General features: G+C 45.0%; 1 protein-coding gene across 1 annotated transcript; it reads right to left on the bottom strand.

Moving 5' to 3' along the window:
* Positions 1–67,883: 67,883 nt before the first annotated feature.
* Positions 67,884–104,776, bottom strand: LOC142591559 (retinol dehydrogenase 13-like). The gene is made up of 6 exons (XM_075703872.1): positions 104,626–104,776; positions 101,544–101,780; positions 80,074–80,166; positions 79,711–79,890; positions 73,142–73,251; positions 67,884–68,051 (listed from the first exon to the last, which is right to left on the bottom strand). The coding sequence occupies exons 1-6, from the start codon at positions 104,774–104,776 to the stop codon at positions 67,884–67,886; spliced, it is 939 nt and encodes a 312-aa protein (XP_075559987.1).
* Between the last annotated feature and the right edge of the window lie 39,403 nt (positions 104,777–144,179).

The following is a 144,179-nucleotide window of genomic DNA, read 5'->3' as shown; positions in this document are numbered from 1 at the left end:
TTGAGAGCATGTTCAATTGTAGCCATATTATAGTTCCTTATGTCAGCTGTCTTACGCTTGTTGAATAACTTGGAAAGTTCTGCTAGTTCTATTCTAGCTGTAGGGTTAGAAGCTTTCATACATTGGCGTTTCTTGATCAAATCTATCTTCTCCTGCGATAGCTTACTGGCCTCCTGTCTAAGAGAGTTTCTACGGACTTCTGTTGCACGCTCCTTAATGATGGCCATAAGATTGTCGTTCATATCTTCAACACTAAGGTCCTCTTCCTCAGCTAAAGCCGAGCACCTGTTCTGTAGCTTGATCCGGAATTCCTCTATTTTTCCTCTTACCGCTAACTCATCGATCGGCTTCTTATGTGCCAGTTTCTTCCGTTTCTTCCTCCGGTCTAGGGTACTTAGTGTTCTTACTATCATATAGTCACTGTAGCGCACCTTGCCGAGCACGTCCACATCTTTTATGATGCCAGGGTTAGCGCAGAGTATAAAGTTCATTTCATTTCTAGTCGCGCCATTCGGGCTCCTGCAAGTCCAATTTCGTCTATCCCGCTTGCGGAAGAAGGTATTCATTATCCGCATATTATTCTCCTCTGCAAACTCTACTAATAACTCTCGTCTGCTTTATCTCACAAACAGAAGAAAAGGTTGTGTGAATAGCAGTACCTGTGCATTCTGGGACACCGGCACTCATTGCTTTATTTGTTAGGAAATATTAATAAGCCCTCTCATTTTCGACAGCTTATTCGTTTGCCATAAGGATTCTCAAACACTCGTAGTTTTATTTTAGTTACTTCTGTTTTATTGTTTGATCCTAGTGATATATGTGTTATTGTTTAAAGACTCTTGCTTTTTTCCCTTTCTTTTTTCATTATTTAGTCTTCCGTTTAATCTTGACATGGTTTATATGTATAATATGTGTATCTTGCACTGGTTATGTCGTTTTCTTTACTTTTTGTGTAACCTATACTTTGATTAGCTTGCATTGTAGAGCTGTTATTCTACTGCCCAACTGCCACGCTCTCGAAGGAGATCAGCAGTATTGAAAATAAATAAATAAAGAAACCAAGGGGCGCGATTTTTTACTGCTGGTGTAGTACACATTTGCCTGTGTTTAGGGTGATGCCGGCTTCTTGAAAGCGCTCTTTGTGCAGTCGTGCATCATGTTCTGCCTTCGTGCGGCCAAACACTATTATGTCATCGTGAAGACATGCTTGGGCGTCCAGGCCTTCTAGCGATCTTAGCATTTTCCTGCGGAAAAATTCAGTTGCTGAGAAAATTCTGAAGGGCAATCGGAGGAACTTAAAATGGCCAATTGATGACAGGAAATTGTTGTACCTCTGCGACTCTAGTAACCAGTAACGAATAACCGGCCCTTGCGTCAAGTTTGCTAAAGCAGGCAGCTCCGGTGAATTTGGCCAGGCAGTCATTGACGGTGGACACTAAGACTCGTTCTCACAGAATGTTCTACTTCATTCCTCCAAAGTCATTGCAGATTTGACGCTCGCCTCCTTTATTTTTCGCAACTACTATAGGTGTATGACACTCTGTGGTCTCTTCGACCTTTATGACTACACCTAGTCTCTCCATTCTCTCCAACTCACATTGGACACTCGGCAACATGGGTAGGGGTACTCGCCTCGAGTACATAATAGCACACCGCTTGGCATCAGGGAGTATCGATATTTTGTAATTGGTCTTGAGAAGCCCCAGGTCTATAGCCAGGTAGAGGTAGTGGCATAAAATGTTGGCTAGGTCGCTGAGCTTGCCTCCTGACACTGCTACCTGTGGCAGACTTGGTAGGGCATTGAAGGATTTGATTGCGGGACGCCAAAAAGGGCGTCATGCAGCTTGTCTATTACATAAATATCTTCTTGACATAACCAGACATTCCAGCACAGGATCGCAGGGAAGAGTCTGACCGTTGGCCCTGCCGGGTCCTAGCAGCTGTTCCTTTGCTTGCTTCAGGGTGCCCATGAGTTGTTCGTCGTAGAAGCTTGCTGGCATGGCAGTTACATCTGCGCCAGTGTCTACCTTGAACTTTATTGGCAAGCCATTGACCATCACATTGATTTTCCATGGCCCAGGATCCTCTTGCTCAGTTAATTGTCCAAGTAAACCTCTTCCAAAACAGCTTGGTATGTACTTTTTTGGAAGCGGAGAAGCATAGGGCAGCAGTGTTGCTTTTTACTGCAGGCACTGCATGTTTTGCCATTAGCTGGGCACATAGTGTGTGATGGTGAACCGTAGGTGTTTTGATGAACCATACCAATTGCATGTCAGCGCAGTTTGGTCACGCTGTTTTTTTTTTCAAGAAATATTTGACTTTCCTTTGCTTTTGGAGAAGCTGTGCATGGTGTCTAAAGCTTCAAGTGACTGCAGCTGTGGCTGTAGGTGCTTTTCCTGCGGTTTGATTGTCGCCATGTTGCGAGCAGCGTTGACAGCGGCTTTCAGAGTAAGCTCGGCGTTAAGTTGCAGATTCTCACTTACCTGCGTGTCTGCGGGACCGACCACGAGTCTATCACAAATCAGTTCCTCCTTCAGGGCGCTGTACTCGGAGGCTTCAGCTAGTGTGAAGAGTTCGGTGATGAACACATCGGCTGTCTCGTGCCCGTCTTGCTTCCGGCTGTTGAACTTTGCGCACTCGTATATCACGTTCATCCGTGGCAGAAAATTTTTTATGAACGCTTGGTGCTGTGTTGTATTCGAGTTTCTCAGCCTGAACAAGGCTAGGACGTCTTCGGCTTCATGACCCATGGCATTAATGACTGTGTTCACCTGCGTCTCGTCGTCTTGCTTGTTTAGTCTGGAGATAGCTCTATAGCGCTCCCATCTCGTGAACCACCGTTTCCACTCCTCGAATCGCCGAAAATGAAGTTTCTCCGGCAGTTCGAGGACGAACGAGTTGAGCTGAGCTGCGTGCTGGGTTGTGAACACTATAGGCGAAGCCATGAGTAGCAAAGTTTTGTATTCACCGCACTGCGCCGCATGTGTAGACTCCTACTTGCGTGGTGCATTTCTCAATGCGTTCTCGAGTATCCCACCGCTGCCTCCATGTCGTAGCCGGGTGACGAGCATACATGATTGACAAAACATAAGTATTAACTGGGAACTGTTTACTAGGCTGCGTTCGCAAAACACGCAAGGCTACATGCCGGCTTGGCTTACATGGTCTGGTCCGCTCTCCGAGAAGCGTTGTTCCGCATCTTACATGACTATGTACGCGGCGCCATCCCGTTGCGGTAGCTCACACGACACCGTGCACCAGTGCAAATTAATGGGCAGCAACTTCAAAAAGTATACTTCAAAAGTTCTGCTGTAGGTCGAAAACTATACTTCCGAAGGCTGCCCAAGTTTAAGCCACTCTCCGTTAACAATGTCAAGACGATTTGCCCTCTTACCAACATGCACATTTACGTCACTAGAACATAACATCATTGCTATAATAGAGCCCGGTTTTGGTCCGAATTAAGACACTGATATAACGCAGCAGAAATGTTACGAATAAGTCCCATAAATACGCAGAATATTAGAATTGCGTTCACTCTCATTCTTGCTAACTGATGATTTGTTGAAATTCCGGCAGTCTTCTGAATTATAATTTTTGAACGTGCTACTCATTGAGTTACGATAATATATTGCGGCGAAATTTGATAGATGGCCGCTCCGCCAATTCAACATTTCAGTTTCAACCACAGCTAGTTACCCCTGTGTGTTTCTTGGCTTCATTGCCTGCTGGTTTTATATGGTCGTGATTAAAAAAAATGAGGCCCGTATTCGTTCTGCTCATTCATTCATGCGAGGGTCTAAAATCTCATAGCCTTGATGCCTTTAGGTAGCATGCATGGGTTTATCTACCACATGCCTGCTCTCTTGAAGTCAGGTGTTACGCAACACCATCGTGCAAAAAAGAATATTCCACATCCTCCCAGGGCCACGTACACCACACATAAATACCGAAGTTAGCACAATTGGTAAGCTCATCGCGTGTGTACTGCAAAGGTTGTGGGTTCAGTCACCGCCAGTGACAAGGTCTTTTCGTCTGCTTTCATTTCTCTTTGTCAATATTTTCTGCACTTAAATTTCAACCACACCTAATTACACCAATGCTTTTCTTGGCTTAATTGCCTGCGACCTTGATGTCGTCAGCAATAATACGGTAACAAGAAAATTAAAAGAAATATGTGGAGGACAGGGTCATCGGTGCTCAAAAAAGCACCTTCCTTTTTCTACCTTTAACGAACATGTGCGCCCAATGGCTAACTCCTCTGCCTGCACATAAAATTACAATGCAAGAGATGCAGCTGGAACCCACAGTTGAATATATGTACAGCGTACCAATGTATCTCCTCCGAAGGTAGTGAAGAGCACAGGTGCCTGTAGAGTTGCGTGCCAGGGTTCCTCGTGCCAACCCATGGAGAGGAGCATAAGTGATGCTGTAGAGCTTGCCGCTTCAAGCAGCGTTCAGGTAGTCATTATTAATCCTGCGCGTAGCATCCAATGTATTGTAGATATCAAGGCAGCTTCAGTCCTGTAGCAAATAAAGTGATCAGTGATCAGTGACCAAAATGTTGAGATGTAGGCACTTTGGCACACGGTTGTTAACATGTTGAAGTTTCTGGGATGCCAGTGAAAATTTCGTTAAACATTATATGGGCCACTCATACAGGGATGGAAGCAGTCAAAGAAGTTTTGGAGCAGCTCTGGGAGCAGCAAATTTGACACACTGGAGCAGGAATTGCCCATTTTGGAGCAGTAAATACATGTTTACATGAGTAGCTTGGGAAAGGCCAATGAGTGAAATACAGGCTTATGAAGAAAAGGTGTTCTTTATTATACTTTACAAAGCACTATTTGATTATGGCAGATCCCTTCTGCAGAAGCCTGCAAAGCAAGTAAAATTCATGATAGGAAAAATTGAAGGTTTCCTATGAAGGAAACCTCTACAGGTTCCTCGGAAACCACCATTAATTTACATACTGGATGTGACAACTAACTCTGGCCAAGAAAAAAATAAATGAGTGCTTTCCATGAACATCGCCCCCTCTATGTTGATAGGCTTATGTTAGTGTTACTCAAGTGTTTTTCCATTGTGAAAAAGCAATTAATGTGTAATTGTAATCAATGCTTATTTCCTGACTTATCCAATACGGTGTCATTGCAAAAGTTGTGGAATACGCCGAGAAATGACCGATAACAGTGTTGCAGCGACCTAGGTGTGTTGTCTACTTTTCCGACAAAAAAAAAGAGTAGAAAACATGCAAATTTTTCTTTAAAAATTCACGTGACAATACGCCCCGCATCAGTAATATAAGTGGTCTCAGACAGAACCATTCTCGTCAGTGCATTGCATATATTACGAATGTGCAAACCTGGGACACAGCCTCGTAAAAGTTCGCAAAGCGAACTGTTACCAAGATCGTGCTAATTCGCGTTTGGTAGGGACAGTACTTGCACGCCAAAAACTGATGACATGAAGAGATAAAACTGCAGCTATTCTTTCCCAGTGTCCCTATTTGACAAAGTTTGCGTAAAGATTGATGCAATATTCGGTGCGCTGAAGCGTTGTCATGGTCAGGGCAGTTTATTTTCACCTTTTATTTCACGGGATTTCTTTCTCGTTAAAGGAAGCCTTCACAAATCCTAGGTTGTTTTAAATGCTGTTACCGGCCATTTGTAAGCATCATACAAAACTTTTTCACTGACATCTCATCGATTAGGCAAATTTAAAAATTTAGCTAATGAAACATATTCGTGCACAATGAAAGAGAAATATTTGCAGTGGGCTGCCATGAACAACATTCATCAAGGTACAGTGAACACCATTCGAATAGTACCCTCTGGTAAATGTTAATTCTTGGCAACCTGCAGTTGAGATAGCAGAATATCGCAGAATAAATGTGAAACGACGTACTGGTCATTGCATGTTTGCCAGTATTTTACCTCTGTTTTGACACACTGGTTGCAAAAAACACATGAACGCGCGTGTTGATAGCACTTGAGCTGTGGTTTACAAGTTTCCCTTGTTGTGCAAGGACATCTAGGTTAGACAGACGGGAAGAGGTATCAATGATTCCTTGGGCGAGCATAGTTACAACCTTCATAAAAGTTAATGACGTAGGTCACTTTCCATGCATTGCAAGGCTTTTGTATGCAAACTAGTATTTTTTTAAGAATGTATAATTATAGGATGCAGTTACACTCAACTGATGTGCCAGATTATTGAGGCTAACGCCATTGTCAAAATACGTTAGGTTGTGCGTGAGTTCACCCTCCTTATCTTTATCAGGTAAGGAACTTTCATTTGGAAGTTGGTCGGCACGTTTTCAGTGAAATGCAGCCGTGTGCTTCTTGTGAGGTTGTTTCAATTGCTTTTCTCATCTGTGCTATGAGCGGCGTATATTATGTGCAGTAGGGCCATGGAATAAATCGAGTTGGAAGTTAATGTTCATCCTGTCACCTGTAATTTTTCTTTCATACTCAAACTGAGTTATGCTAAAGCAAGACAAGTATCCATTCAGTCAGTTTGTGCCTTCGAACCAGTTCAGTGTTCTCAGTGCACAATGGTGCTATTATAAAGGGACATTGAAAATATTGTTTATTTTCTTTGAATAAATAAGGTGTAGTATTAGGTTTTACACTGCATTTTGCAAGTTTTAATTATCCTAGTATAAATCTGTATTCTTTAATGTGAAAGTATAAAACAAGCATCCAACCTTACACATTTCCAATGACATGTAATCACTACAGTTTAGCGGAAAGGCGCTACGATCTCAAACAGTCGCAGCTTCTATCCGCGGTTGCTGTATATCAATGCATTACGCACCGAGAGAATATGATCAAATCTTAAAGCTAAAACTAAGGTAAAGGCTTCTACCAATACGCTTAAACAAGGGAGAACATATCAAGACACATAGTGCAGATGTAAAAAAAATGAATCATGGAGTTTTACCTGCCAAAACCACTATCTGATTACGAGGCACGCAATAGTGGGGGGACTCCGAAATAATTTTGACCACCTGGGGTTTTTTAACGTGCACCTAAATCAAAGTACACGGGTGTTTCCGCATTCCGCCCCCATCAAAATGCGGCCGCCGTGGCCGGGATTAGATTTAACGAGCTCGTGCTTAGCAGCCCAACACCATAGCCACTAAGCAATTACGGCTTTCTTTTTCTTTTTTTTTCCCTTTATCGCCGGCTTTGAAATACACAAACAATACACAAAAGATAAAACATGTCAACAAGGATTTTGCTGCCACGACATATTAAATTTTTTTTTCAATGCTTCAAGTTTATCTAGCATGTCAATCCATGTTGGCTGTTCAGGGAGTGCGCGATAGACATCCGTGAACCGTAATGTAGATTCAATGAAGTGACCACGTGTAGGTTGCGAATTGACATCAGTATTGTTGAGCTGCGTTCTAGCTTCCCACAAACTGTGGAGGCCTAGGAGTATCATAGCGTCATACGCAAAAGCGTCCATTTCTACCGGGAAGAATCTTATTGCATCTGGATCTAAAGGTAACTCTTTCTTTAAAGTTCTTTGTAGCATATCCCAGAAAAAGATTCGATCCCAGCAATCTAGAAACACATGCTCTATCGTTTCAGGTGTCTTGCATAAGAAGCAGTTAATGGACCACGGGACAAAAATACCCTTCTAATGCATACATGTTTTAACTGATAGTGTCTTAGTGTGTAGTTTAAAAAAGAAAGTTTTTACCGAAGGGTGTACAGGCATTCTTTTAACCCTCTTGAGGACATCTCCTGGGCCTCCACGGTTTGAAATACGGTAAATCGGTAGAGGAAGCATAGTGTCCATTAGGTCCTTATACTGTTTTTTCCTAGTAATATTGGCGAGAGACTGCATTGAAAACCGTACATGTAACATTCTGTACGCAAACGCGACTTCTCGCAGGTAACCTTTAACGGTACCATGCATTGCTTCACACGAGCATACAACAAACCCTGGAAGGTGACGACATAAAAGAACTTGCATGACTGTGCGAAGGAACACATCATTCTGATCGCGAAGGTACATAAAGCGCGACACAACTTGTCGAACAAATAAATGTGCCTTCCCAAGGCCCTGTTTCTTTACTCGAAAGAACAAGTTTGTGGGGCTGCTTCTTTCCCAAGTTGATGCCCATATGAAAACGGGGAAGACACGGTAGATTTTTTGGATGTTGATCCGGAAGCACACAGCACATTCATGACTTACCATATCTTGGACGTAAGAAATAGGTTACAGAATGTGGCGCACGATAACATTGACAGCTGTCGCCCTTGCCACGCGTTAGCCTTTTCATTTGCTCTCGGCACTTGTTCATTCCAGTACGGCTCAGGGTCGCGATAGAAGTCTAGACGCACGCCTAGGTAGGTTGTTGCTGTGGTTAACCACCGAAGTCGAGCGAAGTAGTCTGGCGTTTCTTCCCATTCACAATGCCAAAACCCATAACTCTTCTCCCAGTTTATTTTTGCCCCGGTGCACTTGTAGAAAGTTTCAACTACTGCCACGGCCTAAGAAATACTATTTCTATTTGAACAGAATATGGCTATGTCATCGGCATACGCCAATATTTGAACCTTTGTTGACTGTAACCTGAAGCCGGTTGTCCGTTCATTGTTTTGGATGGCCTTGCACAAAGGCTCAAGGTAAGCCGCGAATGGCAGGGGCGACAGCGGACATCCGTGCCTCACAGAAGACAGCACTTGCGCGCTGTCTGTCAGGTCCCCGTTTACAACGAGCGGAGTTGAGCAGTTAGCATACGCCATCCTGACACCATCTGTTATTACGCTTCCTACGTTGGAATGTTCTAATATGGCGAAGAGAAAATCGTGGAAAACACGGCCGAAGACTTTAGCGAGATCTAGTTGCATGATAGCCACTCGCTCGCAAAATACATCACAATATTCTAGCACACTTCGAGCCACGTGTGTGTTTGTGGCGATGCTTCTACCCTTTATACCACAGGTCTGATGCGCGCCAGCCAGCCTTCTTATCACACCCTGCAATTGTTTGGCCAACACCTTCATAAATATATTGTAGTCGACATTGGTAAGGCTTATTGGGTGACAAGACCCCACCAACCACGGCGGGTACATTACTGAGCTGTGAAAATTTTTCCTATACCACAAGTGAGTTTTTGGCCAGGGGCTCCAGAACTGGGGGAATCGCGCCCTGTCTGGCGCTGTAAACAGTGCCACCTCAGCAAACCGAGACATTTGCACGCGAGAACGGGCAACAAGTCCGACCATGGCTGGTAAATCATATGACGATACATTAACAAAATCTGCAGTAACTAAAACAAAAGGACGAGTACAAGCGAGACATGTCCTTTTTATTTACCTGACATATTATCCTCGCATCTTTTCTCCACTGCACGATATAGAGGCTACACAGTTCTGCCTATTCCATATCAGTAGTATTGTCTTTTATCATGCCTGCGCACTGAGCACATCAATACGTTTCGGATACCGCAGCAGCCGTTCTTCACGGCGTGAGACTCACGATAGCGAAGTCAAATGCGATCCTTTTAGAAATAAAGAAAAAAAACTGTTTGTCTGCGACAAACTTTGCAAACAGGAAATAAAATGCAAGCATACGAAAATGCTTCGTCCTGGTTGGTTGTGGCACGCAGTTCGTGCTGTGTTGTTAATCGCGCCGCCCTTGCTTGTAGGCGTGAGAAGAGCATCAAAGTATTATTATTTTGTGTCAACTACTGCTGCCTAGTAAGCACAAATAGAAAATTTTGAGATGTCAAGCCTTCACTCTAAACAGAGTAACCTTTGCAAAGGTGCACATTTTAACATTTTTGTGCACCTTTAACATAAAAATTACAACAACGTAACCTTTACATCTTTAACCTTTGCAAAGGCTAAAAATGAAAAAGTTAATTTTTGTTTACATAGGTTACATGCATTTTTTTGGATTAACCTTTACGAAGGAATAAAACCTTCACAAAAGCATACGTTACTTGCTATAGCACCTGTACCCTTTCGACGGCGCAATGCTTCTGGTAAAATCCCTTATTAAAAAAATTACCGACGATTACGTTACTTCCTAATGCGAAATTTGAGCGCAGCAAATAAGCTGTTTCACCTTTTCGATAGATTGAGGCAAAGAAATCGAGCAACACATGTATGCGCTATCACAGAATTTGTTTTTTATATTTCCCGTACTCCTGGATCATCTCGACGGCGGCGACGGTAAGCTTCTGCTTCGGCGGCACGCACCTCTGGATTCTGACGGCGACGGCGCTGGGCCTCTGCTCTGGCAGCTCGTTTAGCAGCAGCAGCAGCAGCAGCAGACGGAGGACTTCCATCGGTCGTCTCGCTCATGGCTCAGAAAGAACTGGCAGATGATTTCGCAGTGGCGAACGGCAGCGGCAATTTCGGCTCGGGCGGTGCACATATACAGATCCGCCGCCACCGATCTGGCTCTCTGATTGCCACCGCACAGGGCGAACGGCAGCGGCAATTTCGGCTCGGGCGGTGCACATATACAGATCCGCCGCCACCGATCTGGCTCTCTGATTGCCACTGCACAGGGGTTGCATTGGAGGAGGAGCGAAGAAAGGAATTAAGTTCGAGCCGGCGCTTTGACAACCGGAGACTCGCAGGAAGAGGGGGGAGGGGGGCGGCGTGTACACCCAGCGGCAAACGATGGGGGCAGAAGCGCGCGCAGCAAGCGGACAACACGATAAAGGGAGGAGGGAAGAGATAGCAGCGACTGACTGATGCCGCTGACGCCGATACTGAGTCAACCCCAGCTGCGGAGTTGGTTTCAGGGACAACGCCGCCGATGCCGACACAAACAATATGATACCCTCGCTTCCGCAGCGCTAAGAACCAGGTCTAGCCGTGGGAAGGTGGTCACGTATTCGTCGACGTGCCGGGGCCTACGTGAAATAACCGGCGCGTCGGCAACTGAAGAGCACCCTATCCGCCACACAAGAACAGGGGGGGGGGACCCTTTCCTCCTCTTTCTGCATGGCGGCGACGGTGTTCTATGCAGTCACGTTATCTTGACTCTCTAGCGGCGTCAGCGGCATCCAGCGGTATCAGTCGGTCGCTGCTAGCGCTGGGGGGATGAAAGGGGGGCGGAGCTGGTTACGAGGCCGACGACAACGCCGACGACGACGCGAAACCCAGGAACGGACGCCAAAGAGCTGCGCTCTAAAATGTCCTTGGTGTTTGGTCGGGGTCCCGAAATACAGAACTCCCGTGGACTGCGATTAGACGTGCACGAATAATACCCATAGAAAGGAGAGGTAGACAAGACAGACAAAGATATTCAAAATGCTCACCGCGTTTAATATCACTGATGACAGACATAAATACATGATGTACCTTAACCGCAATACCAACGCACACCTCCCACAACGACACTTACTATTACACAATGCAGCCTGACTTCCTGAGTCTAGGCAATATTAAAGAAAACCTACGTTATACGGGTGATGCATATATGATCAAGGCACTATACTTGTAAAGTAGTTTTCTTATGTAGTGAACAGGTACTGGAGCAAATATCTATCACAATAGGTGCTGTATATAATGCACTATAAGTCTGAGCTCATATTATATAACTGTTTGCAGTGCGCCAAAAGGAACCAGGATGAAGGCGCCGTGTAATAAAGCAACGTTCTTACATGAAATCAAAATTTCCAAAAAGTTCACAACTGATTGCTCTCTCCGCAATATAAATAAAAGTAGACACTGCTATCATGATGCGCACAAAATAAAAATCCATGCTTTAAAACGAAGTATTAAGTCAGATTGACTTCTTTATAAATGCCGCAGTAACATACAACTGGTATAAAAACAGGCAACGTAATATTGTGACAATAGACTTTATCACATTTCTGAGGAGTCTTTAAAGCAGCCGCATGCTGAAAGCTCAAAAATGGTGCTATAAGCACAGAAAACACAAAGACCATCAAAGCTTGTAGCCAAATACAAAATAAATGGAAGAGGGCCGTGATTTTAAACAACTATGCTAACGTTTGTGTATGTCAGGTGCATGCGCCTGCAGTTTTTAGAGTATCAGTTTAGGAAATGCAGCAGGAATCGTCAACAGTATACCAACGTATACCGGTACCTTAAATACCATAGTAAAATCTAACATCTCGTATCACCTCGAGCAAACATGAGATCAACTTGTAACTCAAATAGCATTTGAAGTTTGACAACACTCAATGCAACAAATGAAACAAATACACTGAAGTTCAGAAAAAGACTGAAGCCATCCGTTGAGAACATACTTCAGCATCTTGGGACGTACCCTGTCTTAGAACATTTGTTTCTTGAACTTAACACAAATTCTTCTTTTTCAAGAGTATGAGAAGATTCTTCAGGTTGTTTTTGAGCAATCCACGAGGCACTGTTGTGTCCGGCAGGGTAATTTTTTTTGCAACAGCACAAGCGTCGGTGAGAATGCAGGCGGGTACTCAAGGTTTTTGATGTAGCAGATAAGCAGGCAGAACATGAGGGCCCGCTCTATGTTTCCGCTTGTGATTCATTTAATTTCATCAGCAGTTCCAGCATAAACACAAGTGTGTGCAAAGGAGACCTACACACGAAGGCCCATGATTTGCAGCTAATTAGGCAGAGCAGTCTGTGCTCACCAGAGTAAAAATGCTCACCAGAGTAAAATAAAGTCATAGAACATACTACCTTAATTTCAGAACACTCATATATTAACTGAAAACAAATTTTAAATCGTGGCAAAGCACATATTGACACAGCAACTGATAGATACATGCAAAATTGTCCCATAAACCTCGTTGATTATTGCGTGCTTTAAATGGCCTTGTAGATACTGGTCAATGTCGATGAAGGTGCACTCACGTTGCTCTTTGATTGAGAACGCTTCTGCTACTGCTTTTAGTTTTTTTCCAGGTCACCAATCTTGCATTGAAACTTGAGTTCGACTTCGATGCAGAGCTGGGAAAAGGAGATAAGATGAAGCGAAAATTCTCAATAATATTAAATGCAACATCAAACTTTTGATACCCCTCGTGCCATCAGAGTTGATAGCAATAGAAATTTTAATTTCGATCACTTGACTAACAGTTGACCTGATGGCAAGTATTCTTTCAACAGTTGATAATTTTATAAATGAGTGACCTTCTATTTTTTAGAGTAGAGAATTAGACAAGGCTGGTGTTTCTCTGCTCTTCTAAAACTGAGACTGAGACATAGACATGCACTCACAATGTTTTCAAACCAGAAATACTGAGGCAAATATTCACTTCTTATGCACCGAGCATTCTTGAATAGCACATGGTGACCAATGTGTACGAATGTCCTACACATTGTTACAGCAAACGAAACACTCTAGAAACAAAAATTATGTGTCTATGGTGCGTTTACTTTCAGAAATCACTAAAAAACCTGCACCACTAAACATGCAAAGTGATCGGCGAGTAAGGCGCAGAGCTTTAAGAAAAAAAACTTTTACAAAATTTGCTTTTGTGTTCAGACCACTAACCTTTCAGGCAACCTTGCCGTGGGCCCTGCTGGGGTGCTTTGGCCATTCCAGTATTTTGCTCTGTGTGACCAAGGCAGAATACAGTGTAAAAAACAGGGCAATTTCACAACAAAGCGCGATAGTATGCCATGCTATCCAGAGTCGCTGAGCAACCACGGCGGGTCCCACTCTCTTGTTCTGAACCACCTAGGTGGAATACAAAATAAAACACGCGATGGAATTTCTTCACAGCATAACGAGAAACTCTGTCAGGCAATCCATGTTCACCGCACGCCGTCCATCTTACACGAAAGCCTTATTCGAGCACGTTTGCTTACGTGCTGCATAATGCATGGACGATGGTTCTGTAGTGACACACATATTTTCAATCGTACCCGGCACACAAACCAATTCAGAAGCAGCGAAATTACGCGCAGAGTTCTAGAAATTAGGTTTAAAACACTAGTACTGCAGTCGTTCTGTGGAAGCGTGCGCGTTTATCACTGCACGAAATCTCGCACACCACCACGACGTGCGCACACAGGAAATGCATAAGTAACTGTGGATTGCCACCATATTGTTCAGAGAAAACAGGCGACGACACTAAGCACCTGAGGCAGTACTTGGCTAAAAGAAGTATATCACAGATAAGCAGATATATCGACTCAATGTGTCGCGAGCTAGGTCACTCATGCACTCGTATAAACAGAGTAAACCTCATTTATGTTCGAAATGCACTCACAAAAAGAGTTCTGCAAATAAGCCCGCTTTAGAACGCAATGCATACACTCGATTTGAAGCATTAAGCCAACGAAGATCTTGCACGCCGTAAATGCGGCTTTGAAACAAAGGGAACTTACCCAAGTCCTTAATTCTGCCATGGGCACCTGGACAGTTGTTGCAATAGTCGCAACGGCTGGAGTTCTCTGCTGAGTCGTCCGACGAACAGACAACGACGTACCGCCGACAGTCGCAAAAAGGTTCGTTCCAGCTGCCGCGCAGCACACCCCACAAGTGCCTGCTGCTTAGCGGCATTACAGATTTTGTGGCGCACACACACAAACCAAAAGACTTCAAAATGGCGAACAAAGCATAGAAGAAACACAGCCAAAAAGGGGTGCGGCTCAACCGAGGGGTTTGAACCGTTCAAACGACGCGTACGAAGCAGCGCGGGCGGCGCCTTCCCGCCGTGGTTCCGTGGTTTCTTTGCGCATTTTTTTTATTGCCATAAAGACTTGCGAATGCGCATCTAGCGCGCTTCGGAGCGACCGTCGTGCGATATTTTAAGCACCTGTTCTTAGAGTTACGTGTGCTTGTGGTCCTCATTTTGGCTTAATTCCGACTCGCTATGTCGACTGAAATACTGGAAGGGCCGGTGGAATGTAGCAAAACAGCCTGTCTAGTGGCTCACTCGGCCTCGCGAATCCGGTTACATTTTCTGCCGCCCTCTCTGGGGCGGCAGAAAATGTAACACAAAAAATGTAAGACACAAAAGCTGTATCGTATCATACCAGAATATTACGTGGTAATTGAATGAATTGCGATTTTATGCTAATTAAAGAGGAGAGCTGGGAGAGTTGGTGCATATTTGCAGGAATGTAAACCAGCGCACAGGATGGAGACACAGTATAGCAAAATAGAGAACGACGGTTTGTTTTTCTCGTCGTCTTATGTATCTACTGTGTCTCTGCCCTCTGCGCTAGTTTTTCTTCCTGCAAAAATGAAATTTATTTGCGAGGCAAATCATCTCGCCCCCTCGTGAGAGTGGGCTTAGAATAAATAGCACATGGACCTCGTTTTTCAACTCACTTATGGACCGAATAATCAAGCTGTGCTGTAGCATACTGAGCCGCAAAATACTACCATTGCGTTGCATGTCACAGCTTCTTTCGACACAGAACTCAGGCATTTATTCACGCGCAAGTCTGCTTGTAACTGCCATCCAAAACGACAGTACTCAGCTCATGCGGCAGACTGTCACAAAGAGTTTGTGATATAGTAACATTTATCCTGTGGCCAAAACCACACCCGAGCTGCTTCTGAAATAAGTATATTTGCGCACGTCAAGCAACAAACGTCATCTCTAGGTATGCGCAGCTCCTTGCATCTAGAAACATAAGTTACCAGCTGCTCATAGGTTACGGCGCAAAGGTTACATGGCGTCATTTGTGATGGTAAACTATAGACTGCTTGCATGTTGGATGTTGTAACCTTTAGGAGGTACAAAAGTATAAAAAACAAGAAAACAAATCACTTGTAACCTTTATTTCATAAGATAATCGCGCCCAAAAGTTACATAATAGGTTACTGTGTTTAGAGTGTACCCCGGCATACCGGCACACAGGAGATTCTCGCGCTCAAATCACGCCGTGGTTCGAATTCGCGCCGCGTGCATTTCAACGAGCTGTTGTGGCGCCACCTAAAGGAGTTTGAATATGGACAAAACGAAACAAAGTTCTAACATATGTCCGTCTAGATTTTTATATTTTTTATTTAAGATATAAGGCACATGTTGTTTAGAAAATACTCACGGCAAACAATATTTTAGTTTAGTTTTTTTGGCCCCTCGCCCCCTCCGATTTATGGCCATTGTCAGCTGGCCTGCGGCCTTTCAACGATATTCCTTACATATTGTGGCTGAATGTTGCGGACATTGAACCTGGTTGAATGGGGTTTAAATGGAGGGGCAAGATTTCTTTTTGTAGAGTATTAATGCTCAGGACGGAGCGAGTATTAGGCTGCTTCTCGTCGGCAAAAGGAGCCGGACGAGCAAGTCACGAAATGCAAGAAAATGAACGGCTCGCATGGTTACTAGTACCGTCTCGCTTGGTTGACCAGATAGAAACAGCGTAATTAACCTGATAAATACAATGGACAGCCGTCAAATCGTTGATCATTTAGACATGTTAATGATGAGTCAGACTGGTGATCCTTTCGTCCTTGTTCGTCTGTAAACGTGTTGTGCATAGCTTCGTTTATTCGATGTTGTGCCCCATTTTCATCAGAAAAAGAAAGAAAGAAAAGCGGCGTGTTTCTGTTGACGCGGCACACGCAAGTGAAACAGATTTACGGGCAAGCCGCGCGTTTCACGTTCACACATATTGCTCAATAAAGCACTCCGGCTATATCGACATACCGGCCGCACCACTGATGGTAACGGCTGGTTTTACCGGTGGTAATGGGAGCCGAAAGGACCTAGAACCTCAGGGCACTACAAGAATATAATTCATGGTTTCACGCCTGCTTACTGCATAAGTGTACAAAGTAGATGCATCTTCGATATAGCACTGTAATCATAATGGAAAAATAAACGAATTGAAATTGTTGGTCAACCAAGTAACCAAGGTGAACCTTCAATAATTCATGAACAGGTAAGTTTACACTCAACTGACTCATGAAACAATAAGCTAGCTGTGCCAAGAATCTCAATTAATCGAGCAATTAAGGGTGGTGACTGTCACATGCAATGCCTTGGGGAAATGCATGCAAAAGTAGGAAAATAGCTGTTGCCCTGTTTTTGCGCATGCCCTATCAACTGACTAATCACTTGTTTATTTATTTATTTTTATTTTAACATACTGCAGCCCAATTGGGCTATCGCTGGAGTGGACTTCTGCATTGCATATAATAAAATATTCTTCTGCACCAATCAACATCAACACCTTAAGAAACATGATGACTTCAAAATAAAAGATACAATCAGTGTAATAAACACAGCATGAATCAAGTTAATTTATACAAAAATTCATCTAAAGGCAGTGACCTAGTCTCACTTGGGAATAAGCTCAATTTTTCAATTGTATAAGGAATGAAGCTATACTTAATTAGGTTATTATGCAGTTGAAATAGTGCAAGGTTAGGTTTCTGGCTATTCCTATTAGGCTTTAGTTTATCAGGACACAGATAGTTGTTAGTTAATGAGTAACGTGGGGTGTTAATAAGGTTATGCAACAATTTAAGGCATTCACGATCACGCGTCTTGAACTGAGGATGTAAACCGAGTTGTTATTTATTAAAGTCATTATTCCTAAAATTCGAGGGTTGGAATTTCCCCTCACCAGGCACTGCTGGCAATAAAATTACCTACAGTGCTTGGCGAATGCGTGCCGCAGGGCTACAGATGACCTACAAAGATGGCGCTGAGCCCCTGCTTAGAAAATGGAAGAGAGGCCTGACTCTCGTGCCCCGGCTAACTTTGAGCACTGACTGTTTTGGTCGGTATAATATATATTGTACTACCACAAAGTACAATGATGTATATTAATGATTAAATGGAAGCTGAAGAGTGTCGAATTCAAGAAGACGCTCATATACGGATGCGGGAACCTTATAAACCATGTAGGTAAAATTTTGTTCTTGTTTTTTTTTCAATTAGGAGCGACGTAATCGTCGGTTAAAATTGCGCTGTAGCTCCGCCCCCCGTCGAATGCCGCGCGCTGCTGCTGACGCTGACGATGCGAGCGGAGACCGGAAACCGCGGTGTTGTGACGTCAACACTAGTGTTCCGTTCCTTCGCAGCCTCCATGACCGTGCCTGACCGTGCTTGTTTCTGCGTGCGTGCCATCGTAATCTGCTTCGACCGACCCTGGATTCCTTTGTTGGTGCGTCTGCGTGTATGTAGAGTGGTAGTATACGGCCAGCCCTGCAATTCGGCCTGCGCAGTTGCTGTATATGGCCACAGAATGAGCGAGGACTACTCGCCACTAGCAGGCTTTCTAAACGCAATGCGAACAGATCGGAGCAACGAAAACAAAGACGGCACGAGTGCGGACTGACTGATGATAACTGGTGTTGGAAGGCCTTATGAATACACGAACTCGCCCAAACCTGGATTTTGATATACTGCGAGCTCCTTCGTGTTAGCACGCTGAACGGAAGATGCATGTTTATCTACCGCCCTAGACGCAGGTTTCGTCGCAGAGCGCCGCGAATTTTATATTTGCACGTGTGTTGTAAAACAACCTGCATGCAGCTACCATAACGCAGTGCAAATGTAGAGTTTGCATGTAATGGAAAGCCGGCGCACGCCAGGACGCTACGCTCTCCCCTTCTTTTGCGCACAGCGAGTAACCGACCGTCCCACGTAGCCAAGGGAATTCGCCACCTTTACGACTTCGGTTACGAGTAGTGTGCGCATAGCGCACAGATGAAGGTCACTACACGTACTGCATGAACCGGGAAGCTTTTCACGCGTTTAAACCGTCTTTGTAGATTGCCGACAGCTTTGGACAGCGCACAAATGCCGACGATCGCATCCCCGCTTACGTTCCACGAGGAGGCATGCAGGAGCACCACACTACAGTTGTTTGACAGGAAACGAGCTCACTAGATCGGCGAAAGATCGGCGAGATCACTAGATCGCTTTGCGAAAAACATACTCACCAAAGAGCATTTCCAACACGAGGAGATCCCAAGACTTCGCTTTCGTTGGCGTCGAAAGCACTGCTCGCACCAGCATCGTTTGCTTCTTCGAGAGGCCGGCTCTTCGCAATGGGCTCGTACATGTAGGGAGTAACGCCGAACTCCTCAGAAAAACGCAGTCTCTAAATTTTCCATTACCGTCTCAGAAAAACAGCACCAAACTACCTGGCACCGCGCTTCATGTGTAGCGGTAGCGGTCGGTTCGGACGAACACTAGTGTTAACGTCACGAGGCGCCCGACCAATCACAGGCGGAAACGAGACACGCGAGCTGGGCGTGTCCGCTGCCGCACTTTTCGTCGAAATAAATTATATTCGCGCTTTCTTTCGCTCAATTTTGATACGATATTCGAATTCGGAGGGTTGAAAAACATCATTTTTTCTGGAAAACCTTTTAGCTTCCCTTTGATACAGTAATAATACGTATATATAATAATGATAATGATTCTGATCTGCTACCACATCTGCCTTCCTTCATGCCACAGAAAACGTGTATGGAATTCATTTCTCAAATGAATAAATATACTTGAGAGTATTGTCGCGCTGTCGTGACATTTTAGAATAAAACAATGGCAACATCACTTCCAAGCATTAACTCTTTATTGGTCAAAACTCTGCCCCCCAAAAAAATACATGTGACACTCAAAGCACAAAAACCTAGCGGCGAGCGTGGTTTGTCAAGCGCGTGACATGACTAGTCAAAGGTCGTAACGTAATCACTGGTGCTGTACACACGCACATACACACACACACACACACACACACACACACACACACATATATATATATATATATATATGCACACCTTCCGCAAAGTACAACACTATTTGCATCTCGCGTTGACTGATCTATTTCAGTTGTTAATACGTCAATTGCAATCTACAGAAAAAGGAAAACAATTCTATGCATATGTGTCAGTGGCTAGAAGCCGGCATTGCCATCCATACCTAGACTCCATCGGAGCTCATCTGTCTGGCGAAAACTACAATTTAAATCACTGTGGTTCAGTAAAACCATGTTTGTTCACAGTGAAATAAATGTAATTACTCTAATTGATGTAACCCACTTTTATTTCCTTTTCTTTTTTGAAAGTGTTTTTTGTCACCGGTCTGCCAATATGTAAAGGAGGTCAGGGAGCACTCAAGCTGCCGATAAGCAGCTTTTAACTTGACCCCCTCCATTTGCTTGTAAATGGGCCCGAATGAAATAAATGAAAGTATAATCACGCAGCATCAGGCTGGGCATCAACCTAACTGATTCTTAATATCTGTAACTGTGGCGCGGAAAGCATATGTCGCCTTGAAGAAGACAAGTTCACTTGATGAAACGTTGGCTCCTGCTTTCACGTTCTCGTTTTGCTCATCGCCGTGAATTTCCATCTTCCGCCTTATGGTATTTTAACTCGCAGCCGAAAAGATTGCAGATTCTTCTTGTATATGGATAGTTGGTATATAATTGTGAATCAGCAACACACTAAAAAAACGTTTTCTTCTAGCGCAATACCGAAGTATACAGAGCAGAAAATTTATTGTGCCTACCTCGGCGTCATTTCACATATTTAAGAGGTGAATCATTTTCCTTTGTGTACATGGATGACTGACTTTTGCACTATGCACTATGGATGACTGACTTTTGAAAGAACAATGATGTGATGCCTAAAAACCTGTGCACCAACTTTCTTCCGATATTAGTTACTAATGCTTTATAATGTGTTTTAAGATACTTCATATGATGCGCCTAAATTTGGTGCTAGAGTGGAGAGGAGTGCAGTAGTTTTACTTTACCTGGGGTGGCAAAAGGCCTCACAACATTGCTACATCAAAGTAGCAGTGCTGCAGCACTCAACAGTGCGCTTAAATGCATTCATTTGAGCGCATCACATAAGAGGGGAGGGGGGATTACAAATATAAATGAGATACATAGTAATAATTACAATAAATAATAGGACAAAGCACAGAACAAGAGTATGCTAACATTGTTTACCCATTAAGAAACAAAATGTAAGAAATCATAAAGATTGCAAAACAAAACTTCTGCACACAGCATAATGAAATGTTGAAAATAAGCATGTCCACATAAACTATGGTATTAATACAGGTATTTATTAGTAACTCACAAAAACAACTAAACAAGAATGTAATAAAAAAGGCAACTGATGAACAGTGCGTAGCACGCCGTAAAATTTTAGTGTCAGATTCTGTGGCAATATCAGAGGGAAAGCAGTTCGAGTCAGTGATAGTACAGGGTTTGAAATAGCATGCATATTCTAACGTGTAACATGGTATGCGCTTGAATTTGAGGTGGTGATCCCGGCATGAACAGACGACAGGCGGTGAGTGAAAGAAATCATTGTGAAGAGTAGTATGATTTTAAAGTTTGTCAAGCAGACAAAGACGCACTGATTTGTGGCGAAGAGATACTGCTTGTAAATAAATACGTGCTTGTAATGACGATACGCAAGTGCAAGATAAATAGTCGGAAAATGTGAAGGCGAGCAGCCCAGTTTTGAGCAAATACAATCTCGTCAACAATTTATACCTGCCAGAGTGTTATATTAACGATGCGCATTCGAGCTTTGTGTGGATTAGTGTAATGTAAGCAAGTTTATGTGTGTTGAAAAGACCTTGGTTTAGGTTTCATTTGATGATGCCAAGAGAGTGATGACCTGCTGCAAATATGGAGTAAATGTGGTTGTTTAATGTTAAGTCGTAATGTAAATGAAAACCTGTACTGGTAGTTGCATGTTACACTGGGATCTTCGAAATAGTCAATGACTTGTGAATTAATAATGTGTTCCATAAGTTTGCAAATTGTACTGGTTAATGATCTTCATTGGCAGTTAAGGGGTGAGAAACACTCGCCGAATTTATAGAATGAGATGACTTCATCCACTCACCAGTCTTAGAAATGGACCAAGGGGTTACGTTCAGACGCTGTGACACATTCTTGAGTGGCTTGTTATTAAATTTGCTGTGACCTGATGTAGATGAAGCTTTTAATCTGTTTAGTAAGGTAAAAATTCCCGACTCATTAAAAACAATTTCAGACGTGTCAGATTGCATGGGGAAGTCAGGGCATGCAGTGATGTCTTCGAAGGTGGACACTCAACAATACATGTCATTTAGCAACCGCACACTCTATAACTCGGGATCTACGCCACCACCAGAATTAGGATAATGTCAGGCTGTCAATAGGAGTTTATTACGTGCCATAGTCACTGTTATTCATGATAAATTATAGCTGTAAATCTGCTGACGTGTGGATTTTAGTAGCATCTGGCATTCTTCGTCACATAATAAATATCTTTGCCACGTTTTCAACTTTTGTTTCTTTAATTCGCCATTCTATAGAGCACTTCATTTTATTTATGAGGTGCTAGAGGCGTTTATTGAATGTTCTGTTGCATCTATTGCTGAGAGAAAGGACGAACATTTTGATAAGATTTGCAAACGTGGCTCTAAACATAACCTAGTTCTCTTCAATAGCTCGAGTGTGTCTGCCAAGGTGACTATATCAAGATTATGGCGAGTAAAGTTGGTCCTATTGTAGGACCTGATGTGTTTAGTATAGTTTTCTTTTTTGTTATATAGAAGTTAAGCAGGCCTACTATAAGTGCATGATCAGACAGCCGGTCCGGGTGAGTCATGCCAGAACAGATTAGAGGATCGCTCGTCGAGATGAGGAGGAGGAAGAATAAACATTTATTTTTAAAACAGTATGCCGCGTTAAGCCTCAGTTCTACTCTAGGTAGGAGGTCTCCTCATTCCAGGATTGCTCTGGCCTTCACTGCCTGCTTGGCCCTGGCGACCAAGTGGCATTGTTGTTCCAGGCCCTCGGAGATAAGCTTGGCCTACCACGTTTCAATGAGGCCTTCGCTTTTTTGTCTGGAGTGATATTCTTTCGGTGAAGGCGATGCGTCAGTATCTAGATGCTATGGACACCCAATAATCAGGTGTGCCAAGATGTCCGGTAAGGCGCACATTGTGCAGTGGTATCCTGGTAGCATTGGGTCTAGTCTGTGCATGAGTATTCCGTGGGTGTAAGTGTTACTCTGTAGTCTTCTGAGTGTGGTACTTTCTTCTTTGGTGAGGTTTGGGTGAGATGGTGGGTACACCCTGCGTTCCAGCCTGTGATGTTGAAGGATCACTGAGTAGGTGACGGGTACGGTCTCTGTCCCTGGTGACGCAGACCGAGCATCTTGAGAGTAGGAAGGGTTGGCCCGGCAGGTGTGACCTCGGGCCGCTATGTGTGCTGCTTCGTTCCCCTCCAGCCCATCATGCCCAGGAACCCAGGTCACGCAGGGGTAGGGGATCGGAGTACTGTCGTGCTTCAATATATTTAGTGCTTCTGTCGACACGTGACCCTTAGCGTAGTTCCTGACAACTGCTTCAGAATCAGAAAGAACAACAGCTGCGTCTATACAAGTGGTAGCTGCTAGGGCGATCGCCGTGTCTTCTGCAGTCTCAGGGTTTTGTGCACGAAGTGTGGCAGACGCTAGCTCTCTGTCCTGATAATCAACGATGTTCAGGGCGTAAGCATTTTTTACAGGTATTTGGCTGCGTCGGTGTATCTGGCGTCCGGATCTTGGGTGTGTTTTCGCCGTACGGCATCTACTCGTGCTTGTCTTTTTTTCTTGTGATAAATGAGGTACGTGTTGCGTGTAATTTGTGCTATGCACAGGGATTTGCGGATGTTTGGAGGAATTCTTTCTTTTCGGTCCGTGGTAGCCTATAAAGGTTTCACCGTAGGTCAGCCGTTGCAGAACTGGTCTCCCGGTGGGCATGAGCTGAAGTCATTCTAACTGACTGGCTTTATGAGCTTCACCTATTTCTCGCCAGATGTTGTGTATTCCCATCTTGAGAAGACTCGTAGTCAAAGCCGTAGATGGTAGGCCCAGGGCTGTTTTGATGGCTTTGCATATTTGAATGTTAATTTTTTTCTACCTCTGATGAGATCTAGAATATTGGCCAGTGTACATGATGAAAAGGTTGGGAGAGTAATGAGTTGAGATAACGTGAAGTGCATACAGGAATGAAGGAAAATATGCCATTGAGCGTGAGCAGCTCTGACAGATTCTGTTGTCCAGTTAATAACGGAGAAATTAAAATTGCCATAAATGATCATAGTAGAATGCCAAAATAGCATATGCACTTCATTTAGAATGGTTTGAAACTCGCTTGAAAATGCGTAATTTACAGCCGGAGGGCAATAGTATGCACTTATAACGTTCTGCTTGAGCATTGAAGTGAAATGAAAATGTGCTCTAGGAATGAACGAATGCCAGTCGGAACTGCAAGAAATTATTTTTAAACCTATGAGCATGCCACCTTCCATGCAGTTGCATTATTCACAACGAAAAGTGTTGTATGCAGATGTGGAAAGAAATATTTTATTGGAGATTGTATTGTTTACCCGCGTCTTGATTAGTGCAAGAAGAGATGTCACGCATGAATCAATGAGTGATGAAAGTGACATATATTTTGACATCACACTTCAACCGCTTGTGCATAAGAATGACAGGTTTGTAGAAGGGTTATGGTTGTGTGGTTGCATAAGCTGTCAGTTTCAACACTTTCAGAAGATGAAGGTTTTGCTTGTCATTCCAAAGCATGGTGAGATAGACGCACTGCACAGTTTAATTACTTCCGAGTCCCCAACCTTTGTGTCGTCGTTGACCAAGAGCTTGTTAAAAACCAAGCAAGCTAAGTGTGAGCTGTCTCATACTGAATACAAATTTTAAAAAATTAATAAGAAAATAAGTAAATCTGTCATCCTGATTGCTGATTTGCGGTTCCCAAGTGATGGAGTAGTGCGAAAGTGACATATATATCTCATTTGTACATATTGTACTCAACCCACAGCAACAGTAAAAACAGGAAAGAAAGGAAGGAAAATGTAATTATGTGAAATTATACAGATGGAGCATCCTTTTTTGCATGTGAAGTAAACAATCAATATACGCACATGTGAATACGATATGTGCATGCATTAGAATAACTTTTACCACTCATAACATGTCAGCAAGACCGCAAGGTGGGCGAATTGGTTAGGCTTTATCTTAGTTTTGGTAACAGCAAGCGCAAAGGTACGATCAGTAGAAAATGTTATTAAATACACGAGCAGGGCTGTCAATGGTTTGTGAACAGTTTTCGGTAATGCTATGTGTCATATCCGCGACCACAGCGACCAGGCTGGTATGGACAAGCGTAGGGCATGATCGAGCTCTTCCTCTTCATTTCACACGCTGATAACCACGACCTATTGCAATACGGCAGTTTCTTGCCGTTTGCTAATCGGGCTTGGGCAAAGCTCCCGTCGTTGTGTGCAGCCTGACGTGCGCCGTACGCGATGCGGGCCGGGCAATAATAGATTGACTTTTGTAAGGTATGCTCGCTGCGTGAGGGAACAACGCAGGTGAAGGGCATAGAAAAACATCCCATTCTCGTGACGTAAGGTTCGATATATGACCTGTAATTATCTCGACGGTTCTTAGATTAACCGCGTAGCTGTTGCGCGGCCCTATGCTTCACGCTGCCCAATTGTAGACGGTGGATATTGTAAATATGTCGTCGAAAGGTACATATATGAACTTCGTTTGCGTTTAGCTCCCGCAAGAACTTTCAACGACTCGCTGATTTCCTGGGAGTCGCCAATGAATGTTCCCCGGCGAGACGCTCCTAGGTCCGAGCCCGGCCCGGGCCCGAGTCAGCAATTGCTTGCCCGCCCCGAGCGTCCTCGCACCGAGTTTGGTATAGCCGGCCGACAACGCTTTCTGTCTGGCCAGCGCTAGTCGTAAAATCATGTTGTGTCAACAATTAAGTTAGCGTGTTGACGGTACGTGAAATGTCGGTCGCTTCCGTATCGCAGCTCTGTTGGCTTTCACTTTTTTTTATTGGTTTACACAGTAGGTGCGATTGCGATCACTTTATTCAGACGGTTATGCGTGAAGCCAATATATATATATATATATATATATATTCCGGCGACGTTGTCGGCAATAGAGCAGGCAGGCCGGATCGAGGTGCCGCACACGCTAGGGCCTTTCCCTGCCGTGCTGCGCGTGCGACATCACCGAGAGGTCGTTTATGTGGACGGTGGGTAATAACAATAACGGTAGCCCCGAGAAAAGAAGTCATGTGACATACTGGCCCTGAAGATAGGATCATGTTTGCCGAATCACACCGTATGTAAGTATGACTCGGTCGAATTGGCACAAACGGTTGAGAGGCTGTCATGAAATATGCTTGCCGACGACATGCCGATGAAATGCTGTTTAGTATTTTTCACGCACACAATTATAAACGCACTTCCTATTAGCGTGTAGACGAATGATGAGCGCGGCATATATGTACCGTAACGTACATATTCTCCTGAAGAGGAACATTACAAATGTGCACATGGTATTCACATTTTGTTAATTTAGTGATGATATATGTCGGCTGTGTGGACCTTTACCATGTAGTATAATATGCAATGTAGGAAAGAAGTATGAAAAACTCAACAAAATTTCTTGACAAATGACCAACTGAGTAAAATCTGCTTTTCAAATAACCAAACATACCCCACAGGATTGTCACTTGTAGCTTTTTGAACTGAGGTACCACATTTTTAATCACATGCATCTAGGGTACGCAATCCAATTTCAGAACATTGCTTAAATAACAAAAAGCTTCCATAGTCTTGAATACACTCATAATGCATATAGCACTCATAATGCAGTTACTGTACACATTGCATATTGCATGATCTGCACACTGCAGAGCATGTTGCATAATCTGTTTTGTACTTCCTGCATGTATTTGGCTGCAAGCCTTTGTTTTCAAGAGTGCACATAAGAAGGAAAGTGTTTGTATTCTGTTTGGATGATGCAGAAAAGAAACATGCAAATTATAATATTTTTGATAAGATAGCTGGATTGGACCAGCAGGACCTACCTATCATACCATGATTATGCCAAGGCAGATGGCACCTAACAAAATCCAGAAAATGTATCATCCACTCTAAGTAATTGGTGAGCAAGCTTGAATACCATGAGGGGCCAGTAAGCCTTGGCTTTGGTATGAAAGGAAGAGTCCTGGAAATGCCTAAACATATGTGCATAAGCGACAGGAGTTAGCTCTATCTGTAACCCACGGATGTCTCCATTATAAACGTAAACAGCAGTGCTTGTGTTATGCCCTGCTGCTTAATTTCAGAGAGACTAAGAGATGAATGAAAGGCATAGATATAAGCATTGAGACGAGCATTATTTATGTTCTTTTGCAATATGAAGCTGCACTTACCACAATTTATAAACGCTGCATTAAACATTGCAATTGTTGTCTCTAGCTTGCTCATTTTATTAACTGTTCCATTCACAGTCTGAACTGAACAGCGTTACTAAACATATTAACTTATTGTACTAAAGTCTGAAAGTGTCTTGGTTAGGCATGCGTTTACATACACTGGATGAGTGAAAGGCATATGAACACACTCAGTGTTGCTTTCCAACTGAGATTATTCAATCCATTGATCCACCTGACTTTAAACCTTCGCAGGTGACTGTTCGAGTCAAGGCACATACTTTTGCCCACATCTACTGTTCATTGTATATTGATTTCTCTTTTACGAGTATTCACGGTGGAATATATGGGATATTAGAATTAAACACTGAAGGCCGTAATAATGAAAATAATATGGCCTTTGAAAAGAAAAAGCATAGACAGGGCATTAAAATGACAGCGAAACGAAAAAATAAATTGTTTGTTTAAAAATGAGCCTAATAAACTCGTAACCCCGCATGGACGAGATAACACCTGTGGTGTCCAAAATTTAGCTAGTGGGGAGGCCTGAAGGGTCGGCTCAACAAAGAATATTACTGGTCAGGCATTTTGGAGGCTATACCACACAATAGTACAACCTTTTCACAGCTCTATTGATGATGAAATGCTTGTACACAGTTTTAATGTAACAATTCTACCTATCTGAGAAAATCCATGATTATTTCACCCATGACATGCCTCTTGGCTCTTGAAAGTTGAGCTTGAAGGCTGGTATGCTGCGTACAGTAAGCACCAGACTAGCAATACCAGAGTAACAGCTAGGGGAATCAACCATTGCAATCACCTCTGAAAATTTAATCAATGGAGTTATAGAGCTCTTCTGAATCACCTTTCTAACAGTAGAGTAACACTGTACCATTTTGGAACAATATATTTGTGCTTCTCTGACATGACCCAAATACCTTTAATCGATCCCGGCACATATGGGAGAAATAACCATTAATGGCCCTCCCAACCTCAACGAGAAGGCCCACCGAGCCGCGCGAGAACTAACCCACCGTGGCTCGGACAGTGACTGCCCAACAGCCCGCAAAACCCGGGGAAAGGGGATGGACTGCGGGGAGACGAAGACAACGAAGTTGTAATACAAGACAACAGAGACAGACTGATCATGTACCATGACATACTGACACACTACACGAAACAAATAGAAACATACCCACAACCCCGCAAACAACTCGACAGGTCCCAAGAAACAGATTGGAGAAGGTTGCAAACCAAAATGTTCCGAAACCCAGTACACTTAAGTAGAGTAAATTCAACACAGTACCCAGACGCGAGCTGAAAGCTCTGCAAGCACGAACACGCAGACATGGCACACATCTTATGGAATTGCACACAGATCAGATCAATATATGTAGAGGACGAGATAGAAGTGGACCTTCTCAAGGAGCGATGGCTAAGCGCTCTGACTAGCTCGGAACTACACGACCAACTCTGGGCCATCCAGTGGGCCCGGGCAGCGGTGGAAAGGCTATGCCTCGCCGCACATAATGCCTGGGTGGCCTGAGCCCAGGCTGGCAACCTTGCAGATCCTTTTCTCATTAAAGTTTTTCCTGTGCGTCCCTTCCTGGTTAAAAAAAAGTTTACCATCCTAAACGCCATGTGCATCTTTAGAGGTATGGCTTATAGAGATACATTGGCAATTCAATCTTGCCACCATGGATGCTAAAAAGTCTCAAAAAGCAAAATGCTACTCGCTGATAGATGCTTCATTTCAAAGAAAATTTTCCCTTTTTACACACAATGCTTTGTTTAAGGTCACATTCAGAGCAAGTGGAAAGCACAATTAGACCTATAATTCCCTGCCTGTAATGATCCTTTGTACAAACTTGCTGTGAAACAGCACTGCATGAAGCAACACTGACTGTCTACAACTGCAGAAGGTTACCCTCTTCATTCAGGCAGCAGTGACATTTCTTTCCATTCATAATAAGTGAGTCAAAATGCCTTTGCTCACCTTATTGAAACTACGTATTTCCTGATGATAAATTGCAGTTAAGAATACGGCGTCCTTGACAGTGCTGGCAAAATTGATGCAACAAAGGCTGTCAGATTTGAGCATAAAAGCATGTGTCGCATCAGAGCAAACTTTTCGGGGTAGAAAGACGGTAAGTGAGCCTGGCACAAGAGGTGCGGGTAGATACATGTTCTTGAGGTTGGTATGTGGGTTGTTATCTGCTATGGCATTGAAAAGGCCAGAAAGGTGTCCCTGTACCTAGTGTAAGCAAGCAATAAAAGTGAGTAGTTGTGAAGCTTGTGCATCTTCTGACGAAGCTATGTGGCTTTACTGTCTTGCTTCAGCTGGTTAATGACACTCAAGGAATTGGTGTGTGTCTGTATTTGGGCGATGTTTGATAAAAATGAGGCTGCCTCAATGGTGTCATGTGTGGCTTTACCGTGTACTAGCCCTGTTCTGCAGACTCTTTTCATGCATGGTACGAAGCTCAAGTAGAGTTGCAGACATCTATTGTATATTCCTTATTTTTTAAAGAGGGAAGTACTTAAGGGTGACTCGAACTATGCTTCCATCTTCCGTAACGGCAGCGTCTGTACAAAATACATTGCTCCAAAGGAACGTCAGTGTACAGCCTTGCCATTGCCTTATTTTTGTTCTTGCACCCAAGCAATCAGAAGTGGCTGCAACATGCAACGTCTTTATTTCACATGCTCATTCCCGTTGACTTAGCAATGCTGCCATGGTGTTCACCTGGGCATGTTCTTGAGTGAACAGTGGGAGAGCAGCTATTGCCCTCATCACGGTCTGAATAATGATCTCAATCTGGTCCCTCTGCTTTGGCGAGAGCCAGTAAAACTGAGCCTGATAAATAATACGGGCCTAGAGTACACAGGAAACAACATTACTGGCTACTGCAGTACATGCTCCTTCTCATTTAGAGGCAATCAGTCATATCACATGGAATGTTGACATTGGTGTCTTCTTTATTTTGCGTGGCCAATTTGATCTTGTACCGGATTGGCGAACATCGAGACCAAGGATCTGTACTTTTATTTCTTGTAACAAGGACCAGTGCCGTAGCCAGGAATATTTCGGTGAGTGTGTTGGAGGGGGGGGAGGCGCGAGGAGGGAAGGGGGCAGGTAAATATTGTCTGCACATTCTCCTGTGCCAGATAAACAGAAATTTTGGGTTCGGGGGCAAGGACTTACGTTCCCGGTGTGGAACATGCTGCTAGGCAATGCCGGTTTAGTCTGGTGTGGTTGGAAACGCCTCTCAAGCTAATTGCCAAGAATTCTTAGAAAGCTATACTATGGCTCTTTTTCCTTGCAGTAAGGTGTGTATTGTCCAAAATGAGTGATGCACGAATGATGGATGTCGCTGCACCAATTGCTGCTTGCAAATGTCAGCCACCATTCAGGAGCACAGCAGTGCTGGGCGGCAGTGCTAGTAAATTGACATAGTTAGCAAGGCTTCATTACGCGTACAATGGAGTTAAATGTCATTTTTCGTTAAAATGGATGTGACATATGAGTAGGCTTTGGTTTTATGGCTATTATCTGGTTTTTGTGCACCCCTTGTATGGGCTGTATTATTCTTGCATCCCTCTGAGAATAAATATTTGCTTGTGAGTACTTCTTGCTGCCTTTATTATTGATTTTTTTTTCTTGATACTCAGATCCCCGCCTTTGCAATGCGGCCTCTGGCTCTTTTAAGTTCTTAGGAGACTTGTATGATGTTAACATATCTGAAAAGAAGCAGTAAACACACTGAATACTAGAATTATAGAAATCCACTGCTGTAAAATTAATGGTCAATCTCGGAAAGGGTCAACTGAATTGGCCACAATGAATAATTTACTGAAGCTATAGAAGCTGCTTTTCTGAATAAATTTTTCCACAACAAATAAAGCAATATGTGTGTCATGTTTCACAACAATTCACAATAACCTGAAACATATTTGCTTTGAGAATTTGTTCCAGGTGCCATGAGCACACTTAATGCAGAAGCTTGAAGGCAACACAATTACAGCCACACAACTCTTCCACGTTGAATAAAAAATCACAGACGGTAGCACCCGGGTCACCGAGTTTAAAAAACAGACACATGTTGTCATTTATTGAAATTCCTCTTTATTTTTAAAAGTTCAGTTCAGGACAAGTTACTGCACAGTGTAATAATGTTTACATCGGTTTCCATATTACATGCCCCTCTGTGGCAATAAAATGTTGCACATAAGTAATCAATCATGCATGCGCTCCTACACACAGTGCATTTTCTGGATAGAAACTGAGTGAATTAAGTGACATGGGACTCATTTGTAGTTGCAGGTAGACTTGATGGCCGATAGCACTAAGGACCCCCCAAGTAGTACTAGTAGTATAAACTTTATTTCTTTTAGTGATTTGGGCGGTCAGTGCGTCCCTCAGTCCAGGGTTCCACTGGTCTCTGTGGTTTGCTGGGCTTGATCGAGAAGAGCTATCTGGCTCTCTCTATCTGCACTAGCAAACCAAACATACCATTGCCTGTCACTTGGCACTTGCGCCGTCACGGGCGAATTGTAATTTGGAGGCTGTAGTTTATAGGTTCATGTTACGTGGGCAAGAGTTGGCAGCTCCACGCACCAAGAACACGTACTTTCATAGAATGCAGCGTGTGTCTTACTGAGTATTTGCACGTGTAGACATGTGCTAGTATGTACACAGTGCCAATCCCTGGGCTGTTCTTCCATTAGGTTGGAGTACGGGCGGCTGTGCTTTTGTCTCTCTTTTTCCTGGTTTTCAAAGGTGTCGTTTGGGTCAATGGGGGTCCCTTGAAAGGGCTGACTAGTGCTCGGATGCTTATTGCTCGAGCAGTTCGGTCCGCCCTCTCATTTCCCTCGAGTGCAGAGTGCGCCGGGCACCAAATTAACACCTGGTGCAATTCTGTGAACATTGTGTGTGACGGTACCCATCATGAACGACCAGAATGCTGCATTAGAGTCCATCATGGCTAATGCAGATTGTTTCTTTTGCTTCTGCATCTCGAAAGGCCAGTGCTATGGCTGCTGCCTCCACGGTGCAGGTTGAAGGGTTCCGAGTGGAGGTTGTTATCACTGTAGAGCGATTGAAGGCCTCTACTGTGAATTTGTCTGTTGCCAAGCTACACGCATCTGTGTAGTATATGTCTGAATTTCTTTCACATTTCTTTTGTAAAGCCTTTCATTGCGCTTTTCTTCTGCTTTGGTGGTGTTCGGTGCTCATATTCTTTGGGACTGGTGAAACTAGAATTTTCTCTCTTGTTTGTCTGCGTGGCGAAACTGTTTTTTCCCAGCCATACTGCGCTCTCAGCGGATATGCCACCTTTTTCAACAGGGCCTTTCCTTGTTTTGTCGAATTCAGGTGTTCTCTCTGAGGCGTGACCATTGCCAGGGCATGTTCTTCATATGTCTCGTGAATACCCAGAGCCTCCAGCTTTTTGGCGCTTGTGTTTCGGGAGCCCTAGCTGCCCTGATGATGGAGCTCACTTTAGATATTTCAGCCTTATTTAGCTTTTGAAAGGGGAGGCTATAGGTCACCCTGCTAATAATGAATGCTTGCACAAGTCTGACTGCCTCCGCTTCTTTGAAGCCTCTTTTCTTGTTTGGTGACTCCGAATTTATTCCATTTATCCTTTTCAGCACTGGTCAAACGTGCAATACATGACTACGAAAACGCAGTTAGTGTCTGCTTACAGAAAAAAAAATCTTTTAATGTTTCTAGCATGTGTGATGCCCTGCCATTGTCGTGGTGTAAAAAGTCAGAATACACTCAGGTATGTGGACACCAGGAGCAAGAAACAAGAAAAGGAATTGAGATTGGCTAGGTGGTTTCTTTTAATGCAGTGAAACGTAACTGAAGTCAAAGTATGCATTCACACGACATATGCACGCGAACACCTTATTAAAATACATCAAAGCCTGACCAAGCAAACAAATTCGCAGGCCTCCGAATTTATTCCATTTATCCTTTTCACCACTGGTCAAACGTGCAATACATGACTATGAAAACGCAGTTAGTGTCTGCATACCGAAAAAAAAATTGTAGGCTGTAACTCCCTGAAACTCTGATTTCTAATGCACAAACTTTTGTGCCCAGACAATTTAGTGCAAGGAAGTGCTGGTACATATTTTCCAATGCAAATGCATGCAGTTTGAAGCTTATTTTACAAAACTGATAAAATGAACATAATTGTGTGCACAGAGTGCATGCCTCCATTTAACACAGAAACAGGCTGACTGTTCGCATTATTCATGCTGCATAACAGCAATTTGCCACCTTAAAAATAATGTTGCTTTGACACAAATCGCTCTCACACACTATATCGATATTTAGGGCGAAATGGTTATCAAACACACCTGATGACGAAAATCCAACACTCTTTGACCCGCCGTGGTTGTTATAAGTATCCGTGGTGTTGTGCTTAGTATTAAGCACGAAGTCGCAGGATCAAATTCTGGCCACGGCGGCAGCACTTCGATACAGGGGCGTGCAAGAACACCCGCGTTCCGTGCATTAAGGAACTGCGCACGGTAAAGAGCCCCAGGAGGTAAATATTAATCTGAAGTCACCAAATGCGTCCTGCCTCATAATCGGATCATGGTTCTCGCACGTAAAACACAAGAAATTGAAAAAAATTGAAATGTCTCATTTTTTTGTGTGGCACTAGCTCCTTGAGCTTTCTTCAGCGGACCGATGGGTCTCAACATCGCGACATAAAAGGTGTGAGCGTTATGCGCATAGCGCAATGGGTCCGCACCATACTCACCACCGCAGTTGAATATATAAGGCCGCGTGAAACATGAGGCAACTGGGCAAGCGGTAATCCGAAACGCGCCGTTTCCAAAGCAGTCGACACCGTACGCGCTCCGATTTTGTGAGGACTGTGGGTGAGGTTTCACTAGCCGCTTTTAATATCGTGGCGCAGTAGGGAATGCCCGAGCACGGCCGAGCGAACCACAATAGTGTATTGTAGTACACAGATCACAAGGCGATGGCTACGCGGTGGCCGGTCACCGCCATGCTGCGCAGTGGGACAGGTATTCTTGTGAGGTTCCACATTACACGCAACACTCTCCTACGGCCGCCAACATTACCTCGTAAGCACGCATATAGACACACACGCAGAACTACGATGAGCAAAACAGGTGCCGTCACAGGCGCCGACGATAGTTACGCTTTGCGGGTTTTGCCTTCAGTTACACTTTTAGTAGATGGGAAAACGAACAGAAGTGAGGAAATTCTGAGGCCGAAGCCGTCGAAGTTTTGCTTGGTCCCGCTTGCGGAGACAGGTCGTCAGGTGCCGACTGGGGGTTCTGGCAGCGCGACAGGACATCGTTGTCGACGAGACCAATAAATCGTCTATTAGGTCGCCCAAAATAATTTGGCTTGCACTCCGGAAATGTATAAATTTGCAGAAATAAAAAAAACGAAAAAAGAACCACTTGGACAATATATCTCTCCTTTCTCATTTCCTTCTCACAGATGTGTAAAATAAAAGGAAATACCGCTTAAAATAAAAAAAACAGAACACCGTTTACGCTAAAGGGAGGCCTCGATCTTCTAAACTCCCTTTTGAAAAGGATGTAGAAGTAAGGTTCTTTTTCCTTCCTTCATCCTCATTTTACGAGGGAGCGAAGTGGAGGACGCTGAACATTTCTACACCACTGTAAGCGAGCACGGTTTTCCGGCACGTAGTCTCATAGGAGGCCACATCCCTTAAGATGCCCTTTTCGGCTGATTTCCGTTTATAGTGTATCGTTGTAAACGTTCACTCGCTGCTAGGAAAGCCATGCTTCTTATTGTCTGAGCCTCGCCGTTCGCCCATCTTGTTGGGCAGGCTAAATAATGATGCTGCTCACATTGCTTGCCGCACACGTTTCGTTGTGTTTTAAACGCTTGCTAGGCTTAGACACGAAAGTTGCACTTCATATGTTCGCGTGACATGCCATTCAGTGACTTTTATTCCATACTGAAGTGACTCGCATTGGTAGACTTATTTTTTTAGTTGGACTGCGCATACGTACTAGAGACTAAAACGGCGGTTCTTATCTTTTGAGACCCCGCTGCTCGTGCTACTCGCGGTGCAGGTCTAACTTTTATGCAGCGCGCATTGGCGTCGTTACTGTGCCTAGGAGCAGTAATATACAGCAGCTGTATCTCATGTGCGCCATATCTGCGCGCATAATTAATATAAACGCAGATATCCGCTAAACACAGCTTAAATTATAATGGGTTCAAAAAGAGATAATTTCATTTCATTGAATGAAGGCAGAGAGGTCGGCCTGAGCTAACGCGCTCAAGCCTACTACTCCACACATGGGAAAGGGGAATGGGGACATAAAGGTCTGATGAGGGACCACGATGACATTGCATGAAGGCTGCGCAAAGGTGAAAGCAAGTTCAACATTCTGATAATAAGCATTCAGAAAGGTCATTCATGAAGCCACCATCTGCTTCCGTGTCTAGTCAGTAGTCACCAATTCAAGTGAACTTATAGGCGCTAGGACGAAGCTGGTATGTGGGCCTCCCCTGCGTGAGGAACACAAGCGCCAAGCAAAAGCTTTATGGCATGTTAAGAGCAGCCATAGGCGACTTCAGCACGGCGAGCACCTGCAAAGCACTTTTAGTGGCAGTATTCTCGAGATCACCGAAAATCACACGCATTGACTCTACCAGGTGCTTCAGCGTTTTCTGCACGCTCTCCTTCTCATTGTGTCCATCTCCTTGCTTGTCCGTAGCGTCACTGGTTTCATAGGCCTTATAATTCTTGGCTTCATGGCGCAGAGGACCATTAGGGCCTGCTGGCATGGCCGTCGGCCTAGAAGGAAGCAAATGCCATTCCGTGTCTATATCAGCCGGTGGAGGTGAATATTAGCCGCGCGCTCTCATCCAGCCTGAATTAGCACTAGGCGCCGTTACTGTCCTCGATGTAAGTACAGGCAGAGGTGGTCGTGGCGCCTGTGCCCCGCTATGTACTTCTTCTGAAATGGCTTTGTGACGCTTCATACGCCAGCGTTGGTCACTTTGGCGAACAGATTGAGGAGCCTGTTTATGTGAAGATTGGTGTCTTGCGTTTTTCGAAGAACACGAACTTCTTGTTTCATCTTCAGGCATTCCTTCGAAGTAGCTTCGTGATAGCCAGTACAGTTGGGACATTTAAATGAGGAAACCTCACAGTCGGTGGTATTCTGCTCACCACCGCAACGCGAGCAGGTGTCTTTGCTTCTACTGACAGCGCTCACGTTTCCTGCCTTGGAACATTTCAGGCACTGAATATGCCTCGAAACGAATGGTCGTACAAGGTGTATCACGTAGCCCACATTTACAGACGCTGGTAATGTCCAAGAAGCAAATTTTAACTTGATACATCGGGATTGCCCCAAGCGTTGGATCTGAGGAATGCGCACCGATTACCTCAAAAGACTCTTGAGGTCCACGCGCTTGTTTTCAAGCTCCACGTCGGAAATCACTCCAGTCGTTGTCTCCTTCCCCTAAGTAATAAAGGAGCGGACGGGGATTGCGCTTAACTGTGAAATGGTCTTTAACCTCTCCAGTATTGTAGAATTTTTCACATCTATTGTAACGATGTTTTTGCGAGCGTTGATCCTAATGTCGTTTATTTGCCCATGGTCCACATTCTCGAAATATTCGGTTAGAAACTGACTGCTGAGGGAGTTCATCCTGTGTGACGGCGAGAGCGGCACGTAAGAAACCACGAAATATCACTGCTCACTCTGATTTGATAATGTCGCCTCAGTCGACATACGGCGCATCTTCATTATAGGGCGGCCCATGACTGCGGTGTACTCGCTGTCAGAGTTTATGGCTTCTCGCGTTGAGCTCTCGCAGGGAGCGAGCTGGTCCGAGCTTAATTAAGCGATGAAGTAGACGACTGACCTTCAGGTGGTCGCGGGAACATATTCTTGCTCATCCTTGATAAAATGACTCACAAGAATGGCAAGAACGTAAAAAATTGAATAACAACGAGAGGCCCGGAGCACCAGTGAGCTCTGGGTACTTCTCTCTTTTCCTCCTCTATGTGGGTTCAAAAATGTCGGGCAAGTCTAAGGGGCTTGAAACATTTTTAACACGGACAAGTTGAGCAAAAGAAACCTCTAACGAAGGGGCGGGCAATGACCCAGACAATTTTGAACGTTCGACGTTGATAAAATTGTTATGACCACGCACACGGTGGGCTGACAAATCAACAGTTCTTATTTGCGCAATTATTTGTGAAACGTTACGGCGTACATTTTCTTCCCTGCCTTGTATGATGTCTCAAAAAGTTGTGCCATGCCAAATCTTAGCTTATTCATCTTAGGATTACTTCACCGCAGATCAATGTGAAAGCCAAATTCTTCGGAATTACGGCATCAAGAAATTAAGACCCGCTGTATTACCAAGTCTTATTGTAGTACGAGCAAACACGTCTTTGTCAGATAATGGGATTAGTGCACCATCATCGGTTCTTATAATACCTAGACCCCCCATGCCTGTGTTTAAGAAAATAAAAGGTTAAAATCCACACGAAAGAGCATGTTAGTAATAAAGGGAAAATCAGACATCCACCTTGAGCGATCGGAAAGCGCGTTTTCCCCTCTTGGCCGGCGGAGAAGGGAGGCTTTGTTCCGGCCGCAGAGTCCTCCCCGTCTCAGTAGGGTGCCTGGTGGTGGTCTCGCGCGGACGATGCCCCCTCGGTGAGCGCTTATCCCCCCTCATCTTTTAAGAGGTTCAATACTTACAAGCATTTGTCTCGCAAACCATATTTATTTCAAGGGAGTTTTACACGTCTCAATAATTTCTCTCGTCGTATTCGAGTGCTGATTGCCGTGTTATAGTTTGTTAACGAAGTTTTTCCTCAAGTCTAAATATTTTAAGGCAGTTTTCCTAGTCTCTAAAGCCGCTCTTCTCCTCGGGCGGCCATTTTTCCAAGAAAGTATGCCTTCCAAACACTCGGAATATGAGGCTCTGAGTAGGAGAAGTATGAGGCTCGGAGCAGGAGCAATGGCGCTTGAATGTCACCTGGGGCCTGACGAACCAACCGACTGAGCTATCTTTCCGGGCAACATCCAAGGGTCACGAGTTCAAATCACCTCTTATGTTCCTTTCTTTCCCCCAAATTCTTTTCTTTTTTTTTCTTTTTATGTCTTTTCCTTTATTTTACCACTGTACGGGAACCCTCCTTCAAAAAAAAAAGATATATATGGTCAATTATATATGGCCACACATGTGCAGGTCATAAATACCAGGTTCTCTAGCCGAGTGCCATCCGTGCGGTATAACCGAGCTCAGATTGGTCGACTTTGACTGATCAAATCGGGCACCACTGTAGGTGAAATGAGGCGCACAACTCCTGCAGGACCCGCCGTGGTTGCTCAGTGGCTATGGTGTTAGACTGCTGAGCACGAGGTCGCGGGATCCAATCCCGGCCAGGGCACCCGCATTTCGATGGGGGGCGAAATGCGAAAACACCCGTGTACTTAGAATTAGGTGCACGTTAAAGAACCCCAGGTGGTCGAAATTTCCGGAGTCCTCCACTACGGCGTGCCTCACAATCAGAAAGTGGTTTTGTCACGTAAAACCTCATAATTTAATTTTTAATTAAACTCCTGCGGGGACGGTAGAGTATCCGCCTCCTGTGCAAGAGGACCGTGGATGAAATGCCGGTGCCGCGCAATTCTCCACCGGAAAATACAAAAAAAACAGTGTGTTGAGAATATTGCAGAAACAGGCCTGGAGTGCGGCCTGATCCCGGTGAGCGGAACCGGTAACGCACTCTCTCACAAGAGCAGGATTGGCCACCCTGGTGCAGTACTTGGCGACAACCTCCTATATGAATACAACAATCAAACCCCGGCCCTCAGTCCCCAGCAGCCGCGAAGCAGCTGACCACGGCGGCGGTCAGATCTGTGACGCTGCAGAGGGTGCTAAGAATGCCTGGCTCCGGACAGGCCGCCATTGGAATCTGAACCTGGCAACGTTTAACGTTAGAACGTTATCTAGTGAGGCGAGTCTAGCAGTGTTATTGGAGGAATTTGAGGGTAGTAAATGGGATATAATAGGGCTCAGTGAGGTTAGGAGGAGAAAAGAAGCATATAGTGCGAAAAAGCGGGCACGTACTGTGCTACCGGGGCTTAGCGGAGAGACGAGAACTAGGAGTCGGATTCCTGATTAATAAGGAAATAGCTTATTAGGAATTCTATAGCATTAACGAGAGGGTGGCAGGTCTTGTTGTGAAACTTAATAAGAGGTACAAATTGAAGGTGGTACAAGGCTATGCCCCTACATGCAGTCATGATGACCAGGAAGTCGAAAGCTTTTATGAAGACGTGGAATCGGCGATGGGTAAAGTCAAAACAAAATACACTATACTGATGGGCGACTTCAATGCCAGGGTAGGCAAGAAGCAGGCTGGAGACAAGCCAGTGGGGGAATATGGCATAGGCTCCAGGAATAGCAGAGGAGAGTTATTAGTAGAGTTTGCAGAACAGAATAATATGCGGATAATGAATACCTTTTTACGCAAGCGGGTTAGCCGAAAGTGGACGTGGAGGAGCCCGAATGTTGACACTAGAAATGAAATCGACTTCATACTCTGCGCGAACCCTCGCATCATACAAGATGTAGACATGCTCGGCAAGGTACGCTGCAGTGACCATAGGATGGTAAGAATTTGAATTAGCCTAGACTTGAGGAGGGAACGGAGAAACTGGTACACAAGAAGCCAATCAATGAGTTAGCGGTAAGAGCGAAACTGGAGGAATCCCGGATCAACCTACAAAACAGGTATTCGGCTTTAACTCAGGAAGAGGACCTTAGTGTTGAAGCAATGAACGACAATCTCATGGGCATCATTAAGGAGTGCGCAATAGAAGTCGGTGGAAACGCCGTTAGACAGGAAACCAGTAAGCTATCGCAGGAGACGAAAGATATAAACAAGAAACGCCAATGTATGAAAGCCTCTAGCCCTACAGCTAGAATAGAACTGGCAGAATTTTCGAAGTTAATCAACATGCGTAAGACAGCTGACATAAGGAAGTATAATATGGATAGAATTAAACATGCTCTCAGGAACGGAGGAAACCTAAAAACAGTGAAGAAGAAACTAGGAATAGGCAAGAATCAGATGTGTGCGTTAAGAGACAAAGCCGGCAATATTGTTACTAATACGGATGAGATAGTTCAAGTGGCTGAGGAGTTCTATAGAGATTTATACAGTACCAGCGGCACCCACGACGATAGTGGAAGAGAGAATAGCCTAGAGGAATTCGAAATCCCACAGGTAACGCCAGAAGAAGTAAAGAAAGCCTTAGGAGCTATGCAAAGGGGGAAAGCAGCTGGGGAGGATCAGGTAACAGCAGATTTGTTGAAGAATGGTGGTCAGACTGTTCTAGAGAAACTGGCCACCCTGTATACGCAATGCCTCATAACCTCGAGCGTACCGGAATCTTGGACGAACGCTAACATAATCCTAATCCACAAAAAAGGAGACGCCAAAGACTTGAAAAATTATAGACCGATCAGCTTACTGTCCGTTGCCTACAAAATATTTACTAAGGTAATCGCAAATAGAATCAGGAACACCTTAGACTTCTGTCAACCAAAGGACAAGGCAGGATTCCGTAAAGGCTACTCAACAATAGACCATATTCACACTATTAATCAAGTGATAGAGAAATGTGCAGAATATAACCAACCCTTATATATAGCTTTCATTGATTACGAGAAAGCGTTTGATTCAGTCGAAACCTCAGCAGTCATCGAGGCATTACGGAATCAGGGTATAGATGAGCCATATGTAAAAATACTGGAAGATATCTATAGCGGCTCCACAGCCACCGTCGTCCTCCACAAGGAAAGCAACAAAATCCCAATAAAGAAAGGCGTCAGACAGGGAGATACGATCTCTCCAATGCTATTCACAGCATGTTTACAGGAGGTATTCAGAGACCTGGAGTGGGAAGAATTGGGGATAAAAGTTGATGGAGAATACCTTAGCAACTTGCGATTCGCTGATGATATTGCCTTGCTTAGTAACTCAGGAGACCAATTGCAATGCATACTCACTGACCTAGAGAGTCAAAGCAGAAAGGTGGGTCTGAAAATAATCTGCAGAAAACTAAAGTAATGTTTAACAGTCTCGGAAGAGAACAGCAGTTTACGATAGGTAGCGAAGTACTGGAAGTGGTAAGGGAATACATCTACTTAGGGCAGGTAGTGACCACGGATCCGGATCATGAGACTGAAATAACCAGAAGAATAAGAATGGGCTGGGGTGCGTTTGGCAGGCATTCTCAAATCATGAACAGCAGGTTGCTACTATCCCTCAAAAGAAAAGTGTATAACAGCTGTGTGTTACCAGTACTCACATATGGGGCAGAAACCTGGAGGCTTACGAAAAGGGTTCTGCTGAAATTGAGGACGACGCAACGAGCTATGGAAAGAAGAATGATGGGTGTAACGTTAGGGGATAAGGAAAGAGCAGATTGGGTGAGGCAATAAACGTGGGTAAATGACATCTTAGTTGAAATCAAGAAAAAGAAATGGGCATGGGCCGGACATGTAATGAGGAGGGAAGATAACCGATGGTCATTAAGGGTTACGACTGGATTCCAAGAGAAGGGAAGCGTAACAGGGTGCGGCAGAAAGTTAGATGGGTGGATGACATTAAGACGTTTGCAGGGAAAACATGGCCACAATTAGTACATGACCGGGGTAGTTGGAGAAGTATGGGAGAGGCCTTTGCCCTGCAGTGGGCGTAACTAGGCTGATGATGATGATAATGATGATTACCCATTCGTAGCAATTGCTACAAAGGAAACCCATACGGGTTCCTCGATAGAAAAGCCTCAGATTTGGAGAAAAATTTGTCCTGGTCCGGGACTCGAACCCGGGACCACCGCCTTTCCGGGGCAGCAGCTCTATCATCTGAGCTAACCAGGCGGCTAGCAGATGGCAGGGCGAAGTCGAATTTGTCGACAACACACGAAGCAAAGGCAAGTGTTTGACGTAACCAGGCCATCTGCTAGCCGCCTGGCTAGCTCAGATGGCAGAGTGGCAGCCCCGGAAAGGCGGTGGTCCCGCGTTCGAGTCCCGGACCAGGACGAATTTTTCTTCAACTCTGAGGCTTTTCTTTCGAGGAACCCGTATGGGTTTCCTTTGTAGCAATTGCTACGAACGGCTGGAGGTCAGATTTTCCCTTTATTACTTACTTCTCTCCACCTGGCGGGTTTCTGCAGATCTAGTACGTCAAAAGAGCATGTTGCAGTTTCTCTAAGCAACGTTAAAGTTCAAATGAAGCTGATCAAAAGGCGCCGTTCGAGAAAAGACATTGCGTTAGCTTGCTTGAGAACACACCGTTGACACCGAAATCGATGGTATCGAAGTGGAAGGAGCTTCGATAAAGCAGTGCGACGTGGATACCGGAAGGTATTGGAGTAGCTCATTTATGAACCTCTCCTGTCATAAACGCAACACCCAAATCCTTCAGGTGCACAGTACACTGCGCGCCAAAGAGGTGAGCGTTGGGAGCGTCTGCTAGCTGCACCCGGTCGAGGTGCCGCCACCGTCGGCGCCCGGGAAGAGCCGAAAGACGGAGCGCCGGCACAGGAGGCGGAGAGAGGAGATGTCTTTTCTTTTAGATCATATAGTGGTTCTAGGTTGACCTCCTCTGGCAGTTGCTACGACGAGACGTTCATTTGAGGGATCGCCAGCCGTTTGTGCGCAGGCAAGACTAAGAGCGAGCACGAGAGAGAAGGTCTCGGGCCCTTGCTCCTTGAATATATGACTTTGCCTAGGAACTACGGAGGAGGCTTCTTAGCTCGTGTTGTAGGTGTTTGTCTCTAGGCACGCCGGCATTGCCGAGTGGAGTCGAGTGCCACATTTGGCGGGCGCTGTGCCGGACAGACTGTCTCGTACCTGCGGCGCTCATGCTAAGTTAGTCGTACGTAATTATATGTATTCAATCGTGTTGTTTCAAATTGTAATAACGTCTCATTATATCGCAGTATTGGTGGTGCCTCCAGGGCACCAAAGCGGCAACGGGGACACCGGTGCGGTAAAGTTTGTTTACGCCTTAATGCTGGCTGTCGGCGCAGTAAAATAGTTTAAGCAGCGGGCACTGACGCCCGATTTGGCAACCGCTGTGACGGACAGACTCTCACACCTGCGGAACTCGTGCTAAGTCAGTCTTGATCCATCAATGTGCAATAAGGAGCAATCGTAAATCTCCCAGAGATTCTTAGAAGGGAACTTAGTCCGTCTTGCAAAACAGCCGCCCACATATATACCGACGTGCGTCCGCCTACGCCTCCGTCCATGATGTTCTGCAGACTGCAGACAGAAGCGTCTCTTCTCAAGCATAACAGCGAGTCAGCCTAGTTGGAACAGATTCATCTTAAAACTTTTTGTGCGCAAACAAATAGGGACGAAGAATAGGGGCAACACAAGCACGAGCGCTTCCTAACAACTGGTTATATTTTTGAAGAACTACCTGCTTAAATACCCACAGATCTGCGCGATCTAGTCAACAGAGCACGCCTATAGCGCATATGATACCCGCAGAATTGCGCGATCAAGTCAAGAGAGCACGTCAATATTACTTATAACACTTGCGATAAAAATACGTGGACAAAAGCCACCCGGTCAACCTAAAAACAGCAAGGTGCATAAAACAACCACTTACATTAATATGCGTTAAAAATGAGATGATAGAAGCGAATTTTCTTTATCTAACAATGAAAAAGAAGGATGGCTGATGCATTTATTTTTTTGTTCTTCAATCCAGTGTGCTTCCACTATTTCCCTAGCGGTTTGATTCCTATGCCTATACAAAATGTCTGTGCTACTAAGACAAGGTGGGCAACCATGTTCTTGGCAATGCATTGCCAAATGCGTGCTAGGGCGACCTTTCAGACTAGAAAAGTGCTCCCTTAACCTCGCGTTAATGCATCTCGCAGTCTGCCCTACGTACACATGACCACACGTCATAGGAATCTGATACACAACGTTCTTCGCGCAATCAACAAATTAGTTCTTGCGCGGATGTTTAACACTACATTCTTTCTTTACAGCATCCTTACTTTCGAACTTCTTTTTAAACTTAGAACACACATTACTTATTTTGTTTTTTGCCGAAAATACCACATTTACTGCTTAACTACCAGCCACCTTTTTAAGTCTGTGTGAAAGGCCGTGCACATACGGAATCGCTGAAACCTTGGAAGCTACATCCTTCTGCCTTTCATTCTTTGTGCATTGTCCTTTATCCTGTTTCACTTCTTTCAATAGCCTAGCGCACGACGCCAGCATCAAAGCGAGCGGGTATCCAGCCTTTCTCAACCTATCAACTTGCTCAAAAAATGCAATCTTTACAGTGTGGTGACATGACTTCAACAACGCTGACTGGAAACACGAAGTGACTATACCATTCTTCACAAGCCTGGAATGGTTTGAGGCATACTTCATTAGCGGTTTTCCAGCTCGGGGTGAGAATGACCAACACACATGTTCCTGTAGGAATTTTAACTTGACATCAAGAAACTGTAGCTTATTATCTACCGGTACTTCTGAAGTAAATGTTAAGCCCTTGCCCAGAGAATTGATCCATGGCTTCTACAACCCTATTCCTGAAAGCACCCTTGTCTACATGACAGCCTAAGATCAAGTAGTCATCGACATATCTGTATACTTTACTTACTACACCTTCTAAATCTTTGGCCAACTCTCTGTCTATGCTTCCCAAAAATGTTACTTAAGATGGGAGCTACCTTTGACCCGATGCAGACACCCCTTGCCTGTATATACGTTTCACCACAGAATCCTACATGTGTATTCGCTAAATAAAAATACAGAAGTTCAAGAAAGGATTCAACGGCCATGCCGCACGTATTGCGGAATGCACCTCGTCATTCTCATTCGTTATGCTATCTTTAACACTGCACATTAGGGGCCCATGCGGTAAGGAATAGTAAAGATCTTGAACATCTATGCTGAATCCCCAGCTGCAGCTTGTACTATGTGATGCTAGACAATTCACAAGCCCTTCAGACTTTTTCAATAAGTACGGATCCTGCACTTCTAGGGAATGCAACATTTTCTGCAGGAACTCCGTGACCAGAACTTGCCAACACCCTCGCTCGGACACAATTGGCCTAAACGGAATTTCTTGCTTGTGGGATTTTGCCGTAAAAAATATCTCTAATTTCATTTCTTTTGAGTTCTTTACACGTGACGCAAGCTTATCTTGATCACAATTTTTCAATAGCTCCACCGCTTTCTTTTTTACGTTTTCTGCATTCACATCACATTTCTTAAAGCACTTGTTCACCGCTAGGAAAGACTTTTCTAAGTAACAATCATTTGGTACGACAACCAGAGGGCCTTTCTTTTCTGCTTGAACAACACGCAGATTATTCTAACCAAATACTTACCACTCCTATCAACATTGGGGCTAGATCTATTGCTTACCGAAGCTTTGGCCACGACGTCCACACATTTCACCACACATCGTTCTTTTTCTTTCTCTGGTGCACTCCTGGCAATGTCCCTTGTAAGTGCTAACCTGTCTACGATGTCGATCCTTGGTTCCACGCAGAACTTTGGCCCCAACTTGAGAACCTCTTGATGCCGGTCTACCACCGTTGCACCTCCTAGTAATAGAAGGCGTCCCCCTGGCACTTCCCTTTTCTTCTTCTTGGGCAATTTTCGACGAACATCATTTTATATAGCCTCAGTCACAATATTTGCCTGTGTGCACCAGTCCCGAAAAACCTTCACGTTAAAAAGACCATCGGAAGCAGACGAACAGGCCACCTTTAGACATTCTTTGAAATTACTAACCCGTCTCCGGCTCTCCGATCGCAAGATCTTGATCATTCTTCTCCCGTGTCCTGCAGGCGGGGGCAACCATCCGGTCACCGACAACACCTCATCAGGGCATTCCCCAAGTTTCAGGAACCAGCTTAACACCCGTGCTCTGCTCTCACAGACCGCGATAATAGGCACCAGAACTGCTGGGTTGTTAAAGCTATAGTTCGGACAAGTAGAAAGAGGGAGGAAGAACTAGAAATTAACTGAAGCATAACTGCGAGTCGGCCTAGTTGGAACAGATTCATCATAAAACTTTTCGTGCGCAAACAAACAGGGACGAAGAATAGAGGCAACACTAGGACGAGCGCATTCTAACAACTGGTTATATTTTTCAAGAACTACCTGCTTAAATACCCACAGATCTGCGCGATCTAGCCAACAGAGCACGCCTATAGCGCATATGATACCCGCAGATATGCGCGATCAAGTCAAGAGAGCACGTCAATATTACATATAACACTTGTGATAAGAAGACGTGGGCAAAAGCCACCCGGTCAAGCTAAAAACAGCAAGGCGCATGAAACTACCACTTACAATAAAATGCGTTAAAGATGTGATGATAGAAGCGAATATCCTTTATCTAACAATGAAACAGAAGGATGGCTGATGCATTTTTCTTTTTGTTTTTCAATCCAGTGTGCTTCCACAGTTTCCCAGGGGTTTGATTCCTATGCCTATACAAACTGTCTGTGCTACTAAGACAAGGTGAGCAACAACTAGATACAGCTATATATCTTTGAATGGTTGCTTGTAGGTGCTTGAGTATCGGCGTGCAAGTGTGCATCTATTTTGTATTTTGCGTATTTCGGGAGATTTTGCTTTTTCTTGTAAAAAACAACCAGGACCGCTTCGGCACGAAATAAATGCTTGATTAGGAGATTATTTAGGTGCACTACAACAACATGTTTGAAATTTAAGCAGTAATTAGAATGTTCGCTAAGTAAAAGCAATGAACTCATTAATACTTCATGATGATAACATACAAGTACCGTTGTAAGTACATACAACTGCCGCTAATATGCAGTCGGTACGATTTTTCTAGAGCTCTCGTTTTTTAAGAAAAATCATGGTCCTTGTTAACTGTTATATTTAGTTTCGTTATTCATTTGAGTTCTTTATTCCCCAGAGTGTGCTTCTGTTCTTCACTATATATGGGTGTGTATGTTGAATAAACAGCTTTTTACATCGGGACGGCTGGAGTCTGGCTTCCACCTTCGGTCAACACCACATTGACGACAAGGATGTCGTGAACGTACACCCAGCCCCGCTGCGCCGTCCGTATCCGCCCACCATGAGTTTCACCGGGCTTGCTCCGCCACCGTTTTTCCTCCCGACGCCCGGCGATCCGTCATTGCCATGGGAGCAGTAGGACCAGATGTTCAACGTGTACTTCCTGGCATCCGGAAGTACACATTTAAGCCGGAGCAAGGCAAGGCTCTTCTTTTGCATTGTTTGGGGGCGAAGGGCCAGCGTACTTATCGGACTCTACATGCAGACACCAGCGCCGCAGCACCGGCAGCGCCAGGTGCCCACTCGCCGTTGACAAGTCTGTCGTGGCCCCTCCTGACGAATACGACTGTGCACTCGCCGCATTATGGCACCAGTTTTCGACGTCGTGCAACGTTATCATCGAGCGTCATCAATTTCACCGACGCAGCCAAAACACAGGTGAGTCGGTTCATGACTTTGTTGCCGCTCTACGGGAGCTAGCGTCATATTGTTCGTTTGCCTCGCAAGATGATGTTCTGCGGCATCAATTCGTTGCCGGCGTAGCTTGCAATCGCGTACGTGAGCGGTTACTGCTCGAGGGTTCCACACTTCCATTCGAGAATTCAGTTCGAATTGCATTTCTATTTGAGCAGGCGGCTGAAGAGCTAAAGGAGCTCTCTGCTTTGGTCGAAGCAGTTTCATTGCGGCAGCGTCGTAAACCATCTTCGCATTCTTCGCAAAAAAGAAATTCAGAGCCGGCAGCCACCTTTGAGCAGAAGTTAACGAGCAGCGCGGGCGGCTCACGTGCGCCGCCGCGGAACCGCCCCCCTGAGCGGAGGCGAGAACAGAGTGGCCGCTCCGGTTGGCCATTGTTTCCGATGCGGCTCGCGGGAGCACATCTCGTTGGCGCCGCAGTGCATAGCGCATGACAAGACTTGTTCGTTTTGCGGTCGCAAGGGCCACTTTCAAAAGGTTTGGAACCGCAAGCTAACTCAAATGCAAGGCCGAGTCCGTGGAGTTGAATTTCATGAAGAAGTTTCGTCATCTAGCAGTGCTGAGCAAGTTTTGACTGTGCAACGTTTCGCGGGTAGCGGAATTCATATTCCGGTGCAAGTCTCTGATGTCACCTTGACATTTTTCCTTGCAGATTCACGGCTGTCTGTTTCAATCCTGTCGGAGGAAGAATTCAGTCGATATTTGCAGAGCGTTCCGCTCCTGCCTGCTCGGTATGTTACTCTGTTTGACTACTCTCAACGGCCGATTCCCGTGCTAGGTTGTTTCCAGGCAGACGTTCGATTTAGAGGCTGCACAGCGTCACTACGTTTTTATATTGTTAACCGAGGAACCTGTCTGATCGGCCTTGATGGCATTAAAGCCCTGGATCATTGCATTTAGGGTTCTGCTCTCAAGTGCTTATACACGTCCGTTGTTCCGTTGCCGACTGTCGTTGACCCGCTATCCTGTTCCATTTCCACGCGCAGCCAAGCACGCAGCCCCGTAACAAAGGTCTTCCGCCAACCTTAGCACATGAGTTCAGTTCACTTTTCAGTCCCGAGTTGTGTCTTGCTAAGTGGTACACGCATCGCATCATTATACGCATGGGTATCATTAAGGAGTGTGCAATGGAAATCGGTGGTAACTCCGTTAGGCAGGATACCAGCAAACTATCGCAGGAGACGAAAGATCTGATCAAGAAACGCCAATGTATGAAAGCATCTAACCATACAGCTAGAATAGAACTGGCAGAACTTTCGAAGTAAATCAACAAGCGTAAGACAGCTAACATAAGGAAGTATAATATGGATAAAATTGAACATGCTCTCAGGAACGGAGGAAGCCTAAAAACAGTGAAGAAGAAACTAGGAATTGGCAAGAATCAGATGAATGCTTTAAGAGACAAGTCGACAATATCATTACTAATATGGGTGACATAGTTCAAGTGGCTTAGGATTTCTATAGAGATTTATACAGTACTAGTGGCACCCTCGACGATAATGGAAGAGAAATTAGTCCAGAGGAATTCGAAATCCAACAGGTAACGCCGGAAGAAGTAAAGAAGGCCTTGGGAGCTATGCAGAGGGGGAAGGCAGCTGGGGAGGATCAGGTAACAGCAGATTCGGTGAAAGATGGTGGGCAGATTGTTCTAGAGAAACTGGCCACCCTGTATACGCAATGCATCATGACCTCGAGCGTACCGGAATCTTGGAAGAACGCTAACATAATTCTAATCCATAAGAAAGGGGACGCCAAATACTTGAAAAATTATAGACCGATCAGCTTACTGTCAGTTGCCTACAAACTATTTACTAAGGTAATCGCAAATAGAGTCAGGAACACCTTAGACTTCTGTCAAGCAAAGCACCAGGCAGGACTCCGTAAAGGCTACTCAACAATAGATCATATTCACAATATCAATCAGGTGATAGAGAAATGTGCGGAATATAACCAACCCTTATATATACCTTTCATTGATTACGAGAAAGCGTTTGATTCAGTCGAAACCTCAGCATTCATGGAGGCATTACGGATACAGAGTGTAGACGAGCCGTATGTAAAAATGCTGGAAGATATCTATAACAGATCCACAGCAACCGTAGTCCTCCAAAAAGAGAGCAACAAAATCCCAATAAAGAAAGGCGTCAGGCAGGCAGATACGATCTCTCCAATGCTATTCACAGCGAGATTACAAGAGGTATTCAGAGACCTGGATTGGGAAGAACTGGGGATAAAAGGTAATGGAGATTTCCTTAGTAGTTTGCGATTCGCTGATGATATTGCCTTGCTTAGTAACTCAGGGGACCAATTGCAATGCATGCTCACTGACCTGGAGAGGTAAAGCAGAAGAGTGGGTCTAAAAATTATCTGCAGAGAACTAAAGTAATTCTTAACAGTCTCGGAAGAGAACAGCAATTTACAATAGGCAGCGAGGCACTGGAAGTGGTAACGGAATACAGCTACTTAGGGCAGGTAGTGACGGCGGATCCGGATCATGAGACGGAAATAATCAGAAGAATAAGAATGGGCTGGGAGTGCGTTTGGCAGGCATTCTCAGATCATGGACAGTAGGTTGCCATTATCCCTCAAGAGAAAAGTATGTAATAGCTGTGTCTTACCAGTACTCACCTACGGGGCAGAAACCGAGAGGCTTACAAAAAGGGTTCTACTCAAATTGAGGACGACGCAACGAGCTGTGGAAAGAAGAATGATAGGTGTAACGTTAAGGTATAAGAAAAGAGCGGATTGGGTGAGGGAACAAACGCGAGTTAATAACATCTTAGTTGAAATCAAGAAAAAGAAATGGGCATGGGCAGGACTTGTAATGAGGACGGAAGATAACCGATGGTCATTAAGGGTTACGGACTGGATCCCAAGGGAAGGGAAGCGTAGCAGGGGGCGGCAGAAAGTTAGGTGGGCGGATGAGATTAAGAAGTTTGCAGGCATGGTATGGCCACAGTTAGTACATGACCGGGGTTGTTGGAGAAGTATGGGAGAGGCCTTTGCCCTGCAGTGGGCATGACCAGGCTGATGATGATGATGATGATGATGATGACACGCATCGCATCAAGGAACGGCAAGGCGTGCAGTCTGTAACTTCGAGACTTCGCCGTCTGTCATATTCTCTCCGGTCACGCGTACCAAATGAGCTTCAGAGGTTGCTGAGCCTTGACAACGTCGAGCGCATCAATGCTTCTGAATGGGTGTCCCCCATTGTTGTTGCTAACAAGAAAGATGGTAGCATCAGGATATGTGTAGACCTCAGAGAGCCGAACAAAGCTATTGTCCAGACAGTTTCCCGTTGCCCCACACGGAGGAGCTGCTTCACGCTTTGGTACGCGCAACACACTTCTCAAAATTTGACTTGCCTTCCGCTCACCAAGAGGTTCTCTTGCATCCTGACAGCAGGGATCTGACAGTTTTCATCACTTATGACAGCCTTTTCCATTTTAAGAGCTTGCTTTGGGTTGGTTTCTGCCCCAGCGGAATTTCAGAAGATGGAGACAATCCTTGACCGCTACCCTGGCGTGTTGTTCTACATTGATGTAATCCCTTTTGGCAAAACTGCAGAAGAGCACCTTTCAAACTTGAAGACCGTGCTGCAAAAGGTCAAGAACGCTGGTCTGAAACTGAACAACAAATGCCTCTTCCACGTTGCAGAACTTGCGTTTCTAGGGCACAAAGTCACTGCACGTGGTATCTCACCACTTCCAGAGAAGGTAGACTCCATAATTAACACACCAGTGCCAACTGATGTTGCCACCCTTCGTTCGTTCCTGGGTCTCATAGAATACTACTCCAAGTTTGTTTCACACTTAGCACAAGTCGTTGAGCCTATGAGAGTCTTACTTTGCAAAAAGGAGCCTTTCATCTGGTCTGCCGAAGCAGGTTGCAGTTTCAGGAGGGTCAAGGAAATGCTTTCATCGAGTACAGTCCTCCAGACGTTCGGTCCGTCACTGCCAGCTATTTTGTCCACCGACGCGTCCAACTGAGGGCTGGGAGCAGTCCTGCAGCAACCACGCGGCCACGAGCTCCGCACAGTCGCTTTCGTATCTCATACACTGTCGCCTGCGGAGAGAAAGTATTCAGTCGGTGAGCCAGAAGCTCTTGTGTGCGTTTGGGCGTGTGAGCGATAGCGCACGTACCTTTGGGATCGCCATTTCACAATTCGAACAAGCCACCAGGCACTGGTGTCCTTGCTCTCGTCAAAAGGACATGGAAGAAGCCCACTCGGAATCGGACGCTGGAGTGCACGACTGCTTTGCTACAATATTCCTGTTGAATACCGCAAGGGGTCCACAAACACTGTAGCAGATGCGCTTTCTCGGCTACCAGCCCCTACCACGGAGGCAGAGATTGCTAAAGAGGGAGAAATTGTCTCGTTCATTGAGCCAATCTGTTTGGCAAGAAGTTCAGCAGGCCGCGCTCGACGACAGTTGCCTGGACACCATCAAGTCATTCGTGCTGAGTTCCTGGCCGCCAAATAAGTCCATACCAGAAGAGCCCAAACCATTCTACCCCCTTCGGGAAGAACTTTCTGTTGTCGAGAACCCGCTACTACGTCGAGAGCGCCTCGTTGTTTCGTCCTTCCTCACGGTTCAGATCGACACCGCGCGCGAGGCATATCCGGGTATCACGCGCACGAAGGCGCGACTGCGAGAGCGGTTCTGGTGGCCACGAATGGATGCAAGTGGAAGGTTGCAAGTCGAAATGGCCGAAAAAAACTGCCATATCTGCCTGTAGGCAGATACGTCTACCAAGACATCACCAGCCCCCTTGCAACCTGTAGAATGGCTTGAGCAATCATGGCAGAAGCTTAGCCTAGATATTGTTGGCACTTTAGAGCATGAAGCTCACAACAGCGGATTTGCTGTGACGCTTGTTGACTACCATTCTAAATGGCCAGAGTAATATTTTTGCAGCGAAGTGTCCACGAGCACCGTGAAAGATTTTTAACAAGTGTTTTTGCCCATGAAGGCTACCCCGAAGATATCGTTTGTAACAACGGACCTCAGTTCACTTCTCGTGAGTCCATTACTTTCCTGCAAACTAGAGGCATCAGTCTTTCATATTGTTCGCTATACTACCCCCAAACCAATGGGCAAATAGAATGTTTCAATCGCACACTGAAAAATTTCATTCAAGTCTCACTCCTCGAAAGACGATCACTCCGGCAAGCTGTCACAGAATGCCTTGTCATTTACCGCTGTACTCCCCACGTCACCCCGGGTGTCGCCCCAGCAATTCTGCTGCATGGTAGAATGCCCCGAACCAGGCGGGATGTCGTGGGTTTCTCAGGACCAGCATTTGCAGCAGACCCAGCCAAGGAGTTGGCGTGACTTCGTCAAAGGGTTCGGCGTCAAAGGCAGAGCAGCAAGCACTACACGGACAAAAGGTGAGCTGCCAAGAAGACGAAGAAAGGCGTAGGCGATTTTGTTCGCATCAAAAAACCATCCGTTCGTTTCAAGGGAGACTGCGCCTTTTCTTCACCATCTAAAGTGATCGAGCGCAGGGGACCAGCTTCTTTCCGACTTGGAGAAGGCCGTACGTGGAATGCCTCCATGCTTTCCAAGGTTCCGGAGAGGGGAACCTGGCAAACAGGCCAACCTGCCATGCCGCAGCCGCGGTCTGCTGATGCGCTGCACCCCGCCACGCCGCAGCTTCCTGATGGGCTGCAGTCCGCCACGCCGCATCCGCGGTCCCCTGATGTGCTGCAGTCTACCATGCTACAGCCGCATTCTCCCAGCACGCAGGCGCGGTCTCCTGGCATATTGCAGCAGCAGTCTGCGAGCCTGTCGCCATCGTCGCTAGTGCGACGTCCAAAGTGGCTGACCCGAGACCGCGGGCCACCGGCCTGGTTCCAAGGCTATCAGACCAACTAGTTGGCGGTCTGACGTTGTATACATACTCTGTAAATATGTGTAAATATGTAGAGTGTGCATACGTTCGGGTTTCCTCCTTACTGATACTAACAACTAATCACAAAATATAAAGGAGGATGTTGTATGTAGTTTCGTTATTCATTTGAGTGCTTTATTCTCAAGGGGGCGCTTTTGTTCTTCATTATACATATAGTTGTGTATATTGAATAAACGGCTTTTTACATCGGGACGGCTGGAGTCTGGCTTCCGCCTTCGGTCAATACCACACACACACAGGCACGTGCATATGTATATAAAGGTATATATGTATGTATAGGAAAGGCCATGATGCGCCAGTCACAAGACAAAATAAAACTTAATGTTAGAGCAGGGAAACCTGCATTACATTATAGTCTGTGTAAATAAACAGTTTCTTCTAAAAAGTCCAACAGGTTAGCAAATGGCACTAGGGGGTCATCTGCTAGTAATAGGGCAGGGTGTAATGGAGTGTGCAAATTATACAGGCTGTGTACAAACCTCCGTCTGAGTGTGCCGATGTATGGACATGTTATTAGGATGTGCATGACTCTAAGATCATTGCATTTTCGCAAGTTGGCGGGTTCTTGTTTCTGAGAAGGAAATTGTGCGTCAGATGTGTGTCCAATTTAAAGTCGGCATAACATCACCTCTTAGAACCGTTGCTGGTGACTGCATGATTTCCACTCGCCAATTACAGGCTTAATTAGAAGTAGCTAATTTCTTAAACAATTGTCCGAATTGCGTTTCTATTTTGACGTCAAGGCATTGCGAATCGTAGTGACACTGTCTTTATATGGAAGTGCTCTATTTTGAATGTTTTTGTACGCTGTCATTAATGCACATCTATCCGCTGCTTCGTTACCCAATATTGCCACGTGGTGGTGACGTTGAAGAACACAGTAGCAATACTGTGAAAGACAAAACTAACTTTTATTGGGCGAACCTGTACCCACAAAACAGGCTACGCTTATAGCACGACAGCGGCGAACATGGTCGGCGATCGTCGAAAATCTGATCAGCGGGTCAAGCGCGTCGGCTTTTATCAGTCATCGAATGTTCGAGACTAATCGTTGGGACGCGCATGCCTTCCACAAAGTTGTACACCATTCGAGTGACGCGATGAAATCAGATAACACAAGGTTCGGCGACAACAGACAGCGGATAGAAGCATCGATAACTTTCCAGAAACGTCGGATACATGCAGGCGCGCCAAGCGCTGTGCGATCACATTTGTTAGGCGGCGAAACGTGGTCGCCTGATAAATATAAGTACACGTGTCAATATCCCAACATGGCTTGTCACCCAGCAAAACCTAATTGATCTGCCATATTTGTCTGACGATAATGCATTCAAAATATCGCCCAACAAGGGTTCACTTTGGTATTTCATGTGTAGTGCCTTTAGTACGTGCCTTCAGTTAATGAATCTGTGTATATAATAGTGTTTTCAAGTTTGTCAGCAATGATGTTTTGAACTACCCTCCATATTGCGTACACTTTGACTGTGTAGACTGAGGCATGCTGAGGAAGTCGAATACTTGTTTCCCTATTTTCTGTTACGGCGTCCACACGCATGTGTTTTTTTCGTTTTAGAGCCATCATTATAAGATTCCATGTAATTTATATACTAGTCTTGAAGTGCCGGACTCCTTGTGTAATGTGTTCGTGTGGTGTGTCTCTTTTCTTTGAATGCGTTAGTGTCCAGTTACATAACGCTATGAAATCACACCACGTGGGTAAACGTTCTGGCTTTCTGGAAAAGTGGATGACTTCCCGAGGGATGTCATAATCCCGACAGCATTTCTCGTATCGCAGGATAAGCGGTCTAATCATGTTTGGTTTATTTGTATGATGTAAGCGTGAGCTGCATTGTGTAACGGTGTTGTAGCATATGTGTTGTGGTGAGGATTGGATTCTGAGTATGTAGGGAAAGGTTAGTAGCGCTCTGCGAGGCTGTAAAGGAGGCTGATTACATTCAACATGTAAGCTCTGGATAGGTGATGTTCTGTGAGCACCGCATGCCAGATGTAGTCCTAGGTTATGAACTGGATCAAGTCGTCGGACGTAAGATAGTCTGGCTGAAACATATGTGATGCTACCGTAGTCTAATATGCTACACAAAAAAGTGCGGTAGATGCGTAGCAGGCATTTACGGTAAGAGCCCCACCGTTTCCGGGAGAGGATTTTGAGGATGTTAAGAGCATTGTTCGCTTTCATTTTAATACTATTTATGTCCGCGAGAAAGTTCAACTTTTTATCAAGCAGAACACCGAGAAACTTGTGCTCTTCTTTTACGGGTAGGGTGGAATCCTGTAGTTTAAGGATGGGATCTGGTTGTAGGTCTCTTCTTCGTGTAAAGACAACACTAATAGTTTTTTCACTTGAGAAGCGAAAGCCGTTTTCAGATGCCCGCTGCGTTAGTTTGTTTAATGTAATTTGAATTTGTCGTTCCCAGGTTGCCATTTTTGATTCACGACATGCAATTTGTAGATCATCCACATATAGTGAGTGCATTACAGAGGATGGAAATACGTTATTGCGCGAGCTCATTTTCACCACCAACAATGTTGTGCTTAATACGCATCCCTGAGGTACTCCGTTTTCTTGAATAAATACGCGGGACAGAACCGTCCCTTAACGCACTTTGAATGTTCGATCGGACATGAAATCAGCAAGACATTTAAGCATTCTACCGCGGATCCCTAAATCCGCTAAGTTCCTTAAAATGCCAAACCTCCATGTTGCGTCGTAAGCCTTTTCAAGATCACAGAAAACTGAGACAATATTGCTTGTGTAGAAAGGCCGCACGTATCTCGTGTTCTAACCGAACTAGATGATCTGTTGTAGAGCAGCCTTTCTTGTACCCACACTGATTATCGAGCAGGTTCTCAGTATCGAGGACATATGCCAATGTCATGTTTATAATGGATGGATAGGACTTGGCAAGACAGCTTGTGAGTTCTATATGTCGCTAGCTGGTAGCTGTTGTAGGCTGCTTTCCAGCTTTCAAGAAAGGGATTATAATGGCTTTTTTTCACTTATTCGGCATTTCTTCTGTTTCCCAGATTATGTTGAAGAATCGGGGCAATGTCTTAACTGCTCTTGGAGATAGGTGTGGGAGCACTGTGTGATGTACTCTGTCCGGACCTGCCACTGTTTTTTTGCCAGTAGTGAGTACTCTGTTGATTTCAGGAAGTGTTAATGGGGCATTTTATCATCTCTCGGAACTTCCTGTTGTCGGAGGCTTTCGTTTTTCTGCTGATTGTTTATATTCTTGAAATTCAATGGAATAGTTTATTGAGCTTGATATGTTATGGAAATGCTGCCCTAATATGTCTGCTTGTTCTTTTAAATTCGTTTGCGTACCTGGAGGTGAGAGTAAGGGGATCGTATAACGAGCGTACTCGCTTCTAAACTTACGAAGCTGATCCTACATTCCTTTGGATGTTATTGAGCCATTGATGGAGGATACATACATTAGCCAAGACTTTCTTTCGGCTGGCCTACGCGTGTACCTGGCTTTCGCATTTGCTTTTTTTGAAATACAGGAGGTTATCTTGTGTTGGGTATCGCCGAAAGATACCCCACGCTTTGTTTTGGGCTTTTTTTTAGTTTGAGTACATTCATTCGTCGGCCAGGGTTTTTGTTTTTTTCCTTAAGAAGCCAGAGGAATGCGGGATCATCTCTTCTGCTGCAGCAAGTATGGCGGCAATAATCTTTTCATTCATTTCGTCTATAGTTTGATCATCTGATATGTCATCCAGACTTGCCTTCTCGCTGAAGAGCTAGATGAAGCTTCCAACGGGGTAAACTTAAAGGTACTGTAAGGAAAGGAGATGATTGTTTAATAATGCCGGGAATATGATCAATAGTATAAGGACTGTTAATAACACTCCATTTAAAATCGATCAAGAGAGATGGAGTGCACAGCGCAAGATCTAGACAGCACATAGCTCCTGCGCTTGGGGACCAGTAGGTTGCCGCACCAGTGTTTAAGAGGCATATTTCGTTTGTCAGGATAAAATCTTCAAGCATTTGTCCCCTGGTGTCACTTGTTTTGCTACCCCATAATATGTTGTGAGCGCTAAAATCCCCTGCCATTAAAAAAGGTTTAGGTAGCTGGTTTAAAATTAACTCCAGATCTCTTACAGTAAAATGTGAATGTGGTGGGATGTACATTGAACAAATGGTAATGGTTTTATGTGCTAAAACCATGACAGCAATGGCTCCTAAGTGAGTATTAATATCAGCTTCTCGAGCTGCAATGCCGCTCTGTAGAACAATAGCTACACTTTACTGCTTTACTAAATAGCTACACCACCCGAAAGCCGGTTCGCCTGAGTACGGTCGCGCCGTACAACAGTGAAGCCTTTTAAAATATTTTTGTGCTTTTCGCCTAAGTTTGTTTCTTGTAAGCACAAGGTCACAGGAACGAAGTTACTTAACATGTCTTTGATGTCATCTAAGCTGTGTAGAAGCCCTCTACAATTCCAATGGATAATAAAAGCCATCTTGAAATTGAAAAGTCAGAAATGGCACTACGGGAAAAGTAAGATGTGGGATGTTAGGTGACATGTATTCAAATAAATAATACAAATGAGCGCTGACCTTTAGGCTATCGCTTTCTTATTTTCAGTGGTAATTGGGATTTTGTCCTTTTTACCGCACTCGAGAGAACGCTTGTCATTTGGTGTCAGTGGATGGATGCAAAACTTTAATGAAGGTCCTGATGTACGCGACTCAGCGCGCTGCGGGCCGCTCCCACGTTGGGACAGTCAGGCCATGCCCGACCGCCGCATCGTGGGTCCTCTGGACAGCCCATAGTTGCTCCCCGGCATCGGCGCTCTTGATAGCGGAGAGCCACTTGTCCATATTGATTTGTTCTGTGCCTCGGAACGAGGGGCTGTCACGGAAAAGAATGGACTAGGCGACAGGTGTACCCACACAGATGCACATTTAATACAACCCACGCGACACGAACAACAGCACACAAACCTAACAAAACTAACACAAAAGATACAAAAACTATCAGTACACACGAACCGGTAACACTGCCACTAGCGTTCTATTGAGAGTGGTTGACGTTTGTGCTCACGTCTGGTTCGGTGCGGATGTGGCGTGGTGTGGGTCCCGTAGCCGGCGTCGGAGTGGCGTTCGACGTTCGAGGGCTGGCGTCGCTGGAGGCGTCGTTGGTTGCGTCGGACACGCTCCCGGTCCTAGCGCCCGTGAAGGTGTGGCCGATGATGTTGACGTTGGAGCACCACCAGGAAGATGTGACAACAGCGGTAGAGACACCCCTGGCCGTAGCAGGTGGTAGCGCCCTGCGTGGACTCCCCGGAACGGGCTCAGGAACGGCAGGAAGTCTGCGGTGCAAAGCCGTAGACCGCGAGCTCACCGGAGCGGTAGCCGGCGTCGCTCTCTTCCGGTCGAACCGTCCCTGACCCGCCAAGTCTCCGCTGCTTTCTTCTCCCCCTGTGTCTCGCCCTCCCTCGCCCTTTTATAGCCTTCTTGTTAGTCCACGCAATCCTTCTCTTCGTCTTCTTCTCTTCTTCACCAATCATCGCTTTCCATCTCACCGGATACTTCTCCACCAATCATCTCTTGTCACCTCACAAAGAACTTCTTTCCTTCTTTCGTCTTCGGTCAATCCACGTCATTCTTAACGCCATCTTCGTCGTCTTCTTGAAACCTTTCTTCGTCTACCATTTTATTTTGTCCTCCCTCTTATATGTGACAGGGGCCTTGGTGTAACTCTTGGTCTAACTCGGTGTCAATGACGCCGGGGTTCTTGTGTCGAACTCCATCGCTGTCGGAGGCGCTGGAGGACCGAGAGTTTATATATATATATATATATATATATATATATATATATATAATGAGCGTTCACAGCTGCTGCTATGATTAAGCGGTCCTCATCTTCTGATGTCGACCGCTGTCGACTTGCACGAGGAGCATCACTAATTCGTCCTTCATAATAAGCAGCCTGAAGGACCCTGTTTTAACTGTGCGCATAGGGCGCCGGGTAGCTGCGCATATCGCTCTTTGTGACATTGTGCGCCCCATAATAGCAATTGCGCGTCTCTCATCCGCTGTGAGTCGGGGAGCCATTGCAAATAAATTTTGCGAATAGGTTTGACTTCTATGTATCACATAGGCAGCACGCATGCGATGTTGTCATTTCATTGGCAGATAACATTATCTGGTATTGGTTAAGACGTACTTTTTCATATCAGGTGCCTTGACAGAATCGCACACGCTATCACTCACGTGCGCAATTCCATTTTCATCGCGCGTAGTAAGATGGCGCCCTCGGGTTATGCGCACAACCGGCAAAACACATGCGCTTACCAAAATAATTTCTGGTTTAAAGCAGCGTCCGCCGACCTGCACGTCTATTAGTCGGCGCATGCTCCTGGGCACAGTGCTTCAGATCTCGCAATTGCCGCACGGTGTCGCCCCGCATTGCATGGCCGTCTGCTCGCGCGCTCTACACAGACGGGGCCGCGGCTGTACATTACAAGTAAACCAGCTCAGTTCAGCGCATTCCTGCACAAATACATAGTACCAGTTAAATGTTTCTTTACGTTCTATTCATATTATTACATACATCTATTCCTATTGGAATACAATCGGATTTGAGATCTATAATGGCAGGTTACTTCAAAACTTTCTGAATTATGTTTATTTAGGAGAGACGGCGCTGTGTAAAGTATGGACTGATTGTCATAGTGTTTTAAGTGTGCGTATAAACAACTTTTATGGGTCTATTTCGACGGATGTAGATGTTTTATGAACCTTAGATAACGAGTGCTGCGCTGATACTTTGCTCGAAATAGGACCCATAACATGAGAGCAACCAATGATTATCTGACGTGCACCCTGACAGGGCATATTTGCCGAACAGTTGACTAGTGGAAGAAAAAAAAACGGCTGATTTGCAACGCGACGAACCGCTCCTTTGTGGAACAAGTGCACTTTTGTTTAAGTTAGGCATGCCTGTTGTGCACCACATAATCCTACAATATTACATTCTTTAGAAAACAGTTTAACAATAGCAGTTTAACATTAAAGGAAAGCATATGCCCCGTACTCGTGAGAGCGCCTGATGAAGTAAACGTTTTGGATTTATTATGTTTCAGTATGCTCATTTACGTTTATATATTAAGCGAAAATGTTTTTATGTCTTCAGAGTCCGAACTATTTAATAAGTGGGTGCCTGATATAACGTCTGCATTTTTTTCATTTTTTATTGTTTGTATCTGTGCGCGTGGACGACGGTTTTTGTTTAACAAGCGTTTATATTTACCTTAACAGTATCGGATCATTTTTAAAAAAGTTAGTAGTGTTTCAGTTCGTTCGCTACCTTTGTCTATTTCAGACTAACCAGTTGTAAAAATCATATTGTGTACACATGAAATTGCTTGGGTAATTCTGATGGTGTTTAGTATCCGTTATTGTATAGAAAAAATTATTATCACCCAATGATGCTGATTGCAGGGCACCTGTGTAGGTGGGAACCGAACCCACAAGCTTTGTGGCAAGTTGTTTTTTCATCCACTTTCATTTCCTTTAATTTACCGTTTCTTTATTTCATTTATTAGGCACAAGTAATTTCCCGTATTTCCCTTGGTGTCAGTGTTGGTTGGCTTTTTATCAAATGACTAAAAAAAATCGGGCCCCTCGGCTAACCCCTTTCTCGTTTTCTTAGTCTGGGGAAAAACGGTTCTTAATTCGTAGTGGCATCCACTTCAGCACTTCATCACCTGAACCTTGCATAGGAATCTGTGACCTCTAACAGACGGCGCCTTGATAGACTAACACTCAGATCACGTTTTATATCGCCAAATTTCATTGCAATATCTTGTCCATGTGATAGGGTGATGAGTGAGATTGTGGACGATACTCGCACATCACAGCACATGGCATCGGCGTTTGATCTACTTGACGAATTTTGTACTTCTCTAAACGAATGTGCAACAATTTAATTGGTATATGGGAAGCCTGTCCCAGTTTCATGCAGTCAGTAAGAAGTGGTAAACGGCATAGCGGCACCGCTGTCTTATGCCCTTCACTGAATGCTCTCAGTTGGCCTCGTGAGCGCACCGGGCTAGCGTATGACAAGGCAGACTTGATGTTTCGACTTTTTAAGTGCATAAGTGTTTGTACGCCTACCCAATCAAAAAAACCATCCGTCTGTCACGTAAGACGAATTGCCATAGAAAAAATGGTCTATAAAACAAAATAAATTGGAAGGAAAAATCTTCGCAGCGATTAGTTTGGAACCTACGACTCGACGCTCAGAAGCCGAGTATCTTACCCTTTATTTCCTTTATTCCTGCTGGGCTACAACTTCAAATAGGTATTTGGGATAGCAGATCACACTCGTTTTATAAGTGTGAAAGCATAGAACATTGTATGAATGTGGGTTGCTTCGTGGCGCAAGGGCCAAGTGTCGCAAAAGAAAGCCAAAGATTATTAATGCGTTCGCCATGTAGCGATGAATAACGAGAGGTACATGGTACAGGGCTCTGAAGTGCCTAAAAAACGGTCGATGTAACGCGCATAAAACCTATATGTAATAAAAGAATGGGAATGGCTCATGAAGTGGTGCTATGGACACAAATGATACGTTGTGAAATAGTGGTGATGTACAGAAAGGTGTCAGAGGCAAACGTTTTCAAGAAGCACTGTTGCGTAAACAGAGCCATTGAAGCGGAAGGGTCTCCAGGCATGTGCTGCGGAAAACAATCACAGCGGCATCCTCTAGAGAAAGGATGCAGTGCGAATTTATTGGGCTTAAGACATGCATACAGCATCAATCTCGATACGTAGTACGGCATCGGTGCCAAAAAACTGTTCTTCTACAAGAAACATTACAGAATGTAGAAGATTGGCCTTTAAGTTACCTAGAGAAAGGTCTTTCTTTCTCCCAGTTTCGGCTTCCCGACACTCAGAAGAACGTAGAGGGCACTCAGCCTCTCACCACATCTACCACAAGTTAGAGGTACATCAGCAGTCAGCAAGAAATTGCAGGTGTCATATGTGTGTCACATTCTGCGACGACGGAATTGGACATCCGTTCGTCTCGTTTTTGCTGTTGAGGGCCAGGAACCCAACTCTGGCTTAATTACATGGATCTTATTAGTTGTTTGAGTGTCCGATAAGCTTTCCCAGTGGCTTCCTAGTACCTTTCAGAGAAAAGGCTTGTGATCTAAGGTAGTGAACTCGCCGGTTGGATTGGTAGCTTGCGATGCAACTGATGTGTAAATTGGTCCCCCAGCATTTTACTCTCTGTGCAGCTGTGTCTATGCAGCGAATAGATAATGATTTCCTGCTGAGGCTCGTACGATGTGGAAATAACGGAATAAAGCTAGGTATGTATAGGGTTTCGGTGTTTACGCAGTGACATTGAGGCTTTTACGACACTTAGTGATTCTGTAAATGTAATTGTTTTTTCATGTTTTAATTTCGTTGAATGTGTTTGTTGTAGCGCGAATAAAAAACAGGAAAAAAGAAGAGACTCAGAGAAACACACGGTGCTGTTATTTATTTCCTTATATGTTTTACGGCCGAAAATAATGCATAGGCCTCCGCGTAAATGTAATTGTTTCGGGGTGCAAGACATCGGATTCCGAGAAGGATGGTCTGATTTGTGCATAAAACACGCCGGCATGGGACTTAGAAGCGTCTGTGTAAAACTCCGTGTAAGAGTATTTCGACTTAAGTTCTAGGAAATGCATTCCAATATGTACCTCTGGGCGTGTTTTGTCACCTCTACGAATTATGGATCACATTCTATGACGGGCACAGCCATGGCGCCAATAGCTTCGGTCAGACCATTATGGAATAAAAGAACGTAGCATATTCAGTTTTACAACAAAAAGGGTAACACTAAGTACTCCTCCTTTATGTACCACAGTTTCAGGGATAAATTGTCTGGACAACGCATTGCCTACTCTAACACGGCACATGCGATTTGCTAATTAACTTTCTATTACATTAAGCATTTTGTAACAAATATTCATTTCCGAGCTATCTCGAAAAATTACGTAGCGCCTGGTGGTTTCATGAGCCAGAAAGAACTGTTTGTGCAGAAAAACATCGCAAATGTATGCATTAACTCGCACGAGGTGGTCAGCTGTAGATCAGCTTTCTCTAAAGCCACATTGATAAGGGTCAACCAATTTGTTCAATTCGAGGAAGTGTTGTAGCAGGCTAAGAATCCTCTTTTGAAATAGCTTACAAGTACGCCTAGTCAGCGCTATAATACGGTAACCTGCCATAGAAGATAAAATACGGCCACAGGAGATTAAAATACGGCTGGCGCCACCGGGATTGGATCCAGCGACCTCGAAATCACACTTGAAGCCAAAATTTCAATGCAGCTTTCCGCGTGGAGGTTCTGAAGCGACAGAGATTGTTTGCCCCCATGTGCCACCAAGTTTTGTTCCACAGAAAATTGCTGCAATCTGCACAACGATCATGCTCCTGCGCTCCTTGTATTGATAGGTCCGGAGGTTTTGATACACAATTTCACCACTGCGCTGTAAGACTCTTGCTGTACTCGTCATATCTTCTACCTTGGAACTTTTTTTTGTTCCCCAAATGCAAGATGGCTTTTCCAGCGCGACTGTTAGGGGCTCTCAAGACAAATTCAATGGAGAATACATCGCTGCTCTAATATTAACAAAAGAAGATATCCGAGGGTGCTTCCCTAAATCAAACAAAACATTAAACTAGTTAACAGCGTAAGGGTATTTCAAGTTCATATTCATGTAACTCAAACTTTTTAAATTTACATTTCTTTGAGCGTACCGCAGATACTTCTCAGACAAATATCGTAAATTTAAAGAACCAAATTCCACAGCTGCGATGAAAAAGAAACGGCTTTCGGTATACCTAATAGGTGTTTGAGGTACTGTTAATATGTCCGCATTTTATCATTTTTGCACACCGCATTGGTGGTTGGCCATAGAGTTCCCGCCAGTTTGTAAAGGTATGTACAGTGTTCTAATGACTTCATGTCCTTATGTATATTGTTTGATTTTGTTACACAATGGGATTCACGTTGTACTTCACTTCATGGCAGCCATGCGCGGGGACCCATAAAATCGGTTCTGTGGTTTATCCAGTGGAATTAATTTTTTTTTTCGAGTTGCACTGAGTGTAAGGTACACATGCCCCCTCGGAAATTGTGCAACACGCGCATTCGTGCCTGCAATCCCATAAACTTACATACATGTTTTCATATTGCTCGATTCTTTCCAGCGAATCCCTGTTTAAATAATGCGCAGTTCAGCTCTTTTGGATACCAATACCACCTGCATTACTGCCAGCGCCGTAACCAGGTGGTATTTAAAACTATAAACTTTATTTCACCTCATCTCTGATGGGCAAGCAGACCGTTCAGTGTCTGCCTACTCAAAGGCGACTTGCAGTTGCACCTGCTACTTCTTCGAACGGGGAAAATGTGAGAAGGTTTTGAGTCGATTCCAGAGTTCCGTGTACCTCCAAGCAGCATCATTTACTAACTCAGCGTGGAGCTGCTTACGAGTAAAAACTACAAAATTGAGAGAGAAGGAGCGAAAGTAGGAGAAACATGGCACTTTGTTTTATTATACAAGCTTAGGAGAGGCATCCCTATTCCAAAATGCCTTGAACTCGGGCCGCCTCTTGGGCACTAGATCGCCAGCAGCTGAAGCTGATCCTCGAGGTTGGAGCTAGCAATATTTTGAGCGACTCTTATAGAAAAATGCTTCGTGTAAAGCGAGGCATGATCTAAAGTTAGCTCAGTACGTGGCTCAGTAAATACCATTATTGTAATGAGTAAATCGGAAAATAATTCCTTCGGCTCATTGTAACAATAAGTGGTGTACAAATCCACGTCTGAATGGCAGCTATCACTAAAATTTTTTACACAGATATTGAGGACAGCGTTTTGCTGGTTGTATGTTCCAGAATAAATTTCGGAGCCAGAAATACGCGATGAGATTTAAACACTATCCATAAGACACCTGGGGCGGAATGTTATAACCGTTCGGAAGGCGAACCCTTCACTTGGTCTCATGTGATTGATGAAAATTTTGCATGCGTCAGAGACCGTTAGAAACAGCGGTGTGGCACTGCAAATTCTGAATGTGTCACGCATATGAGTCATTTGCAAAGCGAACCCGTCGTTGGCTAAGAGGTAAACGGGCGAAGAGAAAGTCAGCTTTGGTTTCTCTTGTTGTGGATTGGCTGTTGGCTTGTGACCCTGTCCGCGCCCGCCGGTCGGCCGACCTCGGAGACATGCGGGCACATGGCACGCGCTCCATCGCACAAAATGTGAAGCCAGCAGTCGCTTGTGATGCGAACTTGCTGTTCGAGCCTTCAAAATGCTTATAGCGGTACACAGGCTATACAAAGCTTCCCGATTGATCTCCATTATTCCCCTTTCCTTGACTTCAACATCTCACGAGCATTTTATGACGGTGTAAATGCTGGGTACTATAGGGACAACAAACTTACGACCGTGGAACCATATGACGTGTCGTATGATTGCGCTTAGTCAAAGCATTTCTCCTATGGACTCATATTCCAACCAGTGGCCTCTATAAGAAGTTTCTACATCACCGCATGGGTCCATACATCATCATACAACAAGCTTCTGCAAATTACCGCATTGCCCCGGCGTATTGTGTGGACGACCGCCGTTGCCGACACACTGAGGTCGCCTCAACCAGTTTTCTCGTAGCTCACTTTGGTGCAATTGAGTCAGGCAACTCGTGGCGCTGATTCGCTGATAGGATGCTGTTTTTTATGAGTGTCGTTTCCCTAAAACGGCGTCTGATAAAGTTCCAACCAGAATATTGTTCGGGTAATGGACGATTTGTTGTAATGTTATCATGGTTAAACAGCGAAAAGCTTAGTCAAGATTAGGACTGACTAACATTCACAAGGAAAATACTGAGGACCCTAATCAGCAGCTCAGAAGTCAGATCAAAAATATGACTATGTCTCCCACTGTTTCCTCAAGGACAGACGCTGCAGATTAGTTGAGTAGAATACTGCACATACAAGCCACACCAAACTGCAGGGTCTAAACCTTTCGCTGCAGCTCAGAACTCCGTCCAGACTGCACCAACGTGAAACATTTCTTTTGTTTCGCCTGTGGCTCTGAGTGACTTTCACGAAAGCTCATTACACAAGTAGTGTTGCTGCCCGTCATGTAAGCTAGGCCTGCGGCTGCGAGGAGAACAGTAACCGCCTATATTGCCACTGTCCTTAATTTTAAACAATCAGTCGATATATGCCCACGCATTGAGAAGAATAGATGGAAGCGCACTGAGTGAACACACAATGCTGGAACAATGCCCTGACTCATGATCAGCTCAGAAGCCAGTGAAGCAATTTTTGTGGTCTCTGCGTATTACTGGTTTGTGCGACTTCTTTCAACTATTTAGTCGTGTGAGGGCACATGGTCACACTCACCGCATTCTTTTCTATTGATATCGCCCTTCTTTCTACTCCCCTCTTCTGATCCCCTAGCGTAGGGTAGCCAACCCTACGCTTAAGGAAGTGTTGGCCATCGTCTTCACTTTCTACATCCCTTCCTTTCTTACTTTATATATATATATATATATATATATATATTACTATTGGGTATTACTGCAACGTGGGAAAGCCCTGCGAGAAACCTGCGAAGTATCAAGTTTCCGATCAAAACTTTCTGAAAAAGAAACTGTCGACGTAGATGCATGCGGCAGCGCCGTGGCACCACTGGATTATAGGCTACACAAAAATCCCACGTTCACCGAAGCTGTGCGCTTGATAATATGGACAGCAGATGACAGACGCCTCTCAATTTATAACCTTCGTACTGGGTTCATGGGAAAGTCCCCGAATTTTTATTCTTGACTTCGTGCAGGCGATGGGAGAGGGCTTAGTGCCGTTAGCAACGCTTGCAAATATTTTGGCGTAATCGTATAGCCAAGCGAAATGTACTTCCGATCTCCTTTACTAAAATTACAGCTGTGTTGCTAACCATGATAATTGTGAGTGTGAATAGAAATGAGATACTTTCTGGGCCTATTCAATCAACTTTAAGGGCAACACCTGTGGCCCATGTCACGTCACCAATATCTGCCATAGTTGGTGTATGGCCCCGGAATATACCATGCATGCGTGTTTGTCTGCAATGGCTGCATAACTTCTTTGTTCAAGCACTTCACACCCGAATTAGTTGGCCTTCAGCTGAGGCCCACCATTCTCTGCGAGATATACCATAAGGCTTCGGCATCTTGCAGTTTTCCAGGCGCAAACGACGGCTTGCAGTCGGAGAACATTTTGCCGCTGACTCCTTCCACATCTTCCGATACGGCCAGATGCACAGATGTCTGCGCGCCGTCACTGACGCTCTGCGGTGAAAAAGTACACGTATCCTGTTAATTTCTGCTCTTTCTACAAAGATCAAGTAGGAGAGCACTCATGCAACCAAGCAAATGCGTAATTCACCGGTCTCATCTTTTGTTGTACCATGCAGAATTAACAAACAATTTATTGAAAGCTCGAGAGCTTTACCATCATTCGATCAAGGGCTAGCGTGTGGCGACTTAAAGAGCAAGTCGAAAGGGACCAGGCAAAAGACAGAGTACGGTGGGGCAATGGAAACAGAAAAAAAGGACAATGGCATTGACCTCGCAGCATCGTGCTTCCGTTACCTTATGAGCGCATAAGCTGCGACTGTGAGCAAATCTATTTAACTGAATTTAGGGCTTTTAGGCGCCATAACCAGGATTTGGTTATGAGGCACGTCGTAGTGTGCGACCCCGGATTGATTTCGCCCACCAGTGGACCTTTGCCGTGCACCTAATGCGCGGGACGTAGGCATTTGGCATGTGACTACAGTGGAAGTGCGGCCGCGATTTGCACCCCTGACATCGCAGCCGATGTTGCTAGGACACCATAGCCGCTAGGACACCACGGAGCTTAAGAAGAGCCGGCGTACCATACGTGAGAATATTGACAGTTGACTCGGTTGAAACACTTGTTAAATGTAACCGACCATGTATATGAAGATAAATAACACTATATTTCCCAAACATGGTTTGTTCTGCAGGACGCACTGTATGGTACACGTCACCCCAAAGTTATTTCAATTGAGATTTTAATCGTTTGTATAAAGTAGTAGTGCGCATAGGGAGTGTGCGTCGCTGGAAGCATCTTTTCAAGGAAACCACGACGACGTAGTACGTCCAACTTTTCAAATAACAGGAGCTAAGACAATTTTGTAATGGGCGCATTGTGCATTTTTAACTGATCAGAAATGTTATATATATCATTTCGTATTTGAAGCCCTAAGAATTTTGCAGAAGCAGAGCAGGCAGCAATTCACATATAATTTGTGGATGAACACTTTACGCAATGTGTCGCACTCATTCACCAAGAAACATTTCTATACAGTGGACATATATACGTAGCATAGTACAGAAACATTGTTTTACAGCTACCTTTAAATATCTTATCAAGACAGGTCTCTGGAGAACTGTGTTAAGGATTGCCGAAGTGCCTCGGCGAGGGTTATTGGGGCCTGGGAAAAACTTTGGTTATATTTGATGCCATATAGGTAATTTTTCTCTTCATCGGAAACAAAAAAGGACCAACAACTTTTTGAGCAACGCACAGAATCATATAGTATACAATGCGCAAGCCCTAAAAAAAAATTGGCAGTTACATTACCCTACGCCAAATATGGTGAAGGCGAAAGCCTGCGCACTCAAGACACATCCAGCGACCTTAATTACCTATGCATTATTCAGCTTCGCCGTAATTAACACCAAAGGAAATCGGTCGAGTGCCTTAATTACCTCGATATTAGTTAACTATGGCTTTTTGAAATCGTTAGGTGCATAGATGTGCTAGCGATGTGGAAGCAAACGACGACTAACGGGCATTTATACGGGCACTCTGCTTTTCTCTACCTCAGACCGCAACCTTGAACCATAGATATATGGCTTTCGCCTTAAAAAACGACATATACGATGCATTCACATTTTCTCGCATCCCAAACCGGGTTTGATTAGCTCGACAATTATCAAATGAGTAACCAATAGAAGTGGTATGTCGGTCTCATTTAATTTCTTCTTTGAATATCAATTTCATGTCCTATTATGACCGTAAACAGGATCAGTTTCCTATTTTTAGATGGTTCCCGCAGCACCTCAGAAATACAAGTGGCGTGATAAATATTACCTCATCTGTTTAACCACACCCTTTGGTGTCGCCTTCACTGAACGACATGACCATTTCATTGCAGTATTTTCAATGCCGCATCAGAAGTATTCTCAGGTACGTTGGAGGGACCGTTTAACTTTCACATTCTTGAATTTATTGGCGCTGAACAAAACCAGCGTGTGCAGTCTTATAAACCCCAAAGCCAAAAAAAAATCAACACGGAGCAAAAGCAATAAAAAGCATTTTTGCATAACGATTATATACATCTACTGCCACGATAACGGAGAGATCACGCGAGGGAGCGTATGGGTGACGCGTGAGCGCGATCCACAGCAGCCCTCACAGACAGACCTCCGCTCATTCAGAGCTTTGTTTCCATATGTGGTATCGGCGGACTTGGTCGCCACGTGCCTTATCGATTTTGTCACCGGTGAACAGATGATGGCGCGCTGCTCTGGCGCCAACCCGCAGCGGTCATTGCCGCAGAGCACGGCTTGCGCGGCAATACGATTTTCTTCTCCCACTTTCGCCATACCTACCTCCTCCCCTTTCCTCCTCGCGGTCTCTTCGTTATCGCCGTCTTGTATTTTTCGCTGCGCTCCGTGTTCGCTCTTTTATCGTTCCCTTGCTTGTTTGCACGGTTACGCCAAAGACCCCGAGGGACGCCGACGCTCAAAGGAGGAATGAGTGCCTAAGACTTGCTCTCTAAAACAAGGACACACTACCTACCAAACGATCCACCGTCGCCCCCCCCCCCTTTTTTTTGAAAATCATGAACGCAGAAAAAAAATCAAAGGCACTCAACTTTTTGAAGGGGCAGGACCAGCGCAGCTTATATATGGCAATAAATGCGTTGATAATAATTTTGTTTATTGAAAATAAAAGACATACACCACACTTTATTTAGTTTCTTTTAGAATTTTTTGTTTTATTGAATTGCACACTCAATGCTGTTTCTTTTATTTTAACTTCTGTTTATTTGGTCTTTCATATGCTTTTACTTGGTCACCAAGGTGACTATCGCTTTATGATCGCTATGATATATGACCAGTGCCTCTGTGGCAATACTGGAAAGGTTCATGGCCAATCTTAGGTCAGTACACGACCAATGACGCGTCGTTGGCACGCTGATGTTTGTGTAATCATGAATTCCGAACCATTCCAAGAGAAACGCCACGAACCACTCTCCGTCTGGCCGAGACGCGTCTCGGTAGAAGTCACCCACAATTACGATGGGAGCAGAGTCGGAGGGATGATGCAGCCATAGGTGAAAAAGCTTGGCGTCTGCGGCATGGTCTTCGTCCCTCTTACGTGCCCTTCGCCATCATCGCGTAAATCCCCGCTTCTGCTCACGGCGGTATTCTTCGTAGGCGCGCTGTTCTTGCGCAGTCCTCGCCGGACGATTGGCTACCCATTGCATGGGTGGAAGGGAAATGAGATAGGGCTACATAGTTTGCCTGTGGAGTCCGAGACGTCCAACCGCAATCCATCCTAAACAGTTGCCTATTCCGGTTTTCCTTTTTACTGCAATATTTTTTTATTGCAATGCGTGTTGACACTTCTCGCGATTAAACGCAGCTGTGGCATACCCGGCGATACGCTTTTGTTTGTTGCTTTAGCAATCCTAGCTCTCTGGAGTCCGCTATCTTTTTTGTTTATGTGCACAAACTACCAGAACATAGTGTAGAACAGCTCCACTGTAAAAATCTGTGAGAATCCGTATGATGATTACGCTGGCGGTAATGCGATTAGCATTCAAGCAATGTAGCGACAGAATATACTTCAAAAGAAACCTTTATTTGGAGTCCATAGTGGTCATTCTGATATATAGACTACGTCGGCTGTACGTGACATATTATGTTTTCGAGAACATCCTGCCCTGTTATGACACTCTCTTGCCAAGCCCGACCAAGTCTATGACTGCAAGAAAACGATGTCATGACGACGATGCCTTATTGCATTGAAATGAAGAAACTTTATACAACAATAGATAACATGCGCGAACCTTGAGATAAATGCAGGCGCGTCCTCTGCCGAGCGACATCGCTTACTATTTGTTAGCAGGTGAAAAGTGGCTCCCTGAGAAATGTAAACACGTACAATTGCCAGCGCCTCCTTCTTAAAGAACACCGTCTGGAGTATGGAAACAAGACAGAGAAAGAAAGAAATAAAGAAAGAAAGAAAGAAAGAATGAATGAAAGAAAGAAATAAAGAAACAATACATGAGGATGTAGGAAAGAATACACACAAAGAGCCAAAGTCCCGAAGTTCGTCACCGTGCCCATAAAAGTTTAAGATGCAACACCTGGGCGACTACAGGCCATGCGCGGCACTGCTGTGATTGCGTAATGCTGTCTGGCACTACCTCATACTGGATGATCTTGCGGGGTCCGAAATAGCATCGCAGAAGTTCCTCAATAAATCTTTGTTGTACTATGGGGGTAGATACAAAAACATGGTCGTCATACTGCTATTGCACGCAGCGCCGTCGAATATTGTAGTGTCTGCTGTCGGCTCTTTTGTGGCTCTTTATACATCTCGGGGAGATTACGCTGTGCTCAGTTAATCGCATGTCTAGTAGTTCGACTATGACAAGAAAATGAGGTTAGTCTTGAAGATAGGCACAGCTATGTCGCGGTTACACTCGCAGCCTCCCAATCCCAATGTTCTGGTTAGCAATCATGTGATGATTGACCGAGGTGATCAAACTTGAATTTCCTTTACTGGCATCGTTCTTGTGCTGCTGAATCCTTATTTGCAAATCCTCCGTTTCACCTGTCTAGGATGCGGTCATAAATGACAAAAAATGCAAAATCATGATTTTTCTTTCTACACATAGTAAATCAAGTACGCACAAGTGAGTTGTAGCATGATAGATTCCTAAGAATAATAGAGGCCGGGAGAGATGCGATGCGTTGAAGGTGGCGCAGAATACTAGTCCTCTCGTGTGGCTTAGCAAACCAGATCGTAGTATTGCCCAGTGAAACGCCAGAATTTATTTTAAAGCAGATCAGATTGCGCGAAAAACTTACAAATACCAAAAATGAATAAAATACGTGGTATTGAAAATGATAGGCTTTAGCGACGTAAAAACAACCAGGGAATTTTCATGAATTAAAGCAATAACCCTTCATCTTTCTTTGTCACTAAATTTTACGGGGTCGAAATTCTTTAGGAAAGAGTTTGTCACACTCCAGCACTCATGAAATGCTACTCATCAATTGGAAATTCCTAAATGTGAAAGAGCAAGCATACGTACAAAAAAAAATCTGACCTTTCCAAACAAACGAATGACGAAGCCAACTGTCCTCGCATAGAAGCCGGAAGCTTGGTCCGCAAAATCCGACTTAACAAATCCTGGGTGCAAGCAGTTCGCCATCACACCTGCACCAGAAACGGTAAACCTCTTCAGTGCGAACAGCTTTGATGGCACTCTAAGCACAGCTTTCGTCCAACCTATCCAGCTATCGAGCTTTCCGACCAAAAAAGTAGTCCGATCCCGAAACTAGTGGTATCTAACACAGTATGTGCCACTAGGTATTGTGCAGCTGTTCAGTGAACATTTTTGAAACCGAACTTGCTATGTGTTCTTGGGTATATGGCCGTCTTCAAATAGCCGCTTTAGCGCCAGCTGTGTATGAGCTAATGAGTATACGTGAACTTCACGGCGGCGCAGCGAACAGGTGCTGCGTGTCCAAAGTGAAGCGCGATAGAGCAGCATGGCTGTTGTCCGCACCCAATATGTGACGAGTGCCAACCATTACCATGTAGGGATAGTCATTACGGACACTTTTTGCGCGAATACACCTTATTTTATGTTAAATTATGACAATTTATTCGACAATAACACCACTTGATTGAAGAATGCTGCAGTGAGAGACTGTGGAATAATTTGGACAACCAGGGGTTCCATAGTTCACCCAAATCTAAGCTGACTGGTGTTTCGCATTTTGCCGTCATCTGAATGCGGCCGCCGTCGCAGGGATTTGATGCCGCGGCCTCGCTCTTGGCAGCCAAACACCGTAGCCACTAAGCAACCACGGTGGGTCCGAGTGCTTCGAAAATGAACTTTACTTCTACATAAGAATCGCAACAATGAAAACCACTGAACTGCCCAGTGCGTATGATATTTTGCGTACTATATGCGCCACTGGTGAACCTTAATAATTAGGTTACTATTTCCGTTATATATGGTCGGCATATTGAGGAATGAGTCTACTTTTTCAGAACGATGCTATGGCGCGTCAAGTGTCGGGGTCGCTTTTCATTCATTCATTCATTTTCAGTTTATTACTACTCTTGCCATAAAAATTATCAAAACACTGACAAAACTAATAGCCAGAGGTTAGTGTGGTGTTCAGAAACAAAATGCACGATGACAATGACACAGTGCTTGAGTAAAATGAAAAGCCCAAAATCACGGCGACAAACAGAAGTACAGCATATAATGAGAAAATAAAATAATATGCATTTTACAGCAGAATGAAGAAAGATCTGTCATCAACAACACAATACAACAAACAAACCGAAAACGACTGTCACTTAGATCAAATAAGGCTCATAAAGTAGGTTCTTAATGTTTTGTTTCGTGGGACTGTTTTATTTCTGGGGGTAAAGCATTCGAAACCTTGGTTTCTCAAAACTGCACCAATTTTCCACTGTAGATGTTATTATTCGGTGGCAGTTTAAAGTTACTATGTGAGAGGTTTCTTGTGAGTCGAGAAGGGGAACAAAACAGGCAGGCATTGAAGTTTGAAGTTTGAAGTTTATTTTTTTCCTTTCTTCATTACAGAAAGAGGAACCAAGAGCTAAAGGCCATTCGGCCTGACAGGGGCTCTTGCTCCTAAGTGCGTTCGGCTTACATGATGAACAGTTGATTATATAATTATATATTATGTAATACGTTGTAATATATAATGTTGATTATATATTACAATGTCGTTTACACACACCGCTATCTTGGGAGCGGACTCGGTAGGGGTGATGCATTCATAGGTGCAAAAGCTTGGTACCTGCGGCACGGTCTTCGTCCCTCTTACGTTCCGCTCGCCATCTTCGCGTAAATTCCCGCTTCTGCTCACGACGATATTCTTCGTAGGCTTCGTATTCTTCGTACGAGTTTTACTGGTAGTCCGTTTTCGTCCCTTTTACTAGGTGTATGTTCGTAGTCTCTGTCGACCGCATCTACTTGCAAACGTTAGCAGGTGAGGTCATTGTCTCATACAGGAGAAAATGATTGTGTGAATAAAGTTGATGCATTTGGGTGTGACCTTAGGCGGGTTCAAATGCATCGATGTCTTTGACATATATTTTCCCCCTCGGGAAGGCCTTCGTTTGATACACTGCTCTTTTATACGATGAAGTCATTAGGCAACGGGCTTTCATGCACAGTACCTGTTCTGCGCCTTTGGGACAGTTGCGGCAATTTCGTGCTTTTTGATGCAGTTCCGAAAATTCATTAGCTGTCAAACAAGGTTGCGCGCACGTCACAAAATCTGGCAGAAACTTTCAGCACACGCGATAGGCTGTGCGTATGCGGAATGAATTATTTTCTCTTGTTTCGTAGATTTTGAGTATTCTACGCAGTTTCTGTTGGTTTTTTTAAGTTTATCGGGACCGATTTATCACATGCCCTGGCGAAAAAATTGACTGAGTTGTGTAATCTTTTACTTCACCGATCTAGAGGATCTGTAAGCACGACTTGGGACCCTATATCGTAAAACTATTTCAATATGTTTTGATTCCAATCTCATCACGTCAAATTTGCGTAACCGCCGACGCAAGCATCGGGCGGTCACCCGCAGGGTTGTCTCAACAGACCAACCAAACGCTCTCCTCGTTCATAGGAGGTCACTTTTGTTTGCTTGAAAAACGAATAACATTACCTACAATGAGCGGCTTGTCTTATCTAATTGGCTCACAAGAGGCGAGGAGCACACTCAAGTGGAGAGGGATTCGTTGGGGCCGAGCCACTGCACTGAAAATCGATAATCAGATAAAGAAGGTGGTGCCGGCGTTTGCGATTGCTCCGCTTTCTCTTACTTAGCTTGCGGTGGCTCGTAGACAATCGCGGTGGCATGCAACGGAAGCCTAAGAATCACGCTAAAACAGATCCTCAGCAAAAAAGGGTGGGCAGAACGAGGTTGTAAGCATGCCGAAAGTGCTGGGGCGCTATAACGTAAAGTTAATCCAAACCTTTCTATTCCAATTCTGCAATCAGCCCTGAGCGATTGGTGAACAACTTTTTGCACCACCCCCACTTCGCCTGTCTGTCACGCGACGTCACAAAAACAGCGATAGCGCCCCATCTTATTATACGCGTACGCACTGATTACGCACGATTTGACTGAACAAAAGAGAAATAGTTATTTCTGAATCGACGGCTTTTCGCCATTACCCCTCGACTATTGTTCAAAAGTTTTCGGGTTCCGCCCACTTCACATGCCTGTCACGCAACGTCACAAAACCGCGAAAACTGACCGCGTCAAATTGACGTGTACGTGTTAAAGATGCATTATTATGCCGAAAAAAAAACTGAATTTTTTTCTGAATAGCCACAGGCTGCCCCGTTCTGAAAGGATTAAAAGATGGCGGCCGCCGATCGCTCAGGCACTGGCCACTCGCACCTGCCGGAGAACGTGGGTTTATTTGCGTACAATAAAACATTCTGCGTGGCCGTGTAACGTTTTCGATCACTTTCGGTACGTTGACGACCTCGTCCTGCCAACACTTCTTTACTGAGGATACGTCTTAACTTCATTCTTAACCTTCCGTTGCATGCCGCCGCGATTGTCGACGAGCCACTGCAATCCAAGTAAGGGAAAGCGGACCAGTCACAACCCGCTTCATCCGGTTATCGATTTTCAGTGCACTGGCTTGGCCCCATCGAATTCCTCTCCACTTCAGTGTGCTCCTCGCCTCTTGTCAGCCAAATAGACAATCCGCTCAGTGTAGGCAATATTACTCGTTTTTCAAGCAAACAAAGTGACCTCCAATGAACGAGGAGAGCGTTTGATTGGTCTGTTCAGACAACCGTGCTGGTGACCGCCCGATCCTTGCGTCAGTGGTTACGCAAATATGACGCCAGGAGATTGGAATAAAAAAAATATTGGAATAGTTTTACGTTATAGCGCCCCTGGAAATCTTTACACAACCACGCAAAAAGTTTTATTACACGCAAATAAACTCATGCTATCCGGCAGGTGGGAGTAGCCAGTGCCTGAGCGATCGGCGGCTGCCTTCTTTTATTCCTTTCGGAACGAGGTGCGGCTGTTCAGAAGAAAATTCAGTTTTGTTCGGCATATTAGAGCATCTTTAACACGCACACGGCACATTGACGCGGTGAGTTTTTGCGGTTTTGTGACGTCGCGTGAGAGGCACTTGAAGTGCGTGCAGCCCGAAAACTCTTCACCAATAGCCGAGGGCTAAAGGCGAAAAGGCATCGAATCAGATATAACAATTTTCCTTTTGTTCGAACAATACATGCATAATCAGTGTGTGCACGTCATATCAGATGGGGAGCTATCGAGGTTTTTGTAACGTCGCCTGACAGACAGGTGAAGTGGTCGTGGTCCAAAAAAGTTTTTGACCAGTCGCGGAGGGCTGATTGCATATCTGAAATAGAAAATTTTGGAATAGTTTTACGTTATAGCGTCCTTGGCCAACACAACAATGAGAGCCGAAACTGCAAACGCTTGTTCTAATAGCATGATGTAACTTACAGAAAAATTAAGAAAAGCATCTTTTTTGGATTGATATGATCTCAGCAACAGGCATGGGATGGCCTAAAGAAAGAGAAACTCAAAGCTGATGTGCTTGTTATTTCGAGCGTTGTAGAAGAATATTTATCCCCAGGTTATGAACCGCGCAAAGAGCGATGGGACAAGAAATATTAGGCGTACCATTAGGAGACATGAAAAAAGGGGTGCGGATAAGAAAGAACGGATACATTTTAGTAGACATTTGGAGAGAAAATTTAGCTGGGCAGCGATTTAATGCGCAGCGTAGTTAACCGGTGGACGATTAGTGTTACAGAATGGGTGCCAGGCGAAGGTACGCGCAGTCGAGGACGGCTGAAAACTTGGTGGACTTATGAAATGAGAAAATTTGCAGGCGCAAGTTGGAATCAGCTAGCGCAAGCCTAGGGTAATAAGAGGTCTGATTATAAGACACGCCGTAGGGGGGGACTCCGGAAATTCGGACAACCTGGGGTTCTTTAACGTGCACCTAAGTCTAAGTACACTGGTGTTGTCACGTTTGGCCTCCATCGAAATGCGCCCGCCGCGGCCGGGATTCGATCCCACGACCTCGAGCTTAGCAGTGAATAGCCACTGATGATGTTAGCCAATGGTGTTATCGCAAGCCTGCTGCGAGTGAAAGCACGTCGCAACCTATCGCGTAGCTTAAAATAAAACTAATACACCCGACAGCAAGCTAGCATGGCATGAAATCTCTTTTGCTTAAAAGAGACACTAAAGGGAAATACTAAGTCAAGCTAAAGTGATAGAGTAGTCTCCGAGAATCTCTAACGATATTAGAATGCTTAATGTAACTGCAAAAACGAATACGGACAAAGAAGAAAGCACACTGGACAAGCGCGCCCATTGTGGTTTTCGCTGTTGCATTATGCATTCTAGTATCGACCATCAACTATCCCGCCTTTGTCTGTTACAATCTCTAAGCAGGCAATATAATCGCCAACAGAGCCTTAATATTCGGGAAATTGAGCTAAATGCGGGACTTGATTAGGAAATCTCCCAGGACATTCAACCACATGTCCGATTACGAAAACACTCCTCAGTTGAATTATGTCACTAGTACTCAACTATCGGTTGCAGAAAACATCTATGTATTGTATTTTAAGATGAAATAAAAAGTTTCTTGTCCACTTACATTTCATGTTCACAAAAAAGAACAACTCATTGATGGGCGCGGCCGAAAGATTTCGTTCTCGCTCTACTCTGCACGGCCTAAGCTTTAGCATTTCAGTTGTTACGTTATCGCGCAGTGCTGCGCTGGTTTTGCTGGCTCACGAAACTCGCACAAGCTGCAAGAAGCAGAGAATTCAACCTCTATGTGATGTCGCGGGATGCCCGAACGGTCTACGCCACTTGTTAAAAAAAAAAAAACCTACAGCGGCGAATCCACCGCCCTCTCTTGGCTCGGTACCGGTACCGGCGTCTGTCTGGCGCTGGTTTACTCACCGTCGGCAGCAAATGGCGGTGATGGTATATGCAACGTCACCACTCCCCCGATGGGGCAGCGGGAGATTTGAATTTCGAGAAAAAGTTATTCGTACCTTTCAGATCCAATTTTCTCGTAAACTAAGTACTTTCTTGGCAAAAAACAAGCATTTAGAGGTTTCTAGAATGCTATTTAAACAGTCTGCGTCGACTTAGTATTTGTCTTTAGTGTCCCTTTAAAGCCATTATCATATAGTGTCGTTTTCCAGGTGCCGCAAGAACCTTGTGCTGCGATTATACCCCACCGAGAAAAAAAAAACTTCGTTTGTCTGCTACACGTTGCTCGCGGGACTTTTGGATGAGCAGCTTCCCTCTTCGCTGCACGTTGGTGGAGTCAACGACGGCACAGCACCCACAAATAACCTATGTGCATGGCGCTGACCACATGCGACAAGAGTACCTCTAAAGACACAGCAATATGCGAACACGCACCGCAACTGCAGCTGTTTTCCGCTCTCTCCAGCAGTCCTGATAAAAAGGCAGCACCTGCTGTCAATATAGCGGCGCAGCAGACACTTGTGCTACGACGCTATGAACAATCTGGTGTATACAGTCAAGCATGCAAAATAAGTGCCTTTGTTGAGTGCTTTTGTATTCTTACCAGTTCCAGCGAGTCTTCGTGCCAGTTCCATTGTGAACAGCGTCATGTACAGCTTGGTGCTGGTGTATACGTGGTTTTGACTATACTTTTTGAAGTCGACGTCAGCATCAAACGTTCCCATCCAATGACCAATGGAGCCCACGTTGATGATACGGCAGGGCGAGCTTTTCTTCAGGAGATCTTGGAGGGCATGAATATGATATGAGTTTCTATTTGACAATATTTGTATGAATGCACAATTTTCTTCAGCGTAAACAAAGGAATGCAACTAACTGAAATGGCCCTGGACTTTATTCATGAGCGTTACTTAGGCTAACATTTCACTAATTGAAGAAACAAAAAGTTCGTTGCTTGAGTACTTACCGAGAAGGAGATTGGTCAGCAAGAAATGACCCAAGTAATTAGACTGGAATGTAACTTCAAATCCATCTTCCGTCTCCCTTCTTCCCAATGGGGCTGCACAATATGCCATAGATGACCTCAGTACATGCACCATATTAAGTACTGAATTTCCTATTAAGCAAGTTAAACCCTGCTTAGGCTTTGAATGGCTGTGGTTGTCCAACCATTTGTGGTAAGAATGGCCTATGATTACGTCAGCTCATCGACTATACTTTTCATTCTCGCGTAATATTCTTTTTCTCCGCTGTGGTGTATTTAAGTGCTTCCTTTATTTTTAATTTATTTGTATGGCGCTGTTAGAGCTAACCTGTAATAAAAAATTATAAAAGCTTAAATAATGTGTACGATGTTTTTGGTAACGGGTATTCCAGTAAACAGTTTTGTTATATTGTTATCGTATTTCAGAATGATCGCGTGGCATGGAAGTGGTCAAAAATTTACAACACAACATTTTGCATTTCAGTATTTTAACTATATGTTAACTGAACCATATGCACTGCAGTTTTAACTGCGTGATCATAGAGCTTGCGGATTTCAGAGTGGTTCCCTCGCTGCGAAACAACCGGTGCTGGTCTCTACATGTTGCTTACTACGTGGCACACTTATTTGTACAGTTCGTATTACAGCATAAGTTTTGAACGAAGTCGCGTATAGAGAAAAAAGTACGTGACAACAAGGTTGTGTAATTTGCCGTGGATAATTACAAGCATTCCAGCCTGAAAATAAACAAACACCTGCCGAGGTTGCTTAGCAGAATTAGTGCTGCGCAACTAAAGACAGGTCGCTGTATGAAATCGCGGCTACGGCGGCTGCATTTATAGGGGGGCAATATGCAGAAGCGTTCTCCGGGGCTTTGGGGGCAAGTTAGGGATCACCAGATTGACAAAATAATCCAGAGTCCCACCCTACGGCGTGCCTCATAATCAATTCGCGGTTTAGGCACGTAATTTAGTTATGGGGTTTGATCTGCCGAAACCACTTTCTGATTATCAGGCACGCCGTATTGGACGATTCCGGAAATTTAGACCACCTGCAGTTCTTTAACGTGCACCTAAACCTAAGTACACGGGTTTTTTCGCATTTCGCCCCCATCGAAATGCGACCGCCGTGGCCGGGATTCGATCCCGCGTCCTCGTGCTCAGTAGCCCAGCACCATAGCCATTGAGCAACCACGGCGGGTGGTTTAGGCATGGTAAACTTCAGGATGAAAAGGAAGTAGACAAAGTATTACGCATTGCCGTTAGTTGTGGATAATCTATTTAGCCCTTCGATTCCCATAGATTGCACCGTGTGCATTGAATCTGCATAACCTTTCATTGCATTGTTTGACCGCGAAGGCTTCCCATTTTTGCGGCTGTCCCAATAGAGACTCTCAACCACTCAGTGAGAATAATAAACAGAGTTCGCTATGTGATGGACCTGGCAAGTGCGAAGTCTCACTTAGCACGAGTAATCAGTGCAGAAAGTTGAGCTATTTGGCGTTTATATATATTCGCTGTGACATAGTTTCTGGCGCTACCAAGAATAACGGAATATACAGTTGGGACAGGAGAGACTGCTCGGTCCTGTCCCAAGTTTTTTTCCTTTAGTGTAGTAACTATGCCACAGCAAATGCATTTACTTAACACATTAGATAGATCGTGTGCTGTTGAGGTCGCGCGGTAAAAACGACAGGAATAAAAATTGCGTAATTATTTTTTTATTACAAAACCCCAGCTTAAAACTTGCCTTGCGTTGTAAGCAACTTCCTACCAAAATGCTTGGACTGCACTATGTTTTTCCCGCTCTAAGTCTTTTACTAACTTTTCTAAAAAAGCATAAGCTTACATGTTGCTTACATGTTGCATCAACATGTAAGCATAAGCTTACATGTTGATACATTTTATTATCTCCAAATTCGAACGCATTATTTGTAGTATTTATTGCGATAGATATTGTATGGACTCTCCAAGCGCATTTTTGACGTCGGCGTAACCGTCGGCGTCTCCGTGATGTTCCCTGTGAACTCCGATCGCCGCGCGTCACATGCTGCATGTTCGGAGAGGAAAGCACGCAAGGGAAGCCGTCAATCGCGGCTCAATCTGGCACGTGCAAATGAAGAAAGCGCGAAATGGGAGGGATTTGTGGGGGGGGGGTGGATAAGGGGGGGGTGGGGGGGAGGGCGTTTTGTACCAGCAGCAACTGCGCATTTCGCAACCAGGCGCAAGGAGAATTGACGATGGGCGTTCAATCTGGCGCGCCGTATGTAGAGGTTTTAATGGGGAGGCAAAGCGCGGCTTCGGCTCCGCCAGCAAGTGCGTGCTTTGTACGACGGGCGGTGTTGCATTATATTGAAAGGAATCGGCGACAGCTCATACGTTCGTGCGCGCTGTGTACTCGCCGCTCTTTCGTTGAATCGACAGATAACTCGAAGGTCACATCGCTCGAAGCTGCGGCTGTGATTCCTCACACCAACGGTTTGACAGCGAGTGACCCCGCTCATCGAGTGTGACCTGTTCTTCTTGACATATGCACGCTGGCACCATGCTTGGTAATTGAGTTAGTGAGCGAATGCTACCAACTTTATGTGGCCGATAAAACTACTATCCTTAGCAATTCTTCACTATGCGGGGCAAAACTGCGACTTTTTGTTTATGCGAAAGCGTCAAATGGTTCGTTGAGATAAAGAAAACCTGGCTTCTGTCATATGTCGCGGCGAAATGGCACCTAAACTCGAATTGCCATTTGCTGCGATGCCACCTTTAGGAACTGCGCTTCGGCGGAGCAGAGTGGGTGAAAAGGGGCACCTGCTGCCCCGATATTGCGCCAGGTCTTGCGTGAGGGGAGAGAGCATCGCCACGTTGCCACGTTGCCACGTCGTCGCCGTCGTCATCATCATCATCATCATCAACATCATCATCATCAGCAGCAGCAGCAGCAGCAGCAGCAGCAGCAGCAGCAGCAGCAGCAGCAGCAGCAGCAGCAGCAGCCTGGTTACGCCCACTGCAGAGCAAAGGCCTTTCCCATACTTCTCCAACTACCCCGGTCATGCACTAATTGCGGCCATTTGGTCCCTGCAAACTTCATAATCTCATCATCATCATCATCATCATCAGCCTGGTTACGCCCACTGCAGGGCAAAGGCCTCTCCCATACTTCTCCAACAACCCCGGTCATGTACTAATTGTGGCCACGCCGTCCCTGCAAACTTCTTAATCTCATCCGCCGACCTAACTTTCTGCCGCCCCCTGCTACGCTTCCCTTCCCTTGGGATCCAGTCCGTCACCCTTAATGACCATCGGTTATCTTCCCTCCTCATTACATGTCCTGCCCATGCCCATTTATTTTTCTTGATGTAAACTAAGATATCATTACCTCCCATTTGTTCCCTCACCCAATCTGCTCTTTTCTTATCCCTTAACGTTACACCTATCATTCTTCTTCCCATTGCTCGTTGCGTCGTCCTCAATTTAAGTATAACCTTTTTCGTAAGCCTCCAGGTTTCTGCCCCGTACGTGAGTACTGGTAAGACACAGCTGTTATAAACTTTTCTCTTAAGGGATAATGACAACTTGCTGTTCATGATCTGAGAATGCCTGCCAAACGCGCCCCAGCCCATTCTAATTCTTCTGATTATTTCAGTCTCTTGATCCGCATCCGCATTCACTACCTGTCCTAAGTAGATGTATTCCCTTACCACTTCCAGTGCCTCACTACCTATCGTAAACTATTGTTCTCTTCCGAGACTGTTAAACATTATTTTAGTTTTCCGCAAATTAATTTTTAGACCCACCCTTCGGCTTTGCCTCTCCAGGTCAGTGAGCATGCATTGCAGCTGGTCCCCTGAGTTACTAAGCAAGGCAATATCATCAGCGAATCGCAAGTTACTAGGGTATTCTCCATTAACTCTTATCCCCAATACTTCCCAATCCAGGTCTCTGAATACCTCCTGTAAACACGCTGTGAATAGCATTGGAGAGATCGTATCTCCCTGCCTGACGCCTTTCTTTATTGGAATTTTGTTGCTTTCTTTATGGAGGACTACGGTGGCTGTGGAGCCGCTATAGATATCTTTCAGTATTTTTACATACTGCTCGTCTACACCCGGATTCTGTAATGCCTCCATGACTGCTGAGGTTTCGACAGAATCAAACGCTTTGTCGTAATCAATGAAAGCTATATATAAGGGTTGGTTATATTCCGCACTATTCTCTATCACCTGATTGATAGTGTGAATATGGTATATTGTTGAGTAGCCTTTACGGAATCCTGCCTGGCCCTTTGATTGGCAGAAATCTAAGGTGTTCCTGATTCTATTTGCGATTGCCTTAGTAAATATTTTGTAGGCAACGGACAGTAAGATTATCGGTCTATAATTTTTCAAGTCCTTGGCGTCCCCTTTCTTATGGATTAGAATTATGTTAGCGTTTTTCCAAGATTCCGGTACGCTCGAAGTCATGAGGCATTGCGTATATAGGGTGGCTAGTTTCTCTAGAGCAATCTGCCCCCCATCCTTCAACAAATGTGCTGTTACCTGATCCTCCCCAGCTGCCTTTCCCCTTTGCATAGCTCCTAAGGCTTTCTTTACTTCTTCCGGCGTTGCCTGTGGGATTTCGAATTTATCTAGACTATTCTCTCTTCCATTATAGTCGCGGGTGCCACTGGTACTGTATAAATCTTTATAGAACTCCTCAGCCACTTCAACTATCTGATCCATATTAGTAATGATATTTCCTGCTCAGTCTCTTAACGCATACATCTGATTCTTGCCAATTCCCAATTTCTTCTTTACTGCTTTTAGGCTTCCTGCGTTCCTGAGAGCATGTTCAATTCTATCCATATTATACTTCCTTATGTCAGCTGTCTTACGCATGTTGATTAACTTCGAAAATTCTGCCAGTTCTATACTAGCTGTAGGGCTAGAGGCTTTCATACATTGGCGATTCTTCATCAGGTCTTTCGTCTCCTGCGATAGCTTACTGTTATCCTGTCTAACGGAGTTACCACCCACTTCTATTGCACACTCCTTAGTGATGCCCACAACATTGTCGTTCATTGCTTCAACACTAAGGTCCTCTTCCTGAGTTAAAGCCGAATACCTGTTCTGTAGCTTGATCGGGAATTCCTCTATTTTCCCTCTTACCGCTAACTCATTGATCGGCTTCATATGTACCAGTTTCTTCCTTTCCCTCCTTAGGTCTACGCTAATTCGAGTTCTTACCATCCTATGGTCACTGCAGCGCACCTTGCCGAGGACGTCCACATCTTGTATGATACCAGAGTTAGCGCAGAGTATGAAGTCTATTTCATTTCTAGTCTCGCCGTTTGGGCTCTTCCATGTTCACTTTCGGCTATCCCGCTAGCGGAAGAAGGTATTCATTATCCGCATATTATTCTGTTCCGCAAACTCTACTAATAACTCTCCCCTGATATTCCTAGTGCATATGCCATATTCCCCCACTGCCTTGTCTCCAGCCTGCTTCTTGCCTACCTTGGCATTGAAGTCGCCCATTAGTATAGTGTATTTTGTTTTGACTTTACCCATCGCCGATTCCACGTCTTCATAGAAGCTTTCGACTTCCTGGTCATCATGACTGGATGTAGGGGCGTAGACTTGTACAACCTTCCTTTTGTACATCTTTTTGAAGTTTCACAACAAGACCTGCCACCCTCTCGTTAATGCTATAGTATTCCTGTATGTTACCAGCTATATTCTTATTAATCATGAATCCGACTCCTGCCACTTCACCCTCGCCTTATTTGTGGGCACGAGCGCACCTACGGAGGGGAGTCAACGCTTTCTATACATATATAGATAAGGCGTTGACTCGCCTGTGCACTCTGCTTTATGGTGTCACTCTACTTCGATCGAAATGGTCAACGTCAAGGCCGGCGGGACCTAAGCAGTGACGTCAAAATTACCGCGGCATACTCAGGGGCACTCCCATTAGTTTATATGACAGTCGGGCAAGGCAGCATGACACCACGGATCGAAGTGCAGAGATCTGGGGCGCTATAACATAAAACTATTCCAAACTTTTCTGCTGCAATTCTGTCATCAGCCCTCCGCGATTGGTCAAAAGCTTTTTTCGACCACCCCCCCACTTCACCTGTGTGTCACGCGACGTCACGAAAACCGCAATACGTCCCCATCTGATATGATGTGTACACACTGATTATGCATGATTTGACAGAAAAAAGAAAAACAGTAATTTCTGATTTGACCCATTTTCACCATTAGCCCTTGGCTATTGGTAAAAATTTCCGGGCTGCACCCACTTCACTTGCCTATCACGCGACGTCACCTTACCGCACAAACTCACCGCGTCAAAGTGACGTGAACGCGATGAAGATGCATGAATATGCCGAATAAAACTTAATATTTTTTCGGAATAGCTGCAGGCTGCCCCGTTCCGAAAGGAGTAAAAGATGGCTGCCGCCGATCGCTGCGACGCTGGCTACTCGCACCTGCCGGATAGCATGGGTGTATTTGCGTATAATAAAACTTCTTGCGTGGCCGTGTAACGTTTTCAAGCACTTTCGGCACGTTTACTACCTCATTCTGCCAGCTCTTGTTTTCTGAGGGTCAGTTTTAGCGTCATTCTTAAGCTTCCGTTGCATGCCGCCGCGATTTTCGACCAGCCACCACAAGCTAAGTAAGGGAAAGCCGACGAATCGCAGACGCCGGCACCACCCTCTTCATCGGGTTATGGATTTTCAGTGCACTAGCTCTGCCCAGTGAATCCCTCTCCACTTCAGCGTTCTCCTCGCCTCTTGTCAGCCAATTAGATATCACAAGCCACTCAGTGTATGCAATGTTACTCGTTTTTCAAGCAAACAAAAGTGACCTCCTATGAACGAGGAGAGCGTTTGTTTGGTCTGTTCAGACAACCATGCGGGTGACTGCCCGCTGCTTGTGTCAGTGGTAACGGAAATTTGACGTCAGGAAATTGGAATAGAAACATATTGGAATAGTTTTACGTTATAGGGCCCCTGGTATCTAGGACGCATCGCAGAGCGCGCGAAAGGGGCACCTAGCGCTAGCTCGCCAGGTGTTGCATGAGGGGAGAGGGCATCACCGTGACGCGCCGCCCGATAAGCGTCACTGCTTAGGTGGCACGCGTCGCTGCCACTGCAGGCTGCCGCTGCTTTGCTGGATCGAGCAGCTCGTACCACAATGGTACATTAGTCTCAGCGCGAAATTCTGAGGACCGCTCAGCGCCGTTCAATTGGACATGTATGCCTTCGCGTTCACGGCTAATAAGAAGTGCTTAGGTGACCTCGGCTAAGGCGTCCACGGATTGGTGAACTCTGAAGCCAAAATTCTTAAACTCTACACAAAATGAAGCACTTATTCACACACGTGAATTAGCACATGTCAAATTCAATTTTTTTGTCATTGAAAATTACATTACTTGTAGTTCTCCGCTTGCTCTCACACGGCGTACTGCCGTGACTAAACAAACATGTATGACACCGGCGTCCAGCCGCTGACATGAACGCACCTATTTTGCCAAGAAAATGTTGCGCACTTTTTCGTCAGTGAATTGACGCTCACCTTTAAAGTAATTAAATGGCTATTAATTTATTACAAAGATGAGAAAATATTATTAGTTAGAACTTCATTTAATGTCTCTGGTGCCGAGGCTGCGCAGTAGCTCGGAAATCGTATGCGAGTGAGTTTTTTGAACTCATTAGATTAAAAACATCATTCAGAAATGATGAGATTACTTTATCGCACGAGACAGAAAAGAAATGACATCAAAAACAAATGCCATTCGTGCTGCATGACATGATACTTTGTGAGAGGCTTATTAAGCAAAAGCCGGCCTCCCTAATCCACTTCTGCCCACTTATGTGTGGAGCCGTGATGCTCTCGGAAAAAGTAACTGGCTGAAATTTTCTTCAAATGCTCGAACCACTTTCCAGACAAGGAACTTCTTTTCGTCTAGAACATTTAACGTGCTTTCTTTGTAACTCTTTATTTGTGCTTTTGCAGGACGTTGCTTTCCTTCTGATCTTTGACTGTAAAAGCACTTGGAACTATTTGACTGCTGTGCTGAAATAAATGCTTATTTTTTTATGGCCAACTTTGTCATTAGCCTTTTTTGGAAAATTTTGAAAAATCTCAGTTTCTGTATGTAACCGCTTTCACATACCCAGTTACTCAAGTCGTCTTCTAGTTTGGGCCACCAATTACGTCCTGGCTGCAGTCTTCCCGAGCAGACAAAATGGAACAATGTGCAGCCTCTAAAATTGACAGCTTGCTGGTGTATAGTGTCTAGCTTAGTAGATAACTCGGGTCACTGTGTATGGGCCACTGAGTAGGTGACCAAATAGACAACTTAAGCGCTGTGCACGTGGTATACGTAAGTGCCAATTCGAAGCTACTGTCCCAGAATAGATAGACTAAGGAGAAGCAAGGAGTAAGCAGGCCTAAATATATAACAAAACCATAGATGTCCATCGGCAACAGACACCTCCACTTCGAGCGAAGCCGCTGGATACATAGCCATTCACAGATAGCTCGCTGTGGTTGGAAACGAGATTGCCAATTCATCTGTATGTTTATATGCCCTTACGTATTCGTCATTCAGGAATGACATAAAAATACGGCATGTAAGTACAGACAACTCGAACATAACCATTATCACCTCGCACTTTGTCATACAGGACATTACTAAAAACCTTTGCGACGTTTATCATCTTTAAAAGATGGATGGGCGCAAATTGTAATACGATTTCCATTGTTTAAGAATTTCACCCCGTTTGCACTGTGGGTCCATGCATGCATGTCCATGCATGTCCACAGCTAGCATCTTTCCCGACAATTGAGTCGCTAGCTAGTCCACGGTCAAGTGGTTAGAACATCGTTGTGCAGCGCTGAGAGAATGCGGCACAAAAGCAACTATCGGATCAACTTGAATGAATGGGTATGTAACATTGGGTATGTGCCCCACCTCATAATCCTTCCTTCGGCCTACTTCAGTTACTAAAGATGCTCTACTAGGGTTCCCAGCTCTTAATGAATCTGTTTGACGTTAACTTGGGTCACGGGGTATGTGCTACTGGCTTTGTGCCACTCTTCACTAAACCTAGTTTACGCCAACTTGTGTCAATAGGTACGCGCCGCTTTTCATAATGTTTATCACATGAACTCTACCACCACTTGCACATCAATTATAATATACGTTCCTAATCACACTAAGTTCATTAATACTCTCTGAAGGAGGGATGCTGTGACAACTTTTCTTCCCTTTCTGTAGACGGTTTGTAGCGTATATTAACGAGTGGCTTTTTGATTGCGTATAATACGCAAAGAGGCAACGAATTGTAGGATAATGTATTATTGTGTCTTTTGCAGCGATAGCTGCATCGGCTCGCGCCCTAGTCATTTTGATGTCCGCCGCTCAAGCACTTCTCCGTCTCAGGCATACCTCTGCGCATTGCGAGTATATAGATTACTGATAAAAACCCCGCACAGAAAACAGTATTGGAATTGTTTATCTACCGTGTGGCAATCTGAGGCACTAACTCTCAGCAGCTTTTATGAGGCTATGAAGTCGTGCATATTGAGCGCGCATGGTAGAATTCACTTGAAGCCAATTTTTTGCCGTACGATGTATAATAAATGGCATGAAATGAATGTAGATGAGCAAACGCATGCAAATGCAGCATACAATCTTATGCGATGTCTATATTCATTCTATACGAAAGTAACAATTTTAATGTGATGCAATTTTGAATTTTGTGAATGACAACGCTCACAAGGCATGCCGAAATGAAAACAAATCTGGTAGAATGTGCAACGTGCAGGCATAAAAACTCCACAGGGACAAAGGCGATAGGCGGCGTTTGTGGAGGAATGAATGATGATGGAATATACACGCGCAAATAAATGGGACACATATAATACTACAGTTTAAGATACTGAACCCCAAGCGCCTTAATCGCATGTCACCATTCAACAGAATCGGCAGAAAATGGGCGCATACAAAGTGACACAATCGCCACGAGTGAATCAAGAAAAATCGCGTAAATAAAAATTCGTGGAGCATAATGCGATAACCTATTGGAAGGTTGGTGTGTTTAGTAACATCATCGAGTCGACCATATGGCTTCAGTATTTATGTAGAGACTTCCTTTTCTGTTGCAGGAGCAAAGGTGCCCCTATTCGCACTACTTTTGGAAAGGGCACTCGCAATATATATATATATATATATATATATATATATATATATATATATATATATATATATATATATATAATATTATGGGATTATCGTTTAGAAGGTCCAAAATTTCATGAATTGCCTGTAGAAGACAGCAAAATTCTAGCCCTTGATCTAAATTACTCGATGAGGCATTGAGACAATTGCCAAGTTGGGCTGCTCATCTTTAGTAGCGGATGTCCCAGCAAAATTTAGCGAGACTTTAGGTATCTTGTGAAGAGGGACATTAGTGTGGTCATTTATAAGGTATTCTTTGTCATCTGTACATGATCATCATCATGTGGCGTTCATATGGGGTTCTTCTTCATCATCGCTTGTGGGGCTGGCTCTCGAGTGTGATCCGTGCTGTAGGCGTGATCGGTTCGCCGCATCTTCGACTCGGAATAAACGTGACGTAGCAGTTGTCACTACAAGTGGTGGAGTGTGCTTTTCGGTCCTCCGTCCTCTGACTCCCCTCTCAACCTCCTGGAGCTTTGATGGGGTCGCCGATTGTGCCAGCTGTCCGCCAGCATGTCGCAGGACGAGCCAACAGGCACTTCTATTTCCACCATCTCGGCCTCGGCTACCCCAGCCTCCCCGTATCGGGTTGTCAGTGGACACCAGCGTGATCCCCATCTGTTTGCTGGACTTCGCGGGGAAGACGTCGAGGATTGGCTGGACGACTACGACCGAGTGAGTTCGGCAAACCTTTGGGACGATGCGTCCAAGCTACGTCACGTCGCCTTTTATCTGACCGGAGTAGCGAAGACTTGGTTTTTCAATCGTGAGGTTGATTTCACGAACTCGGGCGCTTTCAAACAGCAGCTCCACCAAATCTTCGGCACACCGGCTGTTCGTTCCGCCCTCGCAAAAAAAAACGCTCGATACTCGCAAGCAACAAACCGTTGAATCTTATACCTCGTACATCGAGAATGTGCTTGCCCTTTGTCGACGGGTGAACACGGCTATGACCGAATCAGACAGGGTTCGCCACATCCTCAAAGGCATCGGAGCTATTGCTTTCAATGCTTTAGCCATTAAGAAACCCGCTACCGTCGCTGATATCGTCGCTACTTGCCAGTAGCTTGACGAACTCGAATCAGTACGGTTGCAGCAAGACACCACTGCGAACACTACTACCGACAACCCTACTTTACGAGCAATAATATGCGCAATAATTTGAGAAGAGCTCCAGTATCTTGGCTAAGCCGCAGGGCCTATGCCTTCTCATGCCTCCGATACCAATCTGCGAGACGTTATCAAGGAGGAATTGGCGTCCATGGCTGGTGCAGCGTACACGGACCCTCTAACCCCTAGCGCCCCATCCACGTACGCACAAGTAGCCGCAGCTACTCCAGTCATGGTTCCACCGATGCCTTCAAAACCAACACCGGCCCCCATCGCGTCCAAGAATACCAGCGCATCTACCCAAACCAGCTATACGCAGTGGCATCCTTCTTGTCCCATCTGCTACTGCTGCGGCTATCGTGGCCACATAGCACGCTTTTGCCGCAAGCACCAGCAAGACGAGCGTCGCGGATATGGCGTATACGAACGGGAAGACTTTTCGCCCGGAGCTAATTTCCAGCGTCTAGGGAGCTTCCATGACCAACGCCGTCCTTATGGTCCACCGCGCGGACGCTCTCCATCGTCTACTGTAGCATCCGGGATGGCTCAGACGCACCGTCGTGCGAGACGCCGCTCGCCGTCACCCCTTCGCCGCTCTACGTCCCCACTGAGACCTGCTTCTCAATTCGCCGAGCGTCGTCCGGAAAACTAAATTATGCAGCTTTTCGAGGAAAAGCTGCATCGAACGACACGACAGAAATTCCTCCATCGCCTCCGTGCAATGTGATATTGGTTGTAATAGGTGTACAAGTAGAAGCTTTAATAGACACTGGTGCTAGTGTTTCAGTCATTCACTGTGAATTGTGTTCGCGACTTCGGAAAGTTACGACCCCATATGATGGACCTACGCTACTCGCTGCTCAAGGGGCTGCCATGCGACCTATTGCCATGTGCACAGCTCGTATTTCCATCGATGGACTTCTGCATCACGTACAATTTGCAGCGCTATGTTCGCGTGCCCAGCAGCTCATATTGGGATGGGATTTTCTATCAACGGCATCCGCCTCCATCTGCTGTGGGCAACGCGTTCTGCACATGACCGACACGACCTATTCACTTCATGCAGATGACGCACCACTTCACTTTCTTGCTGCAGAAGATACCGCGCTACCTCCTCGCCATCAAAGCATTGTGACTATCACGTCTGAAGTGATTGACTGCGGCGACGTGCTCATATTACCATCTGCACGCTGTCTCGCATGAGGGATTGCCTTTGAATCAGGGCTGGTTAGGTTTGATCATGGCTCTGCACTTTTTTACGCTACAAACCCGACATCCGAAAAAATTATCATCCCTAAAGGCACTACATTGGCTTCCGCCACCGAATCTGAGTCTATATTTGTTGTTTCCTTTAAACCAGCTTCCTCTGAAGTTCCTTGTGCCGGACGGGCCGCATCTCCTTCAGCTCTTGCAGCTGCCATCAGTTCCGACCTGACACCTTCGCAGTTACAACAATTGCTTGCTTTGCTCCAAAAACATGAAGTTTCTTTTGACGCGCATTCAGCTTCGTTGGGAAAGACTTCGATTACGACGCATCGGATAGAGACAGACGGTACATCCATCGTGCGCCGTAGATGATATTGCGTATCGCTAGCCGAGAGGAAAGTCATTGACGAGAACGTCCCCGACATGCTCCATCGGAATGTAATACGCCCTTCTGATAGCCCTTGGTCTTCCCCTGCTGTTTTTGGTTTGGTAAAAAGACGGCTCTGTTCGATTTTCTGTCGACTACCGAGCACTTCACAAGATCACACGCAAGGATGTATACCCGATGCCGCGAATAGACGATGCCTTGGATTCCCTGCAGGGTGCCGAGTACTTCTCCAGCATCGATCTGCGTTCCGACTACTGGCAGATACCAATGCATGAGGACGATAAAGAGAAAGCATTTTCAACACCAGATGGGCTCTACGAGTTTAATGTCATGCCATTCGGCCTCTGCAGTGCACCTGCAACGTTCGAGCACATGACTGACACCGTTTTTCGTGGCCTGAAGTGGAAGACTTGCATGTGCTATCTGGACGATATTGTTGTTTTCTCGTCAACCTTCTCTCAGCACCTGCAACGTCTGGATGAAGTTCTCACATGCCTTGCCAACGCTGGACTTCAGTTAAACACCAAGAAATGCCATTTTGCGAGCAAGACGATCAAGGTACTAGGTCACATTGTGAGCAAAGATTGCATTCGTCCTGATCCTGACAAGGTTTCGGCAGTTCGGCACTTCCCTCGTCACGAAAAGACCAAAGATTTGCGCAGTTTCCTTGTCCTCGCCTCCTATTTTCGCCGATTCATACGAGGCTTCGGCTCAATAGCGTCACCTCTCCACAAATTACTGGGTTCTAATGTACCCTTGGTGTGGTCTCCCGAACGTGAATCTGCGTTCGCCCATCTGAAGCGCGCTCTCACATCTGAACCAGTACTACGCCATTTTGATGAAGCTGCTCCTACGCTACTGCATACGGATGCTAGTGGTCACGGCATTGGTGGCATTCTCCTACAGCGAGACGACACTTTAGGGGAGAGGGTCGTCGGATACGCAAGTCGCGTTCTGACAAACGCCGAAAAGAATTGCACTATCACAGAGCAGGAATGCTTAGCTATCGTTTGGTCTGTACAGAAGTTTCGAACTTATCTTCACGGCCGCCATTTCACCATCGTTCTACACCATAATGCATTATGCTGGCTTTTGACGCTGAAGAACTTGTCTGGACGGCTTGGTCGGTGGATCCTTCCTCTACAAGAATACGACTTTACTATTACCTATAAGTGCGAAAAAAAAACACCAGGACGCCGACGCGCTTTCTCGGTGTCCGCTTCCTACGACACCATGCAATGGACCTCCAACTACCATCCGTGACAAGCTTTCGCACGACCCCTCTTCACATGCTTTCTTGTTGGCCACTGTAGACGAGATGCCTAAACACGATAACAGATTCCTCCAATCTCATTAATTTGCGGACCCTTACTGTCGGCGCATCATAGACCACCTTCAAGGAGCTTCGTGCCCGCCTAAAGCCCGCCTTCGTCGACAGCTGACGCAATTTAAGATTGACAACCGCGTCCTGTACCGTCATGTCTATCACCCTGACCGTCAACGCTGGGTTCCTGTCCTGTCCTGCCACGCTCTCTACGTGCTCATGTCCTGCAGGCTTCTCACGACGACATGACTGTTGGCCACCTTGGTTTCCAGAAAACATATGACCGCATCAGAGGTCGCTTCTACTGGCCTGCATTGTCCGCCAGTGTAGCGAGGTATGTCGCTTCCTGCGCCCTATGTCAGCGTCGAAAGCTCACTACATCAGCACCAAGCGGACAACTGCAACCGGTTCCTTGTCCGTCGCAACCATTTGAAATCGTTGGCATTGACCTATGTGGTCCTCTTCCTGTGACTCTCACCGGTAAACGATGGATTGTGACAGCCGTTGATCACTTGACACGATACGCCGAAACAACTTGTGTGAGTTCTGCCTCAGCCTCTGAAGTTGCTGCATTCATACTTCAATCCTTAATACTGCGCCACGCTGCTCCTCTCATCCTCCTGAGCGACCGTGGAAAATCATTCCTCTCGCAACTAGTAGACGAAGTACTCAGAGCGTCTGGAACGACCCACAAGACTACCTCCAGTTACCATCCGCAAACTAACGGCCTCACAGAGCGACTTCATCGCACGCTGTCAGACGTGCTAGCCGTATACATCGAACCGGATCCCAGCAACCGGGACGCAATTTTGCCATTCGTGACTTTTGCGTATAATACCGCCGTTGAATGCACGACCGATTAGTCGCCATTCTACCTTGTCTATGGTCGTTCACCCAGTTCCTGTCTTGACGTCTCTTTCTTCGCGCCAACTGTCAATCAATGTTCATCCTCCTGTGAAGAATATGTGTCCCGCATTCTGCATTGTCTCCAGCTCGTCCGCATGAACACCGAAACACGGAAACAGGACCGCAAGCAGCATTACGACGCCTCTCATCGCGTCGTGTGCTTCCGCCCTTGCGAGGAAGTGCTACTCCGGACACCAGTTCGTACTCCTGGCTTGTGTGACAAGTTTCAGCTTCGGTTCATCGGCGCCTACAGAGTCTTGGAGCAGACTGCTCCGGTTAACTATCGCGTGGAACCAGTTATTGTTCCAAATGACCGCCTCTGCCGCGCCACTGAGATTGTCCAGGTTTCCCGTATGAAGTCTTTCACGAGACGTTCACCGCCCCTTTGAATTGCGGCCAGGATGGCCGCTCTCGCGCGAGGGGACATTAGTGTGGGAACTTATAAGCTATTCTTTGTAATCTGTACATGATCATCATCATGTGGGCTTCATATGGGGTTCTTCTTCATCATCGCTTGTGGGGCTGGCTCTCGAGTGTGATCCGTGCTGTGGGCGTGATCGGTTCGCCGCATCTTCGACTCCGAATAAACGTAGTGACAACTGCTACGTCCCAATATGCCAATACACTCTAAAACGACGCGACCAAATGCATGTTGCTGACTGTTGTATGAAGTAAGTCAATTTTTTTATTCTGTCTAATTGCCTAATTAGTCAGGATTAATTAACCAGCATTGGAAGCAATGAACTTTAACAAAAAATCAAATTGGAAAGTCGTAGGGCGTTCTGCAAAAAAACCGATTAGACAGTTTCTAACTTCCTATCTACTATGCATTAGTATTTTTCCGCTTACTGCAGGTACCCGCAGTATCAAAAAATTACCACGTGACACGTGGCACGTGGCACGCCCTGCTTTCACCGGTACCAAGTACTCCGCGTACAAACGAACGTATCATTTAGCCGGGTGGCTGCCGCTGCGCCTGTTTGTCGCTATCATAGCCGCCCCGAGTGAAACAGATCGGTGGCATAAATCGCACAGCCAACGCCTGCGTCACTGCCCTGTCGCCTTTTAAGTGGCAGCACACCCCGCTAACGCTATGTTCGTTTTTACGAGAAATTTTTGAGAGCGCTGCAATAACGATGCTCAAGCGGGCATGTCGCGTGGTAATTTTTTTTTTATTTTGTGGGCATCTGCAGAAAGCAGAAAAACACCACTACGTAATAGATAGTTAGAAACTGTTTATTCAGATCCTTTTGAAAGCGCTCTGCAACTCCATAATCGTAATCTTTTGCGGAACTTCGTTGCTTCAGAAGTTGGCTAATAATTCTTGACGAATTGCGGAATTAAGCAGAATAAAGAGATTGTGTGGCGTACTCCATACAATAGACAGCAACATGGATTTAGTTTCGTCGCCTTAGATTGCATCGGCATATCTTTAAACTCTGGCTAAATCTATCTGGGACACACTGTTTACAACTACAAACAAAATTTATCCACAGAGGTACCGGTTTACCCAGCAACAGACAGCTGCCGCGCATAACCCGTAAGGGTAGCAAAAAACAGAAACAAAAGAACTTCACTTGCATACTGCACCTTGACACTACGATAACGCGCTCAAGCTCTTATGATAGGATGAGGCCGCGCTGTCAAGCTCATCTAACGTAAAGCAACGAGTTGAATGAACTCAAATGAGGTCAGCGGTAAAATGAGAAAAGGAAAGAGTGGAAATAAAATTAGCAGACTGAACTCCACTTTCCCTCTACGTAACACGAAGCGCGCTCGGTTTGGTAGAGAAATGTGTGACAATGTTTTTTTTTTTGCCAATACAGAAGTACATGACTGTCAAGGTGCCAAGGCGAATGGTGACGACACAACTCACATGAATAGGCCCCTACCAAAAGTACAGGGCAAATACGAGAACTTGTACAATAACAGCACTGCCTAAAACCGATTACAGCATAGTGTAGGTTTTCTAATACGAGATGTGCATTCACAGGAAGATCATACAAGGAATCTGTTCGTCTTAATGAGTTTCCCACCGTGATCAAAGAAACTTGGGGTAATTCATTGCGTGAAACAATTGCAATATTTCAGTTTATGATAAAAAGGACATGATACGAAATAGGTACAACAAGGGATATCCTTAACGATAAGCGCAATCATTGTGAGGGTTGTGTAGTATATTTGTTCATACATATACAAGAACAATGTTAACTTATATTACGCACTCGTATACCCGCTGTGGGGTCTCAGTGGCAATAATGTTGCGCTGCTAAGTACGAGTTCATGGATCAAATCTTGCCACAGCGAGCGCATTTCGATGAGGGCGAAATGCGCAGACACCCACACACTTAGATTTGGGTGAACGTTACAAAATACCAGGTGGTCCAACTTATTCCGAAGTCCCTCAATGCGGCATGCCTAGTAATCAGATCGTGTTTTTGGCACGTAAAACGCCATAATTAAATTTTTTTTTACGCCCAACTGTAACGACACAGAATGTTCCGAGAAAAACAAAACCAAAACAAAGCAAGGATCACATGAGAGACGGTCATGAAAGAATGACCTGGAGGGCTTCCTAAAAGAACATGAGAATTTATTTTTTTCATTACAATTAGTAATAGGGGGTGAAAGATTGGTAAGTGTTCTTTTTGCGAACTCAACAGCTGTATTTCATAGTTAGTTTCGCTTCTAATTGTTCTGAAATAATGTGCCTTTGGTTGTAAGTCCTATGAGTGTTACTTTCTAATTGTAGAAATAATTCATAGCGGTAAAGAAAGGACCCCGACGGCATCACGTAATTTATACCACCTATGTCATGACATGCTTGCCATAACAAGCATGGGATGTCACGCATATCTCATGACATGAGATATGCGTAGGTGTCTTTAAATTTATGCCATGTAGCACACGCTATGCAATGAAATCAATGTCATTCACGTGATGACATTTATGTCATAGTATGCTATCCTTGTCAGGATGGCATAATATGAAGAGGGCGACACCACACTAGAGCGGACTTTCTCAATATTAACAAGTGAGAGCTCAAATCTAAAAAAAAATGTTTCCGGTATTTGATACAAAACATGTTGTGAAAAGGCAGTTGTACACTCACTTAAGCGCAGTAATAGAATTCTGTTATACACCCCTTCTCTGAGGACACAAAAGATGAGGCTCACTCAAATACGAATATATTTTCCTGTTAGAAATAGCAACCTGCGCGCATGACGATAGTCGTAACCTATGGAACGTAGCTACTGAAGGGGATAGCAAAGAATCGGCAGAAGGAGGTTGCATCAGGTCAAATAGTACGCACGTGAGCTGTCAGAGGAACTGAACAAAATGTCTAAAGGCTACCTTTACAAAATTAGGTTTTCATCTTGACAGAAGGTTGCTCTGTACGTATCCTCAAATCCATACTAAGATCCCTTTTTGTAATCGCATTTTTATTTATATCATAAAAGGTTAATGTTTCGCCGTGAGGTCAAATGAACGAATGCGATAGCAACGTTTTAGAATATACATGAACTGTAAGACTCGTAGTTGTAGCGGCAATATGGAGTGAAATAAACGTTAGCTGATTAAACAAATACATGGTGTTGTGCTAGGGGTCCTCTGTGTGAATCATGGCATCGGACACTTTCATTTATCTTTACTAAGTAACGCCTATCTCGTGGACTTTACCACAACTTTTCCATATCGTGTATCCTTCAAACCTCTTTTCGAGGCCGATTGCGGTGGTTTTGCACAGCTGGGCCATTAAAATACACCATTCTCAAGCTGGAGCTCTGTTATTGTTTTGCAAATTTAATAATAAAGGATGATATATATATATATATATATATATATATATATATATATATATATATATATATATATATATATATATATATATATATATATATAGGGATAAATGTTAAAGTTGTGGGTGATTTAATGCATCGCATCTCTTTGTGGGTTGAGATTCACAAAATCTTGAAGCAAATTTTCTTAAGTATGTAAGATATGTTACTGGCAACATTGGTGATATAATAGTACGGCATATAACGCGCTTATATGTCCTAAAGAATGGTGCCGCATATAGCATACATATACTAAAATATACACTGAACCTGACGGCCAGGCCGACGACGACGGCAAAAGTTCGAATTAAGTGTCCATATATATGCTATCGCAATAAAATTAAAAAATGGCAGGAATTGATAAAGTTCTGGTCGCCACTCTATACTTTTGGCCACGGTCTATCAGTGCCACTCTTTTTGAAAATAGGTACAACACTTAAAACATCCATGTCATTTGGTATTTCAGCAAGCATTTAGCCACTATGGCAGTGTTTGGCTGCTGTCTTGCCTGTATATAACTTGGGCCACTGCCTTTATGCTGGAATAGGGTAGCTCGCTATGTGCAACGTGCTATGTACCACTAGGCATGTGAACATTGTTGGCCAATTCCCGGGAAAAGGTATGTGCCATGAGGTACGTGCCCAAATAAATGCACCGCACAAGAGGCAACAACGAAGAAGTCGGCAACTGCGAATTCAGCTTCAGCCAGATCAAGAAGTAGGCTACTAAATCAGCCGAGCAAGAAAAAAAAAGCGGTCTCCAATCCACTGTGCGAAGGTGGTTGGACAGCGAAGCTGTAAACGACAAATAGAACGATCACCCATTGCGACGTAGGTAGAAATTATAAACGCGATGACATTCACATGTGCTTTACCTTATTATTTTTCTAAGCAGTTTCAACGGCCTGCGACTTGGCTTACGACCATGCTCCATGCACCTACAGAGAGTAGACCAGAGAGAAGAAAACTTCGCCGTACCTCGCATGCATGGTGCACATCAGGAGCCCTCACTATACAAGGCCTTCCCATTGCAGTTACAGAACATGTGTCAGTTGCTAGGTGGGTTCTTCTTTTACTTACAAAAGTTTTCTTACATCACTGCCTATTTTGTATGCTACAGTCAAGCTGCCATCCCAGCGGTAGCTTGCGCAACCGTAATCTTTACCGGGAAACGTATGTGGGGAGTGCTATGTGCTTCGCATTGCATGTAAGAACAGGAGCGCCTTATCATCAGTTATGTGGCTCGGATGCTTGTCTTGAGCTTGTTCTTTATTGAAAGACATCTTGTTTTGTATTTTATATGCATGATTCCAAAGGCTATGTGTAGTGTTTGCTTCACTTTGCTTAGTGCCTGTAGGCTCTGCCTTTTGGGGTATAAACCATTGCATATTGGGATATAAGCCACAGATCACGTTAGTACTCTGTCGACGCTACGCCCCGAAGAAAAACCGAGATACTAGACGTTGACAGGTTCCCGATATAATGAACTGCAGATAACCGACTAAGATTAGAGTATTGGTTCGAGAAGGAGCGTAAAACTAAATAGAGGTGATGATGGAGAACGGAATATATTCTCATCAGTAGTACAATACAAAAGCAGGTGAAGTGTAATTGCATAGTCGGAGGTCCCGAAGTAAACACTGTCGGGGGACCTCCTAAACAGGAAACAAATCGAGGTTATTGCACTTGTTGCAACAGTAGGAGGCTACATCATACAAAGGTTGTGTTTGTCAGCAGAGTTTAATACAGTATTTTAATACAAAACTAGGTGATGGGAGCATAGGGGGGAAATTATGTGGTTTTACGTGCCAAAACCACTTTCTGATTATTAGGCACGCCGTAGTGGAGCACTCCGGAAATTTCGAAAGCAGGGGTTCTTTAACGTGCACCTAAATCTAGGTACATGGGTGTTTTGGCATTTCGCCCCCACCCAAATGCGGCCGCCGTGGCGGGGATTCGATACCGCGACCTCGTGCTCAGCAGCCTAACACCATAGCCACTGAGCGACCACGGCGGGTGGTAGCATAGGGAACAAGCACAAATGTAAAGTATTGATAGAGACAGAAAAATAAAATCAAAGAAAAAATAAAATGGAACAGTACAATACAAATATATTTAATGTATACATCGCACAATTTCAGTAGGCAGGAAAGAAACTTTCGCTCATCATCGAGTCGCACGTAGGCATTGGATTAACCACTTTGTTTCCTTCGGTGGTCTACAGGCATTCTACGCATTTCTACATTTTTCTTTCTGTAAGTTATTTGGGCACGTACATACTTCCAAAGGCAAAATACGACTTCAAAGTCAGGCCCCTACTGATCGTTTCCTCAATCTAATTTTGTTCCTGAATTACTGAGTTCTCTAGATAAATTCATGACACTACGGAATCGTGAAAGCGAAACGCGAAACACGGAAACATCGCTTTCTTGGAGCACTTTGTATACGCACCCAAAATGCCGGCGTTGTTAATCAGGACATCCAGGCGCTCTTCCTGCTTGACCACTTGTTGCGCGAACTGCCTGATGGCGTGGAAGGAGCACAGGTCCAGATTCATGCACTCAGGTCGCACACCGGTGTCGCGCGCGATCTCGTCGGCCGCCGCGCGTGCCTTGGCCACGTTCCGGCAGGCCAGGATGACCCGCGCGCTGCGCCGGCAAAGCTCACGGGCTGTCTCCTTGCCGATTCCTGCGTTTTAACGCGGGGGCCGGGCATTCACATCGATGTGCACAATTCTGCATACAGCGCCTGAACTTAGCTACGCGGTGCGGGTGGGTTCCAGCTAATAAAGCGAAACATTATAGAGGGTGTTTCACGTAACATTAACCAAGCATTTAAAAAAAAGGCACTAACGGCAGCGGAATGCAACCAATGCCATATGGTTAACGATGATGTGGCGGTCTTTACAGTATCTCTTTTATATTCTGCCGAGGTATGTAATTAAGATAAATATGCAGATTAGTTACTATTCACAAAAGGGCAAGTACATTTCGTTACTTTGAAGAGGAGACTCACATACGATCAATGAATTATTTTGTTATTTTTGGAAACGCGCATGCTGCGTGGTGATTTTTTTCTGGTATTAAAAGAAAGCCCGCGAAACATTAAACAAAACCACGTGACTGCGCTCATACGCTATCGCATTGCGACGCTCTCTACCGTACTTCGAGCAAAAGAACCATGCACCTCCAACTATAGCGCTCATCTTAGAGCTCGATTTCATGAATAGCGCTTAACGTAAGAGGAAGCTGCAATCAATCCGCATGCTGCACACATTATTGGAGACGGCAGCTGGTGAATCGTGATGAACACTTGCGAACGAGAAGCGTTATGAATTCGACCGTAGTGGCGCCTGTTATGCCAAACATATATCCTTTAGAGGCTTCCCAAATTCATTTTCTTTCCTTACACCTAGAGTGCGACACCAATCTTCTGTAAATGAGCTTTAACACCAGTGTTGCAGGCTGTTCCAACGGACCGAGGAACTTTCCAGGATAGGATTGACCTTGCTTCGCTTTTACTTCCTGCGCCTCAGATGCTCCGACCAGGAGCACTGTCCTTCTGTGGTTACCAAAGAGTTACAGCGTGCCTAATTGTCCGTCCTGCCCAACATAGTGGTTTATGCGCGACCTCGAAGACGCGGCAGAGTGCCGATAACTTGCCCCGCAACAGCTTAGCATCGCCACCTGTCTGGACTAGTGCATGCACCGATGTTAGTGAAAATTGCCCGAAACTACGCCACACAATGCCAGTGATAGTATTAGCCGAGCAAGAATATTTGCCTCTGAAGAGAACAGGTATTTCCAGGCAACCGACAATTTAATAGGCCCGTAGTTAGCCGAATTTTTGTGTACTTGTGCTTTCATGTCGGTGGCCATTAATATAGCTCGCTACTGAACGCGTATAACACTCACTTCATGCCTACTTTGCCAACGTTGACGCTCGCAAAATCACAATTTAAAGATACTGAGCATAACATTGACTGTGTATTCCTGAAATAACAATAAAAACCACGTCTTGGACCCACAGGGGTCACACGAGTCGAGAACTAGCAATACTGAAAATGGGTGTTTCGGGTGTCGTTAGAAAAGTGTTATTCTCGTAATACTGAGACATTTTTTTTGATTGAAATACGTGTTAGGATGGCATGGTGAAAAATGATCAAATTATGCTGTTTCGTCAGTTTACTTTAAAAAAAATGGTCCCGAATGAAACTTATAGTTACTGTGATAAAACTGCCACTAGAGCCTACTATATGATAAAATTATTGTGCATGAGACTGTTCCAGACCAGATTAGAAAAAAGCTAAATGTGCTCTTTTATCCATTGTTTAGGTGCTACTTTGTAACTGAGGAAATAAATAAACCAATCAAGCGATAAGTCGGTATCCCAGAGAGTAATTTATGCGTACGAAAGCTTTATTAGAGCCTACGTTTAACGTCATAACAAATATGTTTATATTTTAGGTCTTGACGCCAATCCCTGCAATGCTTCGATGCGCACGTGCGCTTAGCCTCATAACACGTAGCTGCAAATACACTAGTGAGTGCTACACATCACTTTAAATGCCCACTGCAACAAAGTTTCAATATTTCTAAACTGATTACATTTTAGTGGATTACACTAATCAAATAATTATGGAAAGCGGCGCCGCGTATTGTCTCTTTTAGCGCTATTTATTCAGCGTCATAGCACAGAGCACGCATACGCTGTATATTTGCTGTTATATATTCGGAAAGACATAATCGCAGTTACAAACAATGACAAACACTTTTGCTTTGGGGGGACATTTGTTTTGTAATTTTTCCATTAAACATAAGCCATCCCCCTTTCCCGATGGGACATATACCTCTGATGTCAAATCCCTTATGTAATGCCTTTCAATAAAGCGCCTTTAAGGGATGTATCAATACATAAAAAGCTCAATACTTATCTCACGCTGGACAAGAGCGGTAAAGAAAGTGAAAAGAACCGCTTTCCTGAAATTGTGAGAAAATGACATGGAATGCTCTTGGCGAACCACAAAGGATAAAAAAATTACGGATATTTTGCAAGAAGGTGACCTGACTTCTCCTGGGGTTTTTATGGGATGTTGTCGCGTCCAGTGATTGATAATCATTGACAGATTCATTTCGGGTTGTTGTGTCGGGCGCTGACTGGCCTGGCGTGGCTTCAGGTGCGGAAGATATTGGGCACGACGCGCTCGCGTTCTGTGCCGCCTCGCTGTGCGCATCGTCTTGGTCACCCGTCTCGCGTTATATGAACAGTGAAAAACTTTTGTTGAAGCAGACGCTCGGGCGGAGCAGTTGCCGGCATATCTTGCAAGTCCGGATCAGCCTAAAGCCTACAAGATCCTCCCTCTTCTTAAAGTAGAGGCTGCCGTTAGAGCGTCTTTCACAAAACAAGTACTTCTTCAAGGCGCTATATACCCTCAGTTATTCAGTTTAGGTTGCAGATCAACCATTCTACTCGAGTTAAAAATTCTGGTCCAAGAAACACCAATACTCAATCACGAATGAAGTAGTAGTCTTACCCCTGTTAGCTCCAGTGATGATCACAGTCTTTCCCGACATGTCCCGCATTGATCTGCACTTGCCCACTGTGACCAGGCTGTATATCTTCACAAGCGTCGCGAGAGCCAAGACTGTCAGCACGACCCAGGCCACGCACCACAGCAATACCATCGCGACGGCTTCAGCACAGGCCACTCCAAGATTATATTTCAGGAGGGGATGCACTGTTTTTCAGCTTACGTCGTAAACTGAGAAAACGAGCACCTACGCGGACATTAGAAAACACGCTAAAATGCCAAGTTACGTGTGTACATCGAAAGATATTCTACAGACAAGCGTGTAAAAATGCCCAGAGGACACGTTTGTTTACTTTGTGCCATACGGTCTTTTGTTTGTTCACTCAGTGCCGTTCCAAGACTGCCCCCCCAACAGTCTGTCTATTACTCTTCGACTACACCCCATGAAATCGAAGCTTTTTAAGAAAGCTTAAGGACGGCTGCGCGAATGGCATTGATTATATAGGAATACGTCCTATCAAAACACCGTCGCTCTTCTGCGTGTGCTGCTTGCCCACATTTGCAACTGCATTCTGCGTGATGGCCTGTTTTATGATAACATGAAAATTGCATGTCTTTGCGTTGCACGCAAAGGCGGCAGCAAGAATGTTCTTTGAAAGTATCGGCTTATCTACATTTTACCCGTGGTTTGTAAGATATATATCTTATGCATTAAACTAACGCAGGTTCCCCTTAAGAAGCAAGTCATAGTTAACCAAATTATTGGCTTCAAAATAATGAACCGGTATAGATGGCTTTCTTGTTTATTAAAGAAGAAATAATTCAGAACAATAAAGATAGGGTGTATACTGTTGGAATAGCTTTAATATTTCACTAAAGCATTTCACTCCATCAACGATGATGTTCGGCAAACTGGAAATATACGGCTTGCGAAAAGTGCACTAGAAATAATTAGGAGTTATTCATACAAAAGGGTCCAGTATGTTGGTATCGGAAATGCCCATACAAGACGCGAAATAATAATTTATGGCATGCCGCGTGGATGGATCTGAGGACCCTGTCTTTTACTTGTTTACAGAAGGATCTCGTTCTCATACCCGAGACACCTCATATATTCTTGATGCCGACAACGCCAACAATTTTTTTAATAACCTTGACCTCAACAACCTGACGTCCAAGTGCTATCCTGGCTGATATCTTCAAAGCATTTAAAACTGAAAGCCAACAAAACAAAGTACGAGGGACGTTCCTAAAGTAGGTTTCGTCATTTATTTTCACACGGAAAGGATATTGCAAAAATACGCCATGGCACAATGAGCTCTGCACCTTGACCTATTTTTCCACATAGATGCCACTGACATTGAGCTATTTATGGCAGCGTGCAGACAATTTGAAGAATCCACCCTGGTAAAAACTCAGTTCCCTGCGATGCAAGGCATCAGACATGACCTATCCACCATAACCGATCTGTACGCGTTCATGGATGACCGGCACACTACTCTCACGTGCCCATTCATTCCAGATACCAGCATGCACTTCCATTAGCGACTAAGTTGTCAGCACAGGTCTGTCTGCTATCGTAATCTGTACTCGAATAGCCTCGGCCACCACCAGTCTGCTGCTGCTCTCTCTTGGACGCTCTGCGCATGCGTCCTTCCTCCTCCGGTGAGGGTTTTTCAGTCATTGAATCAGCAACGGTCGTGAATTTTTGTTGCGATTATTTGTTTCACCTGGTGTACAATATTCTGTTTCAAAAAATGACAAAGGTTATTTTTGGAACATGCCGTGTACATTGTATTTATATTAAGTGGTAAAGATAATAAGACTGATGTTCGATTACCCTTTAACTCATTTCATGATTACGATCGATGGTAATGCGATAAGAGTCGGAACAATGTAGCTAGACACATTATTTCTGAAGTCAAGTTTAACATCCGTATTCGTCATTCTGAGGCTTCGGTTCCTTTCGACACATTGTGGCACAATCCGGCGCCTTCCTATGTTGCTATTGCACTCGCTTGTCATAATAGTATATGAGCATGGGGCCATGACGACGACTCCGCGACACCGACGCACTAACGACTATGCATGGAGAAGGAATGAATGACGCCGATGTAAAGACAAACGCAACATGGCGAAAACGGCACGAAAGATGAAGAGAAGGCCATTCTTTACCTGGTGAATGAGTGAGTTAAATAACTTTATTTGGTTCAGAGTAGACACAGGGGAGACCCCACGCCACCCGGCTAGTCCCATGTAGGAACAGCCAAGTCGAGCTTGACGACCCGATCGCGGGCAGTCTGGCTGTCGAGGGTTTCGTTGAGTTCGGGGCTGCCCAAAAGTGCAGCCCACCCATCATTGCTGAAGGAGCCGATGGCTTCACACTCCCACAACAGATGATCCAATGTTGTTGTTACTCCACAGGCAGGGCAGTACGCACTTCGATACCTTTTAGGGTATATTGTAGGAAGAACCGCAAGGTTAGGATACCCACGGTCTTGTAAAACTCGAAGGGTCACCGCCCGTGCGCATCATAAGGCAGAGTGCGGGATGGAGAATACCCGTCTTCTCAGATGGCAGTATATGGTGATCACATTGAACGCGAGCGATGGTTCCCCGCGGGGAAGAGGGACTGCGGAGGTGGCGCGGACAGTGAGTCCTCGGGCCGCCTCGTGCGCGCCCTCGTTAGGGTTAGAGGGAGAGCCCTCAGTCGACCCCACGTGAGCAGGAAACCAAGTGAGAGTGAGGAGACATATTTTTAGCGCTTTGGAGAATTCGGGAGGCGTGAGGGGAGAGAATTCCGCTTTGATAGGCCTTAATGGCTACTTTTGAATCGCTACCTATCGCCTCTCCGCGACAATCCAGCACAGCCAGCGTGATTGCATCCTGTTCGGCTAGCATCGGCTTCGAAGTGCGTAGCTTAGCGCAGTAAGTGAGCCTGTAATTAGAGTGGACGACGGAGAGGGCGAAAGCCACTTACCTCAATTTGGTTGCTACGGACACGCTCGAGTAGAGCCCTACCCCTTGCCCAACGTCTGCTGTCGTTGTCTGCGGGGAGCCTATTGCGGGGAATGGGCGCGGTGTGCAGTTGATACATGATGTCGCTGGGAATCTGCACGGCGTCGGGCACTGGTCGACAGGGCTGAGGCCCATCTCGTAAAATATGTTGTAGCCCGCGGAGGTGCCGGATAGCCTGAGCAGCTGTGAGCACTCTCGCGCCTCACAGCGTGTTGTGCTCTCCGTGCTTAGAGGTACGCCGAGGGAGTGCTTAAAGACCTTTCTGATGAGGGAATTGAGCTTGCTTCTTTCTGCAACACAACAATTGTGTTTGAAATAGGACGGAACAGCGCCAACTAGGACCACGACTCTTAATTGGCTGTTCCTTCCTATTTAAAGTATGCACCATCTAGCCCAAATGAATGTTGTTCTGTACCAATCCCAATTATGCATGGCCGCCGAGTACGAAAAGTGGCAGAGCAGAAAAGCATGCATAATGCGGATGACATTGAATTCTGTCATTCGCCGGTGCTTGTTGGCGATCCTCCGAGTGAGGCCGAGAGAACTCTCTGCCTTGGCGGTGATCTTTCTGAGTGCGGTTCTATTGACGCCGTTAGATTCGATACACATCCCCAATATTCAGAGTGAGTCCGCTCAGGGCACTAGGGACCCGTAACTAGTGAAAATCCGTTTTCACTTTCGGACACCGGTTTACAATCACGATGGCTGCCACCTCTGGGTCTTTTCTTTTAGAGAAGTAATTCATGTTTGGGTGGAGAACATCCGAGTCCAATAGGGCGAATGAAGCGCTCAGTCGCATCGATGGCACTCTGCACGGCGACCTCAACTTGGCCATTGATCCCGCCGACGCACCAGATGGCGATGCTATCTGCGGAGATGGTCTGTTTGATTCCTTGTATCTTCGCAAGCTGCTTGGAAAGCCCGGTCATTGTGATGTTGAATAATGTTGGCGAGATGACTGAGCCCTGAGGGTGATCGCTTGCGAGAGGTATACTTCGACCTTGAACTTGGGAGTTACCTGGCTAAGGATAGATCGGATGAAGGGAGAGGCCCTCTTTCCGAGCCTCAGCCCGGCAATAGACTGTAGAATAAATCCGTGTGAGATATTGTCGAAGTTTTTCTGCAGGTCTAATCCAAGGATGGGGGGCTCCGGTATCTATCGTACCGCGGTCGGTGATTTGATGCTTTATCAGCTTCATGGCGTCTTGAACTCTGAACTCTGAAGCCAATCATATTGTGGCTGTACATGTCAGTGGTGTCTATGTGCCCGTTGAGCCGGTTACGCAGGGCATTCTCTGAGATCTTATCGACACAGGACGTCAGGTAAATTGGTTTTGTTTTTTCATTGCTGGTGCTTTGCCAGGATTGGGGACGAGGGCCGTGGAGGCCGTCTTCCCTCGTGTGGGGAGCAGTCCACTGCAGCAGAGTTCATTAATCCTTTCGGTAGGGAAGTCAATTGACTCATCATCGAGATTCTTGAGCATCCTATTAGTGACGCCATCCAGGCAAGGGGCGGATTTGCCGTTGAAGGAGAAAATGACATGTCGGATCTGGACTGCCGTAAAATCGTGGTCCAACTCCGACACCTTACACCACGTGTAGTATGGGAACTGGGGCGGGGGCAGAGCTATCTGCGACGGGCGGGCAGTTGTCTTTGAGCCTGTCAACAGTCAACTCATCCGGAGTAGAGGCGGTAACGAGGTCGATGGCTCGTGCGAGGGATCGTCTCTGGCTGGGCCTGGTGCTGTCCTCATCACGAACGTATTTGAGCAGACCGCAGCTCTTGCCGCGTATGGGCTGACTCGTGACGGCTTCGCAGAGCTTATGCCATTGTTGTTTGCACAAATTCTTGCAGTTCCTTAAATGGTCATACCTCAGCACAATGAGATAACAATGGGATAACAATCGATAATGGGATAAGGCAAATCGCAATATAGCATGTAGGACAACAGAAGAGAACGAAGACACAGCACATTGTCTCGTTCCCTTCTGTTGTCCTACGTGCTATTTTTCACTTTGCCTCTAGTTCTGTAGCAAGAACTAGCGCAGCAGTCCGTTCTCTAGGACAATGGGATGCCGACGAAGGTATAATGACAACAAGATGACTAAGTTGTAATGACGATGATGAAAGGAAAAGGATCGCATGCCGTCGCCAGTATGACAATGCATGCATGATGGAGACTATTGTAAGACGACGCCTCGATGATGATGGCGGGAAAAATGCGGGATAATAGCCATTGAATATTGACATCATATCTTCGAAAGAATGATGATGAAGGATTGACGTCGATGGAATTACGAAGGCCGTATATTGACGATGGCATGATGACAATGGGTTGATGTTACTGAAGTGTTACAATGATAAAAGGGCAGCGTGACGACGACGACATGAAGACAACGTCGTGCAACCATGATGACATGAAAAAGTTAGAATGTCGACGGCATCAGGGCCACGGCAGGACGTCGAATGCGAGACGACGACTGTATGTGGACGACAATGAGGACAATGGCATGACAATGGTATGAAGACAATCATATGACGACGTGAATTCATCATACAGGCTTCGTGTGCGCGAAGCCTGCATGACGACGATGGGGTGACGATGACTGCATGATGAAAGGCGATTGGCCATGCTGGATTGACGACGTTGCAGCAAAACGAGGATACTATCGCAACCACGAGCATGTGCATGCTGGTTCAAACTCTTAGACTACTTGGCCCACTGGGCCAGCGTAGAAAGCTTGAGGACGGCATACTGACGACAGGCGACTGGCGAAGCCTAAATGACGATTTCGCACCGACTGCGGCGACCTCACCGCCACGAGCACATACCTAGTGGGCGGAGATATTGGACAACTTCGCCCTCTGGGCCAGAGTACAAGACATGGTGACGATGGCATGAGCACAATGAGGTGACAATGCTAGAATGACGACTATGAAACGACCAGGACGGCATCACGATCATAAGTACATAGCTACTGGCCCAAGCTTGTCGACTGATTGTGTCACTGTGTAGGTTGGATAGGCTGGATAGATAACACTAGAAAGGATCAAAACACCTGAAGTAAGCAAAAAATGCTAATCGCCCTAATAAAGCTATTAACACTGAAGCCCGATCACATTTTTACGAGGTAGACATAGATCTTGTTTAGAATAACACCTTTGGGGTTGGTAGGACTTATTGCGCTAGGAAGTAATAAAGACACTGGGTATGCTAAACAAATTAAGGTATGTTCTAAAAATTTTCTTCAGGCATGAGATATGCAATGATTAGGCCACACTATTGCATTCTAGTTTTTGGTATTACCAACAAAGGAGGTATTTAAACAGGCTAGTGTGCTACAGAAAAACGCAATACGGTTTACTGGAAATCTATTTAGCTTTGAGCGCACATTACCTTTCTTCAAAAAGTTTGGTACCGTCTTCATTACGAGAAAATATCTCCGAAATCTTGCAAATACCATGTAAAATGGTATTAGCTTAAATGGAACAGCCTTTCTTGCGTCTTCTCGCCGTGCAGGCTCTTTGTATATCTTAAGAGATTTAGGGTACCTTAGAAAAATGGATAAGACATCTTATGGGTGCCAACTGATAAATTACCAGGTACCTAAGCTTTGGAATGCTGGCCCACAATAATTCGACATCGCATTAACATCTAAGGTATTGTTCTTGTTCAAACTGCAGGTACGATGTTTTTTCCGGAGAGTGAAGTGCGATCGCAATGGTCAAAACTTGAACGTGCGTTCGAAATGTTTTATTATTATGACGTGTTTTCTCCATCAACTGATTTTGTAATTTCCAGTTTCATTATTCTTTGGACGTATTTCTAGTAGAGTACTTACAACTTTTTGCATCCTGTTCTTGGTGCAAGTTACGCAAGCCTTATAGTATATGACGCTGTATGATTCCGCATACGCTGTAAATTGTCTGTAGTGCCGCATGTTTTGTTTGGTTGCGAGGCCCAGTCAGGCGTCATACAGACGCGAATCGAACGGTAAACAATTTCTATCGTGTATTGTATAGTGCTGCTTGTCATTGCTTTAATTTGGAGCACCAAGAAATGTATACCTAGCCTAAATAAATGAAAATGGAAAAAATTCAAGTCAACGCTCCAACAGCAGGCTGAAAATGAAAACACCGCATGGATCACCGCAGAAGCGGAAGAATACGCCAACACATTCAATAAGCAAAAGTGCACAACCTGTGCGACCACCTAACGGAACGCCGTGTGCCGTCGAGACGTGCTCCCTTCTGCGAGCACAACTCAACCTCACGCACACGAAAGCGCAAACAACGAACACCATTCGCACTATTCTTCACAAGGAAATCACGATTACTTTCTCCGAACACTGCAAGATATATACATAGCCAGAGGCCCCTGGAAGAAGAGTACGCACATGAGAAAGACACGCCCTTGAACGGCGACATTACAGCGACATAACTGAGGGCAGCTCTACACGTCGTAAGACTGAAAACGGGGCCCGAAGTAGACGGCATCGATTGCACACTAATACGCAACCTCGATGGCAGGCCATGAGAACTTCATGTATACGGCAACGAACCTTCGAAGAACGGAGCCCTTCCTGACCAATGCGGAGATGCGGACATCACGTTAATTCCAAAACCAGGCAAACAACTTTGCCTCGAAAATTTCAGCCTTCAAACAAGCAGTTCCTAGGCGCCTGAACCCTCAGGTCCAGGCTACCGGATTGTTCCCCAGTGCCATATTAGGTTGCAAGTCAAGTCTGTCTACACAAAGAATACAGCTACAACTAAAGGAGGATGTTGTGGATGACATCAGAACTGCTGAAACTGGAGCACATTAGACGCCCAACCTGAGAGGGGGTCTCGGCAATGTCTTATATAACTCAATTTTAAGCGTCCAGGCTTGCTTCCATTGCAGATAGAAAGACAACTTTATTCATCAGAGTGGCGAGGTAATACTTTGCTCTAACCTAATCAACAAATACATGAGAATATTATGATCCGACCATAAGGTAATCACAGACCTAGGCGAAACTCGGTATGGTATAATAACTTTACTAAGGAGGCGCATTCGAGAGGCAACAGTGGCGATGTGGGATTGGTGGTACCATCATCATCATCATCATCATCATCATCATCAGCCTGGTTACGCCCACTGCAGGGCAAAGGCCTCTCCCATGCTTCTCCAACAACCCCGGTCATGTACTAATTGTGCCCATGCCGTCCCTGCAAACTTCTTAATCTCTTCCGCCCACCTAACTTTCTGCCGCCCCCTGCTACGCTTCCCTTCCCTTGGGATCCAGTCCGTAACCCTTAATGACCATCGGTTATCTTCCCTCCTCATTACATGTCCTGCCCATGCCCATTTCTTTTTCTTGATTTCAACTAAGATGTCATTAACTCGCGTTTGTTCCCTCACCCAATCTGCTCTTTTCTTATCCCTTAACGTTACACCTATCATTCTTCTTTCCATAGCTCGTTGTGTCGTCCTCAATTTGAGTAGAACCCTTTTAGTAAGCTTCCAGGTTTCTGCCCCGTAGGTGAGTACTGGTAAGACACAGCTATTATATACTTTTCTCTTGAGGGATAATGGCAACCTGCTGTTCATGATTTGGGAATGCCTGCCAAACGCACCCCAGCCCATTCTTATTCTTCTGATTATTTCCGTCTCATGATCCGGATCCGCCGTCACTACCTGCCCTAAGTAGATGTATTGCCTTACGACTTCCAGTGCCTCGCTGCCTATTGTAAATTGCTGTTCTCTCCCGAGACCTCCCGAGATTGGTGGTACACCTTGACAAAATGAAGTTGACGAGAACGAGAACAAAACGAAAGAAGGCGCGTAAAATGCATAGGCGCTTGTGCGTCCTATGTGCCTTCTATTCTGCTAGTGTTTCCCAGCGGTCATCCATGTTTAGCCGAGCATTCCACAAGGTTATTTTCCCTTACGGACCATGTTCAAAGTGACCGCCTCAAATATACCACCACTCCTAGGCAAACTTCCAAACGTACAAAGCTTCATGTATACTAATTATGTTAGAATCTGGGCGGCTACAGGGTCGGACAGCGCACCTCAAGAGACACTACAGGAAGCTTGAAACAAAGTGTAAGAGTACACCCCCACCGAAAGACTCCCTAGCAGAGCTGAGAAGTCGGGATTCCTTGTGTTAAAAAAAAGACGTAAGAAAGGCCAGACATCAGACAACAGCTTGCTTCAGAGTGGCAATCACATTGCAAGAGTATACAGCCTTCGTGTATAAGGCCTACAAATACTATACAATAGCACAACCACACATGTACTGAGCCTGCTGCGCAAATAGAGCGCCCAAGTAGCACTTGATAAAGTTGATGTGAAACCGATGACATGGACTCGAGAAAAAATATGTACACCTACTCGTACTAAACTCTCTATCAACAGACGGACTAGATGGACACCCTCTTTAGCACGGCAGTAAAGGTAGTGCAACGCCTACCCAATAATGCACCCATGCTGTTTCTTCTACAACTCCGGATGCACAACACCATCAGCGAAATAATGCAAGGCCACCTTAACCAAATTCTGTTCCTCCAAAGCCCAAAGAAGGCATGCGTCGTTCTATCTCGACTGAGATACTCAACGGCACTGAAACCCTATGGAGTACAGCCCAAGTTTATTCCTCTTAACGTACAACAAAAAGTTCCGCTAGCCCCAGTTTTCCTGAATGTGCACCACCGCCATGGTAAAGATTGAAGAAGGACGAAAGAACAAGCCTTGGCTTGATTCTTTGTCGGCGGCACGTCACTAAAACCGCTCCTGTACATCAACGTGTCCCGGTACCCGATGACAGGTGCTATGTGTCTAGCCGTACTAGGTAACAGAGGCACTTCGATGATTCAAGCCTTGCCCAGTGGAACAGTAGAGGAGAGGGAATCACTCTGCGCATCATGCAAGGATCAACCATATCAGCATTGCATGAACAGAGCACAGTGGCCACAAATTCACCGACCACCTACAGGGTATTGGCAAAACGAATGCCGACACCGTCGTGATCATCATCATCAGCCAAACTGAAGTCCGTTGCAGGGCGGAGGCCTCTCCTTGAGATCTCCAATTACCGCTGTGCTGCACCAACCTATTCCAACTTGCGCCGGGGAATTTCCAAATTTCAAAACCTCACCTTGCCTTCTGTCATCCTCCAGTGCGCTTGCATTCTCTTGGTGCCCACTTCGTAACCCTAATGGCCCATCGGTAATCGAACTTACGCATTACATGGCCTGCCCAGCTCCATTAATTTAACTTAATGTCAATTAGGATATCGGCTATCCCCGCTTCCTCTCTGATCCACACCGCTTTCTTCCTGTCTCTTAACATTACGCCTAACCTTCTTAGTTCCATCACCCTTAGCGTGGTTCTTTCCTTGTTCTTGAACTTTATTGGCAATCTCCAAGTTTTGCCCCATATGTAAGCACTGGTAGAATCCACTGAGTGTAAACTTTCCTTTGGAATGATAGTGGTAAGCTTCCAGTAAGCAACTGACAGTGTCTGCCGTATTCGCTCCCACCCATTTTTATTCTGTGTGTTTCCTTCTCATGATAAGGCTTCTCTGTGAGTAATTGATCTAAGTAAACGTACTCCTTCAGTGACTCTAGAGGCTGATTGGCGACGCTGAACTTATGTTTCCTTGCCAGGCTGTTGAACGTTGTGTTTGTCTTCATCATATTCATCTTCAACTTTAGTGTTACGCTCTGCCTGTTAACAACCTCAATCATTTGTTGCAATTCGTCCAAAGACTCCCTGAACAGGACAATACCATCCACAAACCGAAGGTTGCTGATATATTCACCGTTGATTCTCACTCCTTAGTTTCCCTGTTTAATAGCTTGAATACGTCTTGCAAACACGCACTAAAGAGCATGGGAGAGCTTGTGTCTACTGGTCTGACCAATTAATTTATTGGTAGCTTCCTACTTTTCTTGTGGTCAATCAAGGTAGCTACGGAAACTTTGGAGATATTTTCCAGGATATTTCCGCAGCCTCCTGTACTGCTTGGTTACGCAACGCCTCGATGACTGGTGTTATTTGCATTGAATCAAATGAATTTTCGTGATATATGAAAGCCACATAGAGAGGTTGATTGTGTTCTGCAGATTTCTCGATTACGTGATTGATTACATCGATGTGATCAGTTGTAGAGTATGCCTCCCTGAAGCCGGCCTGTTCTCTTGGTTGACCAAAGTGAAGTTTTGACCTTATTCTATTGGAACTTATCTTGGGGAATATTTTAGACAATACTCGGAATAGGCTGATGTGTCAATAAGTTTTCAATTGTTTAACGTTTCCCTTTGTGTGGATTCGTACAGAGTTGGCATTATTGCAGTTTTCTGTGGTCCTTGGAGTCGGAGACATTTGGTTTAAAGGGCCGCAAGCTTTTTAAGCATGATGCCTCCTCCATCTTTGATTAAACCGACTCTCATTGTATGTTTGCCTGCAGCTTTTCTCCGTTTCAGGCCTTGCACGGCCCTTCTAACTTCATCGATAGTTATTCGAAGAACCTCTGTAACCTGTTCATTACTTAACCGAATGGAAGTATCATGGCTGCTCTGAGTACTGTAAAGGGGAGTATAGAATTCTTCTACTGCGTTTACTACATCTTCAAAACTGCTGATGGCATTACCCTTCTGATCTCTCAAACTTTATTGTTTTTTTATTCTCAATGATTTCTAGCTGAGTCCATTTCTTTACTGCATCCTCAGTCTTTCTAACGTTATATTTTAGAATGCCGCTTACTTTCTCCTGTTTGGTCAGTTTTGACAGTTGCATGAATTCTATCTGGTCTCTTGAGTTGGACACTTTCATTATTTGTCGCTTGTTTATTAGGTCATTAGTTACTTGGGAGAGCTTCCCTACTGGTTGTATTGGTGCCTTACCTGTCCATTTAATTGCTGCTTCTGAAGCCAGCCTAGTTATGGTTTGATTCATTGCCTCTATGCCATCTTCATCTCTCTGTTCCAAGGCTGCATATTATTTTACACGTACCAGCCTTGATTGGTCCCTTAGTGCATCTGGGATGGCCAGTTTCTTTCTGACCAATTTTACTCTTTCACTCTTCTAATTGAGACGAATACTAGCGCTCACTAACCTTTTACACCTACACAATATCCGCCAAACACGTACCATTCGTATCGCTGCCCCTGGGAATGCTCCCACTCTCCTCGCTACTCCCCATATTTCTTCACCCCCACATTTCTACAGAGTGGCTGGGTAACCAGCTCAGACCCGCAGAAAGCTGACGCAGTGGGTACACAGAGTGGTGAGACTCAATGGGGTCCTACGCTGAAGGCTACACTTACGAGGAAGATGCGTCACCATAACACATATAAAAATTCTCTCTCTCAAATTGAGGATTTCGTGGGTGGCCGATCAGTCAAATGGTACGTGCTGATTTTCCACCTTAGTGACAACATTGGCTTCGACTTTGTGATCACATTGCTATCCATCATGACTATCTATTATGCATTGCTTAGTAATAGAAACTAGCACAGCCAAGCACCATATATGCGGGGTGCATATAATGAGACAAGAAAAAGAGCTAATTAAATTTTGTCAAGGGGTGTATAAGCTTGCTTAAGGGGCAGTCGCAACTCCCTGCATGCAGCCATCCATAAAAAAGACGTGCAGGCATACCGGAGACAAAAGCGTCTTTTGGGAAAAAGCAAACAAGACCGGTTTCCCGCCCAATGTGGTTATTTGGGTGATTCAAAAAGGTTCTTCATAGAATCACGGGCAACAATGAATAAGTATATCGTACAAAATCTGGGGACAAAAGCTTCGCGCAGTTTTGCCATGCATTCACAACATATCCCATAGAATGAAGAAAATAGTTGCAAGACATGAAGTTGGCCTTCTTTTTACAGCACGAATAAAACATAAAGATTTTTGTTAGAACGTGAACAATATTGTGTTGAACAATATTGTTTAATGATGTCAGGACAAAAACTACTTTTTGGAATGTAGCACCTATGCCATATACAACATCCCGCTTTCGTGTGACGACAATTGCATTCACCAAACAGGGACGTATATAAAGGGCGTAGGTTAGGGCTTGTTGGTATTCCATAACTGAGGTTTTTAGCGCACGAAAAGGGACGAAAGACAGAGGCGAAACGAGGACACAGCGCTAACTTCCAACAATGGTTTTATTCCACAAAGCGGTAGACACATATATATATAGGTAACACCCAGAACCGTGCGCATGCGCATATGTACTGATTTTTAGTCAAATGAGACAGCACCGAGACATGTGTAATGGAAAGTTAAGATGATATCAAAGATGAAGACCGACCATGCATAGCCAAAAAATTTTTTTTGTAATAGCAAGTCTAAAAGATTAAAATGTAATCTCCATCAGGCCACCCTCTGTGTCACGTTTAAAAAATCGAATTCTTTACTTGAAAGATCTATTGAAGGCGCGCTAACACACGCGCTCCCTAAACTAGCAATCTTTGCCGCTTCAATAATCTCACGTGTTGTTTGCGCTGGGCTTCTTCCTATCACCGTGCACTGTTTATAAATGGGACTGCATCCATGCTTTCTGCAGTGAAAAGCCAGATGCCTCACTCCTCCAGTTCGCACATTATTTGCGTGTTCACGCAACCTGTCATTTAGGCACCTTCCCGTTTGGCCGATGTATTAGGAAGATACATCGATAGGAAGAAGCCCAGCGCAAACAACACGTGAGATTATTGAAGCGGCAAAGATTGCTAGTTTAGGGAGCGCGTGTGTTAGCGCGCCTTCAATAGATCTTTCAAGTAAAGAATTCGATTTTTTAAACGTGACACAGAGGGTGGCCTGATGGAGATTACATTTTAATCTTTTAGGCTTGCTATTACAAAAAAAATTTTTTGGCTATGCATGGTCGGTCTTCATCTTTGATATCATCTTAACTTTCCATTACACATGTCTCGGTGCTGTCTCATTTGACTAAAAATCAGTACATATGCGCATGCGTACGGTTCTGGGTGTTACCTATATATATTTGTGTCTACCGCTTTGTGGAATAAAACCATTGTTGGAAGTTAGCGCTGTGTCCTCGTTTCGCCACTGTCTTTCGTCCCTTTTCGTGCGCTAAAAACCTCAGGTATATAAAGGGGCGTACTCATTCACGCAAATAAGACCCAGCCAGGAAAGGAAGCTGCCCATTCTGCTCTATAGGTAGATGAGCCGCACTTTTCCGGTACTAAAGTTATCGCCTGCCCTTTCTCCATGATGGAAGTAGAAATTACGAAGCACTTTAAGTGCGCCATATAGACAGACGTGTAGACCCGCACGCTGTAGCTTTTGCCGAAGAAACAAAATATTTTAACAGAGCCCATGATATCAAGGAGGAAGGAAAAAGTGGAGAAGGAAAGGCAGGGAGGTTAACCAGTTTAGCTCAACCGGTTTACTACCCTACACATAGGAGCGAGATAAGGGGGGTGAAAGTTGGGGAGGATAGAGATAGAGAGGAAACGCATAGCACAGCACACACATCGTCAGAATGTACATGCCGTAAGCGCGCATGTTGACTAAGAAAATTAGCTGCATTTGGTTTATTCTTCGTCGCTCTTTTTTTGCGTTGTGTTTTCTTGTCTCACTCAGTTTTTTTTTGGCTTTTGAAATACTGTATTCTAGGTGCATGTCGTTACAAGAACATAACAGTTCACTGTGTGCTTCACGTGGTCTGTCTTTTTCTAGCTAGCATGTTCCTTGTTACACCTTTATGCAGGATTCGAACGATAATCCATCAACTAAGACCTGTCACACATTTAGTTTCATATGTTGCTTCCCGCGTACAGGTACAGGTAAGGGTTGCAATGCCAAACCTTCATTTGACTACATTATCGATAGCTACAAGGGGGAACTAGTGCGATACGCAATGAACTATAATCCCTTATCTACTTAGCTGCACAAGAAGGCTATTTGGATGGCTTTAAGTGTTTGGAGCAGTGCAGGATCTGGAGTTGCTTAGCGCGCTTTGCATTATGAGAGTATAAAGATATTTGCATTGCTAGGACCAGATTAATGCTAGGACCCGATTATCTTTCATAGGGTACACGTGATATATTTTAGCTCGTCAAACATATCGGCAGTGCCTCCTTCACTGATCTCTACTGCACCAGAATAGCTTCTAAAGCATATTGCTCTTAAGAGAAGCACGTACTGGTACTTATATTTCTTTATGCTGTTGCTGCGACAATTTTGTTTTCGTGAACTCGCATTTGCTTTCTAGCTAGGCACAAGAACACCAATGATTTGCAGTTACTCCAACGAGAGCGATAGCACGAAACATCTTACGTGAGCCTCAATGGCATGCTGCGATGTGAAAGGTAGCGGTCTCCATGGCATGTTCACTTTCCCATTTTATAAAATACGCCGCCCGTGGCTCAGTTCCGGCTTGATTACACTGCGACCCTAGCCTAATGACCGTCCTGCTACTACTAAAAATGGCTTGGAGCTCACCTACAATTTTCTCTTTATCACGCTTTTCAGGCTGTAACTACGGTCCGGACAGGCCACCGATGTAGACTGACTTGTGCAACACGTTTACCAGCCGAACCCTCTCGAGAGAGGCTAGCTTATCAGGACTCTTTGAGGAATTATCAGACATTGTTTGCAGTATCATCGGCCTTAGTGAGAATAGAAGATCTGGTGATGCTTATACATTGCCGAATAACGGACGTGTCCTCTGGTATAGAGGTCTCCTAGATATGAAGCAATACGGGGTAGAATTCCTAATGCATAAGGACATAGCGGATAATAACATTGACGAATTCTACAGTGTTAATGAGAGGGTAGCAGTAGTCGTACTAAAGCTGAATAGGAGGTATAGAATAAAGGTAGTAGAAGCCTACGCTCCAACGTCCACTCACAATGATGAGGAAGTAGATCGGTTTTATGAACATGTTGAATTAGAGATGAGTAAAGTGCAAACTAAGCATAATGTAGTAATGGGCGACTTCAATGCAAAAGTGGAAAAAAAACAGGCTGGTGAACAAGCAATTGTCATTTACGGCATCGATTCCAGGAATTCAAGAGGAGAGATGCTGCTAGATTTAGCAGAAAGAAAGAACCTTAGAATAATGAACACCTTTTACAGGAAGCGTAGCAACAGAAAGTGGACCTCGAAGAGCCCTTATGGTGAAACAAGAAATGAAATGGACTTCATACTTTCTGCTGATCCCAGCATAGTGCAGGATGTAGAAGTGATAGGTAGGGTAAAGTCATGTGATCATAGGTTAGTGAGGGCTAGGATTCACCCCAATTTGAAGAGACTAAGAGCAAAATTGCTCAAGAAGAAACAGGTGAACCTATAGGCACTAAGGTTAAAAGCAGACAAATTCAAGCTGGTACTTGCAAACAAATACGCAGTCTTAGAACAGAGAGATGATGATGACACAGAGCTAATGAATGAAACCGTAACTAGGTTGGCTCCACAGGCAGCAATTGAAGTGGCAGACAAGGCACCAAGGCAACCAGTAGGCAAGCTATACCGTGTAATGAAGGACCTGATAAAGAACTGACAAAAAATTAAAGTGTAGAACTCAAGAGATAAGGTAAAATTCGCGCAACATTCTAAAGTGATCAACAAGTCAAAAATAAGGGATATTCGAAACTATAACAAATGAAAGACGGAAGAAACTGTAAATATGGATGGAGCCTAAAATCGGTTAGAAAGAAAGTTGGCATCGGACAAACCAAGACGTCTGCACTGAAAGATAATCAGGGAAATATCTTCAGATATATTGAATATACAGTAAAAGGAGCGGAAGAATTGTATACTGACCTGCACAGTACCCAGAATAGTCAGGATACCTCAATTAGATACAGCGCTGAACATGATACAGGAACTCCTCCTATAACTAGCGACGAAGTCAGATAGGCCCTGCAAGACATGAAACGAAGAAGAGCGGTAAGAGATGTAATAACAGTCGATTTATTCAAAGATGGACCAGACATAATGCTTGAAAAACTGGCGTCTCTTTATACGAAGTTTCTGTCGACTGCAAGGGTCCCAGAAAACTGGAAGAAAGCAGAAGATATACTAATCCTGAAAAAGGGAGACATTAAAGAATTAAAAAATACTCGGCCCATTTGCTTATTCTCCAGTATTATATAAAGTATATACCAATATAGTCTACAATAGAATAAGGGAAACACTGGAGTCAACCAAGGGAACAGGCTGGCTTCAAGAAGAGATACTCTACAATGGACCACATCCATGTCATTAATAAGTTTATCGAGAAGTCGACAGTGTGCAATGAGCCTCTGTATTTGGCTTTCATAGATTAGGAAAAGGCATTTGATTCAGTAGTGATACCAACAATCATCGTGACATTACGTAATCAAGGAGTACAGAACGCTTGCGTAAATACCTTGGAAAATATCTACAGAGTTCTACAGCTTCCTTAACTCTACACAAAAAAGCAGAAAGACACCTATAAAGAAATGGGTCAGAAAGGTAGACGCAATGCAATCTCTCCAATGTTATTCACTGCGTACTTGAAAGAAGTATTCAAGGTATTAAACTGGAAGGCTTAGGAGTAAAGTTCGACGGCGAACATCTCAGCAACCATCGATTTGCCGATGACATTGTTCAATTCAGCAACAAGGCAGATGAGTTACAACAAATGATTGAGGACCTTAACAGACAGAGTGTATAAGTAGGGTTGAAGATTATTATGCAGAAGGCAAAGATAATAATGAATAGCCGGGCAAAGGAACAAGAGTTCAGGATCGCCAGTCGGCCTCTAGAGTGTGTGAACGAGTACGTTTGCCTAAGTTAATTAATCAAAGGGAACCCTGATCATGAGAAGGAAATTCACAGAAGAATAAAAATGGGTTGGATTGCATAGGCAGACATTGTCAGCTGCTGACTGGAAGCTTACAATTATCATTGAAAAGGAAGGTGTACAATAATTGCATTTTACCAGTGCTGACATATCGGGCAGAGACTTGTAGGCTGACAGAGAAGCTTGAGAACAAGTTAAGGACCGCGAAAACAGCGATGGAACGAAGATTGCTAGGCATAACGTTAAGAGACAGAAAGAGCGGTTTGGGGATCAGAGAGTAAAGGCGTATAGACGATATTCTAATTGACATCAAGAGAAAAAAGTGGAGCTACGCAGGTCATGTAATGCGCCGGTTAGATAACCGTTGGACCATTAGGGTTACAGAATGGGTGCCAAGAGAAGGGAAACGCAATCGATGACGTCAGTAGCGATGAAATTAGGAAATTCACAAAGGATAGTTGGAATCGGTTGGCGCAGGACAAGGGCAATTGGAGATCGCAGGGAGAGGCCTTCGTCCTGCAGTGCACATAAAACGGGATGATAATGATGATGATGATGAAGAACTATGTTGTTGCAAACAGACTGACGACAATTGTTTTCCATTATATTGTACAAATCTTTTTGTACTTCACTATTTCTCTCGTGGAATTTAGCAATCGAAGCTTGAAAATTTCTGTGGATATTATGGCAACGATAAACCATTCAGCATATTTTCCCCTTTCTAATTGTAGTTACAAAGGTCAATTCACACAAGGCGAGAATGTACAAGTTATAGAACGGGTGTGGTCGTCACTTATTTGTTACGGGGTGTCAAAGGTAAATTTCGCAAAGGTTTAGGACTTACCGAAGCCCTCTAGGATGATTAGAGCAAAATGCCTGTTGCAGATTGTGCGAAGCAAGGCAATATTTCTTTATTTGGTCTATTTCCCCAATTAGACAACATTAAATAAATTCATAACCATTAACTTTGTGGCAGAACTGCTGATAAAGATGTCGCGTAGCGTTCTAGCACACACCCAGTACAGCTGCTTTAATATTCCTACTTCTACGTAACCATTATTTTCTGCGCCCTAAAGGAAGCCTAGATATTATGAGAAAAAACAACAGGCAACATAGGCGCTGGCTCCTCATGCTTGCATTGTTGCAAACGTTTCACATATAAACGAATACAGGAGGTATCCAAGTGTACTGCTTGGCCTGCTTCCCGGCTTTTATGAACCGCCGTGCGCAAAACACTGAATGGCCTAAATCACACACCAAATGCCATCGTCGCTGCCCCGTCGCTTTCTAAATTGCCGCACTTCATTGTCCTTCAGAACTCCTCTTCTGCTTCATCTTGTGTACGACTTCTCATTGGGTTTCAATATTCTTTTTTGTAGGACCGTACGAAGTAAAGGAAACACAATACCGTGAAATAAGGACAAACTGCATTTGAGTGTACATAAGTAATGACGACAGCTACGGAAATAGTTGGGACTGCATTGCGCTTGAAAAACGTAGCGTACCGACCTGATAAGTGTACTGCAGAAAGCGGCGTTTGCTGTGTCTGGATTCCAAGTAATTGCGGCGATGCAGTGCTGCCTCGCAACCGCTCTCTGAATTAGGCCGGCGGAAAGGCGATTGCTTGGACTTGCAAAACGCCAGTATGGAACAGCTGCCCGTTGCACCTTGTTACCGCTGCGATTGCATGAATGCGTGCCAGAACATTTACAGCAGTGGCTGTGACATGTGCTCTCTAGCAACATCCGCATAACCGCGATCAAACGAGTGAAAGAGTGTCAGTGCAAAGGGTGTGGAACCGTTGTCCTGCCATTCTGGAATGCCGAGCCTCCGCTATGTGCAACAAGTGGTCGTGGGCAAAGCACGAAGGTGAGAAGGATCTGTAGTAAGTGGGGACGCGAGGCGTAGAATTTAAAACTAGCTTAACTGACATGAAAATGGACGGTCACAATGATAACGACAACAATGTTTTTGGCACGTGGTTGGAAAGAGTGCTGCGAAATGTACTCATCTAGCCTGCTTCTCTTAATGACGTTTTTGTTCACCTTGCGGGGTAATGCATATTACATACACCTCCCTCTTAAATATTTGTCTCGCTTCATAAAAGCTCAATATCTCTACTTTGCACAGATCTATGCCATCAATAATTACTGCACTACGAATGACTTCCCTACAATATTTTCCCAAATACTTTAGCAGTAGCGTGCGTAAGTCGACTGATGGCCATTTGTTTGTGGACAGTTATTTTCTTATTGCCGAATTGGTAAACCACCGCGTCATTATGTTTACATGCTTAGCATCCAATTTACCGACTTGGTACCATACATCCTTTTTACAGCAAAGCTGTTAGCTTCTAATTTGTCGGATTTTTTTGTTGAGTGTTCACCCAAAAATGGCAGCTGGAAATGGGTCTGTGTTTGAGCTTCCGAGTAACAGAATTATGTTTTCTCGTAAATTCAAACTACAGTCCGATGCTACCATATCTGTAGATCATGTGTAAGTCTTATATTATGAACTGTGTGACACAGTTTTGTTTGCGAAGTTCGATAATTGAATAACGCCCTTCTGCTGGGCGGAGAGCCTGCCAGAATGAGGATGCATGCTTCACTTATGCATACGTGCACGCATGTGTGACGATTGTGCATGTGGGACGTTTGCGGCGACCGTAATCGAAAATATGGCACTGTCCAACGATAGTACCGCCAGGGCAGCTCGAAAATGGATTTTTTTAATAGTATCCAGGTAACACAACAAGGTGTTCTCGTATGTGCAAATTACAATCCGATTCTGTCATGTACGTACGTAGTGCGCAAGTCGTAGTTTACGAATCCTGTGACATATTTTCAGGTAAATGCCGTACTTGTGCCAGGCCAAGAGTCTACAAGAAACGGCATGGACCTCAAGCAGCAGCTGGAAAAGGCCTTTGTCTTTCAGTTTCTGCGTAACAGAACTGTTTTCCCATATATTTGAATTATAATCCCAAGCTATCAGGCCTGCAGCTTTCGTATAAATGGTACCCTACGCATTCTGCGACGCATTTATAAACTATAATTTAGTTCATTAACTCACTTCCGCTTGGCGGATGGCCGAGCATAATGCGGATGTATGTTGCACTTGCGCAAACGTGCGTGCGTGTGTGACAAAATTCCGGTGTGGTCGCCACGCTTGTTCAACACCTAACGTCAGTTAGGTTAGTGGCTTTTGTCTAACGTCCACGCAATCTTCGCTGTTCGTTCACTTCTAGATGGTGGAATGAAGGCGCGTGCTTTATGACTCCAAGTTGTTTATTCTTTTAATTGCCCTGCATGTAATTGCCATCTTTTGAATGCGTCAACATTCCAGGGCCACTTCTCTCAGAAATCTGTCAAATCCACCAATTTGTATGTAAAGCATGACATGATGCTCTCCAGAGCTATACATGGGGTCCTATAGGAGTAAATGAAAATGAATAAGGACTATGTTGCTTACTACGACTTCCCCTTGTGACTAAGTAAAGAAGCCTAATGGAGATTACTTCATATGAAATAAGATAGGCGTAATGCGAATAATAAACGGTCAAAATAAAATAGGGGAAATTAGAATAATTTATGGCAAATACATTAGTGTAATGAAGAGTAACCAAGGTAACGGTAATATGCCTAATCACGATTATTTCAGTACTTTGGAACAATTAGACAGCATTTCATTGATCAACAGTACCTTGATGAAGTTTAATTAAGATTACTTATGCATAATCAAGAATAGCTCAAGCTATTAAGGATTAATTGCGATTGTATTACTTAAGCCCAATGAAGAATTATATGCTTACCGCAAATTACGCCCCGTTACCAAACAATATTTCTGGTTTATTACACTTACACTATTTCACCCAATACGAATATTCGACTAATTAGCTTCACCAATAAGGTAATTGCAACAGCTTGTTGCAATGATTGCTGTACACTGCTTCATCCTCGAAACACTCAGGCACATCTGCGTAACTTGTAAGAAGGTGTGGTAGCTTTCTTTCCAGTCGTCTAAAATTAGCAAAACAAAAATACAAACAAAAAAGGAAAGAAACCAAACAAATGTCGCCATCATGCGACCAGACGCGTACCTCAGAGACGTATGTGTGGAAGATGACCGACTTTAAATAATGTTTAGGTAATACCAACAAATTCCACTATGGAGTTGCTGGATTAGCTTTTGGCATCGTGCTTCATTTTCACTTAATTACCTTGGTTAGTATTTGGGTAGGTCTTTCCGTTGTTCATCTTTCAACCTAGTATTTAAAATTTTTACTGTGAGCATGACTGCTGTTAATTTCATAATACAACCATTAGTAAACCATATTATAGAACATAACTTCTGATTTCAGTGGGTTAAAATCAATGCCCCCATGTGTCGCTTCCACGCTAGCCGTATTCGAATATCTCGGTATAACACTTTTCTTTTACAGTAACAGCTATATGTCATTAAAATACATCAGTCCAGGTACCTTATATTGCACCATTTGCACAATACGGATGTACTACAAAAGAACAGCTAAGTCAGACTCAGTAGTCATGTTGTTATGCCTTTAGCCTAAGGTGAACAGCAATGGAGACACAGAAAAGTCTTTGCTTCAGTCCTTGCCGCGAAAACGAAAACAGCCGTCGCCTTGGACCTCGCTGATGCAAGATTTTTAAGGTAAGCTGGAGTCAGACGACTGAACTGCGGCATCGTCGCTAGGAGCTTGTAGTGCTACACAATAGTGGCGATGCATTGCACAAAAGGTGAGAGTAATTCTCCCCTTCGCTTCGCATCTTACAGTGCGTGTTGCCACTTTACCTGAGCATGTTTTTTCGAAAATATGGCAAGCGTACAGGAACAAAATAGCATTCACCCTTTGATATAAATATGTACTTGCTCCTCTAATGTCGTCCACAGAGCTTGACGCAAGTGGCAACATTACATCTAGCCGTCTTCTTTTTCTGGTATCGTTCTAGACGATGCGGATACTGAGAGGTCACTAGTGGGTGGATATTTGTTGTGGTGTAATTCGGGAAGAGAGACCGCGGGTTTAAAACCGTCATTCCGGCCCCTTACCAGCGTTTTGAACGCAGGAGCGATGCTCCGCACGTTCACCTGTGCAGAGTCTTATCCGTCATACAACAGTTCTTCCGCACATAACCTTTTGTAAATGAACGTTGTGTAAGAATTTGCATCGATTTCTTAGCGTAAAACAACTATGATTGCCAAACCTTATTAGAAAGAACTACCGAAAATGGTGAAAGTGAAGAAGGTTTCCTCTCCCGCGCCATGAGGCAGCTGGCTATGTAAGTGTCAGCACACAAGCATGAGAGGAAGAAAAGTATGAGTGAACCAATGCGTCACGACGCACACCTTAAAGCATACTCACATCTACTGCTACGTTCGAGCAGTGTTCTCAGATGTACCAAGGCATTCACAATGTACGCGACAAGTCTACGTCCACTGTTTACGACATGCCTTATTGACCTGGTATGTATGCCCATGTGACGAGATTTTAGGTTTTAAATGACTGGTGCTAGAAAAACCCACGACTCACCGAAATGCAACTACAACTACATTCAAATTTAGTGAAACATACGACGCTTACTGTTTGAACCTCAAGACACCGTACTCCTGGGCAAAACTAGTACTTCTCTTTATGGTTCTATGATTATAGCGAAATAGCCGAATGAAAAACCGGTTCCTATTAGCGGCGATAATTTGGAGTGGCACCCTCTCGCGAGTGACCTCACGGCCAGGACGCGGCTCGCTCCGGCTCGTTTGGCTGCCGCGCGCGCTCGTTTTCTTGTTGCATGCTTGGGGTATTGGCGGCTTGAGCCGTACTTACAGAAGGCTATTTCAGATTATTTTTGTTGCCATGCGTGGACCGCCGTTTCTTCTTTGAAATCGCGTGAGTCATGAAAATTTGCGCTTCGGATATCGCAAGCTATGTAGCGCTGAAGGGATCCAGTGGTCTTGTAATGCATATATGCACCCTGTCTGTTCATAAATTTTGCTTAAAGAGAACTTCTGCAAGTTCAACACGTGAAGTTATTTATGATGCTCCTCTAAACACTTAACATTCTCTTATTACTTAAGTATGAGAGACATAGCATTTTACATGGAATGAATACCATGATATTTGGTGTCAACATTATAAATCCGTGTTAGAAGGACACAGCCCAGCGCAGCTTTCATCATAATTCTTATCACTGGTGAGTTGTGTTAGTCAAATGTGGCAACTGTATTAAGGCCTAAATGGAAGAGATAGGCGCGCATTTTGTGTGAAAACGTTTGGTACTACTTTAACCGTTCTCTCAAATAGGCACCCAGTAACGCATTGGCTGGTAATACGATTGCGCATCGTATATATATATATATATATATATATATATATATATATATATATATATATATATATATATATATATATATATATATATATATATATATACTTCATGAACACCATAACAACAATCACATGAAAGAAAATTTCGTGGTGAAGATCAAGAACCATGCAATCACCTGCAAGCGATGAAATGTGTCATAGTGGCCCTCACTAGGTTTTATCAACCATATGGCGCACCCCTGCCGCACCGGAAGCAACCGCCTGTCGTTATAGAGAGGCGCGCTTTGTTCGCGAAACACAGCATTTCACTACAACGTCGAATTGAAACCATGAAGTAGCTCTTTACAGCTCCAATTAGAATGCCTGTAGCATACTGAGGCACTATAGCGCAGCTTAGGCTCCGTTGAAATGAAGAATGCAAAGACATCCTGCCTCAACATGTTTCGATCCAGCGTTATTTAATTATACAAAGTGAAAAGTATTTGCTTCATCATCAGTGCATAAAAGAAAACATCGCGTACCCGCCTCTTAATGAAGACACCACAAATCTCACATGAACACTTGACCTCCACTGGGGAACAATGATACCTTGAATATGTGCAACACTATTAATGAATTGGCCTTAGGCATCTTGCTGGCTGCAGCGAACTGGTCCAAAATGCATATTTCGCTCAAATATTTGACCGAAGCAGCCTGTGTCATTTCTCCAAACAGACTCATCATGTCTGTTTCTCAAGCAAGAAGCACCAGTAAATTGCTCAAGTGATTTGAACGCGTAGCACGGAAAGGGAATAAATATTCGTGCATTCCTTTCTGTGTGCTGCAAACAGCTGTAAACCTCAATCAGCTTTGCGCCAAGTTACCGCCACTTAAACTTGAAGTGAAGAACGGCCTAATTTTCAGAACAAGTTAATAACGCAAGTGGTGCTGGCCCAATCTAAACTGCAGTGGTAGTTAAGTCCTCGTGTTACAGCCGAGGGTTTCTGTGAAGAAATAAACAATTTTAACATTAATTATACTGCGAACTATTCGTCATGAGAAAACATGCTTTAGCGGGTTAAAATCATGATAAATGTTGTAGAAGTCATATATAGTCAGCGTTTATTTGTGACACGCATATTGCACTATGATGGGTATGGAATCTAAGCTAGATTCTTATGTGTTCTGCTATTACGTCTATGCTTTTATTATTCACGCGAGCTACCACTGGAAAGTGTAGAGCCGTGCATGAAAAACCGTAAGGGGCTGGTCTGAGCTCTCTCGGGTGGCACTATAGCGTTGCTTTCGAGAAATATAATGTAGCCTAGGAAGTAAGCTCCTTGATTACATTTTCGCGAAGGAAGGCATCGTAAAATATATATTTGAGAGGCCGGTCATAAGTATACAAGCATTGGGAACGAGAGCGAACAAACGGAAACACTGTAGAAGGCGTGCGGACACCGCCCGAACTGCAGCAGACGACGGGCACGAGTCCGTGCCCTGACGTCACGCGAGCGGCGCTTGCAGCGCCCCTCTAGGCCGTTCTCGGGGCTAATACGCATGTAACCTGATTAAACAAATTGGCAAACCAGGTGCACAGGGTAAATGTGCAACTAACAATAGCGTGAAATAGGCATTACAAACATGTGCCTAGGAAAAACGGTAGGAAAAGCAGGAATAGCAGTCGAAAAGCTCCAGGGGATATTGGAAATCCGTCTAACCCTTTGCACCCAATGCCTCACGACTTGAGATTCACGATAAAGTAGGAAGAAAGCGAACATTATATTGATCCGTATAAGAGACTGAAAATAAGTGGGACATTTATGCCACTAGCTTCCTTTCCGTACTATATAAAGTCATCGCCAAACTAATTTAAGAAATCACTGACTCACTTCACCTCAATCAACCAAGAGGACAAGCTTGCTTTAACATACAGTGTTCGGCAATGGGCCAAATTTATGTCATGATTCAGGTAATTGAAAATTATGTTGAGTACAACGACCCTCTCTACACAATTTATTGGATTACAAAACACATTTGTGTCAGAAGAGCTACCAGCACACATGAAAGCACTCCGTAACCAAGAATTACAGAATGCATTCGTGAATATTGTTGCGGAATAATGACAGAAGATAGAGAGGAAGAACAAGATCGCTAGACGCTGGCTGCTGCGTGTTGATGCTGGTCAGCCATCTTGACCACATTGACTTTGCTTGTATATATACTCTAAATATATAGTCTATGCTTTCAACATACCCGTAACATATTGGTGGGAGGAGCAGGGTACCACGTTTGGAAACGGAGCTCCGCCGTGAACGTCGCATCACCATCCTCACCATGAATAACAGTGAGCACTCTGGATCAACCTCGTTGCCGCCTCCAACGTCACCATCACCCGCTACGACGCTGTCCCCTTCGGTTGTGGTTGTGCAACCCAAGGATCCAGGAACATTTTGCGGGACTGATGGCGCCGACGTTTAAGAGTGGGTGGCTATGTACGAACGCGTAAGTGGAATCAACAGATGGGCCCACTCGCTAATGCTAGCTAACCTGGGTGGCGAAATGCCGTCTCGCCGGATGGCAGGCGAAGAATTGCGAGCAAAGTATGGCGTGGCGAAGGACTTCGTAAGGCCCTGTGTAGCGACAGAGAAGCTCCTGGGGGAGGCCAACCCGAGGACATGGTGACGAGAGGAGCACCCAAGCACCTGGTGCGAACATAACATCGCAATCGCAGTGGTCGCAACGCTCTTTTTGTATAGGCTGCGAGGCTAATAAATGGGATAGGGCGACCTGACGTGGCATGTGAGCGCGACCGATGACTTCACGACCGTACTCAATTGCAACACGTGGCACAGAGGGGTAGATGGTGTCAAACGGCAGTGTGGGGGCACGACCATGCAAGAGATAAAAGGGTGAATATCCTGCGGTGTCACTACGGGACGAGTTATACGCGAACGGCACGTAACCCAACGTGGCGTCCCAGTCGCTGTGATCTTGCAGACGTACATCGACAGCATCTCGGTAATTGTTTGGTTGAGAGTCCCGTAATACCGTTCGTTTGTGGGTAGTAGGCGGTGGACAGCTTGCGCTCAGTGGCAAAAAAGCGTAGGAGGACATCGAGAACGCGACATAAGAACGAGCTGCCGCGGTCTGTAAGTAGCTGTCGAGGAGCACCGTGGTGGAGAATGACGTTGTGGAGGAGAAAATTGGCGACGTCAGTTGCGCCACTAGTCTGTAATGCCTTTGTTATCGCGTAGTGTGTCGCGTAATCAGTAGCGACGGCGGTCCACTTATTCCCTCTTGTCGTCCTCGAAAAAGGGCTAAGCCGGTCAAGGCCTACGGGAAAGAACGGTTCAGAGGGAACTTCAATTGGATGGAGTCGTCCGACAGGAGCTAGGGGAGGTTTCTTCAGGCGCTGACACAATTCGGAAGTTGCGACATAACGACGCACAGAGCGGTAGAGACCCGGCCAGAAGAACGGGCGTCGTACGCGGCCGAATGTACGCAAAACTGTAAGGTGTCCCGGCGTCGGTGGATCGTGAAGTTGTTCGAGAACGACGGATCGCAGACGACGAGGAAGGACAAGGAGCAACTCAGGGCCATCAGTGTTGATATTGTGGCGGTAGAGGATGACGTCATGCAGCAGGAACATGCCGCACGCGCCGTAGGTGCTGCCAGATTTCACTCCGGCAATGATGGACTGTAAGGATGCGTCATGTTGTTGTTCAGCGCGCATGTCGGTCATGTCAATCAAAGCCATCACGCAGATCACCGGATCATGTGCAACAGGATCGGGAGGATACACGGGGTGACGCGAGAGGCAGTCAGCGTCCTTGTGGAGGCGTCCAGTCTTGTGATTATACTAGCTGAAAATACCTGGAGCCGCAAAGCCCAGCGATCAAGCCGTCCAGTCGGGTCCCGGAGGGAAGACAGCAAGCAGAGGGCCTGGTGGTCTGTAATCACCGAAAACGTGCGAGCATACAAATATGGCCGGAACTTGGCGACAGCCCTAACTAAAGCCAAGAACTCCCGCTCGCTGATGGAGTAATTTCTCTCAGAAGGTGACAGCAGGCGGCTGGCGTAAGGTTTATAGCATTCGGTACCATTCTGCTGTTGGGCGAGAACAGCGCCGATGCCATGGCCGCTTGCGTCAGTGTGGACTTCGGTCGGTGCATATAGATCAAAGTGGGTAACTATGGGAGGCATGGTCAGAAACCCGATGAGAGCGGGGAACGCGTGAGCCTGTTCCGGGACCCAGGAGAATGGCGTTGTGGCCTTTAGAAGCTCTGTCCAAGGCCGAGCAACGTCAGCGAAGTTTTTGACGAAATGGTGAAAGTAAGAACACAGGCCAACGAAGCAGCGCGTGTCAGAAGCAGAACGTGGCACAAGGAAACTGCGAAACACCGGATGCGTCAACGAGGTGCCCCAACACGGAGATCTGACGGTGCCCCAATTGACCATTCATGGAGTTCAATTGAAGGCCGGCTTTTTGGAATACCGCAAGAATTGCTGCAAGTCGGATAAGGTGGCTGTCGGCCGTGGGAGAAAGAAGAATAAGGTCGTCAAGGTAACAAAGACAATTGTGAAATTGTAGCCCCACAGAAGAGAGTCCATCATACGTTCAAATGATACAGGGGCATTGCCTAGGCCAAAGGGCATGACTTTGAACTGATATAAGCCATCGGACGCGATGAAGGCCGTTTTCTCGCGGTACATTTCATCAGCTGAAATCTGCCAGTAGCCGGATATAAGATCGATCGACGAGAAGTATTTAGCTCCGTGCACGCAGCGCAAGGTGTCATCGATGCGTAGTACTGGGTAGACGTGTTTTCGCGTGATCTTGTTCAAGTGGCGGTAACCGACGCAAAAACGCCAGGTACCATCTTTCTTTTTTACAAAGATAACAGCCGAAGCCCAAGGGCTGGCTGATGGCTCGATTACTCCTTTACGGAGCATTTTGTCCACTTCCGATTGGATGACACGACATTCAGCATGAGATACATGATAGGGACGCCGACGAATATGATTCGTGTCTCCAGTGTCAAGTTCAAAAGCGCGTCGATGATGGGGAGAAGAAGATATTCACCGTCAGGACACCTGTGGCTGGTTGGTCAAAGCGACGTAACTGCCTCAGGTGACAGACGCACATCTTGTAGAGAACACAAGTGCGGTGGAGCGGCGCTCGGAGCATCAGCGACTTGAGCCAGTTCCAACTGAAGAACGCCGGTCGCGCAGTTGATGAAAGTGGAATGATGGGATAAAGAGTCATATCCAAGAACAATGCCGTGAGGGCAGCTGTCGATCACAGCAAAAAGAACAGAAGTAGGGCGGCCGGCTGTGCTTATGCGCGCAATACACATTCCAAGAACAACCAGCATGCCGCCGTTGGCCACACAAAGGAGCTTCTTGAAACGTCAACGTAGGCTAGCACTCATCACAGAAACGTCGGTTCCAGTATCGACCAGTGCTTGGACAGGTAAGCTGTCTATTTTAACGTCAATTGCACTTGTCTTTGTGGGCACAGACAGAGGATTTGCTGCAGTAGTGGGCAATGCAGCACCACCTCCGAGGGCTGCATCTCTTAGTTTTCCGAAACGGTGCGGCCAAAAGCCACAGGGGACGAAAAGCGACGTGGCTGCGGCGAACGGGAAGATGGGTGACGTTTTTGCTGTGAGCGAGACTGCTGTCGGCGCGGCGATGGTGAGCGACTGTACCACGCATTCCTAGCAGAGTTGTCGGCTCTGTTAGACTCGGTGGTAGGCGATACATTGCGGGCAATTTCATTAAAACGGCTCAGGTTGGTCGGTTTGCGAGGTGTTGACGGCCACGAGTTGCGACAGTATCTGGCGACATGACCAATGCCGCGACAGGTCAAACTGATCGGCTGGTCGCCGGCGGTTCTCCACTCAGTTGGGTTGCGATAACGCGGTGAAAAGCGTCGGGGTGTAGCGAAAATAGTAGAAGGGCGTTCCTTGGCTCTGGCGTTGGTAACAGCACCTACAGAATGCATCCAAAAGTTTTCAAGTTCCTGTCGAACGATGGTTTGCACGAGGGGAACTGATGTAGGGGTAGCACTAGGGCTACGCGAACAGAAAGCTGCGGACGCCATCGCGCCCAGTTTACGTCGAACGATTCGCACCGCGTCCTCTGATGGCGACGCATGCTGCTGTGCGGGCTGATCTTCACACGTCGACATTGCGGCAGTGTTGGGAAGTCTGGTTAATGTTTGTAGGTCGCGTCGGCTTTTGGCTTGCTCGAATTGCTGGCGCTCTTTGATGATAGAATCAACTGTAGAGCAGCTTTTGCACATGAGCAGATTAAAGGCGTCGTCAGCAATTACCTTGAGCACATGCCCTACCTCCTCAGTTTCTGTGATGTCGTGATCGGCTTTACGACAAAGCACCAGCACGTCCTGGATATACGAAACATAGGACTCTGTGGGGGATTGGGCACAAGAGGCCAGTCCCTGCTTTGCAGCAATATTACGGCCTCCTGGTTTGCCAAACAACTCTGTTAAGTTCTCTTTGCATTTATACAAGCTGGTCAGCTCGTCTTCGTGGTCTTCGAAACACACCTTTGCCGTGCCTCTTAGGTAGAACAACAGGTTAGCTAGCATAATCGTAGGGTCCCATCTGTAGATTATACTCCCACGTTCGTACGTAGCCACCCACTCTTCCACGTCGGTGCCATCGGTCCAGAAGAAAGTCACAGCATCCTTTTGTTGCACAACCACAACCGAAGGTGACAGCGATGTACCTGGCGATGGTGACGTAGAAGGCGGGAACGAAGTTGATCCCGCGTGCTCACGTTCATTTTTGGGGCGGACGGTGATGCGACGTCCACTGAGGAGCTCCGTTTCCTGCCGTGGTACCCCGCTCCTCCCACTAATATGTTACGGGTATGTTTGGAATATAGACTGAATATATTTACAGTGTACATACAAGCAAAGGCAATGTGGTCAAGATGGCTGACCAGAAACAAAACGCAGCAGCGTCTCCCGATCTTCTTCTTCCTCTCTCTCTTCTGTCATCTTTCCGTAACAATATTTTCCAGAATCCCCTTATCTTTAAAAAATGAGAATGCATTCTATTTGCGTCTCCAGAAGCTTACCGTTGGTTTAAGGTGCCCTTAGATATCTTAAAAATATTGAGGCGCCTACATATGACTCTTGCTGCATCTTTATAGCAAAGTGACAATGCTAAAGCTGGTCAGCAGTTTTCAAGATGTCAGTTATCAAGTAGGTTTATCCGGCGTAGGGCCGTTGACTGGTAGAGTAATTAAAACCGAGCACAGTCTCAAAGCTCGAGCCTCTGCGGCACGTGATGCTGTTGACAATCTTGGTGCCTAATTACAGGCGTTATTTTTCATTACAATGGCCTCATCAGGCAACGGAGCCATCCTGGCGGCTTAGTCTAAAGAGCAGACCACAGAATCATAATAGGGCTTGAGCCGCTGGACGTGGACAATTACGCGGTTACCACGATTCATGTCAGACGACGATGTGAGTGGCTCTATGAGGTAATTGACGGGAGATGTTCGCTGCAGAATGCGATGTTGTGCATCGTATTTAGGAAGAAGTTTCGAAGCGAGTCTTGATGTGCGTTTCCATAGGGACAGTGAAACAATGGTTCCGGGTAGAAAAGTTGGAGTCGAGTTGCGGGCATCGTGTTTTGATTTTTGGCTACTCTGATAATCCAAAGTGAAGCGCCGGGCCAACTGGTGACATTCTTCAGCTTGTTTACCGGCATCTAAGACTGGACTACATTCTCCTGGGTTCGGGAGGCAGGGAAGAGTAGTATCGACTGTATGAGAAGGATGACTGCGGTAAAGAAAATTTACTGCCTTCTCTCGCGTCTCCCAAGGCATTTCTGTAAGGGATGGCTTGATTAACTGAATAAAGCAAGAAACAAAGCATGAAGTGGGAGGAGCTGGCATTGGATTGCGTAGCCGTATTGTAGGCGTAGGTGACGAATAAAAGAACAAGGAGCAAATTTGTGCAGTGGGATGTGATGTATATAGCGAGCATGTAAGCAAGGCTGCAATTAAAGCATTCCGCCGTACCATTGGTTTGCCGGTGATAGGAGGTGAATGTGCGATAAACAATAGCGCACACAGCAAGCAATTTTTCAATGATATCACACCTGAAGGCGCGGCCTCGTTCGCTTAGAAGTTGCGATTTCCTGCGCTGCAGCTGGGAGGCCAGCAGCCTCTGCATAGCGTGTGAAGTGGTCAACGGCAAGCATTACCTACAGGTTGGCGGACGTAGACAAGGGACGTGGCTCATATAGATCGACACCAACATGACCAAAGGAAAGAGATAGGCATGGCACGGGTAGAAGTTTGCCTGGTGAGAGGTGCGGTGGAGATTTGCTTTACGAACATTCACGGCAAGAGCGGACCAACTTCCGAACGAAGGTGTACATTCCCCGCAAGTAGAGCCGGTGCTGAAATCCTTCGTACATCTTGAAAACGCCGGCGTGGCCACATGGGGGGTACGAGTGGAAGGAGTAACAGATCTGTGATCTCAAGGCTTTCGGTATGACGAGCGACCACGTACTCTGGGGCATAGTTGCTTCAGTACAGAAGCTTATCACTGATCGCAAAATGCGAAACTGGGCGCCGAAGCATTCCAGGGACCGGAATTGATGAGGTATCCGAAATAAAGTTGAAGAGGGATGCAGTCCAGGGGTCATTGTGTTGTTCGGCAGCAATAATGACAAAGTGAAGAGAAGACAAAGTGGGCTCATAGGGGGACTTACGAGTGACCTCTGCTGAAAGCGGTAAGCGGGTAAGGGCATCACCATCGGAATGCTTCCGCCCGGAACGATAGACCGCGTATATGTCGTACTCCTGGATTAGCAGGGCCGAGTGGGCGAGGCAGCCAGGTGGGTTGTTCAAATTCGACAAACGCATGGTGGTCTGTCACTACGTCAAAAAAACGGCCATATAGATAAGGGTGAGGCATGCAAAGCGCCCAGACTATGGCCAAGTATTCCTATTTCGTAACACTGCAATTGCTCTCCGCCTTGGTCAGCGCGCGGCTCACATGAGCTACGACGTAGTCTGCGTCACCAGGATGACGTTGTGCAAGCACAATACTAAGGCCAACACCACTTGCATTCATACGTACTTCAGTAGGAGACTTCAGTAGGAGCTTGATGGTCGCATGGTCGCAGGCACGGGACCACGATGAGAGGTCTTTGGCGCCAAGAAGGATTTGCGTGAGAGGTGATAGGACAGATGCAAAATTTCGAACGAAATACCGGAAGTAAGAGCAGAAGACGATAAAAGAGAGTTCTTTCATTGTATTGCGCTTAGCAAATGCAGAGACGGCTCATAATCTCTCGGGATCCGGACGGAGGCCATCCTTGGAGAAAACGTGCCATGGATTGTCAACTCGCGTCCGGCCAAGCGACATTTTGAGATTAAGCTGCAGGACCGGCGTCGGGCAAGGAACTCACCACGAGATGAAGGCGGCGCAGGTATGTTGCGAAATCAGTGGTGAACACCACGATGTCGTCAAGGTCACACAGATAGACCTTGCACTTAAGGCCGCGCAAAACGTTGTCCGTCATCCTTTTGGGATGTAGCAGGGATGTTCCAGAGCCGGAAGGACATGACGCTGAAATAATATAGGCCATCTGTTGTAACGAAGTAGGTTTCTGGCCGATTGGCCTCCGCCATTGGGAACAGCGAGTAGCCTGACCGCAAGTCTAACGAAAAGAACTCGACGCCTTGTAATCGATCCAGAGAATCATGATTGCTCGGCAGTGATTGACACCTTTCAGCGTGATCTTGTTTAAGCACCAGAAATCTATAGAAAAGTGTATAGAACTATCTTTCTGACAAGCACGACGGTAGAAACACATGGGCTCTGTGAAGGTCGGCAATGACGTGGCGTTCTGATGTGGTGCTGTAGTATGGCGTTGCGTTGTAAAGGTACGGGTTCCATAGACGCGGCCGTATCCCTCCCTTGTGGCACTCCGGAGGCATGAGCCCGGGCTACAGCGCGCGCAGGCTGATTTGGACTCCAGGACATGACTGGATTCGTGTCCTGGAGTCCATACTATTTCATCGTCCGGGAATTAGGAGGCTTGTTTGAGGAGTCGGTGGGTGATGGAAGATATTCTGCCTCTCACGTTGCTACGTACGGCAAGCTGCATCGGAGTCAGTAATATTTTTAATGTGCTTGTTGGTTAGACTCCAGGGGATGTCCAAGGTCATGAATACCGCTCAGCTTGAACAAGTCTGTTCTCGTGTTCCTTAACACCAGTGCGAAGAACATCACGTTCATACTGTAACACTTTCACCGCTGCTTTGAATTCTGCAGTTTCTTTTGGTGCATCGGCTAACGGGGTCTTGTCCTTTTTTCACCCACTTCCTCTCAGGAAATGGTTAGTTTAATGAACAAGTTAGAAAATGGTGTATCTGGAGGCCATGATAATATGAGATCTGTTCCCATCAAGCACGTTGCGCTTTTGTTATCTGATGTATTCCATTACCTTGCTAATTTAATGTTTACTACTGGCGTGTTTCCCGATTACATAAGATAGCCTAGGTGTGTCCAATAAACAAGTGTGGTAATCAAATGTAAATGTCAAATTACCCACCAATCTCTATTTTACCAGTATTTTCTAAAGTATTTGCAGGAGTCATCGATTCCAGGCTTCAATGTTTTTTTATTAGGCACAAACTGATATCTAGCTGTTTGCCAGTACGATTTTTTAAAGTAAAATCGACAGCGCAAGCACTACGCTTTATTAACGATAAAATACTTGCAAATCTAGAGCGGAAGCACTACACACTTGGTCTATTCTTAGAATTTTGAAAGGCGTTTGACTGCGTACTGCGCAGTATTCTCTTACATAAGGTCAATTACTACGGTGTGCGTGATATTACACTTATCTTGGTGCAGAATTATTTACGTAATAGGATACAATACGTATGGGTGAATGATGTTTCATATAACCGACTGACTGTCACTTGTGGAATCCCTCAGGGCTCTACAGTAGGCCAGCATTGTTTTTAATATATAACACTGATATTACAAAACTACCAGGGTCCCATGACATGATAACGTATGTTGATGACATGAAGGTATTATTTATAGCCAAATCTCTTACCCAAGCTGAGGCTATGGTAAACAGGTACTTTGTTAACTTACAATACATGTCTTCCTTAAATTTATCCAAAACCAGCTATACTATATTTAGGCCAATTAATTAGGCACGGCAGCTGGGCTTGCGCACAGATGAATAATCCTCTTGTATCGCTCGCACAGTTCATCACCAGCCTGCTGGTGATATCGGCGGGAAACCAACAACCGTGTCAGCACTTCCGAGTCGCCTATGTGCTTCTGCACCAGAATGACAGTTATACGGCGCCTCCGATACTGTAATCTTCGGATGGGTTCAGTGACGTACCATCGTCAGCTCCTAGCGGCAGCAACAGTGCAGTCTTCCAGCCGTGCGTAGCGGCTCTGCGGGCCACCTGGACTATAGAAGCTGTCGACGAGGCATCACAACCTAAAGGGCACGAAAGCTGGGCTTGCGCACAGATCAATAATCCGCTTGTCTTCCTCGTGCAGGTAAGAAAGCGTTTTGGAAAATGGTTTCGTTCTAGCGAGTGTTGTCCTGTCGTGCTGCCGTGCCCTGCGGTACTACTCGATACAGTGTCTCACGTAGTGTACACAACAAAGTTGCTATTGCTTGCCGGCGATGTTGAAGCTAACCCCGGACCCGATATGGCGGAACTTTCACGACAGCTACAACAGATCGCAGAGAACATAAGAGTAATAAAAGAACGGTTAACAGCAATCTACAACAAATTAGAGCGCTTAGCTTCCTCTGAAGACAAGCTTTCCTCGTATACGGAACAGGTGATTAATTTACAGCAGGTGTTGTCATCTTTGAAACTAAGGCTAGACGACCTCAAGAATCGCTCTAGAAGGTCGAATCTCATAGTCCATGGTATGTCAGAAGAAGAAGATGAAAACAACGAGTCGCTGGAGTACTCTGTGAATAAAAATGATGTCAAAGATTCCTTGAAATTCGACGAAGTCGCGATCGAACGCATCCACAGATTAGGTAGACCGGAAGAAAACAAAACAAGGCCAATAATACTGAAGCTTCCAGATTTCATGGACAAAGCGAAAATTTTGCGAAATTGTTCCAAACTAAAGGGGACTGCGTTATCCATCCGTGAAGATTTCTCACCCCGCGTTCGCGACATTAGAATAAACTTATGGAAATACGGCACACCAAAGAAAAAAATTCCGGCGATAAAGTCTCTGGTTTACGACAAACTAAATGTAAACGGGGAGCTATATTTTTGGGACGATGTAAAAAAAGACGTGTGCCCTCTTAGAAGTGCTTCCAACCAAGCACAAAACCAGGACACGGAAGCACGAATCCTACGCTCACGCCACCAGCAACGTTCCCAATAACTTTCATCAACATAAATGCGCGTTGCATTGTCAACAAGCTCGGTCACCTTGAATCATTACTAGTGGGCTTCGAGCCGGACTTCCTAGCAATTACGGAAACCGGGCGAACAAAAGACATTAACAATTTTGAAATAATTCCCCCGAACTACGCTATAGTTAGTAAACACCGACTGACACGTGGCGGAGGCGTGGCTTTATTAATAAAAGATGAAGTCCCTTGCGTTACAATGCCTGAAGTTGAGAGGATGGAAGCGATTTTTGTTTTTCTAGTAGCGCTATAATTGTTGGATGCGTTTATCTCGGCCCTTGTTCAGATTCAGGCATATTTAAATCATTGTGTACTTGCATGCAACATCATGTTAAATGCACCAGACTGATACTGCTACAGCACTTCAATCTTCCTGAGATCGACTGGAGTACACTGCAACATCATTCATCTTGCGCGGAAGTTGTTTTCGATATAATGCTTTCTTTCAACCTAACGCAGATCGTAACAGAACCTACCAAGGTACAAGGAAATAGCTCTAACACTTAAGATTTATTGTTCCAGAGCAATCATTTCCCTTATCATGACGCGAACGTAGAAATACAAGGCCTGTCTGACCACAAACTAATTGCACTACACCCTCTTCCCGATCAACAATAACATATACCGGCTACAGCGGAGCTGAGGACACTAACATACTTGACACATTATTTGAAAAGCTATCATTATTCCGTCAACTCTCAGATGACATTAATACCGATATGAAAATCCTATGGCGTATGTTTAAAAATATTCTATTTTATTTAATTTCTAAGTTCATTCCTACTAAGACTGGAATAACGCGAAAGAATAATCCATGCATTACTCGAACTGTAATTCATGCCAAACGTGAGGTCCGACGACTGAGAAAAAGAACGCAACGACGCCACCCATCAGAAGGAGCAGCCTAAAAATTAACATTAGCCATTAGGAATTTATAATGTAAAATTAAAATAGCTAAAACTTTCTATTTTTCAAGTACGCTAACAAATCTCCTAAAGGATTCTCCCAAAAGTTCTGGCATTACTTAAATCCTAAAGTACATAATGAAAGTCATCCGTCCTCGGAAGAAAACCGAAAAACTGCAACCACACTGAATAACTACTTTTGTTCCGTTTTCACTACAAACGGTGGAAATGCACCGCGCAATAGCCCCTGCACGTGTAAGCAACTAAGGCCCCTTGCTGTTACCGAAGCTGGAGTCTTAAACCTTCTACTAAATTTAGACACTAAAAAAGGACCGGGGTCTGATAAGATTTCTAACGCATTCCTGCGCAGATATGCCGAGTGGATTGCTAAGTTTTTAGTAATACTCTAACAAATGCCTGTCATCCTGCACCCTTCTTAAAGAACGGAAAAAAGTTAAAATAACGCCAATACATCCATCGGGAAGCAAATCAGATCCCTCAAACTTCAGACCAATCTAACTAACCAGCACAATATGCAAGCTACTTCAGCACATCATCTTAAAGCACATAACAACCTATGTAGAAGATAACCAAATTCTAAGACCTTTCCAGCATGGCTTTCGACAGGGACTTTCTACATTACTCAACTAATTGAACTCCTGGATGACGTAACCACCTCTATTGATCACCAGAAACAAATTTATCTCATTTTCTTAGACTTTTCGAAAGCCTTCGACTGTGTGACACTCAAAATTTATTAGGAAGCTTGAACTAATAAATTTAGGAACTGGCCCAATTTTAGACTGGATTATTGATTACCTTACTAACAGTACTCAGTTTGTCCAAATTAACAATTGGAAATCCTCACAGATAATGTCACATGAGGTGTACCACAAGGAAGCGTCTTAGTCCCAGTGTTAATCCTAATTTTTATGAACGACCTTCCTGCTAGCATATTTAACATTAGACGTTTTGCCGATGACTGCGTACTGTATCAGGAAATTAACTATGTCACCGACCGTAGAGCTTTAAATAACGCCATAGGAGCAGTAACCAATTGGTGCGAAGCTTGACAGATGACTATTGACGTTGACAAATCTGTTGTATTATCTGTAACAAGGAAGAAACCCAGATCACTCTTTCTGTACACACTGAACAGCATTCCTCTTGCTTCGGTCTGTGAATACAAGTACTTAGGAAAATTACTAACCTCTGACTTCAGATGGCATGCTCACGTTGACAAAGTCATGGCAACCGCACTAAAGCAATTATTTTTCATTAATTGACGCCTCAGACTAGCATTATATGATATAAAGCTACTACCATATAAAATATTTGTCATACCGGCCCTAGAGCATGCAAATGTCGTTTGGGTTCCTTTCACTAACAAACTGATTAAAAAAGTTGAAGGTGTTCAGAGAAAGGCACTCAGGTACCCTTTTAACAAACATGGGCTAGCAGACTCACCGACAGAACTACTCGAGCAAGCAGGGATGCTAACGTTTCAAAACAGAGAAAAACTAGCCCGCCTTAAAACCATTTACCAACTCATAAACAATCAATAAATATGGATACCTCACGATACATAACGATATCTCAAATGAAAAATAGACGTCCTAACCACCCAACACACTAAACGAGAATGCATTCCATACTGACGCTTTCAGGTATTCATTCTTTCCGCAGACTATACGTGATTGGAACGCTTTGAACGTGTGGTCTGGTAATAATAGTTTATCACTACCTGCCTTTATCACGGTTGTTGAAAACTATCTACTTACATCTAGGTATATCACCATCTCGATATACTCGATATATACGACGTACGATCTCGATATACTTGCATCGTTTATTGTCAGAATCACTTCCTTACTTACTACGTTTGTTTGGCATTCTGTGGAACAATTATCTGTCCAACCCGAATCTTGCAGCATGAACCTCATTGTATATTTTTCTTACTCCTGCTGATGTGTAAGTTAACTCTATGTAATAATCTGCATTTCTAAGCCGTTTTTCATTGTCATGTTTGCATGTCAGTGTATTTTTTT

Source organism: Dermacentor variabilis, chromosome 8, assembly GCF_050947875.1.
Source record: "Dermacentor variabilis isolate Ectoservices chromosome 8, ASM5094787v1, whole genome shotgun sequence".
Taxonomy (NCBI): Eukaryota; Metazoa; Arthropoda; class Arachnida; order Ixodida; family Ixodidae; genus Dermacentor; species Dermacentor variabilis.
The sequence above is the reverse complement of the archived record's forward strand: the minus strand, read 5'-3'. Positions and strand labels throughout refer to the sequence as shown.

Excerpts from the sequence above, each read along its gene's own strand:
- LOC142591559 (XM_075703872.1), bottom strand. The coding sequence starts at position 104,776 with ATGGTATTGCTGTGGTGCGTGGCCTGGGTCGTGCTGACAGTCTTGGCT. Across the intron at positions 80,167-101,543 it reads TAACAACGCCGGCATTTTGG|CCCCATTGGGAAGAAGGGAG; the intron begins GTGCGTATACAA and ends CATATTGTGCAG. Across the intron at positions 73,252-79,710 it reads ACGAAGACTCGCTGGAACTG|GTGTGATGGCGAACTGCTTG; the intron begins GTAAGAATACAA and ends TTTCTGGTGCAG.